The sequence below is a fragment of the Phyllostomus discolor genome, chromosome 10 (genome assembly GCF_004126475.2).
Source record: "Phyllostomus discolor isolate MPI-MPIP mPhyDis1 chromosome 10, mPhyDis1.pri.v3, whole genome shotgun sequence".
NCBI classification, from domain to species: Eukaryota; Metazoa; Chordata; class Mammalia; order Chiroptera; family Phyllostomidae; genus Phyllostomus; species Phyllostomus discolor.
Genome location: NC_040912.2, coordinates 6,918,911 through 7,062,581, shown reverse-complemented (window position 1 = coordinate 7,062,581; position 143,671 = coordinate 6,918,911). Strand labels below are relative to the sequence as shown.

The window sequence follows — 143,671 nt, the reverse complement described above, 5'->3', positions numbered from 1 at the left end:
GAGGGAAAGACGCCCCGTCAGCAGAGAAGGTCTTCCCTGGGAAAGAAGCCTTGGGGACATTCAGGAGGGCCTGGCATGGACCATGCTGACCCGACCCGGAGAACAGAGCAGGGGAGCGAGCGCCACTGACCCGGCAGGCGCTCCCCACTCTCCTGTTCCCCCCGCACCTCTTGACTTCCGGTGACAGGTGTGTGGCGATACCGGTGTGCTCGGAAGAGAGAGACAGGGTGGCTCTCATCAAATGGAACATCGCTTCTTACGAAATGGTTCCTGGCTGGGCTAAAGTCAGATCCCTCTGGATTTAAAAAGGTGCTTCAGACCACACTGCTCTCTTTCCTGGGGTTACTTGAATCATCCAGGAACTCGGCTCTTTATCTACAATAGAAAAATAGAGCCCTGGCTGGCATAGCTCAGTGGATGGAGTGCGGGCTGCGAACCAAAGCATCGCAGGTTCGATTCCCAGTCAGGGCACATGCCTGGGTTGCAGGCCATGGCCCCCAGCAACCACACATTGATGTCTTTCTCCCTCCCTCTCTCTCTCTCTCTCTCTCCCCCCCGCCTTCTCTCTCCCTTCCCTCTCTAAAAATAAATAAATAAAATCTTTAAAACAAAAGAAAAAGAAAAATAGAGATTTCAGTACCTGAGTCGATGAAAAATTTTAGTTTGGTAAAAAACTATTCTATTTATGTACCTCCTTTAGAGAGGAAAGAAACACATTTCCAATGAAACTCTTTAAAAATTATTCTCCAGTCTCATTAAGAAACAGTTGTAAAAATCCATCGAGAACTATGTCCCCTCTTTATATAAAAGGTTACTGTAGAAAATAGTGTAAGAAAGTTGCAAATGAAAGACAGCTGGAGATTACCTTAATAAATATTCAGTTAGCAGACCACCCCAATGGCCAGATTCCTATCTCCTTTGTTATCCTGCAATAAAAACTGGACGAGTAGCTGCATGTGTACAGATGAAAATGCATTACTCTGAGAGATTGCATGGACACCATCTATCACAGAAGGTCACCAATCATAAAAAGGACGTGTTCGAACTGAGTAGTCTGCTCTCAGCCTGACCATTCGTCTTAAGCCCTTATCTTTGAGAATAGAGTTTTAAAGAAAACGACCCTTGTAATGGTTTGCTCTGTTCTCATTTTTGTTGTGGTCAATACGGCTGTCAGTGACGGGGACGTGGGTAGAAAGAGTACACCCATCTAACAACCCTGACCAGAGACGATGGGGCGGGGCTGGGGGCGGGGATCGGCAAGGCTGCCCCAGCTTGAGAAGCAGAGGTTGTTACTGTATCAGAGGGTGGATCCGGGGTCCAGGACAGACCCCATGTCAGCTGGGAGCCCCTGTCCATCGGTCTGGCAAGTGCTTACCTATCCAGGCACAGGTGGAAAGCAGCATGCCGTGTGGCTTCCGGGACAGTTGATGTGACTCTGAGGCTTGCACTGCTTCTGGGAAAGTCAGAGCCCAGGGTGGGCTGAGCCTGTCATACCCTTGAGCGGCCCCGTGACAGGATTCAGGTCTGGGTTCTCATCATCACCAACAGCTCATGTAAACCAACTGCAACCCGTTTGGAGGACGACTGAGAAGGGCAAGGCATTGAAGTATTGTCCCATGGGAAACAGCTGAAGGAACAAAGAGCCCGGGCCAAGGAGCTCAGTGGGTCAGACCATCGTCCCCTGATACGCCAAGGTTGCGGGTTCGATCCTGGTCAGGGCACATACAAGCATCAACCGATGAATCATATAAGTGGAACAACAAACTGATGTTTCTCTCTCCCTTTCTCCCTTCCTCTCTCTCTCTCTAAAATCAATACAAACTAAAGAGAAATGAAGAGGAGAGAAGACGTGTCTGGTCTGCCTGTCATTGCCGTGGGAGGCAGGCTGCACGCCAGTGTGAGGCAGAGCCCTGAGCAGAGAGAGGCCGCCTGTGCAGGGCAGGAGTCCCCACCGCTGAGGGTCTGAACAGAGGAGCACTCTTCAGAGAGCTTGGGGGGCAGCCTCGGGGTAGAACAGTGGTGGCTGGCGGTGGCCGAGGACTCGAAGACGAATCTAGGTGGCTCTGCAGCGCCCTCTACCCCAAACTGCTCGGAGCTCTGGTGGCTCCTCCCTCCCTCCCTCTCCCCATCGTACAAGGTTCCTTTCCTGTGGCTGCCTTCTTCAGTGGCTCAGGCACAGGGTTCTCCCTCTCGGCGTTGAGGTCCTTGCCAGTGCTCCCCACATTCTGCCCCGCACCATGCTGCGTTGTCAGCCTGTCCTCCTTCCCACGCGGCCGTGAGTTCCCATGAGTCAGCAGGGGCTCGTCCTTCCTGCCAATCACACGCCCTTTGCCTTGCCAGGAGTGAGCACGTGCATCGTTGTACACGCTCAAGGAGTAACGTGGAAAATGGGAGAACCTGCGTTAAGGAAAGGGGTGGGAGACCTCAGGGGTGCTGAGAGAACAGGCCAAGGCTGAAACGCTCCATTATGTAACTCAAGCACATTGTACTAATAGAAAAAAATCATTTCTTCTGAACCGGAAAACAGCCTTGACACGTTGCCAGCCACGCGACGGCTCGGGGAATGGAAAGAACAGGAATCAGGAGTTCAGAAACGCAGAGTGGGGCTGGTCGGAGCATCCCCGAAACCCTGGCACTCTGACCACGCCAGCCTGACACGCGGGACCACCAAGCCCAGGGCCAGTGGGGAACCCCGTCTAGCCACTTCCTGCGTGTGCGGCCACATCCGCTGGCTTGGCTTCGCAGGACCAAAGGCCCCGAGCTCACGGGCAAATCTGTGGGTTGCGGCCTGCAGGGAGAAGTTCCAGGATGGGCCTTTCACACTCGTCAGCACGGGGCAAGCTGCCTGCCGACCAGCCCCTCGTGGCGGCCACGGCTGGGAGCGCAGCCAAAGGGCCTGTAAGACGCACGAACAGATGCGCTGTTTGGGACTGTCAGAAGTCAAGTTATCAGGAAAGCTGCTTGTCAGAGCAAAATTAGGATGTGCTTGGATCACAGTCTCTAGAATTAACTTTAATTTTTTCATAACATGTGCCAACATTTGTCTGTGTATTTACTCCTCTTCAACATCACTTCATACAGAATCAAAGTTCAAAACAGGCAGAAAAAGGAGTCCTGACCTCAGGGAGACGACAGCCCCTTCGGGGTCCGGGGTCCGAGGCTGGTGTTAGAAAGTCAGAGACAGAGGAGCCCAGGGGACTGCAGTAATGAGCTCTCCCCTGTGGTGCACCAGGAGGACCAGGAGCTGGGCATCTGCCAGGGCGCCTGGGCAGTCCTGTGCTGTGTGGGCTTCAGCCAAGTGTCAGAGCAGAGGTGCCAGGCCACAGACCAGGGTGCTGCAGCAAGAGAATCCAGACTCCCAAATTCAGCTCCATCCAGTGCCATCCAGTGCCATCTAGCACCCTCCAGCGCCATGTGTCACCATCCAGAATCACTCAGCCCCATCCAGCGCCATCCAGCGCCACCCACTGCCACCCAGCAGGATCCAGCATGCTTGAGTTGTCCCATGCTTCTGGCTGATCTAACTGCTCACAGCAGGAGCCCCGCTGGGAGCCTGGGGATGCTGGAGCAGGGCCTCCCCTTCAGACGCAGGCTGGCCAGAGCCGGTCACCCTGAGGACAGGCGCCGGGGAGGCCAGTGGGAGTGCCAGAGATGCCATTCAGCGGGTCCCTCTGAGGCAGCTGTTCTCACCGTCCTCCTCCTGGGCCACGTGTGTGGGGTGATGCGCGCCTGCACCACACAAACCCACGGGCGCAAGTCACCTTTGACCGGCATCGTCCCCCCATAATGACCTGGCCTGGCATTTTAAGCATTTTATAATGACAGAAACAATGACATTAGGCACTTACCTCCCCCAAAAAGTTGTCAACAGTGTGGTGATTGCGAGCGGGGAGGAGAGCATGAAGGGTTTGGGCTGTCATGGAAACCAATATAATAAAAAATGAGCCCTGGCTGGTGTAGCTCAGTGGACTGAGCTTGGGCTGGGAACCAAAGTGTCTCAGGTTCGATTCCCAGTCAGGGCACATGCCTGGGTTGCAGGCCACGGCCCCCAGCAACCACACATTGATGTTTTTCTCTCTCTCTCTTTCTCTCTCCCTCCTTTCCCTCTCTGAAAATAAATAAATAAAATCTTTAAAAAAAATGAAAAAAGTTGTCATTTAAAAAAATAATGATAAATATAACTAACCTCATGTTTTAAACTTCCGATTTGAAAAAAGAAATGAGCACCGTTAGCTGCCCGTGGGCTTGGCCGAGATAAAATAAATGCAAGATTGCTGCAGTTCCCATCGCAATAGCTCCGACGCCTCCTTGTCCCCACATAGTCCGAGTGCTAATGACGGACTGATCTCCCATCTGTGCTATTACCTCTAATTGCCGATGACACGAGAGGATGTGTGCACTTCAGTTCGGGAGTGCCAGCAACCCCTGCAACTCATCACAGCAGCCACCGCATTATCACCACCGAGAGTGGGTGACACGGGGTTCCGGGAGCTGGCGGGCTTCTGAAATCCCCCTACGGAAGGTTTTTCTCTCTGTGGCAACATCCTCAGGCCTCCTCCTCACTGGCGCCCCACTGTCCGTAAACCTCCCAGGACAGGACAAGGCCTTAATCCAGGAGTGAGTCAGGGGAGGGCAGACAGGGACCCCCATGAGACAGACATGTGCACAGAGAAGAAAAGCTAAAGAGCTTCTTCTTGCTTATCCCTCTGTGACTTCAGAGAGGAGAGGAAGGTCTTCATAATTGCCTGAGATTATGACAAATGAGTCTGATTAAAGGGTGATAAAAGCATGATCTTGTTTTCTTCCCCGTGAGCCTTGCTGGAAGCAGAAGGACCAGGTGATTTACACGCGATGCCCAGCCTGAGACATCACCTGGCTGATGGCGATGTGTGCCTCCCTGGTCCCCGGGTTATCTTTCAACAGAGGCAGAACCGTGTGGCAAATGCAAAGGCTCCAGCACAGAACTGATGCGGCCCCCATCCTGGCTAAGCCGGTGACCGGCTGCAGACTCCGGGGCCTCGGTGTTCTCACCTGTTAAACAGAGTGACGACACCCCTGTGCTGGATTTTTAAAGAGACGCTGCTGCACGTGAAGTGATGAGCACAGTACCTGACGTGCCAGGAGCACGCACCTTAGGCCGCCGATATCCAGCTGTTAACAAAAGGGATAAAAATGGTGGCAAAGAGTGTGGACCCTGAAGTGGAACTGGGTTCACATCCTTCATATCATTTAGGGTTTGTTTTTTTTTAGTGTGACAGTAAGCAGGTTACTTGATTTTCTATGCCTCAGTGTTCATACTTGTGTCTGTAAAATGGAGATAAAAACGGCACCCACTTTATAGGGTTGCTCGGAATAGTAAGCAGTGTGACCACAAAATGCTTCCAACACAGACCGCGTACATCTCAGCTGTCAGAGGTCCTGTTCGGTTGTGGGGAGCCGCACGTCTACCCTTGCCTCCCCCCCCCCCCGCCCCCCGGTCCTGCAGCTGGACTGGAAACCAGGGAAGGCAGCTTGCCCGGGCTGACCTGCTAGGCCGCCTGGGCCTCTCATGGGCTCCACCCACTGCCAATGGCAATCACGCCCTAAGCCGTAGTGACTGGGAGTTTCTCATCACTTCTTTGGAAACTCTGGACGGTGGTGACCAGTTCACGCTTCTGGGACAGAGCACGCCAGGCTCCTGCGCGGTGTGCCTCTCCTGGCCTCCGCTCGCCCAGCCGGCAAACGCTTCTTGGAGCCCGTCTTTGGACACGGCCGTCGTGACGACCCTCTCGTGTGGGGGCCGCCATTCCCTCCTGGGTGGCACAGCTCTCGCTCATAATCACTGCAGGATCTACCGTGTGGCATTTCGACTGCCCTCTTTCCAGATAGAATGCACGCTTCATGCATTCCTGTTTCCTCCAAGCCTTCCTGTAGCCGGCACAAAGTATGCGCTCAATAATTCTATTAACCTAAGGAGAGTAAATCAGTTCAGCACGTCAGTATGTTACATCCTCAGCTTCTTTCAAGCTCATCCCATTAGCCTGAAGTCCTTCAGGGCGAAGGGTGGTGTATTCTGAAATCTCCCTAGCCCCAGGATGGCCAAATATACAGTAGGCACTTAATAATCATTTAGGCAATAAGTAAAAGTATGAATGTGCAAACTGTTTTCTTTTGAACATAATATTTTATTAGCACATAAAGTAAACCAATAATTCTTGGATCAGGTAAATGGCACAATTAAACAAAATTAAAGGAAAATTAAAGATAATATAATTTAATCACAACTAAGGTAGCATCTTGTAAGTAGAATGTTTAGTTGGTCTAATGAATCAGCAGTTGTTTTGAGATGTTAATCTTTGATCCTCAGGTAAATTATGGTAATTTTAACACTCACTGAGTCTTTAAAATTTGCATTTTTAAGTTCCACCCAATTTTTAAAAATTAATCTATATAAAAAAGAGCTCAAACAGATTTAATTTTTTTGCTGTTGTTCTCTTTTTCCAACTCTCTCCTGGATCAATGTGAAACCAAGGCTAGGGGCCACCTCTCGCTCCCCAGCCCTGTGACCCTGAGCAACACCTCTCTCTGAGCCCCAGTGCCCTCGTCCCCAAAACTGTCACACCTCCCTTCCAAGGCGGGGCGATGTTTAAATGAAATAATCCATAAGAAGTGCTGAACACAGTACCTAAAATGCTGAAAGCATGGAACAAGTCTTATTATTGTTTTATTAGCAGTACCAACTTTTATTTTTTTGATTGAATCACATTCAAGTATGTACTCAGTTTTTATACAAGGGAATGGCAATTTCTCATTATACCCAATTTATTTATTTCTTATATTTCTTATTTTTTATCATTGTTCAGTTACAGTTGTCCCCATACTTCCCCCATTACTCTCCCCTGCCCTGCCCTTCCCCCTCCCACCTTCACTGCTCTCCCTCCACTGGCCCTGTCCGTGAGTCCTTTATACATGTTCTTTGACTTGACCCTTCCCCTTCTTTCCCCAATTATCCCCCTGTGCCCCCTCGCCACACCGCCACCCATGAGCCAGCACTGCCACCATCTTGGCTGAACAGCCCAACCGCTGGTTTCTGTCCTTTGTGTTTGAGTGGTTGACACTAGGCCACCGGGCCAGTCTTAACTCATCGGGCCGGGGAGATGCTAGCTGGTAAGTGTTCCACCCCCCTCCCTCCGCCAGTCCCTGCTCCCGAGGCCCCAGTTGTCCCCCCTCTTATTCCTAAGAATTAAAGCGGGCAAGTCTCAGGGGGGTCACTTGCCACTGGGGAAAGAAGGAAAGGCAGCAAAGAAAATGCTCTAAGACAAAACTTTCCAAATGTTATCCATCCCCCAAAAAAGTGAAAAGACGGCTAGAGAAAACCTGGTATGTGGGAAATGGTTCTGAAAGATGATTTGGATTTATTCATTCATTTCCTTTCTGTTAACCAGCTAACACCCATTTCTATTTAATTAGTAAGGAGCCAAATGAGTACATTCTAGGCAAATTGCAGCACACGCAAACTCTTTAAGACAAGCGTGGAAACCAGTTTATATATTAGTATTATGGGAAACAAGGTAAATATTTATTTATAGAAAAACAAATGCTTCAGGTGGGAAAAAAATCCTTGAAGAAAATAGCTCACGAATTCCTATATTCTTCTAAGACAGTGGAGGTGGAAGGAAAATAAAAACAAAGTTTTAGCATGAAGAAAACATCAACAGAACATCTTCGGTTGAGACCACATCGATCCAGTGTCTACTGTGTGCCCCACCTTCACCTTGACTATCCAAGTAATCCTCCCAGTGACAATGACGGGGAAACACTGCTGTCCCAGGATGACAGGTGAGGGAGCGGAGGCGTAAAGGTGAGACTTCGCCAGGCCAAATGGGGGCAGGATGGAGTGCGGCTCAGTGGGTGGCTTGCTTCACTTCCAGGATGACCCTCCTTCCATTGAATGACCCTGGGCACCACAGGGAAGCCCACAGCCAACCAAGCCACTGCCACCTAGCACGGAATATTGTCACCGATGAGCAGGGGAAGCTCCAGAGGTGGGCGCAAGGCTCCAAGGGGCGAGTGTGCTGTTCAGGAAGCTCCCCCCGCCAGGAGCACGCGTGTCCGATGGTTTTTACGCATTTGGGGACACAAACAAGAGGGTTTTCACCATGGAGTGGAAAGAAATTGGTCAAGGGGAGAGGACAATTTTTCTTCTCCCTCAGTTCTTCGTGCATTCTTAGAAACAGAATTCTTCGGCCAAAGTCAGGATGTGGCAGAGGTGTGTGGGAGAGATGGGACATGTGACAGGGCCTTCACATGCCACTACTGGAGGGGCCGCATGGGAGATGGGACAAGGAACTCAGGTAGCCCCTAGCAGCAAAGACCCGCCCCAGCTGATGGCCAGCAAGAAGAGAGGGACCAAGTCCCACACCCACAGGGAAACAGCCTCATCCACGGGCCTGAGTGAGCTCCCCTGCAGGTCTGCCCCTGAACTTCTGACAGGAACACAGTTCTCCCGACCCCCTGACTGCAACCCTGCCAGCCTGGGAGCTGGGGGACCCAGCTGAGCCCCTCTGTGAGAGGAGGCAGCCCCCCACCCCGGGCAGCACTGGGGAGAAGTCAGGTGCGTAGGGAAGGGAGGGCCTGAGTACTTCCTCCCTTCCATGAGCTCCCAACACGGCTCAGCACCAGGCAGCCGCGTCTGCACCCACACGTGTGGGCAGGGGGCCGGGCAGGGGCAGGCTCGGCAGTCGGCAGTGCCTCCCGCTGCAACCCCTTCCTGGGCCTCCCGGGCAATCCGACCTCTTTCCTCCCAGTCAGACAGACACGTCCTGAGCCCTGCCTTTCCCTTTGTCTGGGACAATGTATTTGAACAGGTGTCTACACATCTCTCACCGAATCCATCAGAGAAACCAAATGGCTACGGTAGCTCTCCATCAGAATGGGTAAAATAGAGGAAAAGCGGAAAGTCGATGAAAATAGTCAATAGTTCCAGAGAAAGGGACCATTCTGAGAAAACGGAATAAAGGCTTTCCACTAAAGAGAAGGTCAAGGGAAAATATGTGTTAACAGTTTCTGTTTATATTTTCAAAGACATTCCAGAGAAATTTGTATCTCCGAGAAGTTAAAAAGCTAGGACGAGGAACAGTTGTTTTTGGATGATCAACATAATTAGGGTAAGAAGACAAGAGAGGCTGTGAATGACAAAATATGTATTTTTAAACACTGAAATCAGTTAATTGTCTGAAAAGCTTCAGAAATTTTCTCAGAGCGAGGAAAAAAAGAGTCACGATGAATGTGGTGAATATACACAGTCAAAATGACAAGGCAGTTTTATTCACCTGTAATAGGAGTTAGAGAAGGAACATATAAAAGAGACAGAATTAAAAATCATTTTTTTAAATAATAGAATAAAATGTCCTGAGATGTAAGGAGGCTTTCACCTGCAGATGAAAACAGCTACTGAGAACTTAGCAACATCAACCTAGAGACCCTCACGCCAAATTTAATGGCAAGGCTGTTTGCAAGGGAGCTGGGAAATGTGGTTTGCAAGGTCACCTTCAGAGTTAACGAGTGAGTCAAGGGCAGGGAATGGATTTTAGAGCCCACAGGCAAACCAGCACAATAATCATGTGCTATTTATTTCATAAATAATATATAACTCAATATAAGAAAATCACAGCAATGCATCATACGAATGAGTCAAAGCGTATAATAATACAAAAATGAAATGGCACTTGCAAATAGCAATAAAAGGACAAAAACAATCAGACTGGAGCTGAATACTAAGGCCAGCCCTACTGAAGTCAAGGCTGATCTGACAGTTTGCTGCAATTATTAAATTATTGAATTATTAAATATGGTTCTGGATATTTTGGCCAATACAATAATTTCCTTACTCCCTACTAAAAAGCAAGAAAAAAAGGAAAGCAAAAAATTAAGAGTGATAAATGTCAGAAAAGAGGGCACAAATTACCATCATTTTCGCATGCGGCCAAACACGAGATGAATAATTTAGCAGAAACATAATGCAAAACTACGAGAAAGGCCTTTCTGAAATGAGAAAACGCGAATATGTGGCAGAAACAAGACGTCCCTGCATAGAAAGTGCGCGTGTGTGACCAACTAAACGTTTATGCCGCCTCCTTTCAAAAGTTGTATGTTGAAGCCCTAACTCCCAGTGTGGCTGTATTTGGAGTAAGGAACTGACTGAAGTTAAATGATGTTATAAGGGTGGGGCCCTGACCCCATAAGATTAGTGTCCTTATATGGAGAGACACTAGTGTGTGCGCACGCTCTCTCTCTCTCTCTCTCTCTTCTTTCTCTTCCCTCCCTCTGCATTCATGCACCAATAAAAGACCATGTGAGGACCCAGCAAGAAGGCAGCCACCTGCACGCCCGGAAGAGAGGCCTCACCAAAACCCAAATTTCAGCCCTGGCTGGCATAGCTCAGTGGATTGAGCATGGGCTGTTTACCAAAGTGTCGCAGGTTCGGTTCCCAGTCAGGGCACATGCCTGGGTTGCAGGCCATGACCCCCAGCAACCACACATTGGTGTTCCTCTCTCTCTATCTCCCTCCCTTCCCTCTCTAAAAAATAAATAAATAAAATCTTAAAAAAAAATTTTCTCCACACCTTGACAATGGACATCCAGTCTCCGGAACTGTGAGAAAACACAGGTCTGTCGTCTCAGCCACCCAGCCTGTGGTTTTATCTGTTACAGCCGCCTACCCTGGCGAACACACTGTGTCATTAAGGTGTCCGCACTTCTCAAGTTTGCCTATGAATTACAATCATTTCAATCACAACATCAATGGATTATCCCTGAAAACTTAACTTCAATGCCTCTGCAAGCTCCTTACAACTGAATTTGAGAAACGAACTTTTCCTCAAATAAACTTGAATGGAAAACACCACCCTACACTAGCGTGGACTGGTACACACAAGTCATCTCATGACGTTGTGTAAGGAAGGCCGGCAGGGACTAAGGACTCATAAAAACACTAGTCATTATGGTCATCATCTTCCTGATTATTACTACTCACTTTTCATAGGTATTTAAAATAGTTTAACCTTTATTGGGGGGAACTGGGCAAAACTTGATTAGTTAATTAATTAATTAATTAATTATAGCTGGGCAATTTCATCTTTAGGAAACTCCTATAAAGATGTCACTAGAAGCCCTGGCTGGCGTAGCTCAGTGGATTGAGTGCAGGCTGCGAACCAAAGTATCGCAGGTTCGATTCCCAGTCCGGGTACATGCCTGGGTTGCAGGCCACAGCCCCCAGCAACCGCACATTGATGTTTCTCTCTCTCTCTCTTTCTCCCTCCCTTCCCTCTCTAAAAGTAAATAAATAAATAATCTTTAAAAAAATAGATGTCGCTAGACTAACGGCCAAGATGTTTGCTGTAGCTCTGTTTATAATGGCGCGACAGGGAACCATCCTGAGTATTCAATAATGCAGCAATATTAAATATATCGATATCATACCCTAAAATGGAAAGGGTTTCCTCAGAAGAATCACCCCCAGCCCCAGTCCAGGCCGGGGACGGGGTTGGTCAGGTGACATGGGAAGGGAGAAGGCCCAGGGGGTGACGAGGCAGCGCACCCCTGGGCAGCAGCAGCAAGTGCTCGGCCCTGAGCCTGGGCTGAGGACAGAGGCGGTGCTGTCCCTGGGGCTGGACCTGGAGGCCTCCTCGTGGGAGCCAGGGTTCCGGAAGAACCTGGGACCACAGAGGAAAGGGTTGCCCCGCGCTGGCTGGGGCCAGCCAGAGACCAGGTACTGCCAGAAGTAACACAGCACAGAGGGAGTGGCCGAGAAATACCCCGGCTTTTGCTCCCGCTGGTGAGTCTACCCGGAATGGAGCAAAGAGGCAGGGAGTCTAACTCCTGGCGACTCGGGTCAGAGCAGTGAAAGGTGGGGGGTGAGCCTGAGAGAGACCAGCAATAAGGCAACAGAACCACTGTGCAATGCTCAGTGAGGACGAACACATATCCAGAATACACTTCAAGGAAAGAAATAGGTTATGAGCATTGGCAGTGTCCACATAAACCTGGAACTAGGGAACACGCACCCATAACCACATGGAAAAATGTCTGGAGAACATACACCAAGAAAGCAATGTTAGCACCTGCCTGGGTGATATTACTTTTGGGTTATTTGCATCATCTAGTTATTCTAAAATAGATAACGCCAGTGAGTTTAAATAATAAAAGCATAATTGTGTTTCTGTGTTAATAGAAAGAGCAACCAGATCGCTAGCCCCGTGAATACCAGACACAAAGATGAGCTATCTCTGTCGTGTTTACAGCCTTCATTTCAGAGAAAAAAGAACTAAATTTATCTTCTCATAACGACACGTACGCAGCTACATTGGCTGATGTTCACCGTCAGACAAACACTCAGCATACGTTCACCTGTTTGCCCTTTTCCACTCACACGTATAATTAAAGCAATAAGGTATATTACAGCCGATGCATTTTTATCTCTTTCCTTAGTACGTTCTCAATCATCTCTTTTAAGAATCCCTTTCACATTCGTTTCCTTTTTATCATGTTAACCTCTGTAATTCAGACAGTTCTATTTTGTGGTTTTCATAGTTCAGTATCATTTATTTTACAACGTGTGGTCTCCATCCTTTTGGCTGTAATATTTTCCCCCTCAAAACACCATTCATTACTTGAATCATATTAGAACGCAGATCTGGTTTGGGAGGAAACTTCTGACGCTAACGAGAAATGAGAACCTGTGCTTTTCCATCAGCGACCTTCTCCCCGGCTCGTCTCGGCGGGTGCTCAGCAAGGGGGCGGCGATCACACCAGTTATTTTTGCAGAAATAACTTAACACAAAGTGGCGTTAATTACATACTGGAGAACTGAACATGAAAATCAGGGGCCCGGGGGTGGGCACTGCAAGGAGGAGCCACCACCCTCCCCAGGGCTGGGAGGGCAGAGAAGGGACTGGGGTTATTCAAACATACACACTCAGAGGAGGGGGCCCTCGGAGGAGGGGGTGCTGCCTTCCCAGTCAGGACAGGGGGACCCCTCCAGTCCTGAAATTATTTAGCCAGAGGATTTCTGAGTCTTCTTCACAGTCCGAGTCCAGCCTTTGCCCTGAGTATGCCACACACAGAAAACCGTGAGAACGGGACGACATGTCCTCTCATGATCGTACCCTCGGTTGACCTCCTGTCCTTCCTCCCCCGGACTCATGACATCTCAGGCATGACGTCTGGCTTCCAGTCGTAGGAAGGAGGTGGCCATTCTGTGCCATGCCTTCTGTCGGGTGGAGGTCAAGCCTAAAGGACAGAAAGTGACGGGAGCCCAGGCTCAAAGACACCGCAAGGCAGGGCGGGGGGCGTGCAAACATCTAAGCAGCTGCAAGAAGTGGAAGCTAGCTCCGTCCGTCTAGGAGCCGCCGCTGTTCACTCAGCTCTTCCAGACAACAAACACACCCCCCATTCAGCCAGGCACTGCCCCGCGAGAGACCCTCAGGCCCGAGGAGCCAGTGGCGGAGCCAGTGATACTCCTAATAACACACTTCGAGAAGCTGTCGTTGCAATCACTGTCCCGGCAGAAGTTGCACTGTCTGTGGCCTGGCCATCTCCTGGCCGTGGAGTCCGAGCTTCGACTGGGCACTGTCAGCCTTTCAGAAAGTCTTCCGTAGACAAAGGAAACGCAGCTACTGTTCCCATCTGTGAAAGGGTGCAAAGTGTTTTCCACCTGGCACTTTCTCGGCACAAGCTCCTCAGAGGCAAAGCAGATAATTATCTCCAAAATGCAATACTTACGTTCTCTCTCCCTCTCTCTCTCTCTCTCTCTCTCTCTCTCTCTCTCTTTGTTGTTAGTTCTAGACCTGATTAGAGATTCCATCTGCCATCTGGCTCTGTTATGAGAATCCCAAAAAACTGGAATTACAAATTAGAAAACACATCCTTCTCCGCATGCCCCCTGTTTCTAGGTCAGCACAGGGAGGGCAGGGCCAGGAGTGTTCCCGTGTGCGCCACAGCTCCGTGCGGCTCCCTCCCAGCCCTCCCTGTCCCGGGAGGGTCCTAGAGACCAGACAGCACAAACTCATGCTAAAGGGGACTCTAGCCCTGGCTGGCGTAGCTCAATGGATTGAGCTCGTGGGCTGTGAACCAAAGCATCGCAGGTTCGATTCCCAGTCAGGGCATAGGCCTAGGTTGCAGGCCACGGCCCCCAGCAACTGCACATTGATGTTTCTCTCTCTCTCTTTCTCCCTCCCTTCCTTCTCTAAAAATAAATAAATAAATCTTTTTTTTAAAAAAAAAAAGGACTCTAGGGTTCCAATACGACTCCGAGAGCCCAGGTTGCCCTGTCAGTTCCTAAAGATCTTAAAATAGATGCTAAGTCTACATGTGTACTATTTGACTTATTCTCTTCCAAGAGATATTTTAATTGTAATAAGTAAGTTGAGGTAATATGGATCTAGAAAATGGTGATACAGGGTTAATGATTAAAGTCCCATTAAAGCAAATAACTGAAAAACAGTGAGACATTAATGAAGTCTTATCCAGACAATGTCCAGCCTTTTACTACGACAGACAGACGACTGATTAGGTTCTATGTTTAGTAATTCCTAATTTATTCAAAATGTCACATGCAGCTCAAATTTGCGGCATGCGTTACTTCTTAAAATGCATTCCATCTTTTGATTCACAAAATACATTTTTTTTACTTGAAGATTTAACTGATATGAAAAACTCGACCACAACTATTTAGAGAAATTAATTTCATCCAGTTTATGGGTGAGCATCTGTCTAAGTCCATTGTGTTTATTGCTTTTGAAAGTCCTGCCCGCCTCACTTTCCATGGAAGCCCTTTCAGGCCCTGATCTATGCTACACATCAGCTCCTCCGTGTTTTAGCTTTCCTGAAGAAAACCACGGAGCTGAAATATGAGGCTCACACACAACTCCCATTTTCTCCTGAAATTATCTCATTTATTCCCTACGTTTATCGACGAGGGCGATGATAATGATGATGATGATATGGTAACGAGGCTACTGTCTATTTCCTGCCCTCAGGTGCCATCCGATCACCTCCCACCAGACGCCTTTACAGCACTCTCACATTTCCTCCTCCATTTAATTCTCACACCCACCCCAAAACAGATAATATCATATCTACCTTTACGAACGGCACAGGATGGAATAATTTCACAAAATTACAGAGCGATCAAGGACCGGTACACAGAACAGCACTCACCCCTCCTGACACCCGGCACACGGCATTTTCCATTGTGCCCTGAGTGGGATTCATTTGCGGTTTGACATTGCACGTACCTCAGCTGGAATTTTATCTCTTAATTAGCCAGGTGAACGTGATCTTAGATACACTTCTCACAACTCTCCTTGAGCTTCAGCTTCCTCATCAGCAAAGTAGAGATAATTAATAACATACGTAAACCACTTGGCATAGTGCCCAGAGAACCCTAAGGTTTTAATAAGTGGTTGTAGTGAGGATGCTACTTGGTATGTAACAGATGATCCATAAACATGGGTTTCTCCCCTTCCAGCCAGACCACGTCAAGGTTTGCCGAGAGTGGACTGTCATTAAATGAGCATTCGTGGAGGAAAAAATATTCACAAGTTGAACAATTGCTATTAATAACTACCATGCATCAAGCACCTACTAATGTGCTTTATATGGAAAGACACATACTATTAGTACCTCCATTTTACATATTGAGAAACTGAGTCAAAAAAAGGTGGAGTAACTTCCCAAAATTACTTAAGGAAGAGCAACAGAGCCGGGGTCTGAACCAGTGAGTCTGGTGCAAGTCCCCTGGGTGAAAGTCAACTCCGATATCGATATTACATCCGAACTGTTTCAGCCAAACAATGCAGCCAGCCTGCATCGGAGGAAGGAAGCCATGTTCTGCTTTATATTTCTGCAATCATCAGTTTTCGTCTTTGTAGGCCCCACCATCTAAACTTAATAAACTCTTCCCAGCACTATCAATACCTTCTTGATACAAGGCAAAGAGTTGTTCCTGAGAACAAGCCAACCAACACCTATTTCTAACCATCGACTAGCAATTAAAATCCTGTCTTTTAACAGGAAGAAGAAAGCCACCCCCCCATGCAGATCAGGGTAGTGTCATCCCGCTTTCTTGCTCAAAGACCCCAGAGCCTCCCTGTGTCCTCCAGAGTCAAGTTCACATCCCTTAGCCTGTCCCTCAGAACCTCCAAAATTGGCCAGCAATTTAGTTTGTAAGCCTTATCTCCCCTGCTCACAACCTGAAGTTTCCACTTTTCTCTCAGTTTCGCTTTCTAGCTCTTATCTCCACAGCTTTTCTCTAGTTCTCCCTGCACCGGGGATGCCGCCGAGCCTTCTCTCCGCTGTCCCCGGCCGTTCTCCAAAGTGAATACGCAGGGGGCAGCCTCTGGGCTTACCCCTGGGCCCCACTACCTTCAAGGGGTCCTCTCTTCCCAGCTCTGGGGGCTCATCACTCCTCTGTTATTCCATGGCGATCCTCATGGATTGAGCACCCATGGTATACCGGCGGTGGGCAAGGAATCCATTTTAAAACCAAATTATTAGCCCTGGCTAGCGTATACGGCTCAGTGGATTGAGTGCGGGCTGCAAACCAAAGTGTCGCAGGTTCGATTCCCAGTCAGGGTACATGCCTGGGTTGCAGGCCATGACCCCCAGCAACCCCACATTGATGTTTCTCTCTCTCTCTTTCTCCCTCCCTTCCCTCTTTAAAAACAAATAAAATAAAATCTTTAAAAAACCAAATTATTTATAAATCAGTCTGGTAAATATTGTGTCTGGACAAAATGTGCACGTTAAATTTCTTGAAAGACAGTTACCATATTCAACTTACTGAGAGCATTACAAATTCCAGTGCCTACCAGCTGAAGTTTTAGTGAAGAGATAGTTGGAGCAGAGAGATAAAAAAACGTATGTCAGCAGCTTTTCCCATTCTTCATAAGGGAAACCAGTAAATAATGTCTCATTTCCAGCATTAATAAATGATCAAAATGACAATTAGTCAATTTATTTAAAGACACAAAAATAAATATTAGTAGAACAAAAAAACATATAGCTTTCCTATTACAGAAGAAAAAACTTAAAGAAAACCTTTAAAAAGATAACAAAGAAAAATGTAAAGATAACATAAAGACTAAAGAAAATATTTCTAATGATGGCAAAGGACAAAAAACAGGTGAAAATCAGACAGTTTATAGAAAAAGAACAAATACAAAATGTTTAATAATAAATACATGGTTATATCACTGTCCTGTTAAAAGAAACTCTCCCTGGCTAATGTGGCTTCGTTGATTGAGCACGGGCCTGCAAACCAAAGGGTCGCTGGTTCGATTCCCAGTCTAGGGCACATGCCTGGGTTGTAGGCCAGGTCCCCAGTGGGGGGGACGTGTGAGAGGCAACCACACATTGGTGTTTCTCTCCCTCTCTTTCTCCCTCCCTTCCACTCTCTAAAATTAAATAAATAATTTTTTAAAAAAGATACTCTAATACTGAGCAAAAGTAAATAAATATAATCTATCTACAGATATACCTAAAGCCAATGACTTAGAAAGATAAGGAAGAGAAGATACACAGGGGATATTAATGGAAAATAATAAAAGCATTGCTAAAAGCATATTCAGAGGAAAATTCATTGCCTTAAACATAAGAGAGTGAAAATAAACATGAAGCATTTAATCCAAGAGCCCTAATAAAAGACAGCAACGTTAAGACAAGAAGAAGGAATAGAAACAGATGGAGAAGCAGCAGCAGCAACTGCACCTCCAGAAAGTCTTTTGAGGAAATTGCCCCACAAGGGCTTAGAAATGAATGTCCAATGTGCGGTTTTCGAAAAGCCAGACAACTGAAATCTCAATCGCATGGGGATGACTGAGTACATTGTGGCAAGAGTACCTATTAGCACGACAGAGAGACACTAGAAATAATCCTTATACTTACAGACACGAGAGCCCACAATATATGAACTTGAAAAGGAGGATGTGAATCCGTGTGCACAGTCTGATCCCAGGTGGGACTGAGGACCACATTAGCAATTAGTGTGGCTGTTCAGGTACTCACATGTTCACGTATGTACCTAGAGGAGGCAAGTTTCACTGTTAGAACTAGAACAATGCACTTCTGAAAGCATGGACGACTAAAGCACAGTTCTTCTCGTGCCCTCTTTAAAATGGAACACGGCGCCCCACCTCTTTAGGGGATATGTATCTTGCAAATCACCGGAACATGTGCCACCCCTGGTCCCTATTAGCGCAAGCAATTACCAGATGTAGCACCGCACTTATCTTTTCTCCACCGGGATCCGGAGGACTTCTCCCTGCCTTCAAGGAAAGAATTTTTCTCTCAGAGGCTACTATTATTTCATGCAAATGATTTAGAGCGAGCCCTCCACACCGCATCAAAACGTGGGGCAAAGAGAAAAGGACGACAGAAAGGCAACGGGCGCAGAAGTCAATGACTATTTCCAATCGCGTTTCTCGACTCAAAAACCTCCCTTACCTAGAGCTCTCTGCACCTTTAAAATGGGGAATCCTGCACCCAGGCAAATATTCTGGGAGTTAAATGATGTGACTCCGTCCAGTGCGCCGCAGCACAGCGATTAGAGGGACTCCCCCCGCCTCGCGTCCCTCCCCACATCCTTTCCCGCCTCTGCGTACATCATTAAAACCCCTCTAACCGATCCAGCTCTGCACGGATTCTAAAAGCGGCCCACAGAAGTCCAAGTGCGGGAGCTGCGATGGGTCCGACTCAGCTAACACGCGAGACAGTATGACTAGCACGAGCTAGGCCGCCGGCTCATCCCTCGGAGAGATAATTCTCGGGGCGGAGGGTCTATGAACACCTGCAAGTGCGTCTCTGTAGGCGGCGGCACACCCTGGTATCAAAGGATCGAAACCCCTCAGAGCAACTTAGCTTCCTTCGCCCTAACCCCCCCCCCCCCCCCGCGTCCTCGCCCTTCTCCGCGCTGGTGGAGAAGAAAAGCAGCGTGCTTCTCTCAAAGTAATTAAAACCCAAACCTCCATGTAAACTTCAAAGCCATGACCTTCTCCTCCTCTGATCTCAGGGCATCAGTTCTCCGGACTGCGCACTGGGAGATGCATCCCCCGCCGCCCGAATCACCCGCGGCCTGTGCGAGTCACCGTGGACCGTGTCTGTGTGTGGTCTCCAACCGAACCCCGGACTTCCCCGCGGCGCCCGACGTCATCTATTCCTCACATAGCGACTGCGTGCGTGGTTTGTGATGACAGACACCCCTGTTCGATTCAGTCCCGCCCAAATCTTTGAGCAGGTGGGAGGGGTCCGCAACCACGGCGGGACTGCGGTAGGAGGAGGCTGTTGGTTCGGAAGGGGGGTGGCCAGGGCAGGAGAGGCACCCCGGCAGCAGGGAGAGGGTCTCTGCAGACCTCTCAAGGGTTAGGTCATAAGAGCGTCAGAGGCTGGGCAGAAGCAGGTGCGGAGGGGAGTGTCAGGTACTGCGGGGGGTGGGGCGGGGGGATGACTTCTGAGCAGCCGGCCTGTTCCAGTGAAGGGCTCGGGCCGAGGGCAAGGACAGAATCCTGACCTAAGTGTGTTTGCCCGGCGTTTTGTTCCGACGGGGCGGTGGGCACTGAACAGTTTAGCTGAACATTTGGGAGGCAAAGAAAGGGAACTGGAGGGTCTGTGTCTGGCCTCGTCCTAGGCGCCGATGACCCACAAGGGGGCACCCGCGAGTCTGCTTTGAGTCCTACGGGGAACTGGGATTAATTGCAGTGAGCTGTTCGGGATGCAAAGACACCTTAAAGGTCTCCAGGGTCCCAGGGCTGAGGTATCAAGTTCAACGTCATCGTCAGAGGACACAAAGAGAGAAAGGGCAGCTCCTGCCCTTCAGGAATTTAGAGACTAAATGAAGAGCCCAGACCAAGTTACACACGCTCAAAAAAAAAAAAAAAATAGCCGTAATTATAACAAGAAGGGAGAAGGAAAACATGGGCATTGACGAACGGCAGTCATCCCATCACTGGATCGATTCCCTGAGGCCAGGAGAGCAGAAGGCTCTTCCTGGGTCACAGCCCTCCCCCTCCGGGGACTTCCTGCGGCAGAGAGGGACAAGACTCCCGGCCCCAAAATAAAGAAAGGAAAAAGTTCCCTCCCACTCCTCACTGCTTGAGAAGATGGGTGCCCAGTGGCTCTAACTGGGCCTTGAGAAGGGAGCACCCAGAGGTGATGTGGGGCTCGAGCTGGGCCCCAGGAGCACCAGGAGCAGCCTGCGGGCTGGCACGGCCAGACCAGGAGGGCAGGACAGGGTCCCAGGATGGAGACCGCAGGCCGGCAGCCAGCATCACAGGCAGGGCGTAGGGACCTAGAGAAGGCTGCGCTCCTAGGACAGGGTGTCTCTTCCCTGGATGGGTATTGGAATCACCTGGGGAGCTCCAACAGTCCCAGGCTCCGGGATGCTTTCCGGAATAATCTAATCAGAACGTCGGGTGGTGAGACCCAAGCATCAGTATTCTTTCAAAGCACGCCAGGCTACTCCAGGGTGCAGGCGGGAGGGAGAACCCCTATCCTGGGGAGCCGTGAGCATGTCACACGCAGGACTTTGTGAACATGTCACATGCAGTTTCACAGGGCATGTAGAGACGTGAGGCCTTGAATTTAACGCATACGGCAGGTGTGAAACAGGAGTAGAAAAGCAAAACCTAAACAAATTCTAGTAAAACTGAAGCCCATCACAGTCCTCACTCACCCAAGGGTCTGTTAGCTTTTATTTTACATAAATGACGTCAAATGCCGCACATTCTTTTGTCTAACTCTTCTGTGATTCGAAATTTGTGCCTGTCGGGTTTCTGCGTGGTGTTACCTGTAGCCGTGGATCATTCATTCTCACTAGTGTGTGTTTGCACCATTTGAATATCCCACCATTTCTTTATCCCATTCACTGTTAGTGAGACGCAGGTAGTGACCAGCGAGGAGCAGCTGCAAACAGAAGTGTTCGGTTCATCTTTATGTGCACGCAAATGTTCCGAGGGGTGAAACCGTGGGTCACAGAACACACACGTGTTCAGCTTTAGATAAGACTACCAAGAAGTTTTCCAAAGATTTTGTGCCAATTAACATCACCACAGTAGTGGGTGTCCGTCCTTTCTCCTGTCGCCCATCCGTGCCTCTTTCATTTCTGTGGAAACACCAGGGATGAATTCAGGCAAGGAGTTCAATGCCAGGAGTACCAGTTGGGGTTTGCCAGAGAAACATAACCAATAGGATGGATGGATGGACGGATGGATGGATAGATAGATGGATGGGTGGGTGGATAGACAGATATTAGAAATTGGCTCATGTGATTATAGAGGCTGATAAGACCCAAGATCTGTGGTCAGGAAGCTGGAAAACTAGGAAAACTGATGTATACTTCCAGTCCAAAAGCTGTCAGGCTTCAGACACCCAAAAAGAGCTGATGTTTTAGTTCAAGTCCGAAGGCCTGGAGAGATCAAAGCCCCAGCAATCAGCAGCAGGAAGAGTTCCCTCTTATTGGTGGGAGGGTCCGCCTTCTTCTTCTATTCATGGCTTCAAATGATTGGGTGAGGGTCGCCCACAGCGGGCAGGGCAATCTGCTTCACTCAGACTGCCGATTTAGAAGATAATTTTACCCAAAAACATCCTCAAGCGGGGACTGTTTGAAAGAGGCTGAAGAGCTTAGTCAAGGAACCCGTGTGAAGGCCCCACGTACATGGACAACGGTGTGGGGATTAATTAGGGAAATGGGGGGGGCCGGCTACGTGGAAGAGGGAGCAAAGGGGGAAAAAACTGGGACAACTGTAACAGCCTCCACAACAACACACACACACACACCCTCATGGACACACAGAGAATAATGTTTGAGCAAAGGTCGGCACACCTCGCTGCCCAGTCAAGTTGACAAACAACCGCCATGCCACGCTAGTCTGCCATTTTGTCTGTGACCCTTCCTTTTACGTGCTGTATAGTATTCCGCTGTGGATATCATTTGCTGCAGGTCACCCCTCCTCCCACTATTTCATTGTGAGACCACGTGGAAATGTATGTATCCAGTCTGCTGGTGACGGGCATGGGGGCCGTTTCCAGTTGGGGGCGTCTTGTCGATACTGTCACCATAGATACTTGAGTTGCTTCTGCTTTGTTTCTAAACAAGGCTGCAAAGGCAACCCTATGCGTGTCTCTTTATACATATATACACACACATAAATCTTTCTCTTGGGCAGTCACAGATCAAGAAATGACCACCCGGACCATGAGTGGACAGAAAACAACACCTCTGGAAAGTTCCCTCCCCACCTATTCCCCACCCACGCACTACCATTCTCTCTCTCTCAGCCTCACCACAGTATGACTTAACCAGCGCCTGCCCTCTCCCGGACGTCACTCCCAGATTTCACCTTAGAAATTTGTATTGAAGCAAAATGCAGCTACAAAAAAGTGCTGGCATTTTAAGCGTGCAGGGCAATGCATGATCCTAAGTTGAACATCCAGAAGTAACCCAGATAAAGAGAGGGAGAATCGCCACCACAGAGAAAAGGAAGGGTGCATTGCAGGACAGGTCATTTCGTCTTCACCGACCCTGCCAAACCACTCTGCAATGTGACCGCGTCAACTAACTCTCACATCACAAGTGACAAAGTGTACCCATTTCTTGTCATCCTCGTCAACACTTGGGGGGTCGCACCCTAGTTTTACTACACTAATAGGTAGAAATTCTGCTCTGTTTTTTAAGTTGCTTTCCCTTATTTAAAAAAAAATATTGTTGAGCATTTTCTCATGTTTGTTGGCCAGTGGGAATATCTTTTGTTCATTTTGCTGTTGGATGGGCCTCCTGTTTTGACCCTTCCTCTAGGAGCCTGCCACTCACACGGTTTTCTGCTCCCCGCCCCTTCGCTGTAGGCTTAATACCTCATCGCGAGCACACCAATGCCTCCTAGGGTTCACGGATTACGCTAACGCTTGCCCAGGAGCCTGCACGGGGGCTCATCTTGTACCATCATCACTACACCTGCCACCTCCTTGCCCAGGTGTCACCAACCAGCGGCTGAGCAGATGCGGCTTCACAGGGCGTTCTCAGGGCCGGTGGCCAGGATGACACTTGGTGGCCATACCAGTGGCTGAGTTCCCACTGTCTCACACCTGGCCCACCACCAAGGTGAACATGGGCTTTTGGGGTTTGGTGCAGCACGGTGCACACCCCAATAAAAGCACCGCAGTCTAGGACTTTCTGGAGACAGGGGTCATCACCTCATTTCCCTCGCCAGCTCCGGGATCTTGGACAAGTCGCTCCACCCCCAGGAGCCAGCCTGCTCTGGTGTAAAATGAGACCGCCCAGACGCCCTTCCCGCCTACCTCCCAGAGGGGTTTTGGACATCAAATAAAGGAGCGCTGGGCTGTTCAAAGTATTCCCCGGGGCACCAGTGCGAGTCAGGACCAGGGGTTGGGGCTTATTGACAAACACGGACCCCAGGCTTCTCAGAGAGCCGCCCTGGGCAAACCCGGGGTGGAACCTCGGGCATGACACACGGATGTGCTGTTTGCTCGCGTGTCCTGAAACAGTGTGCAGGCCGCCCAGTAAACAGCTGGGTGAAGGCGGTATTGTCAAAAGGCGCCGTCGGTGGAAACAGACACATAATTATGATTGGATTTCAGATGTGCGAGCATGACCTGAATTAATCAACCTGCTGATTAGCCCAAATTCCTATATTGTTGCGCCTGTAGCACAGGGAGGTGTGGGAGGGGTCCACTGGGGAAGGAAATGCACATCTGGGCAGGGAGGCCCGTCCAGAGAGCCGTGTGGTTGACTGCAGGCGGCTCCGTCCTGCTCCGGGGGTGAGGCCGGGGCCCCGGGCGGGACGGCGGGATGAGAGGCTGTGAGGGCTCTCGGATCAGAGCTGCTGAGGAGAGAGCGGCACGTGGATCCTGCTGCCACCAGGCAGAGCTCTTCAGTGAGGGGGGCTCGGGGGGGCTCTGTGTCTCTGCGTAACTGAGCTCCAGCCAGAAGCCTTGGGAGGCAGAGGCGGTGCAGCTGCTGCCTGGCTCTCGGGAGGAGCCGGACTCTCTCTCTCGGCTGCAGGCGCGGGGACAGCCAGGCTCAACCCCACCCAAGCCATGCCAGCCCACCGCACAGAGGGCAGCCCCAATGCCAGTGGGACCGCGGAGACGCTGGATGCTCAGGCAGCCGGCTGCCTCCCCACAACTTTCTCGGAGGCGGTGGGAGAGGAGGAGTGGGGCTCCTTCTACTCCTCCTTCAAGGTAAGCGTCCCGCCTTCCGCTCCGAACACCGATTTTAAAAAGCAGGACAAGTGGACCGGCTCCTTTGTAATATAAATAGGCAGCATCGTAAATGGGGGCAGTTGGTTTTCTTTACTTAAAAGAATGAATGAAAACCACATTGATGAGCTCCAGCAACAGGTCTGTGCAGCAAGAAAGGACCTACAGGGCAGTGTGTATGAACACAGGTATTCTTCCTGCTGCTGCTGAAATGTGTGAATAGGAGTGGATGGTTTTTTCCTTAATTTTGTTCTCTTTTCCTTAGGTGGAAGTTGGTTTAATCAGTCCTATAGTTGTGCTTGAAATGTCTGTCTTGCAGGGGTTATTGCTGTGAGTGTTTTGCTGGGAGTATCAGACACGGGCGGCAGGCCCCCACCCCCACCCAGGACAGGAGATGCCAGGAGAGACATAGTCCCGGGGTTTCTGATTCTTTGCCTTGAGCATCAGTAAGAAAAAGATTCTTGGGCGGCAGTGGGTGGTGTGGCTGTTTGCAGCAAGTGTCCCAGAACAAACAAAGGGACCAGAATTTGATGAGCTTTCAACTGGCGTGTATGTGAGGGCTGCGTGGAGGGATGTTTCTCATGAAGCCGACACTGTTGTTCCCTGTTCTGCAACGAGATAGTAGTCAGGGTCCAAGCGGGCACCCGGAGGACAACAGCTTCCTGCTCCTTGCGTCCGGCTGTGTGGGGCGTCGGGACACATGGGGCGTCGGGACACGTGGGGCGTCGGGTCACTCCACATACTGCCCGACGGCAGCCTCGGACATGGCAGTAATTCTCAGGTCTCAAGCTGGCCCTTTCTATCCTAAAGGAAAATACTTCAAGAAAAATTCTAGTGGTTTTTTATTTTTTTACAACCTTCTTGGTGTCCTGGAAATGATTTCATTTTTACCCAAGGCACAATAGAATCACTGTAACATTCGCCTCTCTACCGGAGCTTTGATCCCGCGAAAACACGGAATAAAACTTTCAGCAGGGGGCCGTCCCCAGAGCCACCCTCATGCTCCTCGAGGAGCAAGGCGTGCCGTGTAGCAAAGCACGGCCCAGATATGTCACTCAGGCTGCCTGCATGGGACCCTGCCCCTGGGAGCCCCTCCTAAAGCATGCACGGACACAGCCCAGCTGCCCAGCGCCACCACAGAAAATGCACACTGAAGCCGGAGCTTGCTGTCACTTCCCAGTTGGTGGAATAAGCCCCGCTATGCAATCTGCCTGCAGACTCAGGGCTCCTGCCTCGGAGAAGCAGGCTGCGTGCATCAGGAGGCATGGGGCTGTCCTCAGACACGCTGCCTCTGCAGCCTGTGTGACAGTCACAGAATGTGACAGCCAACAGGGCAAAGGGAGACTGGTCATTGCAAAAGCAATGGCCACCAGCACTAACGCAGTTGTTCTGAGACTCGGGCAGTACTCACTCCTGACTGAGACCCCATTTGCCTTTTTTCTATTTCATTTTTTTTAAGATTTTGTTTTTATTTATTTATTTTTAGAGAGAGGGGAAGAGAGGAAGAAAGGGAAGGAGAGAAATGTCAGTGTGTGGTTGCCTTTCACATGGCCCCCTACTGGGGACCTGGCCCGCAACCCAGGCAGGTGCCCGGACTGGGAATCGAACCAGCGACCCTTTGGTTTGCAGCCCACGCTCCTTCCACTGAGCTACACCAGCCAGGGCAGCCATTTTTTTTTTCATTACAGCTCCTGAAGTGACATTCTGAATATCTGGACAAGCAAATCCCTCCCCCGCTCTCTGCTAGTGCTCGTACTCCATCCTAGCAACGGCGTCTCGCAGCGCTAATGGGAACCCCCTTGTTCTTGTCTCATTCCCATTGACATGTTTGCCATCAGACGAGTGGGCCACTTGGCCGAGGAGAGAAACAGAAAGAGAGCGGGCCAAAAGCTGACAATGTTCTTTTTTGGTTTTTTTTTTTGAGACGTGCAAGCCTTTACTAAAAGCAGCAATGTTTAGTTACACGGCAGTCAGTGCTGGTGTTTCTGGGAACCTAGCTTAAGTGTCTGAGGCGAACTCTTTCCCACAGCTCCCTTGGAGCCTAAGCAGCTCTGGCGCACCATTGAGAGGGATACAGGTCTGATAAAAAGGAAAAATACCCGTGTTCACTGTGATGCTTTAATCCTACCAGCTTCTCCAGAAGCAAGTCAGAATTGGGTTTACTGCCTTCCAAGCATGTCCTTTTAAGCCCCTCTGCCTTTACCAAAAGCAGTGAAAATGTCATAAAAATAAAAATTCGAACAGCAAGAAAAGCAGCAGAACTAATAGCAACAGCAATCGCCACGCGTCTCGCTGTGGGCTGTCTTGGTGACAGGAACCCTTCTAAATGACTTCTGTGAAGGGTCTCACTTAATTCTCACCACTCATGGAACACCTTTCCACCTGCAATTGCTTTCCATCTCCATCTGTGTTTATATACATTCTACTCACTCATTAAGGCTCTTTTTGCATTGCTTCCTCCATGAAGCCCCCCTTGACTGAGTCCTCTGAGTTCCAGTAGCGTCATGGAGTTGCCACTTAATCCAACTCTGTCTTCATCTGCTCTTTCAATGTGTGTAACAGTCATTAAGCAACTCAAGTAGTAAAAGCAACACGTGATATTTGTTTCATATTCTTTCCAGACAGCAGCACCATCCTGGGCACACTCAATAAACATTCACTGCAGAAGTGAAGTGTGGGGTTCTCTTTCTGCCTGTTGCCTACGTGTTGTCGGACCAGGCAACAGGTAGCTTGCTTTCTCCATGACAGCGGCGGGGGCCTTGGCAAACACCACCGCACAGGGCAGCCCTGCCCTGGCTGGCCTCTGCCAGCCGCATGCACGGAGGTCCTTCTCTGCAGGCTCACTCAGCACGTCCTCATCCCAACGTGCCCGGGGTACGCTGTAGATCCTGGTGGGTGGGCTATGGAATTAGTTGTGGCACCATGGACCGGTGCCCCCGCTCCTGGTTAGCCCTGGGGAACACGCACCCACTGCATTACAGCCTGACCTGGACTCAGCTGCCTTGCCTCAGTCTCCAGGCCTGGGCTTCTAACTCATCTCCCTGCCCAGCACCCCCATTCTGCTCTGAACCCCAAAGCTCTCTGGGTGGAAGGTGAGATATTCCTGCCTAGATCTTCCTAGCCCTTCCCTCATAGGCTTAGCTCCTTTTCCTCCCTCCCATCTCCACCCCAAAAATCCTCGCCCTGCTCCCCACTGGTCTAACCTACTCTGCCATCCTAAGCATGTCTTTGGGTATCAGCAGGGCGTCAGCAATGAGTTCACCACCTTCTTCCTCTATCATGAACTTCAAGTGACTGGTACCACGCGGTCCTGGGCTCAAGGTTAATTCATGCCCTGGTTTCCTTCACAGTTTCTGGTTTCTCATACTTTCAGGGTCTCATCCCGCTTCCTTCCTCCAGTCCCAAACCCAGCATTAAGGAATTATCTACCAGAAGTCTTCAAGGAGGATGGGGCCCGTCTCTTCAGAAAGTAAACTGGGGGCCTGAATAGAAAGCTGTGCAAGTTTTGTGGGGTTTTTTTGTCTTTAGGGGTGTCTTTTATTCACACAAGTCATGCACATAATAATCATAAGCAACACTTACATGGCATTATGTGCCAGACACGATTCTAGGTCCTTACATAGACTAGTCATTTAGTCTTTCTCAACGTCGCTATGAAATAGGTACTAGTTTGAACCCCATTTTCCAGACAAGAAAAAGGTTAAGTAACTATCCAATATCACAAAACAAAGAAGGGAAAGAAGCAGTATTCGAACCCAGATAGTCTGGCTGAAGTCTGTGTATTATATTGCAGCGCTTATTAAAAGTTATTTCAAAATCGTGCAAGTATATTTGGGTATGAGAGAAATCACAGAGGCTTACCTGGGGGGGCTCAGATCTTGAAGAAAATGAATGTGGAATGAAAATGACTGAAGTTTAAGAAAGACTGGTTTAAACTGTCTCCAACTTTTAATTATAAGGGATGCTTGAATACTTCTCAGACATACCTGGAAGAATTTCTGTAGAGCAGATACAGGGATGTGGATTTCCTGGGCGATTGCTCTCCACAAGGGCTGTACCAACGTGTTTTCTTTTTTTTTTTGAAAAATAAATAACAGTTTATTTTTATCCCACCTCTTCTTAAAACCATGTGTAATCAAAGTTTGTGTATTAATTATAGCGTAATGTGTCTTTTTATTAAATATTTCATTGTTGTTCTATTACAGTTGTCCCAATTTTCCCCCTTTGCTCTCCTCTGCCCAGCCCAACCCTGCTCCCACAGTAAATTCCCACACCATTGTCCACGTCCGTGGGTCATTCATAAACATTCCTGACTAGTCCCTCCCCCTTCTTTCCACCCTTAGGCCCCTCCCCCCTCCCCTCTGGTCACTGTCAGTCTGTTCCTTGTTTCCCTGCCTCTAGTTCTATTTTGCTCATTTGTTTGTTTTGTTGATTAGGTTCCACTTATAGGTGAGATCGTATGGTATTTGTCTTTCACCACCTGGCTTATTTCACTTAGCATAATGCTCTCCAGCTCCATCCATGCTGTTGCAAAGGGTAGAAGCTCCTTCTTTCTTTCTGCTGCATAGAATTCCATTGTGTAAATGTGCCACAGTTTTTTTGATCCACTCATTTACTGATGGGCACTTAGGTTGCTTCCAGCACTTGGCTATTGTAAATTGTGCTGCTATGAACACAGGGGTGCACAGATTCTTCTGAACTGGTGTTTCAGGGTTCTTAGGGTATAATCCCAGCAGCAGAATCGCCGATCAGAAGGCAGTTAGTTCCATTTTTAGGTTCTTGAGGAAACTCCACACTGCTTTCCACAGTGGCTGCACCAGTTCCTGCAGCCAACAGTGCTCGGGGGTGCCCTTGTCTCCACATCCTCACCAGCACTTGTTGTTTGTTGATTTGTGTGTGATGGCCATTCTCACTGGTGTGAAGTGGTATCTCATTGTGGTTTTAGTTTGCCTCTCTCTGGTGGCGAGTGATGTTAAGCATCTTTTCATATGTCTGTGGGCCCTCTATATGTCGCCCCTGGAGAAGTATCAGTTCTGGTTCTTTGCACATTTTTTTAGTTGGATTATTTGCCTTCTTGGTGTTCAATTATATAAGTTCTTTATCTATTTTGGAGATCAAATTTTTGTCCAAGGTATCATTGGCAAATATGTTTTCCCATATGATTGGATTCCTTTTCATTTGGATGATGTCTTCTTTAGCCTTGCAGAAGCTTTTTATTTGATGTAGTCTCATTTGTTTATTTTCCCTTTAGTTCCCCTACCATAGGAGATCTATCGGGGAAAATGTTACCGTGTGGAACATCTGAGATTTTCCTGCCTGCGTTCTCCTCTACAATGTTTATGGTGTCATGACTTATATTTAAGTCTTTTATCCAGCTCGAGTTTATTCTGGTGCATGGTGTAAGTTGGTGGTCTAGTTTCATTTTTTCACATGCACCTGTCCAGATCTCCCAACACCATTTATTGAAGAGATCATTTTTACTCCATTTTATGCTCCTGCCCCCTTTGCCAACTATTAATTGACCATAGAGACATGGGTTTATTTTGGGGCTCTCTATTCTGTTCTATTAATCTGTGCATCTGTTCTTTTTTTTTTAATTTTTTAAAGATTTTATTTATTTATTTTTTAGAGAGGGAAGGGAGGGATGGTGGGGAGAGAGAGAGAGAGAGAGAGAGAGAGAGATACATCAATGTGCGGTTGCTGGGGGTTACGGCCTGCAACCCAGGCATGTACCCTGACTGGGAATCGAACCTGCGACACTTTGGTTCGCAGCCCGCGCTCAATCCACTGAGCTATGCCAGCCAGGACTGTGCATCTGTTCTTATGCCAGTACCAGACCATTTTGACTCCAGCGGCCTTGTAGTATAGTTTGACATCAAGTATTGTTTTCCCTCCTATTTTGTTCTTTTATTCTTAAGATTTCTGAGGCTATTCAGAGTTGTTTTTGTCCTTCATAAAATTTTTAAATATTTATTCTTGATCTGTGAAATATGCCATTGGTATTTCAATAGGGATTACATTGAATCTATAGATTGCTTTGGGTAGCGTGGATTCTAATGATGTTAATTCTCCAATCCCTGAACACAGTATATGCTTCCATTTATTTGTATCTTCCTTAATGTCTTGAGTGTTCTGTAATTTTCTGAGTACATGTGTTTTACCTTCTTGGTTAAGTTTATTCCTAGGTACTTGATTTTTCTTGTAAATGGAATTTTTTTTCTAGTTTCTGTTTCTGATATTTCATTGTTGGTATACAAGAATGCCTTTGATTTCTGAATATTGACTTTTGTCTTGCTGTTTTGCCAAATTCACTTATTAGGTCAAGTCATTTTTTGGTGGAGACTATAGAGTTTTCTAGGTGCACTATCACGTCATCTGTAAATAATAACAGGTTTACTTCCTCCTTTGTAATTTGGATGCCTTTTATTTCTTTTCGTGTTTGATCACTATGGTAGAACTTCCAGTACTATGTTGAATGAAAGTGGTGAAAGTGGACACTCTTGTTTTGTTCCTGGTTTAAGGAGAAAGCTTTCAGTTTCTGCCCATAGAGTATGATATTGGTAGGTTTCTCATATGTGGCCTGCATTATGTTGAGTTATACTCCCTCTATTCTCACTTTGCTGAGTGTTTTTTATCATAAATGGGTGCTGTATTTTATCAAATGCTTTTCGGCATCTATTGATATGATCATGTGATTTTTGCCTTTCATTTTATTTACGTGATGTATTACATTTATTGATTTGCGAATATGGTACCATCCTTGCAGCCCTGGAATAAATCCCACTTGATCACGGTGTATGATCTTTTTAATGAGTGGCTGGATCCAGATTGCCAATATTTTGTCGAGGACTTTAGCATCTATTTTTATCAGAGATACTGGCCTGTAGTTTTCTTTCTCTGTTGTGTCTTTACCTGGTTTTGGAATTAGGATAATACTGGCCTCATAAAAAGGGTCTGGGAGTCTTCCCTCTTCTTGGATTTTTTGGAATAGTTTGAGAAGGACAGGAGTTAGTTCTTCTTTAACTGTTTGGTAAAATTTGTCCATGAAGCCATCTGGTCCGGGGCTTTTTTGATTACTGCTTCAATTTCACTAGCTGTTAGCAATCTCTTCAGGCTTTCTGCTCCTTCCCTGCTCAGTTTTGGAAGAGTGTATGTTTCTAGAAATTTGTCCATTTTGCTCAGATTGCCCAGTTTCTTGGCATATAATTGTTTGTAGTAATTTCTTAACAATCCTTTGTATTTCTGTGGCACCAGTTGTACTCTCTTCTCTTTCATTTCTGATTTTATTTACTTGGGTCCTCTCTCTTTTTTTCTTGATGCGTCTGGATAAATGCTTGTCAATTTCATTTATCTTTCCAAAGAAATAGTTCCTGGATTTATCTATCCCTTGAATTGTTTTTTTAGTCTCTATGTCATTTAGTTTTGCTCTGATCTTGATTATTTCCTTCCTTCTACTCACTCTGGGCTTTGTTTGTTGTTGTTCCTCCAGTTCTTGTAGATGTAGTGTTAAGCTGTTTATTTGAGAGTTTGAAAGCTGTGCAAGCTAAAAATAAAGGTGGAGTAATGGTCCCTGCGTACTAGCCTTTCACTTTGCTGGGAAATTCGCTAGCAATCTTTTCCAAATCTCTGATTCTTAATGATGAGAAAATTAACTCAGAGTAACTGGGCGGGAACCCTGTCTCAGTTAGTAAATTGCCTAAGTTATAAAATAATGCAAATGAGTTCAGTTTTATTGCTCTTAGGTGAGGGTAGAAACAGGAACCAAGACTGCTAGGTACTATCTAATGAGGATCTTTTATTGAATCTCCTTTAGTGGCTGGTTACAAATGGTACACAATTAGTCTGCTGTTTATATGCAAATGGTGGCTTCCTTGTGCTTGAGGGTGACCGGACAGGGTTTGTTCCCCTCCCTTGTGGCCCTCCCAGCCTGCTGTCTTACTGTCCCTCTTCCTAACACGCCCTCCCTCCATTAATGTAACAAAAGCAAATTCCATTTCAGCCTGTTTCCATTCTCTCACACCGGGCTTTAAGAACTCAGTTTAAGAAGTTTGAGTGAACTGTACTGTGCTTGTTTTCGTTATATTTAGGTGGATAATTTATTTGTAAGAAATTCTCCCTACTGAGTACCGGCATTTTCACCTTCACCGTCAGTGACTGTCATTTCAGCTCCTCTCTGCCCACTCGCCAGCTTCCCGGAGCCCTTAGGCTGTCACACCCCTTCAGGACTTGCTTGTCCCCCTTCCTACCCTGGACCCCAGGTCCATATCGGTGAGGCCCTTCCTGGAACCCAGGACCCCGGGTCCCCTTGGCTTCCAGTGCATCTCCTGCAAGTTATAGCAAGGGGTCTTGGCATTTGCATTATGCATTTTTTATCCTCTTCTAATTAGTTCCACTCAATATGTTCATTTTCAGTTTCTACCGGTGAATCCTGCAGCTGTTCATATGGAAATTACTATGATTATGCTCAGTGAAGTAATTACTATAGGTCTGCTATTTACTGTTACACAGCAGCCCCAACACACCTCTTCGAGTCCGCTCCCTGGGTCAGCTCCACCAGGTCCAACTTCCCTCCGTGTCACTGGGAAAGGCACAGATGTTGCTGGCTGGCCCCACAAGGATGCCATACAATTCCCAAGTCAAATATGCTCTAGTCGTAAGAAAGGGAAACTTTATCAGTTACACTTCTCCTTGTGTGACTAATGCATCTGACACAGGACCCGTGATCTTAGTTCATCAGAGTACACTTGGTCACTACAGACTTTCTCAGCCAGCAAAGGGTCTTCCCCCTGTCTGACTCAGAGGAGGCGTGGAAGCTGTAGGGGGGTGTTCATGCAGCATGCTCCCGCGTGTGGCAGGGATTCCGGCCTCCAGAAGTGGTCATCCTGGCCCAGGTCAAGCATGCACCTACCTTCTGCCACAGCGTCCCTTTGTCACGCTTCCTTCAGGGACACAGGTGGTCACAGCTCTCTCAATCCTGGCTGAATGTCTGCGTCCTTACCGGGAATGAAAAGTTAACTTCTTCACCCAAATCTGGGCATCAGAGAACAAAGTGGGGTTGTCCGTGGTTCTTTTTCTGCCCCCTGGGTAGACACTCAAACATTCACACCGCAACAGCTGGGAAAATCCCCAGGCGCATCCATTCCGTGGTTTCTATTCAGCAAGCCCCCCTGCAAGCCTGAGCCCCCAACACTTGGTGGTGTTGTCTCTTCCTCTCCCTTTCTGTGCTCACCTGTGGGCATGGCAGTATAGTGTCCTCTCATCACTGTCCTGCTCTCCTGACGCCAGGCCCACCATTGCACCCTCTCCCACTCCCACGGCTTTAGCCTCTTGCTATGTGGTGAGGAATCTGACCACACTGTTCTTCATAACTCCTAGTCCTAGGCTGTCTGCTCCGAGTGCACGAAAGACGCATCCTCTCTCAAGGGAAAGGCCGTTTCTCTTCACCCTCCAAGAAGCATTTTGAAAGCCTGACGCTGACTTCTTTCTCTCTGTCTGCACTGACGGAGTGAAGATTTTCCCCCGAGGCCCGATGGCTGCCTGGCTGGTGGAGGCTTTATCAAGGAAGTAGGATAGAGCCCATCCATTAATGCTTCCAAATGCCCCCCTGACGTCCATGAAATAATTTCCTGTTGATGTACTAGGTAAGAATGTGCCCAGCCACGAACTTAAGTGACTGAATTTGGTGCCTCTCTCAGTCCAGCCGAGTGTAGAAAAAGCAGCCTGGCCACCCCCCGGTGTAATAAACTCAGGCTCTCAGACCTTCATCATTTCAGTGCGGCACGGGCTCTAACGCCAGACGGCTGGGGTCAAGTCCATCCTGGTGCTGCCACCAGCTGGCTATGTGACCTTGACAGCTGGCTTCTGCCTGTGCCGTGGTTTACTCACCCAACAAATGACGGTCTTTAGAGGGTGGGCAGGAAAGGTTAAGTGACCGAACGCTTGTGAGTGGAGAGCTGAAGCACAGCCAGTGGCCCGCAGTAAACAGTTAATAAACGTGAGTCATTATATCCGCTGCTACGGGTAGTCTCACTCTTTTCTCAAAGCTGCTTACTGAGCGGGGACAAGCCACCGTCATCTGAGGACCCTAAGGGAGATCCCCCCGAGTTGGGACCCTCCGGGGTGCCTTCAATAAGCCTCGGGTCCTTGTACAGCAGTGGTGAGTTGAGCTGTTTCTTATCTTTCAATTAGACTGAGGACCGTATAGAATGAGATATTTAGAGAAGATTCCACTTCTGACTTTATTGTCCTGATATAATGTCTGATTTTTATCTAGACAAGCTTAATGGCGGACTGCGTGAAAGGCTATTTTCAGAAATGGGAAAATCACGCCCTAGGCGGACAGAGGACGGATGGGCTTCCACGGGGCCGCCAAGGCTTTGGAGGCCACAGGAAAGCAACCACAGCCAAGGTCACCGGGAAGTCATTAAGGAGTAATCAGGGTTCTCCTCTTTCTCACTTAGACAGTATTGACGGCTGCCTAAAAGTGACGGAGCTCTTACCGAGTCTAGCCAGCACCGTGCGGTTCACAACACAATTTCAGGCAACGTCACTGGAACCTCCCTTCAGCTCTGGGAGGGTTTGAAATAGCATTCTCGTTTTCTTTTAACCAGAGGTGAGACCGAAGTGGAAGAGAAGTCAAAGATGTGAACTTCTTAAAAAGTAAAACAAAATACGAAAGAAAGAAGGTGGAGAGGAAGAGAGGGAGGAAGGAAAGAGACAGAGACAGAGGGAGGGAGGGAGGGAGGGGAGGAAGGAAGGAAGGAAGGGAGGGAGGAATAATTTTAAATATGGTCTTCTGCTGATTTCAGTCAGCACAGGCCAGCCTCTGCAGCAGTAAAAAGCAACCCTTTAACGTTAAGAAGCACCTGTCTCCATCTTTCAGATCAGCTGCAACCTCCGCAAGGTTAATGGTCTAACACATGAAAGGTTTATTTTTTTTCTCCTGTCACAGTTGCAAGCAGGTTACTTGTTCTAGAACAAGCGGTTTCCAAGGGAGATGGCAAATGTACCTGCTTTGGTGTGAAATAGCACAGGATTTGGACTGCAATTCCATTGGCAAGGATTAATTAGCCGATGGGCATGGGACGCGCAGCTTCGCCGAGTACCCTTTGGGGGGAGCACCGAGCGCTGCTTTAACGTGTGGTGTATCCTCGCCTCCGGCAGACAAAACCCAGACTCCTCGCCTGGCCTGTAGCCTCTCACAATCTGCCCCGTCACCATCCCCGCTCCACCCCTCCCTTCTGGTAACACACTGCCCGGACCCTGTCACCATAGTCCAAGGCCACGAGGCTCTGTTTACCTTTGGCAGAAGCGCCTTTCTCTCACCTTTTTCCTCTGACATCACATCTCAGCTCAGCATCCCCCTCTTCCCTGACGGCTCCAGGTTTCCTTAGGAGTCCAGCCCCGTCCCTGTTCCAAAGCACTTCAGACCTTGGTGAGACATGATCTCACATGCATGTCTGCCTACACACAGAAACACATACCACATGCGGACATAAACACACACACACACACACACACACACACAACCCCTAGATGTCAGTTGTTTAGGGGCGGCTCTGAACCCCACTTCCGCCAGCAGTGCCTGACGTACAGCGGTTAGATGGCCCATAAACATTTTGTTGAACCAAAGAGCACATCAAAAAAACAATCTACATAACGCTTAATTCATCAGGTCTCGATAAATTCGTGGGAAGAGTTTAGAGTGGATGGAGTCTTAATCCTCGTTCTGCAAGCCACTGGGTTTGGATTTTAAAGACCCTGTGACTTGGGGGACTTGTTGACACCACGGCCAAACCGCAGGGGGGGTGCAGGGAGACCGATCTCCAGATCTAAAGCCAACGGCATCCGAGGTCTGTCGCTGCCCCCCCCAACACCGCCAGCTCTGGTTCTGCACCTGATACCGGAGGCCACCCACCTCTGAGCCATGAGCCACCGGGCAGGTTTTAAGAACACATGTTAATAGTCACATCCCTGCTCTGTGTGTGTGTGTGTGTGTGTGTGTGTGTGTGTTACGCACTTTCAGAGCCACAGCAGAACCCTAGAGTTTAGTGGGGGCCAGGCAATACATGGTTCTCGCCTTTCATTCCTTTCTCCCCTCCTGTCACCTTCCTTCCCGTTTGTCTCCCACTCCAACCCCCAGATGAGACCTTGACAGTGATGTCTGCATTCGGCACGCAACCTGGGAATTGTCTGTGCCTTCGAAAACCCCTTTTTCCAATCTCGTGTCATTTTTCTACTGTGGCTAGGATGGCTGAGCCACAAGGCAGCTTGGACTTCTGTGCCAAGCGGAGAACAGTAGGAAGGTGGGTTCTACATGGGCAGGCATCAGCTAGAGAACCAACCTGGCCCAGGGGACCGCCTCTGCTGGGGTAACCAGGGCTCCTGAGCACAGGCTCAAGGTGCTGTGGCCAACCCGGTCCACACCCAGGAGGCACAGGTAGAATTGGGGCTTGGAGTCAGGCAATAAACAGCTGCCTCTGCAGACCTTAGACAGGTTCCCACGGTGTACCTGACGAGAGGTGGGGTGACGGGTGTCCCATCCCGGGCAGGGGAGGCTTACAAGACTACAAGACTCGCACAGTATGTAGGGGACCTGGGAAGGCAGGCAAGGGAATGAGAGAAACCAAGACAGATGACCAACGCTGTGAACTGGGTACACACTAACTCATTAGCCATTTAAATTCTACTGCCCAACTGCCCAACTTAGAGGCACAGAAAATGAAGACAATGAGAGCAGCGATGTGGGACATTCTGCCTGGAATCCTCGGACCGAGTGTTTCCTGCACCCCCTTCCCCTACCTGTGCTCCAGCAGGAGGACCAGCCCCCTGCCCTGGCCTCATATCTGTCTCTGCCCTTCCACGCGCTAGCTCCCCAGGATTCCTTTGAAACCTCCTGCTGGCCTGGGAATTAGTTACAGATTGAAAGTATCAGGGTCTGAGCTGAGATGAGCCCGCAGTGGGGGCTGGGAGGAGTTTTTTCGGTCACTGTCCTCTGTTCATCAGCACCTCCAGAAAGAAAAATAAAATCCTGCAGGCTTGTTTTATAATGACATGAATCATCAGGAAGAACAGCTTCTCGATAGTTTTATTACATAGTAATTACCTTGATTTCTACTACCTTGTGGAGAGTTGAACCTAATTTGAACCAAATATAAGTTACTTTTCTACAGTTGATGGGTCTAGAACCCAAATAGCAATTTAAATGTTAACCTCAGTGCTTGGTACACAGCCTATGTCCCATTCATTTGTTCCAGAAATTAGTACCAGGACCCGGAGCCCCGCAGGCTCTCATGGTTTCTTACCTCTCTGGTCTGGTGTATTGTGAGAATGCAGATGGAATCCCAGAATGCAATTGCCTCAAAGCTTCCGATACAACCTGGAGGTCCTCCGGTGATCTAAGAACAAATCACGGAAAGGAACTCACATTAAAATGACCGTGGGACACTGGCGTTTCTATTTCCGGTGAAATTGGAGGATTCACTAGCAACCAGAAAACTGCATCAGACAGTTAAGCAAATGGACCCCCATCGCCCAACTCTGGTGGAAAGAGAGCAACAGTCCGGTGATGGGAAATGAACTTTGCTAATTGAACATGAACTGTGACCCATGGCAGTAATGAGGAAACACTCCTCCAGACCCTACACTGCTAACCCTTTCTGGTCAGAGGAGAAAGAGCCGATGTAGTTATTTCATGTGTCCTGGAGGCGAAAGTAGGAGATAAATGTCAGGCAGCGAAAGGCCCCCCTGCTCAGCCCCGGTTTGAAGGAGGCGAAGCCATTGTATTCTGCCACCTGTGATGATGGACAAAGGCCATGCCTGCAATGAAGGCAGGTAGAGAAAATTCCAGATGAGGAAGAGCCTTTTCTCTCAGCAGCAAACTCTTCCAACTCAGAACAAAGACCCAGGGTGGACATTGCCCCATTTTTGAAATAGTTGGTTTTCAGGATGCTGGTCCAGCTTCTGTTTTATTATTTTTTTAACAATTTTTTTCCTAAAGATTTTATTTACTTTTTATAAAGGGGAAGGGAGGGAGAAAGAGAGGGAGAGAAACATCCATGTGTGGTTGCCTCTCGTGCACCCCCTGCTGGGGACCTGGCCTGCAACCCAGCATGTGCCCTCACTGGGAATCAAACCAGAAACCCTTTGATTTGCAGGCCAGCTTGCAATCCTCTGAGCCACACCAGCCAGGGCCCAATTTTTCATTTATATACAAGTCTTTCTCTGCTCTGTGACCACACTTAGTGTTCAGAGACAGCCATCTGTCCTTTGTCTTCACGCATACGTATTTTTGGTTACCTCCCTGGAGTCTCCGAGCCCCTGACTGGATCTCATTCCCCACGCCTAACGAAGGGATCCAAAGCTTTGCGGTCTGGCCCCACCTGTCTCGCTTTGCGTCGTGTGCTCCCTGTGCTGCACGGTGATTCCTCATCAGTGGAGTCAGAGCTTTCAGATCTTTGCTCCTGATGTTTGCAACCCACCCCCGCGAAGTAAGGAGGCTGTGAGCCGCCTCGGAGGCTGGGTGCTGAGGGTGAGAGGTGGCACCTGGGCCTCAGTGACAAGACGACACAGCTTCCTAGCCCGCTCGCTGAGGACGGAGGCTGAATTATAACCTCTCGGAGCCTTCCCTTCCTCCCCGGGGAAGGAAGATATATTCATTCTTTCCTGTGTTTGAGGCATTCATCCTCAACATCACGGGACTCACCATAATCGTACAATAAACCACGAAAATGTAAAGGTGCAGAAGGCTCTGTGATCCTCGGGCCGGATGGTAGAGCTACATCTTGTGTGACATTTAGGACGACTGTCGTGTGGAAGCCAGACACAGCTTCGGTGACCAGCCGTTCAAACGTGCCTTGACCTTTTGCTCAGCCTGGGAGAAACAGTCAGAAACAGTCACGAAACCAACTCAGCTCCAGGCGAGTTTCGGGTCGGAGGGAAAATGAAGATCCGATTCCCACTTGAAAATGGGGGGACAGTGAGGCGGGGTCAACACCTCCGGCCCTCATCTGGAGCGGAGAGCCACTGCCGTGGGCAGAGCGTGGGCCTTCCACTCGAGCAGAGCCCTAGTCAAACCTCAGCAGCATCACTGCTGAACCAGGCACCCCAGGTTACTCCTCCGAGCCCCGTTTCTCCCCTGTGAGGCTGAGGACAGCACCCCTCATCCGTCAGGTGGCGAGGATGACGTGATCAGTAGGTAAACCATCCCAGCGATGCTCAGCTCATGACAGTCAGTCAACCACACACAGTTATTGATCAGCTATTATACAGTGCAAACTAAGTGCGGATCAATGGAGTCAGTCAAATAACATTAGTTCCCATCTACCACACGACTGACAAGATCCTTCAGACATTTTTCTCGCAGTTCCCAGGACTCAGCTGGGAAAGAGGACCATCAGCTCCTTGGGTTTGGGGGAACCGTGTCTTCCTCTACAGACCAGTCTGACCCACCCAGGTCCAACCGGAGTCGCCCAACTAAATGTCCTGTACTCCCTGAGATGATTCCCCTTTCAAATAACCTTTTCTAGGACACATCCAAGGGCCCTTGCACTTGTCATCAACCATATAGCCACCCTACAGGTAGTTATTGAGCACCTCCTATAAGGAAGACAGAATGCCACCCCGGCGTGGTGGCCCAGACCTAACGTCTGCCCTCCCGGGCATCCTCGTGACCCGGAAACACATCCCCTGGAGCCAAACCCCAGGTCCCGGCCCTGTGGCGGCAGCAGCAACCCCTGGAGTCTAAATCCCATGCTGGAATCCCCTGGTCTGAAGAGAGCTCACATCTCTGCATGACCTCAGTAACTTGGGGTTGAAAACAAATTAACCATGAAACCACAGCCACGTAACTGCCATTAGCCATTGAGAAAATTCCAAATTTCACCTGTTCTACTCAGTACTGGGCATCTGGCTGGATTATTTCCTCATGTGACCACTAGGGAGCATTTAGTCCCCAGTGATATTCTGAACGTGGCTTGGGGACACCTGGATAGAGAGCCTGGTAGGCTCAGGCGAAATTCCAATAGAAAAATAAGATGAGCAGGGTACATCTGAGCATTGTTCTTAAAGTGCTGCAAGCTATTTATAAATCACTCCTCAAGCCTCTCGGCAGTCCATGACACTGAGGCAGGTGGTAAGCTAATTTTCACCTGGCGTGGGCTATGCTTCCAGCACGGAGCGAGAAGCCTCCGTTGTCATCATGGTATACATCCATCACAAGTATCCTGAGGCGGATTTTCTTCTTACCTTCATTTTATAAATGAGGAAATAGGTTTGGCGTGCTTATCACTTACCAACGCATCACACATCTAGCAAGTACCTGGGAGCCTGATCCCAAGTCAGGCTGGTGACAAAGCCTCCCCACTTTTACGCCAAGTTGCTCACCTGTTTGTGATGTTCAAATGCCCCTGATCTTGTTTCTTCAGTCCCCGTCATTTTCCAAATCCTTCTGTTCCCCTGGGCTGGGTGTGCGTGTGTGCATGGGCAAGAATGCTATGGGTAAATGAGAAACACTCACAACTAAGTGTTTTCATGTCATGACCCTACGCGATGAAGCAGCATTTAAGCCTGGCTGAGTGTAATTTATACTTGCTCCGCGGTCTACTCTCCCTGGTAGTGCCCACATGTTAACACCATAGGCAGTTCATTGATGTTGAATGAATTAATAAACAAATAAATAAATGTGGCTCTTAGGAAGACTCCACAGCAAGAGTGGGGGACTTCTTCCATCTGGAAATTTCCTGAAGACTATGAGGCCAGGTGAGATTGTCTTCCAACAGAAAACTCCAGAATAGATGTCCGGTCAAGATGGTGGCGTTGACAGACAAGCCTTGCCTCCTCGCACTATAACTAAATTATAACTAAACTATAGAACAACTATTTTCAGAACTGTCAGAAATCAATTTGATTGGAAGTCTGACAAATATGGAATTATAGGAATTACATCCATCCAGACCAGGAGGAGGAGCAGAGAGATGCGGAACGGGCTGGTCCCACATCCACATGTGGTGGATAAAAACTTGGGAAAGATATTTTGAGACCAAGAAGTCCCACCCCACAACCCCCAGCCCAGAGTTCCAGTGCCAGGAAGATAACGTCCCATAATTTCTGGCTGCAAAAACCAGTGGGGATTGAGTCTGTGAAAGAAACGTCCCGAGTCCCAAGCAGTTCCTTGTAAAGAACCCACACATGGACTCATCTACTCAGACTCACTCCCTCTGAGCTCCAGCACCAGGACAGCAGCTAAAAAGGCACCAGTGGCACATAGGGAGGAAGTGTCTGGCATCGGGTGAGAGTTGGAGGATAGCTTTCTCCAAGATGGGAAGGCAGGCCAAGGCTATTGTCCCCTTTCTGAACCCTCCCGCCACACAGCCACAGAGGCAACAGGCGGGCGCCATATCTGAAACCCCATCAATGTGACTGACACCATTTGCCCTTCCCTGGAGATCCCCTGGGACTCCGTCCCACTCAACTTCCATCCCACCCAAGCCGTTAACAGTGACTCTTCCATACGAATGGCTGGTCTTGGCTCATGCTTTACAACTCCCTAAATCCTCTCGCATAAGCAATAGCTGGTCTCAGTGAGCCCCCAGCCACTGTACCTCTTTGCTAAGTGGCCCCAGGACCGGCACTAACAGCAGCCAGCCTAGATTCACAGCTGGGCTTTGCCTGGGAATCTCCAAGCCCAACACAAGTGGCAGCCATCTCAGATTGCTTTATAGCACATGCAGGGTAGCTCTAGGCAGAACACAGGTGGGGGATGACCTTTGCCTGCACCACCTGGGAAACCCCAGGACCTGCACACCCAGTGGACAGCTACAAGCCACATCGGAGCGCAACCACCCTGCCCCTGCACAGCTGATTCTCCATCAAGGGCAGAGGTTGGTGGTCAGTGGCCACAGCCAGTCCTTGCAAATGACTGGCCTAGGTAAATACCTCCCATTGACCTGCCAACAGCAACTACAAGAAGAGGGGGTACTCAGCCCACATGGTGGGCATACCTCACGCATACTGCTTGGGTGATAAGGAGGCTGTGTCACTGGACCCTACAGGACACCTACTACATTAGGCCACACTACCAAGACACAGAGTCATAGCAGCTCTACCTAACACATTGAAACAAACACAGGGAGGCTGCCAACATAAGGAGACAAAGAATCATGGCCCAAATGAAAGAAGAGATCAAAACTCCAGAAAAAGAGCTAAAAGGAATAGAGATAGACAATCTATCAGGTGCAGATGTCAAAACACTGACTATAAGGATGCTTAAGGGACTTAGTGAGGACCTCAACAGCACAAAAAAATGTCCAGTCAGAAGTGAAGGATACACTTATTGAAATAAAGAACAATTTACAGGGAAACAGCGATAGAGTGGATGAAGCCAAGAATCAAATCTATGATTTGGAACATAAGGAAGCAAAAACAACCAATCAGAGCAAGAAGAAAAAATAATTTTAAAAAATGAGGACAGTATAAGCAACCTCTGGGACAACTTCAAACATTTCAACATTCACATCTTAAGGGTGCCAGAAGGAGAAGAGAAAGAGCAAGAAATTAAATATATGTGAAAAAAAATGAAAGCAAACTTCCCTAATTTGGTGAAGGAAATAGACACACAAGTCCAGGAAGCACAGAGAATCCCAAACAAGATGGATGCAATGAGGCTCACTCCAACACACATCATAATTAAAATGCTAAAGGTTAAAGGTAAAGAGAGACTCTTAAAAGCAGCAAGAGCAGAGAAGTTAGTTACCTACAGGAAAGTTCCCATGAGACTGTCAGCTGATTTCTCAAAAGAAACTGTGCAGACTAGAAGGGATTGGCAAGAAATATTCAAAGTCATGAGAAGCAGGGACCTACAGCCAAGACTGCTCTACCCAGCAAAGTTGTCATTTAAAATCAAAGGGCAGATAAAGAGCCTCCCAGACAAGAAAAGACTAAAGGAGTTCATCACCACTAAATGTTATTATATGAAATGTTAAAAGGACTTATTTAAGAAAAAGAAGATCAAAACTATGAACAATGAAATGACAAGAAATGCATATCCATCAGCAAATGAATCTAAAAAACTAAGGGAACAAGAACAGAGACAGAATCATGGGTACAGAGAACATTTTGATGGTTGCCAGATGGGCGGGGGTGTGGGGGAATGGGTGGGGAGGTGAGGGGACTAAGAAGTACAAATAGGTAGTTACAGAACAGTCCTGGGGGTGTACAGTACAGCATAGGAGAGGGAGCAGCCAAAGAACTTGTACACCTGAGCCATGGACAAGAACAATGGTGCAGGGGTTGCCTGAGGGCGTGGGAGTGCTGGGTAGAGGGGGGCAACGGGGGAAAATTGGGACAACTGTAATAACATTATCAATAAAATATAATTTAAAAAAAAGACCCTGGCTGGTGTAGCTCAGTGGATTGAGTGCGGGCTGCGAACCAAAGCATCGCAGGTTCGATTCCCAGCCAGGGTACATGCCTGGGTTGCAGGCCACGGCCCCCAGCAACCGCACATTGATGTTTCTCTCTCTCTCTCTCTTTCTCTATCTAGCTCCCTTCCCTCTCTAAAAAAAACTAAAATAAATAAATAAATAAATAAAATCTTTAAAAATATATTTTTTTTAAAAAAAGAAAACTCCAAAGTGAGAGGAGGGGATGATTTCCCAGGACTTGCTCAGCCTGCCCCATAAGCATTGTTCAGTTTACACAGCCACTGGAGTGCGTCATTCCTCCCGAGGCCTGGCGTCCGAGTCACCGATACGTCCTCCTGGGGCCTGATGGCCGAGTCACCGATATGTCCTCCCGGGTAATCTGATTTGCAGTCTCTGCCGCTGTGTGCCCCTGGCAGAGCAGGCCTGAGCCCCAGGTCTCTTGAAGAGAGGACAGGCCTGGGTGGGGACTGCTCAGGGCGGAGATGTGAAGAAAGCAGCCATTCCCCACCCACTGGGGGCCGCAGGGCTCCTTCCTTGGAGAGAATCCTGCTTTCTGGAGATCTGTACTTGGGTGCCGGCGGCATCAGCACCAAGGCGCCGTGCAAAAAAACAAACTGCTCCCCTCCCGTAGTGCTGTTTTTCCGGAAATGGGGCCTAAAGCCACACCACTGGCAGTTAGTGAAAGGAGAGCATAAGGAGTGGATAATCTGGAAAACACGTGACTTCTAGTTCAAAAGTACCTGAGTTTATTTGATCCGGTCTCCCGCTCTTTGCAGTTCTTACCCAGAAGGCCTTCAGAGTCACTTTAGTTGAAAGCAATTTCGTGTGAGAAAGAGAAAATAGCTGAGGTTGACAGCTGCCCTCTCCACCCCCCACCGCCGGAAAATCGGAGGAACCTCTAGAAGGTACAGCAGGTGCTCTGAGGTCTGCGCAAACAGACCCACTTACTCTCCCGGCACGGCAGCCCTCCCAGCCGAGAGAGAGCGTGGCGGCAGCTGCTCCCTCCCAGTGGGAGAGGCGTGAGCAGCTGGGCAGGGCCGTGGAGGGTGCGGAGGAGACAGAGGTCAGGAAGGAAAACCACCAGTCCTCCCTTCCTCCCCGACACCCTGCTGTCCGCAGCGGACTACCTAGCACCCCCCTTCCTTGTCTGCTCCCAGACACCAGACACCGCTCCCTCCCCACCCGCCACTGAGGTCTGGAGTTCTGGTCTGGAAAAGGAGCGTCTTCGGCATCCTGACCCTTCCTTCCGTTCCTTCCTCCAAGGCTGAAGGACTTCTGCAGAGACTGACTTAGTCCTGGCCAAGTACTGGAATCCACCACTCCCCCAGCAATACCCAGGCCGAGAAAATCTGTGGATGTGATACAGTGTTCTATAATTTGAAAAAAAAACACACAATAATTTAAAGCATTGAAATCCTTCTTCCCGTGAAATAGGTTCACTGAAAGAAACAGGTGAGAAGCTTGAGAAATCTCTCATTTGCATTGTCAGCGGGATGTCGCGTGCCCAAGCCTGCCACGCTGTCGGCGCCTTCATCTCGTGCGGATCCACAGACACCCCGGGACACCGTCTGCTTCCCTGAGAGCAAACCGTCAGGACGATAGTGGAGACCGGGATGCTGCCTCCTGCCCTGACCCTTAGCTCTGTGCTCCGTCAGCATCCTAGTGGCAGTGAGACCTCTGCCGATGGCGACTTCCACGCCACCTAGTTTCCTACTTTGGCCCCCAGGTTGCTCATCAGCTTTCAAAGGTAGATCCTCCGAGTTCAAACCACTGATTGATTCATGTCCCACCACCTACCCACCAGCTACGGGGTGGGGACCCTCAGTCCAGCACATCCAACATCGCCCCTGCTGCACCTGCCACTGGCAGCACCGCTGTCCCTCACTCTGTCTCCGAGGAGAGAGTTCTCGCATCAGACCCCGCCCCTCCTTCCATTCAGAACAGCCCTTTCCCTCCCACGTAGCTCCCGCGCCTGATGCTTTCCCAGCACCACCCAGATCTAGACTGCTACAGAAATCAACCAGCCGCAGGATGGCACCCCTCTGGTCAGAAAAGGGCCGGAGACAAAGCATGTGCCTGGCACTGAGCACGGGCGCTGCCCTCCCAGTGGGAAAGGACATGACACACGCAGGCTGGGCATCAGGAACCTGCCACCTGTGCCCTTCATAGTAGAAGAGGTCGTCACCTGTGTCGCTCCCTGTCCAGGTGTGCACCCCCATGCCTCCAGCACCCCCACAACGCCATCCCCCTTGACTTGCGCCATCCTGCAGCCCCCAGGCCCTGAGTGCACCCGGGACCTCAGGAACCCACCTGTAAATCTGAGCTGGAGAACCAGCTGCCAGCTCCAGCCTGAACTCCCGGAAAGCGGAGGGCTGGGGAAGCGATTTCCAGAGCCTGCCCCCAGCTCTGGAATGTGGCAGAGCAGGCTGGGGTTTCCACCTGGCCACCCACCCATGCCCCTCCCCCCACTCGTATCCCCCTCAGGGAGAACTCGAGAATTGGGGGCCGGGGGACCACAGCTGGCTCAGCACGATTATGCTTATCAGCTCCTGGCTCCCGTTCCCCCAGCCCAGCCCATCTGCCTCCCTACATCTTCGACATAGCATTTTGTTTCAGTAAATTTAATCCATTTCTTTTAATTGAAATCTTTTACTTCCTTGCGTGAAAGTATCACCCTTCATTTAGCCATCCTTCCACCTGACTGAAAAAAGCAAGTCATACAATTTGCAGAGTAAATACCGCACGGATACCCACACTAACAGAAACACTTGCGAGCACGTGCAGGCTTACAAAGTGTTTTTCAAAGGGCTGGGGGAAATGCGGTCCAATCAAAATGTTGCTTCCCTTCCAGAGGAGAGGGGAGTGGCTGAGATGGAGAGTTGGTGGCCAAGGGGGATTTGAGCTTTGTCTGAATTGCCATGGTTTTTAAAGAAAAATGTATTCAGCGGCGATTGCTTACGTTAAAATTAATTCAGTGTAAGAAAAAGCGTGGCCGAGACGGCTCACTCACCCGGGGAGTGCATTGTCAGGGTTCTCCAGCGGGAGAGAGAGAGGCTTGTGTCATGGAATTTGCGCACAGGAACCACGGGGCTGGCAAGGCTGAAATCCATAAAAGAAGCAGCAGGCTGGAATCCCAGGCACGATTTCTGTGTTTCTCAAGTAACTCCTGGAGAAAAATTCCTTCTTGTCTGGGATACCTCAGCTACTGCTCTTAAGATTTTCAGCCCTTGGGATGAAGCCAACCCCTACAACGGAAGGCAATCGGCTTTGTGGAAAGGCAAGGGGTTGTCGATATTCCTCAGGGCCCAGCACCTTCTTCCGCTGCTGCTCGACGGAACAGCGGGCACCACGGCCTGGCCCAGCCCACACCGGCCTTCACCTGACCAGGGGCTCCCTCGGGCTCCCTCCTCACCCCCTGCAAAGAGATTAGCACGCAGGCTGGTCTTGTGCTCGGGCGCTCTTACCAGGACTCTGCCCACACCTGCTGGGCTGCTGTCTCTTGGCTTTTGATTCCGGACTTGCCTGTGCATCCCCTGGTCCCCAGCCCAGCCCTGGGCCCAGCCTGTCCCAGCGCCCAGGGCCTCTGCTGATGCTGGGCCGCGGGCTTTAAACAGGGGGAAAGCTCCATGTGAAGGAACCATGGCAAACTCTGCATGAAGGACTAGGCATTTTAAATGAGTAGGATAGGATGCCTGCTTTCCTTTGCCCCCATTTTTACTAATTACGTATTATTTACTAGAACTTTAATATCGCTACATTATAAAATTCTGTCAAAGGAAAAAGAGTGAGATAAGCCATGATTACACTACCCTAAAATAACCACGGCTAGCATTCTGTCTAGCACACTTCCGCCTTTCTCCTACAGGTACAATTCTGCGGTTGCAATCATACCCAATATATAACTTTATCATGTTTTTCCACTTCTCATGATGAGCATTTCTAATGTTGCTCCATGATCTTCATGGCTGCCATGGTGAATAGCCACATCGTTGTTAGTTGAATTGAAGTGCTTGGTTTACTTAACTATCCTGTTATCTGTAAACCGTTTCCGATTCTTCTAACAATAAACACGCACACCTTTGCAATGGTAGCGTTCTTTGTCACACCTCGAGTTCTTTCACATAGACTTAAAATTGCTTGGCCAAAGAATATATACTCTTTGGGTCTCTTGACATATATTTCCAGATAGACTTTGGTTCAAGATTGCATCGACTCCCACTGTTACCAGTTTAAATAAGGACCACGAGCCTTTGGTCTCTGCAGAGCAGAGCTTTGGCGGGGCGGGGTGGGGGGACAGGCTCCCAAGACAAGAGGAAAGACACACTCCAGCCCCAGCGCCCGAGCCTCGCCTTCTGCTAAGTGCCCTGGTCCTCACGGGGGGCCGGTCTGTGTGCTTGTTCTCCGCAGACTGAGCAGCTGGTAACGCTGTGGGTCCTCTTCGTGTTCACCGTCGTGGGAAACTCCCTCGTGCTGCTCTCCACACGGAGGAGGAAGAGGAAGTCAAGGATGACCTTCTTTGTGACCCAGCTGGCCCTCACAGGTAGGCAGCGGTGTGGGTGGGGGAGGGGCGGGTGGGGCGCACAGGCCTGAGGCTTCTCACTTGCAAATATTCTACCAGTAGAAACGCTAGACTGTCCATCCGAAAGGCATCAGCAAACTGGGGAGTCATTTCTTAGGGATATAAAACCCATATTTGAATGTTTCTTCTGGCGCATTTAACACATTACAAAATTATAAAAATAACTCACTATACAGCAGAGCTGAAAATACCATTATCGGTGCTACCAAAGGGTTCTAGAAGGTTCCACTCTCCCTGTACACAGCAGCCTCCACAGTTCACTAAGGTGATATTACCATATCACACCATATTGTGAACTTAAAGAAGAGACCCTAGAAAGGAGGCCAGAATTATTTCTAATCGATAACAAATGTGAAGTCTCCGGCACTTTGCAGATTTGCGTCCGTGGGTATTGCTTTTGAAATGTAAGAGGCACTCAGCGCCACAGCTGGGCGTGGTCTGAGGACCTAAGATCACTCCAGGATCAGATGCTTAAATGTGGCTTTGGGGAATGGCCAGTAGAGTTGAGTGTGAATGCATCACACCCAGAGGGGCAATAGCATCACATTCTCAAATTTTAAAAAAGACACCCACAGAGTTAGGTCAAGTTCAAAAGGGTAGGAAAATGAAACCAAGGAGAGAGTCCAATTCCACAGGCCAGAGAAGGGAGTGGGCAGATGGGACTCCCAGGGGGTCCCGGCCAAGACGGGCTTGTATCCTGAGCTCTCGGAACAAGATGGCTGTCAAATGGGTTTAATGGGAATCAGACTGTAAGGCAAATGCAAATAATAATAATAATAATAATAATAATAATAAACATAAGCCTGAAGGGCTAACAAGAAGCAATGGTAAATGACGCTCAGAAAGGGCTGTTTGGTGCATTTCAAACTTACCAGGTTGTGCCGCTTGGCAGTAACGGCTGTGGCGACTTTTGGGGAACTTAGTCTCGAGTCACATCCTGTATAGAACATGCCACTGTCACGTATGAGAGAGCCGTCGCCGTGCCTCATCGATCACCTGAAAATGCCCCCTCTCCAACAGAGAGTGGCGACCCCCCGCCCGTGCTGGGCTGCCGAGACCAGCGTGGAAAGCAGGGGCACTGTTTACCAGTGTGACGACGAGGAGCCCGAGCCACAGAGGTGGGACTCGCGGCGGCAGAAAACTCCTTCAGTCTCTCCTGCAAACAGGAGCCCCATTTCCTTCCTAGGGTTTTAAGAGTAAAGGGCAATGCCCTGACCAGTGTGGCTCAGTTGGTTGGGCATCGTCCCACAAAGCAAAGGGCTGTGGGTTAGATTCCTGGTCAGGGCAAATGCCTGGGTTGTATGTTTGGTCCCCAGTTGGGGCGTGTACGAGCGGCAACTGATACAATTGTGATTTCTCTCTCGCATCAACCTCTCTCTCCCTCTCTTCCCCCTCCCTTTCTCTCTCGCTCTCCTTCTATCTCTCTCAAAATGAATAAATAAAATCTTTACAAAAAAGAGAGAAAGAGAAACTATGTAAAGAGTAATTAGAAATGCCCAGCCCTGCCTAGTGTAGCTCCGTGGTTTGAGTGCTGGCCTGCAAATCAAAGGATCGCTGGTTTGATTCCCAGTCAGGGCACCTGCCTGGGTTGCGGTCAGGTCAGGCCCCTGGTGGAGGGCACGTGAGAGGCAACCACACAATGATGTTTCTCTCCCTCTCTTTCTCCCTCCCTTCCCTTAATCTAAAAGTACATAAATAAATCTTTAAAAAGGGAGAGAGAGATGTCCAGCAAATACTGAGCGAGATGCAAAATTTCTAGATGAGGATGTAATAACTTACTTTCATTATAGTTCTTCGATGACCATGTTGTAACCAACAGTCTTCGAGCCGTGTGTTATCTCAAAGGGTGACAACATACAGGTGGCAAAGATATCAGCTCGGAATTTAAAGTGCTGTCAAAATTAATAAATGAATAATTGAAATTTCACTATCTATTGTCAAAGAGAAAAGTTGTGTGTGCTACTCAAATCCATTGTGTACAGTATGAACCGGGGCTTACTGTCTCATGAATGTTCTAAAGAGTCTGGCATTTATACATTTGTTAATTCCCTCTTGGAAAAACTCAAGATGTCAGATCAGGAGTATCTCAAGTGAAGAATTCTCTCAGCGGTAAGCTTCGCGATGGGTCTAAGATGGAGCTAACTTCTTATTTAAGGTAGCAACACTTCCTCCAACACAGTTCCCGTGATCTCAGATGTTTTAGTAAGAGGGCAGAGAATAATACCTGAGTCTTAAGGAAGTCTGTAAGGGTGACTCGAATACCACCGAAGGATACTATTCTTTGAGATTTATATGCATTGGATTTGAGTTTCCTATCCCACGTTAATGCTTCCCCCAAGACTCTTCCAATTTTCTGGGCACATAGTCTTCCTCCTCATTCCTGGTTCTTGCTTCCTCACTCCACTGAGCTCTTGCTCTGTCTCATGGGAATCTTGCCTTCTCCAGTTAGTCTGGCTCTCGGTTTTTATGTTATCCTATGAGGCGCTCAGCTCCCTTTTCTTGAAAATCATCCACAGATACACGACTTCCTCTGTTTGGAAGACTTTACCAAATGTTTCAGGCAGCAAAAGGAGATGGCACCACAGAAAAAACAAAGATCTTAACATTAAAAATGATATGTTTTCAAAACGCTCAGCTACCACCAGAATCGTCTCGATCTGCCTTGCTCCTCCTGCCTTGTGTCCCGTCTCCCCTCACTGCTTTCCCTCTCCTGGAAGTGTCTCTTCGTGGAAAGACAAGCTTTGTCTTAGCGTGTGCTCTGGGGGAGCACGAGTGGAGGCCGGAGGGTCTGCAGAGCGCAGAGTGACCTGGACCGCAGCTCCAGGGGTGTGCTTGTTCCCCTTGTGCTAATTCACCACATCGTGGACTTACAAAGTGTGGCCTTCGTGTTGTTTGTTTCGATAAAAGCCGGTGCATAAAACACACCACCTCTCTATGGAGGAAAGGTTACAGTCTCAAATGCCTCCTCCTTTGTCTTTGCTTTTTGACATTTTCTTGGTTTGTTGTTTGTTTGTGGCCTTTTTCCAACTCCGCTGCAGGGCCCGCGCGCTCCCGCTGTTGTTCATGCATCTTGTGCTTTTGCTTCTTGCTGCCGGACTTCCTGCAGAGCTGGCGTTGCTGCCGAGGCGCTGGCTCCACACTTCCAGGGGCTGCGCTCGCTCCTCCGACTGGGAGGCCGTGACCTTGGCCAGGACCAGCGTGAGGGCCGCCTCGGCTCTGGGCCTGCTCAGCCTGCAGGGCCAGCTGCTGCTGTGTGCCGTCTCTTTGGTTTGTCTACCACTTTATTGTTCAGCTCCTTGCACATCTTTCTGAATTTCCTCTTTTTTTCCAGATACTTTACTTTCGCTGTCACCTTCATTCAAGTCTGGTTCAAAAGCAGCTTCCTCCGTTTCTCTAGTTAAGCGGAAGGAGAGTGGGGAGGAGTGGCCTCATCAGGGATAGGCAGGAGAGCCTAACCCTAACTGTAACCCCTAACCTTCACACCTTCACCCTGACCCTTGTCCCATTATAAAATCCCAGCCCGCTCCCCCAGTCTGAATCCCACCTCCCATAGGTGGGTGGAGCATTAAGCTTTGGGGGTAGGGAGGTGAAGAACTCCACACTGACCATGGTTTAGATGAGTCACTTGTTGGACAAAGTTTCGAAATTCATGCTCTTTAAAAAGTTGCTGTGTTAGGACTTTCTTCGCCAGTTTCTTTTATGATGAATTTTTAAACCTTGCACCGATAGATGCCTCAGGAACAATAACAGTGAAAATAAAAACAGAAAGGAAATCTTTTCTAACGCTCTGAAATCCAGCCCGGGTCACCTGGAGTCTTCAGGACCTGCAGACGATCACTGAGCGGAAGGCGAACCGTGAAATCAGTTCCCACTCGCATCTGCTCATCACTAAAGCCCTCCCATCAGGAGGACATGGACCGGGCTTCCCCCCGTGGGGGATAAGACTCTGGCAGGACCCGGCCCCTGTGAGGGCCACGTTAGAACAGAGGCTGCCGGCTTCCACTCAGCGTGACTGAGCTGTTCTCACGTGGCCCTGCTAACGTTCTCCTCCTCGGGTCAGCTCATCCTGGTCCGGGAGGCTGCTGGAACTCCTGCCGTCACGTCCAAGTTCCAGTCCACAGGGAGGAAGAGAAGAGGAAGGACAGAAGGGGGCCATGCCAGCTCTCCATCCTCCTCTCCGCTGGCATCCCTACAACTCCGACCCATCAGTTTTGGCTTGCATTTCATTTGCCATTTCTAACTGAAAAAAAAAAAGAGCTGTTTGTTTGCTTGTGTGTGTGTGTGTGTGTATGTGTGTGTGTTGTTCCCTGGGCCCTTTGGCCACAGCTTTTCCAGGGGCGGAAGGAGACAATGGAGGGAAGGAGCAGTCCCTGGTGCTGCGTGTCTTCCAACACGTCCACTGAGGAAGAAGCGCAGACGAAGGAGTTTGACCACCCGGTCCCCAGCCCTGGGCGTGTTCTTCCAGGGGCCCACACTCTCCCTTCTCCTGGCCTCTTAGCTCGCAAACCCTGGGGCAGCCCACCAGACGGCCACCCCGCTATGTAGGTAAACTCTTGTTGGCTGTTTATATTTTTCCAAGAAGCATTTTGGCCATTCTAAACAAATCCCCAACGAATCGTCGTCTCACAATGAAACTTTGTGAGCATGAGTTATTATTTAGGGAAGTTTATAGAAGTGGGCTTACTGCCTCAAAGAAAGACACATGTGTGGCCTTCGAATTGGCCAAGGTCCCTTTGGGTCGCCCTGGACTAAAAGATGGTGGAAAATGTCATCAGACAAAAGCTCTAGAAACCACCCACAGAGAGCCACACAGAGAATCGTGTTTGAAAACCTCCCCCGCCCCCCCCCCCCAAAAAAAACCCCCGCTGGCTTGCAGTAGCTGTAGAGCCCTAAGTAGCTTCTTGAGGCAGAAGTTCTTTCTGCTTACCATTAATGATGCACACATCCTCAAGTGTCATGTGCTTAGTCTGAAAGGAGCATTTTCTTCCACGGTGGCCGGCACAGCAGAGAAGAATCCAAACCTCATTTGTCTCTTCTCGTCTCAGGGTGATCAGAGCCGTGCTCACGTGTTTGCGGACACAAAGAGCCCCCCCACTGACCAGGATGCTCGGATGGAGGAGGCGGGTCAGCCGTGCACCTGTTTTACCTCGCTTTCCTCTCCCCCGCATTTCTGACCCAGGCAGAGAGAGACATCTTAACCGATTCTTTTCTCGACCCATGAGGGATCCCAGCTGCGGGATTACTCTGGAGAATAGGGGGAAACCAGGAGATCTTGAAGTGGTTATTTCTGCACATGCTGCAATTTTTAGTGCTTTCGATTCTAACCGTTTTCTGGATGAATGTAACAACTGTTTATATTTTTACGAGCTAATGTGCCAATTAAATGTATTAGTCATTTATCATCTTTAAGACGGATTTGTCTGCTTTCCTCAAACGCAGCAAAGAAGGGGAGTTAATGAGAACTCCCACTGAACATCCGACAAAGGAAGAACGGAAAACATTTCTGGCACACAGCCAAATCGCATCCTTTTTTCTGAGAGGGCCCAACCTTCTATTAGCAAAAGAAATGAGCTCTGCCTCAAAGCATTTTCTGGAGAGCAATTTACTAATGAACTAAGGAATGCTTCACCTGCAAACCCTCCTGTTAATCATCTCAAAACAGAAAATGGAGATGATCAGTGCGGAGGTGAGACCCAGCGTGCCACGGTGTCCCAGACCACACGTGGGGTTCAAGGCCAGTGCTGTGTGGTGATTTCAGTCCCCTTCCCCCCTGGGGTTTGGAATTGCACACTTAATTCTTCTATTTATTTTAACTCTGCTCTTTCACTTTCTAATTTTTACATTTTCCACCTTTATTGAGGTAAACTTGACATAGAACGTGGATAAGCTTAAGGTGTCCAGAGCGAGATGTAGATATTGAAAAATGGTAACCGTAATGATCTTCCTTAGCATCCACTCCCTCACATAGTTGCAATTTTACGTGCGTGGGTTAAGAACTTTCGAAAACTTCTCTCTGCGCAACTTTCAAACATACAGCCCAGGACTGCTTACCGTAATCACCGTGTCGCACTTGAGAGCCTCTGAACTAACCCATCTTACGACTAGAAGTTTGTGCCTTCTGACCCGCCTCATCCATTTTCCCAAACCCCACCTCTGGCGACCACCCGTCTGTTCTCTGTTTCTGTGAGTCTGGGGTGTTTTTTTAAAATACACTCCACACACAAGTGAAATCACACAGTACTTGTCTGGCTTCACTTAGTATACTGCGCTCAAGGTTTCTCTACGCCGTCATAGATGGGAGAAGCTCCCTTTTTCATGACTGAATAATATTCCATTGCATCTGTGTACTCGATATTCTTTACCCACTCATCCACTGATGGACACTTAGGTTGTCTTCATGTCTCGGCTACTGCATACCATGCTGCCATTACCTGGGGGCAGGGGGGCAGGGCAAAGATGTCCCCTGAGATGAAGACTTCATTTTCTTCAGATACCTGCCCAAGTGTGAAAATTTGGATCATACGGTCATTCCATTTTTAGTCTTGCAAGGAATCTGCACACTATTTATCCATCGTGATCGCACACTTTGCATTGCTGTCAACAAAGTATGAGGCTTCCCCTTTCCCCGCATCCCGACTAACACTTGCTAACCAGACTAACTCGTGTCTTTCCGTCCACAGTCTTTCTCTCACCTGTGCGGGGGGTCTCATGGTGGTTCGGATGCGTGTTTCCCTGGTGTGGGTGACCTCCAGCGCCTTGTCTCGCTCCTGCTGGCCATTTGAATCCCTTCTTTGGAAAAATGTCTCTTCCGGTCCTATGGCAGTTTAAGTGGATTCTTTCTCCTCTTGGCTATTGAGTTGTATGAATTTTTCATGTGTTTTGGATATCAATCCCTTATCGAATGGAAGGTTTATAGATATTTTCTTCTGTTTCCTAGGTTGCCTTTTCACTTTGTCGATCATTTCTTTGGTTACACAGAAATTTTTAGTTGCATTCAGTCCCACTTGCTAATTTTTTGTTTTTGTGTTGTCTGTGTCCCGGGTGTCAGTGCCACAAAACCACTGGCAAGACCCATGGCAAGGAGATGTTCCGCTCTGCATTCTTCTAGGGGCTTGGCGCTTTCAAGTCTTACGTTGGTCTTTGATATGTTTCGAGTTAATTTTCGTGAGCAGGGTAAGATAGGGGCCCATGTTCATTCTTCGGCAGCACCATTTACTGAAGAGACTCCATTTCTCCGTCTAGGGTTCTAGGGTCTTTCGTCGAATAGGAGCTGATGGCACACGCACAGGTGTGTTGAATTCTCAGCTCTAACCTCCAGAGGTGTCGCTGTCCACACTCCTGGCATTTGACGTGACAAAGGGGAAGTCTAAAGTCGGCCTGGGATTTCTTTCTTTATAAGTCATCAGATTTTGTCTTTTCTCTCTGGATGTTTTTTCTTGGAAGATTTACACTTTTCCGTTGCTGTATCTCTTTACTGATCTGTTCAGTCAGTCCTGCTATTTGCCGGGTAAGCTCTTTGGGTCTGCAGATTGAAGTGATGTCTTAGCTTCTTCCGTTTCTGTCTGAACATTTGTTTTCCTCCATTTGTTCCGACCTCGTGTTTGGGAACACGTCACATGTCGGTAATGATGGTTTTTCTCGGTCGTCATTCAAATATTTTGGTTCTATTGCTCTACGTTCGGAAGAATTATTTAAGCTTTTCCTAATCACTTATTTGGTTTTGATCCCATTATTATTATTAGCAGTATTAGCCCTACTTTTGTCCATTTTAAAGTATCTTAAAAGTTGCTTTTCCTATGACCATTTCAATATATTCATTTTGTGTATCATCTGGCACCTTTTCCGTTCCGTCATCTTCTCAGTGCTTCCCTTTTGACAACTGCCTAACGCCTCCTTCTTACCTCCCACCTTCCCCCATAAAGTGCAAAAAGAACACGACACATACTGCTTAACATTTAAGCACATTTCCTGAGCTAATGAGGACTTTTTGAGTCTATATATTTTTTCTGATATGTGTGTGTTCTCTTCTACTTACTCAAAATGCTACAAAAGCTGTCTGCCACCTGACTCGTTTGTCCCACTGGACACCGTCTGATTCCCGAGTCCATGCCCAGGCCTTCCATTTAGACGGTCCCCGCGGCGGCTGCACAATGCACCCTCGTCCCCGGCTCCGCGGAGAGACGGCGCGTGCTCACACAGGCAACGCACGGTTCTCACGCAGGGAAGGGAGGCATTATCCTGTCACTGCGGGAACCATGGAATGGAAAGGAGTGAGCTCTTCTCCCAGGGAAGCTTTTTCTCTTTCAGAGAAACTGGGTTTCCCGTCCTGCCCTGCCTTCGCTGCACCACTAGCAGCCCTGTGCCCTGGACCAGGCCCTCCCTCGGCTTCATGAAGCCTTTGTTCTCTCATCTCTAAAATGGGGTGTGTCCGAGGTCCCTGGATGTTCTTAAGGGCCCAGAAGTGATCTGGTTCTGACAGTCCCGTGTCTCTAATTAGACATTTCCAGTTGCAAACGTTGAGGGGACATTGTACATCTTCAGATGTCAGCTAATTAAAAAACTGTCGCTCCCATGGATGCCTGTCACCTCTGGGAACTAGGTGTGTCCTAAAGCCATGGTGGTGTCTGGCTTGCAGCCCACACCGCAGGCGTGTGGCCAACCGTGTAGTGGGCAGGTGGCCTCACTGCCCTGGGGCCTGCCGCCCTGCCAGGCTTCCCAGGCCAACAACACACTCTGACTCCACCATGGCTATCCGTTCGTTCGGCCACTCCTTTAGCCAGTCAGTGAACCCTGTTGCGCACGTGCTGTGGCCAGGCATGCTTCCAGGTACTGCACTAAGGGCACAGAGGGGCGTTTGGTTAGAAGTTACAGGTCAACCAATAAAGCAGTAAAGGGGGCAGCTTTGCTTTTGTCACACAAAGTTCAGTGGCAAAATAAGCCTTGGCTCACTTTGCTTTCGCCATTCCAAAATGCCGCCAAGGACTCTGTCTCTGACGTGGTGGAAGGCACCCCCTAACCTTGCTCCACGTCCTGGGGATATGACGCTGGATTCGTCTGCGGGGGCTGCATGGCAAACGCCGCAGGCTCGGTGGCTTAAGGAGCAGGTCAAGTGTCGTCAACTGTGGTTCCTTCTGAGGCTCCTCTCCTCGGCTTACAGATGGCAGTCATCTCGCTTCGTCCTCACGTGGTCTTCCCTCTGTGATCTGACGGTCTGTGTCCTATTCGCCTCTACGTATAAGCACACTGGTTGTATGCATTAGGTCCCACCCACTGGACCCTGTTTTACCTTCACTGTTCAGTAAAGGCCCTCCCCCTAGATACTATCATACTTGGAGGCACTGGGAGGTAGGACTTCAACAAATAAACTGGGGGAGGTCACAATTCAACCTATAAAACGGGTGCCTACTCATGCCTCCCGGAACTCTCTTGCCCACATGCACGGAGCAAGACGGTGGCTTTTAGAGACTTCCTTGGAGGTGTAGGAAGGCACGCTTCCCAGCAGGGTTTGGCCGCCTCTCCCTGCCCCTTACCAACCTGCCTGCACCTACATGCTCGTGTGTGAACTCGTCGGTGGGAACAAGATACACAGGCACATTGATGAGTTTGGACTGAAGTCGAGCGCCCCACTCCCTGAGATTCTGCTTGCTCCCCAAGACAGGAGCCGAGCTGGTGTGATGAATACTTGAGTTAAAAGCTGGGGGAGGGGGCTACCAAAAGGTGCTGAGGCCACCCACAGTAGCTTTCTAGCCATGCAGATGCTTTTTGATTTTGTGAACTCAAGCTGAAACTTCCCTGAGCAGCCCGAAGTCTCCGGTTCCCTGGATCCCAGCCCTTGCTGTGTGGGGTACCTGGAGAGGCTACTTTCGGACCCAACCTGGCAAGCTTGGTAGGTTAGTACAGGAAGGACTATTCCTAGTTCTTTGGGCCCTCTCCTCGAGATCCTCAGACTAGCTACACAATGGCCCCCCTTCGGGGCGAGGAGGGAAAGCAGAGGGGGTGGAGGGGGCGACACCCACGGTCTGTGGACGACCTTTTCCAGAGTCCCCCGTGTGTGACTCACACACACGTGTGTGACCCCATGTGTGCCCTCTGCACTTCCTACGCTGATGTCTCAAAGGCCACGAACAATCGGAGCCTCTAGCCAACAAGACAAAGGCCTTGCTATTCGGCCTAACATCGGACGGTTGAGAAGCCCTCCCTGGTCTGTGAGCAGATTCAGCGGGGAGACACTCATGTGGGGTCCCCTGCGAGGTCCGGCCGGGAAGAGGGACAGTAGTGTGAGCAGTGAACCGTCTGTCCCCTGTGGGGACTTCCCTGCAGCGGGGAGAAATTAAAGTTGTTCGTTGAACTGACGCGAGCCACAGGAAGACGGCATGAGGGGGAAAAATCCAGAAAGGCGAAAGCTAAGAGGGTTTCGAATTCGGTGAAATTATATTCTCATGAAGAAACCAGAAGCGCCGCTCTGGAGGAGAGGGAGCTGCAGGGACGGGTGGGTGTCCCGGGCAGACAGACGGGGAGCTGTCCGGCCCTGAGAGCACTGGGCACCGAGGGCGACGTGTGTATTCAAGGAATACGGATTTGATTAATGGTCTGAGGCCACAGCTCCCCACCTGAAACCCTCCAGTTGCTCCGATCTACTTGTCCGTTGACATTCCTCGCCATGGCTTCCTTTGTTGTTGCTCTGTTTTTATGTCCTTTCTTGACACTGTAGACAAAGGGGTCTTTTCAGGACTCAAATCCGTTATTCCAGCTGGGTGGTAGGCATAACGGCATATGGAGAGCTAATTAACACGCAGGTTAATGACAGCCTTCTATCTCTTTGTGTGTAAGTGAGAGGGCATCACACGCACAACATATACATTTATACTCATAAACAGCCCAGTGACTCAGGAGTGCGCCCGAGCCTAGGAAGCACTGCTCTGGCGGTGGGGTGAGGCCAGACCGCGGACGGCTCCGAGGACCAGGAATCGGCTGTGATCGACTGGGGCACTGGGTCAGCACTGAGGTCCTGGAGCAAAGAGAGGTGTTCGAGCGTGCGAGCCAGACTGCAGCGTGCGGACGTAAGGAAGAGACTTAATTACTTATGAGAGAGTGTTTGTTCGTTTCTCAGAGGACTCACATCATCATCTGAGTTCTGCTTCCAGTTTCCTTCCCTCCATGATTATTTTTTTCCTCCATTCACTCGCCCTGAGAGCCTTATGCTTATTTTAGTACCTGTCAGAGGGTCACGTTTCAGTATGTGAGTTATCTTGCTGAACGTTGCAGCTTGAATTCCCATTTGCCAGTTTTATCAAAACCTAAGAGGGGGGAAAAGGCCTCTGCACTACCTGGGAGACCCATGTGGGTGGTCTGGGCCCGTGAGCTGTTGTCGGCCGTGGAGACGGGTTACCGGTGGGTCTGAGCCGAGGGACACGGCTCTGCAGAGGCGGTTGGAGAGAAGCTGAGGGGTGGGGTCCCCCCTGAGCAGTAGCTGCCATTGCTGGTCCCCACAGCGACGGAATTCCAAGGGTCCCATCCACTGTGGTGGAGCAATAGGTCCACCACACCTGTGAATTCTGAATTCACACCTGTGAATTCAATCATCTACAACATGATTCCATGTTTCTGAGTGGCCTCGCCTCTTTGCAAGGAGTGAGCACGCCCGTGGCTTTGCTAGCACAGTGTCCTGATGTAGGGGGATGAATGCCCAAAATATTCTAGAAGGGACTTCAAGTTAAACAGTCAGACGGAGCAGCCTCTGGAACTTCCCTTTGCACGCCGCCCTCCCCTCCACCGTGCATGAGTACTTCTAGAAGAAAAAACAGATATTTAAAACAATAATGACGATGGGTCGAGCTCAGAGGCAGAAAGTGGAACCTCCAGCTGCCGGGAATACAGAGCAAACCCTTGGGCAGGAAGGCGCTGGGAGCAAGCTCTGCAGGACAGAGTGGAGATTACGCACCCCGTTGGGTGGCTGTGTCTCCACATCTCTGCGGGGAGGTCCAGGCGCCAGAGCATGGGACCAGCCTCCCGGAGCAAAGCTGGGACTGGGGAGGCTGCACACGCGCCTGGGAAACAGAAGGTTTCCCCACTGGCTGAGAAGCCAGCCGTCTGTCCTCGGCCTCATCCCAAGTCCCCCCACCTATAGGGGCCTCAGGAAACAGCCCACAGATTTACTGGACGCCTCCGGGGAACACTGTCCACATAAACAAGTGTCCCTCTTCTGGTCGTGGGCGGCCATGTGACTTAAAACACCAGTGGGTCTCCCCTCATGTTTACGAGGATCAGGAGAGCAAGTGGGACCCAGGGAGGCGGCTCTTCTTTGCTCTGTGACATCTGGGGCACAGCCGGGACTTGCTTCAACAGCATGGCTGGCGTGTTGCGGCCAGCTGGCCACCAGGAGCTGAGCCAGGACTGAGGGCTCTCGGCTCCTCTTCATGTGGTCTCTTCAGAGCTTCCTTGGAGGGTGGCAGCTGGACTTCAAGAGCGCAGGACAGAAGCTTCCAGGAGGAGGCTGGGGCCCAGGTTTAGAAGTCACGAAGTATCCCTTCTGCCACTTTCCACCGGTCAAGCAAGAGTCAGGGCCCAGCCAGGACTCTGGAGGAAGGGACCACACAAGGATGTGAATAGCATGAAACATGGCGGTGGGTGGAGGAGCATCTTGGGGGACTCTCGACCCCACTGCTGGGATGGGACCGTGTGCCAGGACCTGGCTGTGGCTGTGGAAACCCCTGTATGAATAGAAGCACGGGTCTGGAACACGAGGAGCTGATGGTTCCCTTCCGAAGCACCCACAAGGCTACCCTCTGGAGGGACCTCCGTGCGTGAGAGCACCCACAGGACTCTCCCTGAGTTCCCAGTGATGACAGGCCCCCAGGGGACAGATTCAGACAGAAGGCAGACCCACACTTAGAAGACCTGGGATAGAAGCCCCAAGGCTCACCACGTGGGGGTCCTTGTCCAAGCCCCAGTCGTGAAGCAGAGCTGGGTCAGGGCTAGATGGGTGGGGGGGGGCTATCCAGTGACTCCAGCTGTGCCTCAAGGCGTGCCATGGCGACCAGGAGCCGAGTGGCTGACTCTGCGCTCTTATTTTGAAGGACACAAGAACACACGCACGCCCATGAGAAGCTGCACTCGGGTCACAAACCTCCCATCTCAGGGATCTCTGAAAAGGAGCCCCAGGCTGCACAGTTCACAGCGGAGACGTGTGCTCCGAGGAGCACGGATGACAAGTCCCATTGTGTGCCGGTGTCTGGAGGGTGACTAATTGAGGACACCTGGTGAGAGAAAGCGGGCGCGAGGAGCCGGGCTGTCAGCACTGGCGGTCTGCTTTGTGGCTGGCTCCCCTCTGCTGACTGGCGCCTCGGAACAGAGCGGAGGCGCAACTGTCTCAGACTCTGGGCTGCTGGGAAGGCAGTAACGACAGAAGGCCTGATTCGGTGCGACCCAGGAGCTCAAGCACGTAAATTAAAGGCCACATCGCCCAGGCCGGCATTGCTCTCGGGAGAAGCGAACGGGGCTGTGGCTGCACGAAGACCTCCTTCCTCCCACAGAGATCCTCTTTTTGACAGCCCATCAGCCCAAGGGGGGGTCGTGAAGAAGCCCACTCGTGGAAGCAGTTGAGAGTCAGAAAACCCTCCTGTCTTTGCAGCCTGTACCAAGGAACTGTCAGCCAGCCTTCCAGAACACTCTGTGTGCCCTCACATTGAACTTGTGGCAGAAGTCATGCCACAGGTTTGCTCTATTCCATTTCCTGGTCTTCCTCTCCCAACGGGGTCCAGCTGCGGCACTGGGAGCGGACGGACGGGGTCGCATCGCTTCCCCTGGAGCCATTTTGGGGGTGAATTTGGTGCTGAGCTTCCTCCCCTGCTCCTCTGGACTGGCAGGCCCCGAGATGAGATGGACCCGACGGCTCTGAAGGGCAGTCAGGTCCTGGGATTCAGAGCACGTCCTGGCCATTCCTCCGTGCCCGGGAGGCCACAGGTGTGCGCCTCCCGCAGGTGGGGGCTCTGGGACTGAAGGCTTTTTCCCAAGGAGATGCCCCACACGGGATGTCCGGAGTGCCATCAGACAGGTCAACGCCGGCTCCCTCACTCCCTGAAAGGATCTGGGGTCCTCTGGCCCAAGAAGAGTGCCGCTGTGGCGTCTGGGGGTGGGGGTGGTAAGCCCAAGAATACACGCAACAGAGGAGTCCGCTGCTTCAACATCGTACCAGTAGACACACCCTTGAACCCGAGTTGACTCGACCTCAAAGCCCGTGCTTTTCCCAGACTCGGTGAGAAGGCATCCAGGATCAGCAGGGATCAGAGAGAGGCGGAGGATGGAGTTTGTTCTGGATGTTTCTCCAGAGCCTGAGGCATGCAGTACCTATGGCAGAGTGTGTGAGCACTCAGTACCGAATAACCGCGTCGCACCGGGAGGTCTATGCAAAGAGTGGCCGCTTATCAGGGGGGCCGCATGGGCGTGAACGCCCTCAGAGCGCCTGTGCCCCCCCCACGCAGCCGCCCCACCCTGCACCTTTCCCTCACCCTCCGCTTAGATGCGGACGCCTGGCCTAACTCGCTGGGAAGCGGCTTCTCTCTCAGGCCGTAGCAGGAGAACGGACTCGGACGGCTGCCTGTTCCCTTGCTCAGAGCTGCCGGAGCAGCAGGTGACCCAGAAAAGAGCTGCCCTGAGAAAAAACAGGTAGCACGCTGTCCCCGGATGATGGTGACTTGCTGTCTCCACGCACTGTGGGACAGTGACATGCAGAAACGGCATGGAGACGAGAAAGGTGCTTTTCCCACAGCTGACACTTTGCCTAACGGACGCGTACTTCATACCTGATTCTCTCATGAGGATTTAGAATGCATTCTCAGACTGCCGCCGCCAAATGCCCCTCAATCTCAGACAGGTGGTTTCCATTCTCTTAGGTAAAAAACCGAAATGGACTTCCAGTTCAAGGCTGTGCCTGGCGCCCAGCCCTCCGTGGGACCTGGCCCATTGTCTCACTTTAAACATATGCGGACATAAATGCAAGTTCTTGTCACTATTTTTTTAAAGAGTATGTACTTTTTTTTAAAGATTTTATTTATTTATCTTTAGAGAGGGAAGGGAGGGAGAGAGAGAGAGAGAGAGAGAGAGAGAGAAACATCAATGTGCGGTTGCTGGGGGTCATGGCCTGCAACCCAGGCATGTGCCCTGACTGGGAATCGAACCTGCAACACTTTGGTTCACAGCCTGAGCTCAATCCACTGAGCTACGCCAGCCAGGTAGTTCTTGTCACTATTGAAAACCACCACGGACAGACCGTCTAACATCGGAATCGGAGAGGAAATCACACCACTTCTGAGGAGAGGGAGTTACACTGAGAAACACCAAGCCGAGGAGCCCTCCGCGCCACACCTGGATTCGTTTGACAAAACGGCCTGCAAACGTGAGACAACAGCGCCGCTGAGGCCCGATCTGACCCCCGGACAAGGAGGGGTCGTGTTTAGAGGTTGCCAGGCTGCAGCGCAAGCAGGGGATGGGCTCTCTACCACATCCACCGCTTCCTGGAGAGGAATCCTCATCCCGGGGAAAGGACGGGGTGTACACTGGGAGCAGGCCCAGGATGCCATGGCATGCTGCCATGGCACGTGCAGCTTCCCCGGTAAAGAGCTGACTGTGTGGGGTGAAAGTTCTCTGGGAACAGTGTTTTGTTGGGAATTGTGTGTGTGTGTGTGTGGTATGTGTGGTGTGATACATGTGGTGCATGTGTGTGGCATGCTGTGTGTATGTGTATATGTGGGTGCTGTGCATGTATGTGTATGTAGTGTGTGTGGTTGTAGGTGTGCACATGTATGTATATGGTGCATGGAGGGGGAGTACTGTGTGTGCATATACTCAACTATAATAACCGAGTCCCGAAGAACCCGGCAGTGAGAGGCGATGAAGACCCACCAGGGACTCGGAAGTGGCCTGGAGCGGTGGGCGCACACGGACGGGACCTCCCAACCCGATCTTTATCACTGGTCTCCATCTGCCGAACGGATGACAGGGGTAGAGGACTTCATTGACCGTATCTGCTTCCACTCATCAGATCTGGGAAGAAAGCCAGCCCTTTTCTGAACAGAGAAATAAGGTAGCCATCAGGTAATTTGGAACTATAGAAGCATACTTTATATACACCCCCAAAAAACCCCAATATATGGAAGGCTCTGAAGAAAAGGACACCTCTGAAAAAATATATACTCAGTGACCAGAAAAAGGTATTTTAAGTTAAAGTTTTTGTGTCATTCAAAGGTGTCAAAAGACACAACGAGGAAGTGTTATCAGGCTCTGCCTGGTGTGGCTCAGTGGATTGAGCTCTGGCCTCCGAACCAAAGGGTCACCAGTTCAATTCCCAGTCAGGGCACATGCCTGGGTTGTGGGTCAGGTCCCCAGTAAGGGGTGTGTGAGAGTCAAAAATACACTGATGTTTCTCTCCTTCTCTTCCCTGCTCTAAAAATAAAATAAATAACATCTTTTTTTTAAAGGAAGTGTCCTCAGCAAAAAGACAGGGTGAGTAAAGGAACAGGATGATACAAAAGCGTGTAAGCTGTGATATGTTATCACACACACAAAAAGCAAGTTAAAACACAATATTTACAATATAATTCTACTTTGGGAAAAGTATATGTGCGTGTAAACAGAAAATAAAGTCTGGCGATGCCTACAGTTAAATGTTAATGGTTCTTTAAGTGGATGGCAAGCCTGTGGAACGCTTGCTATTTTCTGTTTCGCATGTTGGCTTGTCACCTGGACTTTCTCGGTTTCCCGCAAGCTACGTGGAAGAGATGTACACAAAGCTGCGACATAATTAGCTTTTCAAGGGCAGAGACAGGACTGCTGGGTCAGCATGAGGGACAGGACAGTTGGAGCAAGTCTGGTGAGGGGTGGTGGCAGCCCCCAGCCGACGGTGGCAGACCTGAGTGAGCCGAAAGACAGCAACGGATGAGGCGGGAGGCCGGTCCGATCTGGGAGCGAGCCACGGACAATCACTGCGTTGTCAACTACAGGGGAGAGCCAGCCAGGTGGAGAGGAGGGGAAGCCATTGTGACCAGAAGTGTGTCCCGCCGTTGGACCTGTCTCGCAGTGGCCCTTCCCAACCAGACTGCAAGCACACCGTGATTTAAACCATCGTTTCCAGAGGGAGAGGAAAGCACCTTTCCCTCCGGGAGCTCTGAGCCCGTTAAGTCAGAGCGAATTCATCAGCCCTGGCCCAGGCGGTCGGTCCCCAGGCAATGCGGCCGGAGGCAGCTTTGCAGTGAGGGGCATTCTCTGCTTAGCGCCTCATTTACTCCTGAATGGGGGACCCCTGGGAATTCTGGATCAGCCGAGCGTGGCACGGTTACCGTTCTGGGAAATTCTCACTTGACCCCAGTGACTTACGACTGCAGGGCAACGTTCCATTGTCCCGCAATCATCGCTGTGACCTTCGCTGGGGACCTTTGCTGGGAACGCGGTGTCCTTTCCCCCAGGACCCGCTCCAAAACGCCGTGTAGCCCAGTGAGCCCCTGTCAGACCGTGGAGATCCATCACACCGACAGCTCCTCCCCGAGGACTCCACAGGCTCGAGAATTTGACGAAAGAGTCCTTCTACTCGAAGGAGGAAGGGGCTCCCCTTCCTCACTGGCGCGAAGTGAGGCGCCCGCAGTCCCCTGCTTCCCGCAGGCGTTTGCAGTGGGAGGAGTCATCGGGATTCCCACGGCGAACCTCACTGAAGTTCTTTGTCAGGAGGCTTCTTGCGCACTGGACCTGTCAGCAGCCCTCACCAGGGGCAGCGCATAGCGAGAATAAGGGTCGTCACGATAAAACGATCTGAACATTGGCTAGTTCGCCAGACCCTGTTGTGGACCCACCTCGTTTTATCTTCATGTCACACAAAGAAGGTCAGCCTGTCCCTCTAGATGTCAGAGAGAGAACTTACCCATTTGGTTGAACCAAAACCCATCTACTCCCCACGCTGAGAAGTCAGGGTTTTAAGGAATAGGCTGTTTTCCAGAAAGAACCATTAAACTTTCACTTTGACCTTGGTCCTCAAAGTCATGCAGATCTGAATTCTTAGCTGATTTCTCCAGAAGTTTAAGTAATGACAACTGCCTTTTTATCACCTCCTCTATGTAGATCTGGAAAAATGGTATAGGCGGCAGAAAGTCAAACCTCTAAACAAGCACAGCCCTATTGCCACAGAAACAGATTCAGGAAAATGAACCTAGGACCTCTGGAGAAAGAAGGGACATTACATAAGCTTTTCCCCTACACTACGGTAGCCTCTGTCCATCATTGGCTATAAGCTCAGTCAGCTCTACCAAACAGCCCACACCGCTTGACTTCCAGGCATCTGTTCCCCCCTCCCAGGATCTGAAAGGTTTCTTTCTTCTGATGGAGTGTAAGAGGTTCGTGGGGGTAATGTGTGCTCAGAAAGAGAGAGAAAGCAAGCAGCTTTCTCTCGGTTGCGTTTAGAACAATGGTTTAGAGTCGGGGGTGTCCAACCCATGGCCAGCAGGCCGTGTGCAGCCCAGGATGGCCGTGAATGCAGCCCAACACAAAATCATACATTTACTTAAAACATTATGAAATGCTTTTGTGATTATGTACCATGATGCATGTAATGTGTGGCCCAAGACAACCCTTCCTCTCCCAGTGTGGCACAGAGACGCCAAAAGGTTGGACGCCCCGGGCTCTTTGGAGCGGAGGCTTCGGCGGCGGCTTGCACACAGCGGCTGTGGGAACAGGGAAACAGAATCTGGGGTCAGATCCCAGTTCTGCGTCTCACCGACAGGGTGAGCATGACAAGTCAACTAGCTAGGTCTCCGTTTGCTCGTTTACTGAGTGGGGATGACATAAAAATTACTGAGATCGTGTGGACAGGCCAAGTGCTCACTCAGCACAGGGTCTGGATTGCAGCAGGTAATCAACAAATGAAAGCAATCATCATTATCGTTGCAGTAAAGTACAAAACAGAGAGTCCTCTATATAGCATGCGGCGAAGCCCTCCCTTTCATTGGGCAGCGGTAATTAAACACAAATCCCCAAATGTCTGCCGTCCGTGGGGTCGGGGGAGACGAACACCTAACGGCGATGACCACCTGCATTACCAGACCACCCCCACAGATGAGCGATTTACACGCCACTCCACAAAGGAACAAAAAAGAGAAGCACTTCCAAAACAAAAACACAACCGGGGCTTTCTTCCCAGACTCAGAGCTGGTTAGGATGGAAAGCCAGCCCATGCGGAGAAAAGCAAGAACCTGTCCCTGCAGTACGACGTGGAAGGGACACCCGTCAAATTTCCGTCCTCAGCCCCAGAAACCAGCACACCGGGAGCTGCGAGGGAGAGCGAGTCCACCTTCCAGCTCTGGGAGAAGCGCACCAGGCCGTGTTTCGGGGACCACGGCACCCTCCCCATCGGCGCTGGGTTGAAGGAGGCAGGCCAGAGGCAGGCCGGGCTGGGTGGGGGGCGGGGGTGTGGAAGTGGGGTGTGCGCCTGTAGAGCCCCTCCTTACAGGGGGCGGGGGGAGCCAAGGAAAGGGAAGCAGCGGTGCCTCAGACCCTGCAAAGGCCCCAGCACTCTAGGTGGAGTTCGGGCTCTTGTTTCCATTTCTAAATATAACTGGGCTTGGACCGGGTCGACGGGACGGGCGGAAAGAATCCCCCCTCCTCTCTTGTCTTGCTCACCTGAGGGTTTTCAGGAACTGCAGGAGTATTGGAACAAGAGTGGCATCATCTCTGAAAGAAATCATCTAGCTCCGAGCCTGGCCTTATGACAGACCCCCAGGAAAACCCCTCTGTACAGCATGAGACCCCTGAGCACCACACTCGGGGTTTCTTCTCCCTGAAGCCCGGGGCGTTCCCAGAGAAGCTGCAGGCGGGAGCAAAGAGAGAACGTGTCACCTGTTTACATTCCTCGGTTCACCCTCTCGTTGTTGAGAAAGCACTTTTGCTTGCTATTTCTATTCCTACAAAAGAGAAGAGAGGACCTTGTTTCTCTGCCTCCCGAGAGGAAACGGAAAGTTAGATTCGATTCCATAGCGTGCCCACGGTTTCTGATCCAAGGAAAGGGAGCCGGGTGCCCAAGCCCCTGCCGCCTACCCTGTGCAAGAGCCACCCTCCACCTCGAGTCCCCTCTCAGCTCTGAGTAAAGCCATCCGGAACCCACCCTGCTCTCTCAGGGATCCCGCCAGCTGCAGGGTGCAGGCTCTGCAAGAATGGCCGCTGCCTAAAGGCTGGGCAGGGCCCGGACCCCTGGAGACAGCTTAACCTGAAGCTGGAGAGGGAGCAAAGAAAGAATAACCACCCTGACTGCTCCCTCTCAGCCTCTTCGTGTCCTGCAATATCCATCTCCTCGTGAATAAAAGACCCAAAGTGTGTTCCATTTTACAGAAGGGTTGTCTCCCTGCATGTTGTAATATTAATAAAGCATTTTGGGGGAAAAAAAAAGCCAATCTCTGAGAGAAGAATCCTTGAGCACATACAAAGAGTCTGTCATTCAAAAGGAAAATCTCCAAGGAATGTAAGTGCGATCCAATAAGAAAACAACAGAATAAACGGTCTAAGTGAGAAAAATGAGTGAAATTACCAGTTTGCAAGTGATGTGACTAAAAAGAAAACCCAAAACCCTTTCATTAAAATAGCTCATTATAAAACCAACAAACATAAAAGGCAATTAGCTTTTTAGTATGCTAGCAATAACCTGTTACAAATATAATAAAAACTAAAGATGGAATTTTCATTAGCAGCCAAAATACCAAATGCATATGAATACAGTTTGAAATAAATGTAGTGACTTATTTAAAAAAATGACAGAAGTTAACTGAATGACAGGAAAAATAGCAATTGAAAACCCATTCAATGTTTCCGGTGAGAAGAAACACTTGCAATTTTTTGCCATATTACCTATTACCATATTACAATTGTGGTCAATTGTAATCTTCACTATATTGTAAAGATTTCAATTACCCCCAAACCAGAATTTAGTTTCATGCAATTCAGCTGAATGAAGACTCCAGCTGAATTGTTCATTTTTGAAGCTAGCAGATATTCTAAAGCATGCCTGGAAACATACTCATGATAATTTTTAAGAAACTTGCAAAAAGAAAAACAGTGAGTAAAACTAATACAAAATAACAGTGGAAGGAAACTATAATTGAAATTTTTTTAAATTTTTAAACCTTAAAAATAATAAATAATAAATAATAAAAAGAAGTATATATAAACCCACACATTAAAAAAGAAAGAGTGAGTGAAATACATAGCTGCTCCCCTTAAAACTAGGCTGCATGGGCTCACCACCAGAAAGGAAGGGAACAGGACGAAAGGCCAGAAACCCATCGAATGCACATTAGACTTGAGAAGACACGAAAGTGCTGCTGAAATGAATGAGTGGGGAAAAGTAAGAGGTGGGATACAGCGGAAGCCCGAGGGCTCCCGCAGACTGAGGCACCTGCCAGCCTGCTCACACCAGCCTCTGTGCTGCCCACAGCCCCCTGCACCCGGCCGTCCCTCCCACTCGAACAGCCTTCCCCCAAAGATACTCCTGGTCTCCCCTCCCTGTCGCCTCCTCGGGGAGCCTTCCTGGGCCTCCCTCACTGAACCGGCACCCTGCAGAGGGTTTGAGGGATTTTGGGGCTGATCAACTGAGCAAGATGCAAAAAGGAAATGCAATTCCCCGGGAATCCTATTTCCTTGATATGTCACGTCACCCCAAACAAAATACATGCAAACGAAATGAACAATTCGCCACCATGTTGGCCTATTAAGACAGTAGGTTTCAAGAAATTGGTAGTGCGTCATGCTGTTTTTATTCAATAAAATCTGAAATGGGCTCAACAAAACACTACAAAGTATGTCTGGGTCCTAGGTATCTTGCTGCTTTGTACTTTCTAATTGTTCTCCCATGAATATTACTTACGTAAAAAAAAAGAACTGTACATAAAAAACAAAGGGTTGTGCCAACTCTCTGGCTCCCAGTGCAGAGGACTTCGGTCACAGCACCGGGAAATGCAGGAGGTGGGGATGGGGGGGGGGGGGGGGCGGTGCCCTGCTGCCCCTTTCGGCGGCACAGGGGAGGAGACGGTCTTTCTGTGCCGTGGGGAAGGGCCGGGGCGCGAGAGCTAACGCTGCCCGGGTGGATCTCCAAGTCCCAGCAGAGGTTTTCCTTGTGGCCAGAGGAGGAAGCACGCGCAGGCGGGAGAATACAATGTGCCCAGACAGAGGACGGCATGTGCAGCTCGGTCCTGTCACACCAAACACAAGTGACGCCTTGAATTCTCGCTTTCTAGAACTCACAACAGACACTAAAAGTTTACCATGTCACGGGGCTCAGGGTCAAGTTCGCCTCACTGGTCCTGGGTAAAAGACAGTTTTTGATGAAATGTGCAAAGCAAGTTTCAGTAAAAAGAATGCATTTCTCTAATTGGTCTCCCTGGTGGGGGGAGCTGGGACAGGTCACGAATGTATCTTCGGGGGAAGGGACCCAGCTTCCCCTTGCTGCCCTTTCTTAGTCATTAAGGGACAGGGCAAGCTTATCAGTGGCAGGGAGGAAGGAAGTGATGGCGACAAGAGGAGGACTCCTTGGGGCACCAGGCTGTGCATCTCAGGTGCCAGTTGCCCCCAGCCATTGTTCGGGAGAGCCAGCCGCCAGCCTGAGACCCAGGGAAGCTGAGCTCCGGCTGGGCCCCACCTCCCAGCACGGGGAAACCCATTGTCCCCAGCAGCTCGTTGTCCAGATAACCTGGTGAGCATTCCTAGGGCAGCTTTCGGACCGTTTTGTTCATCCGCAGCAGAAGCCCTGGGGTTGCTTTCGGCCCTTCTGGTATCCACCCTAGAGGTCCATGACACTTGATTCGTTTTAATCTTACTGAGGCTGTCTCGGACACCCCCACGCTTCTGTGAGTGGTGTGCGGGGTACGTCAGCCAGCGAGCGAGCCAGGTGGGCCACCTGGCAGGCACGTCTCTGCTGGAAGTCTCCGTGTGCATCTGTCAGCACGTACGCACACACACCTTTACCTTGGGGCCGTGATTTGTGAAAAGTGGGCACGAGAAAGGTGCTGACTGCCAACGCCAGCGGTGGTCCTAGAGAGCAAGAGGAGGATAGGTTGGGGGCAGAAAAGAGATGTTTTGGATAAATGACAAAGAAGAACCTTTGCTCATCTCTTTGTTAAAGCCTGAACAGCGAGTCTAGCATTTAGAAAGAAGCAATGGTGGCTCCTGAATGTGTTTTCATGACCCCTGAACCAGTTCAGACACCGTTCATCCAGTGAGAGGTAAAATAGACAAAATAAATGGCAGCCGACTCAGAGTGTTAGCAGGTGCCTGGCTCGCAGGTGCGTCCAATGTTCCGGCGTCTCTGGGCCACACTGGAAGAAGGAGAGCTGTCTCGGGCCATGCATTAAAAAATACATGTGGCGACATGTAATCACAAGAGAAGAATCTCATAATGTTTTCAGTAAATTTATGATTTTGTGTGGGGCCGCATTCACAGCCGTCCTGGGCGGCATGTGGCCCTCGGGCCACAGGTGCGACACCCCTGCAGGAGCCCATGCACCATGAAGCACCATTAAGGCTTCAATAGCACAGACTGAAAAATAAAAGATGGCCAGACATTTTAGAGAGTATATTTTTCTCTGCAGAAGTTAGATAATAGGCCTTTGTGAAGAGAGAGCGTCTTAATCACGCCTCTGTGCCAGTGTGGACTCCGTAGGGATGACGAACCCCATTCAACGCTCCCGGTTAGTGCCGCTGCAGAGCCGAGACGCAGGGTTCTGTGGGGGTTATTTTCATGACAGCATGCACTCAAAGTGTTATTTAAATGGCTTCAGTTCTGCCTTTAGAGAGTCACGGAAGTCACAGGTTTTTCAGCTACTCTGTGCTGCACTGCAGGAAAAGAAACTGTATGACATTCAAGAAAGCAGCTTCCCAGCTGTGCAGAGGTATTTCTCTTATGAATAGCACAGACGACCTTGGTGCCGCTAGAGCAGGGGTCCCCAGCCTCAGGGTCTGTTAGGAACCAGACCGCACGGCAGGGGGTGAGCTTGAAGATAAGGCGCTTGAATCATCCCCAAACCATCCCCCCACTGCCACCAGTCCCTACAAAAACAGTCTTCCACGGCTCTGGCTGGCATAGCTCAGTGGATTGAGCGCGGGCTGAGAACCAAAGTGTCACAGGTTCGATTCCCAGTCAGGGTGCATGCCTGGGTTGCAGGCCATGACCCCCAGCAACTGCACATTGATGTTTCTCTCTCTCTCTCTCTCTCTCTCTCCTCCTCCCTCCCTCCCTCTCTTCTCTCTCTAAAAATAAATAAATAAATAAAATCTTAAAAAAAAACAGTCTTCCACGAAACTGGTCCCTGGTGCTAAAGAGGTTGGGGACCGCTGCTAGGACCAGTGGGGAGAAGGGCACGGGAGTTGATATTGAGGAGACGGGAGGGCGGAAGCCCACCCTGAGGCTGTGCTTTAAGCCACGCCTGGAGGTTAGGGTCATGGAAACGTCCCAGTCTTTGAGAGTGACAGAACCGGACAGGCTCCCCTGGAAACCTATCCCCCTGAAAGAGTCCCCCGGAAACGGTGGGGGAGACACACTGGTAAAGGACCCCGACTGGAGGAGTCACGGTGACCACGCAGGCGGCTACTTTAACAGCCTCCCCGAAAGAGGATGAGATCGCAGGTAGCCTCAAACCCAGTGGTCCTCAACCCCGCCTGGACTTTACGGTCAGCTGGGGAGCTTCTGAAACCACAGGTTCCCGAAAACCACCCCAGATCAAGTCTATCACAATCTCTGAAGGCGGCAGCTGGGCATCAGCATCTGTAAAAGTTCCCCGGATGATTGTGATGCAAGAGGAGAGCTGAGACGGCTGCCCAAAACCGGGCATTGGCAAGAGATGGGAGTATCTTCAGAAACCGCTCAGGAGGTAAGACGTCGTGGGGACTAACAGGAGTGGAGGAACAGGAAGCATCTAATTTCAAGGTGCAAAATGTCAACCTCACAGCTTGGGAGTAAGGCGGCACTTAGTCAGAGGGAAACTACGGAGGCCCTTCTCAAAGCTGAGCGCACCTCGAGCTTTGCGTATACTATACTATGCAGTCTCTTGAACACCTAGCCTGTCCTATAAGCCTATAAATTTGGAGTGGCCGTTAGCAATGAAGCCCTCTATTTTTTTGAAAAACGTTTTTCTCCACTGTAGGAAAAATTATGTCTGCTCAAAAGCCATACCAAAAAAAATGGTTTGACTATAGATGTTTGCTCTCACGGGAGATCTGGGTGTCGAAAGAGCAACATTGCATTCTGAGGATTTTGCTCCCCCCTGAGATTAGGTTTGTCATTTCTTTTCTTCAAGACGGAAGTGGAGCATCTCCTCAGAGGATCACATTTCTCAGCATCTTGGTCTAAATAAAGTTTCGTGGCCATTTTCAGCTTCTTAAAAACCCATGTGCCCTTGCAAGTGTGTTCACTGCCATCTCCTGCTGGCCTTCTCTGCTCTTCTGGCTGCTCTCTCCGCATTTGATGGTTGTGTTTTCTCCCAGGTGGTGCTCCTCTCAGGTACAATCTCCCCACAAGGGACCCATCAGCACCAGGTTCCCATTGTCCTTAGAGCCAGTACCCAGTCTCGATGGCCGTGGGACGGACCACTCTGATTGGCCAGGCCTGAGTCCTGAGATCACCCCAGGTGGGGGGAATTGGATCGACAGCACCCGAGTCATGTAGATTAAAGACTGGTTTGGGAGGGACCATCGAGAGACTGTCATCCAGAGAAGACATGTATGTAGGGTAAGCAGAAACAACAGGTGATCAGAGAAACGTCCGTGGGTCTTCAATTGTGCATTCCACCAAGCCTCACCATGGTCAGGCGAACCCCAGCAGTGGTCCATGGATCGCTGTGCTCTCCGCCCCTGCCCCGGACCCCATGCATCCTAGACTCCACGTGTGGAGACACAGATGGCCATGCTCATGGGGAGGCTCGGGCAGTTTCAGAGAAAAGACCACCTTGGAGGTAAAGGCTAGAAAGAATTGCCAGTTCAGTGTGCCATTCATGATGGGGCCACTTCTCCTGTCTCTAATCCCAGAGCCCCGTTCCTCACCTCTGTTTGGCTGACTTTGACGAATGAATGAATGAATGAATATCTGGATCCTACACATGTGTGCCCCACAAACCCCACGTGAGACTTCCTTCTTTTCTCTAAAATATATATTGAGTGTTTATAGGAACACAAGAGCTGAAAAAGTGACAGCTCTCACCTCAGGGTCCAGAGAAAACAAAACGAGCCTGTGAAAAGTAATGCTTAATGAGCTGAATTCCAAAAGCACAAGGCAGAGCTTTAAAAACGTTCATTTCTTGGAAATAGTAATTAAGGTTTGATAATCTACCCTGAGGAAAACATCTCAAATTGCTGATGAGGCTTTTTTTTTTTTTTGCAAAGATTTTCAGTGCAGGGCTATTTCTAACAGCAAAAAACTATAAACAACTTCAAAGGCAAACAGTGAATGAGCAATTAAACAACATGTGCCCCGTCCCCTCAAAGCATGTAATGTACCATTAAAAATGTTAATAATAAATTTGTAACAATATAGAAAAATTTCACAAAGCGACTGATAAGCAAGACAGAAAATTACACGTACACAAGGAACTCCAGTTATATAAAAAGGTACATGCCATAGACATTTTGAGCCCATCTTTCTTACACCCTCAATTTCCTCTACCCTGCCTCTTTTTTACCATCTTGCTTGGCTAAACCACAACCATGGTACAATCTCATTTTTCAGGCTTTGCCATCTCTAGGTGGAGCGGGCTAGAAAAACAAAACAGAACCACACAACCCTGCTGACTCACCTTGCTTTCACATCTCAGAACCCAAACAAGCCGTTGATTCTGCATGGCAACCGTGTGCCCATTTCCCTATGGTTCATTGAATTATGCAAATAAAAATGTCATAAGTCTACCAAAGATCATAATGAGATCATTAAAAATATTTGCAAGCCCTGGCTGGCGTAGCTCAGTGGATTGAGCATGGGCTGCAAACCAAAGTGTCACAGGTTCGATTCCCAGCCAGGGTACATGCCTGGGTTGCAGGCCACGGCCCCCAGCCATCGCATACTGATCTCTCTCTCTCTCTCTCTCTCTCTCCATCACTTCCCTCTCTAAAAATAAATAAATAAAATATTTTTTTAAATTATTTGCAATTTTTCATATGACCTTGTGATAAGAGAGCTGTTACCTCATACCACGTCCCTCACTGTCCTAAACGCTCTCTTACCTTCTTTCTCCCCCAACTTCCAACGCCTTCCCTCTCATCCTCCCCTCTACCAAACGACTCTGCGGTCCCGCTCCACCCAGAAAACGGAGGCAGCAGGAGGAAGCTTCCCCCTCCTTCTCTGTAGGCCTATCCCCTCCTGCCAGCATCAGCCCCCCTATCTGCTGCCTTCCCACCCGGGGATGTGGCTGAGTCCCCCGCGCTCCCAAGGCTGACCCACCCCCTCGTGCTTTAGACAGCACGTAATGACTCCCGTTCGTCACTCCAGAAAACTGCTTCCACCCTGATAGTTCTCCCCTTTCTGCTAGATATTAGCCATCAACACTCACAATGCTGTTGTTTCTCAAACAACAAACAGAAGCGGACAAAAAAGTTGATTCTTCTCACTCATTCCTCCAGCTACCTGTTTCTGTCTATTTCTGTGCCACCCTTGAGAAGACTATTTCTATATACATGGTGACTGATTCCTCTCCTCCCATCGCCACTCAAATCCATGTCGGGCAGGCTTTCACCTCTATTGTGAAATGGCTTGGACTAAGTCTCCTCAGTACGCTTCCTATTCTAAACCTGGGGGCCAATCACCAGGCTCCAACTTATTTGAACTCACAGTAGTATCTCACACAACTCATCATCCCCACTTCCCGACAATACTTCCTTACTTGGCTTCTAGCCACAAACATCTCCTGGTCCTGCATCTCTCCTAAGGGCTGCTCCTTCTCAGCCTCTTTTTTGGCTCCTTATTTCTGGTGTCGTATCCGTAGAACGTCTTCAGCTCTAAGATCAGTGATTTGATCTGCATTTGGCGGCATCAACCTGTCTCGTGGCTTTTAAAGTATCTTTGTGCCGATGGTGGCCCAATTTCACCTCCGCCCAGGAGTTCTCTCTTGAGCTCATTTCCTAAGTCTAACACACGCGGTGTTTATTGCCCATACCCCACCACTGGAGTATCAACGCCATCAGAAGAAGGTTTTTGTCTATTTTACTCACTGCCCCCAGAAGAACACCCGGCACATAGTGGGCATTTAATAAATACGTGGTGAGCGAATGAATCAATAACACCACACCAACTCTCGTTTGGTTGCTCTTTGCAAGGAATATATTTTTTAAAGATTTTATTTATTTATTTTAGAGAGGAGAAGGGAGGGAGAAACAGAGGGAGAGAAACATCCATGTGTGGTTGCCTCTTGCGCGCCCACTACCAGGGACCTGGCCTGCGACACGGGCATGTGCCCTGACGGGGAACCAAACCTGCGACCCTGCGATTCTCAGGCCAGCACTCAACCCAACTGCGCCACACCAGCCAGGGCACGGAGAATACTTTTTACAACCTTTTACTTTCGTCCTATGTGTGTCTTTGAATCTAAAATGAGTCTCTTTGAAACAGGATAGAGTTGGATCATGACTTTTATCAATGCTTTGCCTTTTCATTGGCGAGTTTAATCCATTTACATTTAAAGTAATTACCGACAAGGAAAGATTCACATCTGCCCTTTTGCTGTTCGTTTTCTGTTTATAGCTTTTTTTTGTCCGCAATTAAGTATTTGACAGCCAGCAGAGTAGGAGTTTATACTAGCAATTAATTTCAGTTTTAGAAGACAGATGACATTATTTTTCGTGTACGGCTTCAAACAAAAGCATGATGCACGCTTAGGTTCCAGGACCCCTGAGCCGGTGTGACCCGTGGGAGAGGGTGGACAGGGATGGAGGAGAGGGTTCTGGGTACCGCCACCTGGCTGCCCTCTTCCTACAGGGACCACACCTCCAGCAAGGCTGGCTGTGGCTGTAGGCATGTTTCCCGCCCCGCTCCGCTCAGCAAGGCTCTCAGCCAGAGAGCATAATTGATGTGCACAAAGCCGGGGCTCTTGCCAGCTCGTGGAGCCGGGGCCTCTAATTCAGAGAGAAAGGAATTGGGCCCCAGCCAGGCGTGTACCTTTTATGCTTTCACATGGGCATCAGTCAGCCCCTGCTTTCGGTTTGACAAACCAGGAAAAATAAAAGTGTCAGCATCCAGGCATGTGCTTTACTGGGACTGTTAGCTCGGTAATGGAAGGGAATGTTATTGCTCTAGGCATTTGCATAATATCTATTGATCAAGCTTCCTGCTATTTTTCCTGCAAAGGTCCTAGCAGTGAGGGAGGATGGTGCGGGTCTCACATCACAGCCTTTTCACACTCAGGCTGGGCCACAGTCACCCACACAGCTCGGGAGTGAGGCGGAGAGTCTCCGGTGGGGCCCCTCAAGCAGCAGCCCCAGGTGGGGGGCAACGGCATGAGGCTGGGAGTTGGGGCAGCTGGGTTTTAGTCACAGCTCTGCCACCACCTTGCTGTGTGACCTTGGGCAAGCGGCCAGCCCATTCTGTTCCTCTCTGTGTGCCACGCTTCCTGGAATCCCTCCATTAGATGGTCTCTCCAGGGCCAAGGTTTGATGCCCTCATTAAAATCAAAATGCTGTTGAGAGAGTAAGTGGCTTTAGCCATTAGCCTTGGAGAATTAGGACTGATTTTCAGTCCGTTGAATTTGTTTACAACCAAGAGCTCTTCGGTTTTGGATGGCTGACGTGGAGGGTGGGAGCAGGTGGGAGAAGCTACCTGGAGTGTTGGGGACCTTCTGACTGGGGGTGGGGTGCAGGGCACAGAAAATGAACCTAGGGGGTCACTATTGAACCACGGACGAAGGTCTGTGAGCCTTGGCTTGGGTCACTTCATCCGCCTCCCCCCAGTGTCTGAATCCCTGACAAACAGATTGAGGAGCTTTGCATAATCCCTTTTAGCAACGGGGATAATTGTCCCCCACCATCACCACCCCCCAAAGCAAGCTACTTGGAAGCACCAAGGAGTTACTGAGAAAAGACCCTGAGCCCAGCCCCATATTAGTCAGAAGTCTATCGCTTCTCCCAAGTGACAGCTCTGAAGGGAATATACACTAAGGTCAAGAGTGTGACCTTGAATCTTCTCCCAGACCAAGGTGTCCTATCTTTTCTCTGCCACGTGGGCAACCCCAACGAAGCTGAGCCCCCTTACGGCCAGTCTCAGTCTGACGTGCCCCAAACAATCACCCAACTTCAGTCTTCCCAAAGTCCCTCAGAGGTTCGGGCGTTTGTCAGTGGTGACGAACGGCATGAGACACAGAAAAATGTCTTAAAATTCCTCTTTATGTGTCCATTTACCTCTCCCCAAACCTCCAACAGATGCTCACAATCTTCCCATTCCCTGTCTCACAGACTCTCTTTCCAGCAATTTCTTCATAAAACTTCCAAGGAAAGAGGGAAGGGGTAGGAAGGGAAGTGAGGAGAAGGGAGGAAGGAAAACTTACATCGCTGAGAGCCTCTATGTTCCAAGCACTTAAGTGACACTTAAGCCTAACACGGTAAGAACACTCATCTCCATGTTATAAGGCAGCCGCTAAGATTCAGGGTGTCTTTCACGTGTTCTGTTCACTCAAGGTTCGGCTCGGTTCTCTCCCCTGGACAGCCCATCGGTCCATTTAACCACCGCTGTTTCCTTAGTAGATGTCAGACGTGTTAAATTAACTAGCATGCATCACAGAAAATAAAGGAGCCAGTCTTTATTGTAGATTGAGTTTAAACAAAGATGTGACTCCTTCCTTATAATTTTTTACTTTAGAAAACTATCTTCCAGCACATCAGCTGGGAGCTCGGGGCCAGCGGGGATACTGGCCCTGTCGTTCCGGTCCTTCAGCTCTGTTCGCCACACCAGCCCCGAGAACACGTGCCAAGGTTCTATGTCCCAAGCATCTTTCTAAGACTTGCACATGCATCAGCTCACTTCACCTGCGCCACAGCCCTGAAAAGCAGGCATTCTTGTTCCCAAACGTTCACGGAGAAGCTGATTCAGGGTGGCCGGTGACACACCCAAGATGACATGGTGACTGTGTGGCGGAGCCAGCATTGGAAACCCCCCACTCAGGCTCCGGGACCCGCGCGGCACACACAGCCTAGACGTGTGAGATCGCACCCAACAAAGTGAGAACAATGCAGGGTGAGAGGGTCATAGAAAATATTCGGCTCTGCTACAGAGACAGAGAGTTAGGCTTCGAGGCACTGCCGAGTTACTACAGCTGAGCGTATCTCATTCCGTGCTTTCCGGTGGCTGAAACCGAGGGCACAGTCCAGAAGATCCCGCCCTGGCCGGCGTGGCTCAGACGGTGGGAGCACTGTCCCGTACACCGGAGTTGCGGGTTCAATCCTGGTCAGGACATGTGCAAGAGGCAGTCGATTCATGGTTCTCTCTTGCATCAACATTTCTCTCCCTCTCATTCTCCCTCCCTTCCCCTCTCTCTAAAATCAATAAGCATGTCTTTGGGTGAGGATAAAAAATTAAAAAATAAAAATACGGGAATTATTTTTAAAAAATTCATCAGATACAATTCATTCTAACCTCAAGGAAAAATGCCCAGACAGATGTTTCCTGATCATGAACGCTGGTCTGTGGAGCTTTGATATCTAGGACTTTGATAACACATGTATAAAATATCCTCACCGACACCCCTGCAATGGGCGAGCCAGAGACCCTCACAGACCTGCAATAGGGGCCAGTATCACAGTCCCTGAGCACAGGCAGGCAGGCTGCTTGGCGGGCGGGATCCGAGCATAGAAGTCATCATCCATAGTAGTTCCCAGATCCTGGTAGCTTTTACAGTGGCTTTGTTCTTGAGCAAATAAGATTTGTGCTAAGATCTCAGATCAGGCAGAGGCTGCCTTTGATACCGTCCCCAGACGGTGAAGGATCTGTGTCCCTTGCGGCCTGACCTCCTATCACATGTTGGATTTTGGGGGAAACAGATGCTAAAACAGAATGAGCCATGCGACAGGTTTGGGGGAAGTGACACCTATGAAAAGAAGAGGGGAGACGCAGGGGAGAAAGACCCATCAGGGCACAGCGGCAAGCTACCCGGCTCTGACAGCTCACTCAAGGATTCCCATGCTGGATGGAAATGACCAGACCCTTCTCCCTGCACCTCGCCCCGTCCTTGCCTGAGTCCGCACTCATGGGAGCGTGACCTCAGCTAGAAAGCCGAGGCCAACCCTGCGGAACCTGACAGCCGGAGGGTGCCCGAGAACCACGCTCGCAGCGGGACAGCGAGTTTTCCTCTCCCACGGGTGTCTGAGCAGTGTCTCTCCGCCTCTGCCCCGCCTCCCTGTGTACAAGCTTGCTCCTGGCTGCAACGAGGTGCGATGTGACTCAAAGGTTTCTTGTCACAGTCCACGACTTCCACCCCTGCCTGCCACAACCCAGCTGGCCTTGCGCAAGAACTGCAAAGAAAAAAAAGGCATCCAAAGAACACACCTCTTGCACAATTACCGACGGGATGCTCCTCTCCTTCGCTCAGATTTCTAAACATCCCAGACCATTGACTTCAATTCTTCTTACTTCTTACTAGGAAACCAAAAATCTCATTAAAGGAGGGACCGAGTTGTCCGTTTCTTCTACTGAAGCTCAGAGCCCGCCGGGAGCCACAGGTTGTGCGGCGTTGACTGTGCGACCACGCTTCGGGGAAGTCCACCTTAAAACAGAGAGGAAGCCCTGGCTGGTGTAGCTCAGTGGATTGAGCGGGGTCTGGGAACCAAAGTGTCCCAGGTTTGATTCCCAGCCAGGGTACATTCCTGGGTTGCAGGCCATAACCCCCAGCAACTGCACATTGATTGATGTTTCTCTCTCTCTCTCTCTCTTCCCCCCCCCCGCCTTCCCTCCCTAAAAATAAATAAATAAAATCTTAAAAAAAAAAAAAAAACAGAGAGAGGAGGAGAAACGGCAGTGACTCAGCGCCCGACTTCCACTCGTTTCCAGGAAGCATGCGCTCTCGCTGAGCCCAAGCTTGCACGTCAGTGGATGAGTCCTTCACCAACTCAGCCGTGACCCGAGGCCCAGGCGGACCAGTGGGCCTCATTCAGGGAGATTCTTAGCTTTTGCACACAACAGAAACAAAAAGAATAGGTTTGGGGAGGACTTAGATTTTTTAAATTAGATACATGATTTTTATTGTTGGTGGACCAATGGAGAGACACTAATGACGTTAATGGCTTGCTAAGACCAATTTAAAATCTCAGGAACAAAGCTTTCTGTGAAGAGAGCTCTCTAATGACAATGAATGTGATTATTATCTACCTAACTGAGCCGTGATGACTGAGGTGTGAGCCACTCTCCCGGGATTAATGAAGAGCTGGGGAACTGACAGTTTGGGCCATTGGCTCAGGTAGTAGTCCATCTTGGTGAAGGGCACAGTGCCAGGGTCATACTGCTATTGTAAAATGAGCCCCCAAATTAGAGACACGAGAACGTACTGTGTTTGAGAAATCATTTTAATTGGTGTTGAGTCCCTGACATCAGACTGGGAGACGCAAGTTCTATCATTAAACAAGCATTGACATAAAGTCTTCAAATCTTGTTCCACGTAAAGTGCCCTCGAGCATACAGTTGTTTGAAAAGGGGGGGAGGCAGGGACCCTTAGCAGCATCAAAAATAGTTTCTTGTGCAACTGCAAGAGTGCAGGCTATTCTCACCCTCCTTGCTTGAAAAACAGAACCCTCGCCGGAGCCCTGGAGTTGAGCTGGGAGCATTGTGCAGCCCGGAGGTTCACTGTGGACATTGCTGCCCACGGTGTCCTTCCAGGAACACCAGAGGCCCTCTGAAGCCAGAGCTGAAATGATCTTACGTTATTAGAAACACCAATGTCGCCATAAAAATTGTGTTTGCATCCAATAGCCTCCCATCTAGTGCAATACATGTTCGTGCGCTACTCGCTTGCCAAGGAAAAGAGTTACTCGGCTCGCTAGCTGCTCATTATTCCCGCGGTTCTGCTCTGCGTGGGAAAGTTCAAACATCAACCAAGGGCAAGCAGGAATCTAAGAAATGGCCCTCAACTTGCTCTCTACGCAGGGTGAGTTCTGCCCCAACGGCCTTGCCTTGTTAAGGAGTTCGCCAGTGTTGAGCAGGCCGACATTTCCTGCATTAACAAGCAATGAGCGTCTCACAAGACCCTGTGAGAAGGGATGAGGCTGCAAACATGAGAACAGTGCTGACCCTGCAGCTAGGAGCTGAGAATCCAGCAGAGACCTGAAAATCCAGAGCGCGCTTGTGGAAATCTGCTAGGGGATGGAAGTTTCCAATCATGTTCCTCTTCCAGCACCTGACTCCGTAGTCATTATCTTACTCCACTTTAGGAGATGGTCCAACGGCTCCTCCTGCTCCATGAAACGGGCTCTGCCACATCCCACCGACCCAGCAACAGTGGGAACAGTGTGGTCCCTCCTTCACGGGAAGTTTCCAAGCTCTGACTACATCCCAAGACAATGCTAGGATCCGGAGACAGGAGGCGAATATAAAATCATTCCTATCCTCCCGCAGTATAATGGAATTAGAGAGGAACACAAAATGTACTCATGTGTTATAGGTACTTCGATAGTGCGGTAGGGAGAGACCCAGAGGCGGGAATCAGCCAAACTCCGTAGTCAAAAAAGCCTTCATAAAGGAGGTAACCTTGAACTCAGCCAAGAGGAGTTAGGAGACATCTCAGGTGGAGGTGTATACAGAACCTCCTAGTCAGGGCAGCGACACAAAGAAAGAAGCGGGCAAGGTGAACAGCTGGTGGCGGTCAAGGAACCGGAAGGGTCCAGCAGGAGCTCTCTCAGCCACTCTTCCTACGTGCCTCACTGGATTAACCAACACCCTCCATTCTTTCTGCACGACACCCTGGCTGCTGAGCCCCCCGGAAGAGCAGGATAGCCCCTGGCGAGCCTGCCCATCTCTGCCCCCACCTCCTGAGTTCTGTGAGTCAGAGGTGCTTGTTCCCAAACCAGTTTATGTCTGTTGTACTCGTTATTGAAATGATATAACCGACATAAAGAACACTGAAGCGTGGCTGTGTCTGTGAAAATTAACATGGATAATTTGGAACGACTTGAGTTTGTTTGTTTATCTGTCTTTACTGTCACTTAAAGAAGCGTCAGTAGAATACAGCTCAGCAAGTGCAACTGGGAAAGAATGAAGGACAATGACAAAAGTCCCTACAATGAGATTCCACCTCAGATCACTTTGCTGATATCTCAGCTTCTCACTCCAATCTAAAAAAAACTGAAACCAGAAGTTATGGGGTTCTTTTATGCACAAAAAAGGACGATGCATCCAACCAAAGCTTTGGCCCTGCTTTCAATAAAGGACAAATAAATGCAGAGTAACGTTTCCTATTCAAATGTTTGAATGGGAGCATGTGTGCTTATTCCTTTAATCACTGTTTTCATCAGCTCACCAGCTGCCAGTAGGGATACGCTAGCTAAAAGGGTTTCTCTTATCGTGTGAATGTAGGGGGCGGTGAGAAAAAGGTCAGACTGAGGACAGCTCCAAAAGTCATTTGTTCCCAAACCACTTTGGAGTTCATCTGCAGAACAGGGGTTGGCAAACCCCACCCTACAGGCCAGATCCGGCCCAAAGCCTATTTTTATAAATAAAGCTTTATTGGGACACAGTTGTGCTCCTTCAATCTGAGGACTGCCCATGGCTGCTTCCGTGCTCCAACAGCAGAGTTGGGAGTTATTGCAGAGCCGGGGGGGGGGGGGGAGGGATAAGGATGGGATGGTGCAGGCCATGCCTGCAGGAAGCCATGAATCCCTACCCTTCCGCCCCATCCCTTCTCTCAACGGAGGCTGACTCTATGGAGGGACAAGGTACTGTGGCCCAGAAGCAGAAGGAAAAGCATGGAAATAAACCACAGAAACCCCTCAACTCTTGGAGATGGAGGCATAAAATGCTGGCCCAGGATGCAGCACAGATTCCGTGAGAAGTCTCCCTCCCCCAGGAGGAAGGCATGAAACTCTCTCCCACCAAGGCCCCGCCCAGAAGCAAGACAGGCGTTGACTGCCATAGTGGGGAGAATTGCATCCTTGAGGACGCCCCTCCCCTAAGGCCCCCTAAGGCCCGTCTCAGCCTGACACACAGGTCTGCACCAGGCTGAGATGGAGCTAGGACAAGGCAGAGTCCTGCGCCCACCAGCCCAGAAGCTTCGAGCAGCCACAACAGCAGTGGACCAGGAACGAAAACACAACTAAAAGTGGAAAGTGGAGCCTTAAAACCCTCCAGCACCCCGGCCCTCACCCAACAGAGCACCCAAAGAGAAACCTGAAGCCTGTAGGGGCTGACAGTGACCGCGGCACCAACACAACCCAGGCCCGGCTGGGCTCCTGTGTACATCGATTCAACACCCCCCGGCAGCAGCCTCAGAGATGCGTGCCTGTGTCCAGACGTGCCTGCTGTTTGTCCCAGTCACTCATGACCTTCTACACACAACATCCACCGTTCAGTCAACATGTGTGGGACACGAAAGGGAACACCGCCTGCTGTCGGGAGCCAGAGCGATGAACAGAACCGGACAGCTGGCTCAGACGTCGGAGCTACGAGACAGAAACTCTGAAATCATGATGGAATGCTCGTATCAGCTTTATGTGGAATCGCCAGAGACTCTTTTAGGGAAACGGGAAAAGGCTTGAAGAGAACACTTTACGGAAGAGGAACAGGGATGGCAAACTCGCATGTGAACAGCTGTTCACCATCGCTGGCCGGCAGGGAAATGCAAACGGAAGCCACGAGGCGAGACAGGAGACGCCCGGGAGGAGAGTGACGGAAAGGAAACAGCCCGACCCTCCAGGGCTCCCCCTGATCCGCAGTGGCACCTTCTGCAGGTTCAACCCCCCGCAGTCAGCTGCCATCTAAAAACATGAAACAGCCAATTCCAGAAGTAAACCATTCATAAATTGTAAATCGCACACTATTCTGCGTAGTGAAATAGAGTCTTGTGTCATGCTCCGCCCTTCAGCCACTTCGTAGCTGTCTCAGTTATCAAATTGGCTGCCACAGTATCACAGAGCTTGCGCTCACAATACCGTTATTTTTCTTGGGAACGGTCCCAAAGCCATGCACATAACTTTGATTACAGTATATTGTTATAATTGTTCCATTTTATTATGGGTCATTGTTAATCTCTTACTGCACCTGGTGTATAAATTAAACTGTATCATACGTATCTGTGTACTGGGAAAACATAGTACTGAGTTAGCCAAAAAGTCTGTTATGTTTTTTCCATAAAATAAAAAACACATTTTTCATTTTCACCAATAACTTTATTGAATTGGATATTTCGAGTATGTCAGCGATCTCCCGCTATTGACTTCTCGTGGGTAGAGGCCAGGGGTGCTGCTAAACATCTTCCAATGCATCAGACAGCCCCACAGCAAAAACTTCTTTGGCCAAAATGTCAATAGAACCAAGAAACGGCAAACCACTTTTGACACATTCAATCAGTCACAGCACCTTCTCCAGACACTGCACAAATCTTTGTTCGTGTTTCAGTTGTGTTTTTACCTTTCTTGAAATAAAACATAATAAAGCATAATATGCCAAAAATGTTGCACACTTTCTTCTGTCTTCAGTATTAAAATGGCCGCACAAAAATTCACAAATTTTGATGTTTTTTTAATGCACGCTGATATGACAGCTGTCACAATACAGTCTAACGAAATTGTTTGTAATGGAGTTAAAGTCAAGTAAGTGCTACTAGAGCCATCGTAGGGAGCAAATGTAAGGGACTGTTTGGCCAACCCAATGTATAGAGGGTCCAGTACTATCTGTGGTCTTAGTCACCCCCTGGGGGTCTCCAAACATGTGCCCTGTGCATGGGGGGACGACTGTCTCGAGTGCTGGCAAGGACGCAGAACCCCTCTGTCCCTCACACTTCTTCTTTATTTTTTGTGGGGGCACAGTGATGCAGCAGCTCCAGAAACCTGCCGCGCAGTTTCCTAGTTCGTTTAACACCCACTGACCCCATGTCCCAGCACCCTTGCTGCTGGGGATTTATCCCTGGGGAACAAAACTTAGTTCACGCAAAATCCTACTCATGAATGTTACCATCGGCTGCATTTGAAATAGCCAAAGACTGGAAACAGCCCAAATATTGCACAGCGAGCTTCACTAGTGTGTTCTCAGGAGGCACACGTCCCCACCAGGGACACCCCTGCCGGTAACACAGTGTAGACGTCCTCTTTGGCCTCACGTTGAAAACGCCTACCTCTCGGTCCCCAACACCTCCTCCTTTCACCTGGTAAAGCCTATCTCGAACCTGTGTCCTTCGGTATACCTCGTTCCTGGAAGCCTGCTCGGTTCCCTAACAGGGATCATGGTAACCTCAGTATTGAATCTACCAAAATGACCTGCCCCCACCAGTAGCTACAGAAATCTATGCCAAACACGTGTTTGACTATGTCAACATTCCTTAGCCCCCCCAGTACACAGGAGAAATGCAAGCGCATTTCATCGGTGCATGAGACCCGAAAAGGCCTGGATTCCTCTCTCTCCAGCCCCATTTCTCAACACTGCCCAGCCCCTGTCTGAGCTGTCAGCAGCAGCAAACAAAGGTTGTTTCATGTCTAGTTTCTCCTCTCCCTCTCTGTCACCCCCTGAGCTCTGCGCCTACTGTCGTGTGTGCCTACAATCGCTGTCCTTCGCTCCCTTTCCCCCTGACCTGTCCTTACTGGCCCTTCAGGGCTCTGCTCAGGAGCTAACTTCGTACTGCCCTTCCCCACACCCCACCCATATTCTTGCCCAACTGGGAACCCCATTCATGTTTGCAAGAAATTGCACCAAAGGAACGGGAAAGCCTGATGTGAGCCTATTTTGGCTTTTCTGAGCATCAGAATTTCCTAGGATCTTGGACTGAATAAATTTTTAAAAGCAGGAATAATAACATAGAAGTGATTAAGCCTTTAAAGTATACCTTTTATTCCCCAGGCCCTGTTAATTACCATTTAGGAAAGGTTTATTTGCCATGTACTCAATTAGTTAGGTAACTAAATAGCTTTCTACTGATCAGGTAGAGCAGCATTTGCTTAATAGCAAATAACAAATGCGTATTTCCATTTAGAGCCTTCTCCCAGGCATGGGTTTATTTAAGGCTGAGCTCCTGGGGTAAAAAAGAAATCGCACCTCAGTGCATTATAATTGTTCACATAGCCACTTTGGTCTAGAGAAACACAAGTTTAGGGATTTTCCCCCTATTATTTTAAGTTAAGGAATAAATAAGCCCAGAGAGAGGATCCCAGTTACTCCTGTATCCATTCATCCAGCCCATTCCTGCCAGGAAAAGCCACAGGAAATTCCTCTGTGATGGGGCCACACCCAGAGCTCAAGGCCCTGCCCAGGTCTTCTGACACCTTTGTCGCAGTCCCCATGGGCTTGCCAGTGCTTCTACTTGTTGTCACCTTCAGAGAAACGGAGAGGAAGGGACAGACAGGCACAAGGCTGGGAGCGCCACATGCCCTTTGGGCACAGACTTTGCCATGTGACTGGTCAAGGGATGCGCCTAGGAAGGGAACAGACAGGTCTCTTTCACTTTCTAGTGAGAGTTTAAATGAGAATTCAATCAACTGATAAGTGGAGGGAGGCCATTCGGGGCAGAGGGGATGCGTATCTGAAAACACAAATATGTGATCCAAATGGTGTCTAATCCAAAAGTGCCAGGTGGGGAATTTGGCAAGGCCAGATGGTAGAGAAGGCTTTTATGCTAACCGGCTGGGGGTGGGGGGTGAGTTGGCTCAGATCATCCCATCCACAGTGACGATTGATAAACGGACAATTTACCTCCCCAGTCCTCTATAGGAATAAAAGCAACATTTGTGGGTAGAGAAGACCTATAAATAGAAGGGGTGGAAAGAGAAATCAGGGCAGCCAGTGCAGGAATAGGGGATGGAAGGAAGACTTAGGCCTGCACTTTAGCTTAGGGAATGAAAGAGAACAGATACAATGAGAACTGTAAACGGAGGGAGGGAGGGAGGGAAGAATGAAGGAAGGGGAGAGGAGGGAGGGAGGGAGGGAGGGAGGGAAGAATGAAGGAAGGGGAGAGGAGGGAGGGAGGGAGGGAGGGAGGGAGGGAGGAAGGAAGGAAGGAAGGAAGGAAGGAAGGAAGGAAGGAAGGAAGGAAGGAAAAAGGAGGAGAAAGAGGGAGGAAGGGAGCAAAGGGAGAGGAGGGATGGAGGGTTAGGGAGTGGGAAATAAGAGAAGAAAGAGAAAGGGAAAGAAAGCACGGGTGTGTGGTGAAGACCATGAGCATTGATACCCAAAAGTCTGGGTTACAAGCCTGACTCGCCTCTGACTTACTATTAAATCTCAAGAAAATGTTCCATCCTCACTTAGTGTACTCATTCATAAAATGAGGGACCTGTTTTGTAGTTTTTTATTAGATTAGACAATCTTGAATACTTTGAATACTTAGCACCTACCCAAGGATTGAATAACTGCTTCATAACATCCCTTAAGAGCTTAAGAGCTTGCTCACTGTGGACTGAGAGTGACAATTCTCCTTTAAACTATGGAGAGAACTCTGGTTATGTAAGATGTCACCATTGGGCTAAGTTGGGTGACAGGTACATGAAATCTCTCAGTAATGATTTTGCAATTTCTCGTGAGTCTATTTCGAAATAAAAAAGCTTCATTAAAAGAAAATGCCCTGGGGCCTTTGCCAAACCACTGCGACAATTCACTGTCAACAGGTGTGTTCTGAGCACCACTGCACGCCCTACGCTGCTCGAGACGCCAGCCTCCCTCCTGTTCGAACACGAACAAATTTTCCAGCGTTCACTGAAGTCATTAAGTGTGATTTCCCAGCTCTTGCTATTCCTCCTTAGCAGAGGCACAGCAATAAACATAAACCACTAGAAGTGGAAGTGTGAGTGCCCTAGCTCCGTCCCCAAAGTGAGAGTTTCGCTGCCCGGCTGTTCCACGTTGTGGGGGCCTGGATCCCGCCGAAAGCATCCTCTGTACTGCAGAGGGGGCTGCGCAGCCGTCTGTCCGAGCGGCTGAGCCGGTGAGTCGGCGGCCAGTCTCCAGGACCCGTCCCGTCTCTGCAGGCACCAAACGTGAACCGAAGGACTCGGATGAACTGAGGACTTCCGTTTGGTCTTCCGCGCTATCACGGGGAAACCAACGTGCACTTGTTCCAACTGTCAAATGTGTCCATTCCAAGTGAATACTGGGAGGGCGGGGAAATGGTCAGTGACGGGTCTTCAGGTCTGGCGGAGTATCCCACTGCGACCAGGGTTCTAGTCGTCACCTGGCCCCATGAGACTCTCCTCTTAGTGGGGCCGTGATGACACTCCAGGCCTCTAGATATCATGTCACGTACACCCTTGGCTTGGCGCTCCTCAAAATATCTTAACATTCCTCTTTCCTCAGTGGAAAGCCACTCAGATAAGTGGCAACAGGTGCCTTTGGGGAAGGACTAGGGGATCATCACAGTGTGTAGACCTGACTCTACGGCCACCTCTCCCACCATCTGCTCTGGCCTACGGGTGGGAGCCCCCCTCCCCCAGCTTTCTCATAATGCTGGTACCCCTCTCCCCAGTACTTTCCTGGTGAACTTGGGGAATCATGTGTCTCCCAAGACTTTCTAGGGAAGAGAATTCTCTGGTGGGTCTTCTGGCTTCGCAGGATTTTTCAGTCACAGCATGTCCATTTCCCGTGGCCTATTTATTTATTCATCATTTCTCTACTGCCTACCGGGCCAACCCAGGCATTTCCACTGTGTTTAGGAGATACCATTGGTCTCTCCAAGCTTCTAACATCTACCCTAGCAATGAGTTTGCCCCGGTTCCTGGGTCCTCGACAGTATTACATCCCATGTCCCAAGGAAGTGACCCCATGTCAACGAATTCTTGCTTATCCAGTTTCAAGTGCCAGTCCCACCCATCATCACTCAGCATGTGGTCTGCATGATCAACAGTGACATCTGTCATCAAGGGGAGAGAGGGAGCCTCCGCACATCCGTACCTTCCTGTTGCTGCTGTAGACATCGGTGCGTCTTACACGGTCTGCGAATATAGGGCCGAGTACGAGGGTCACAGAGCACAGAGGCTCCGACCTTGGCCTCGGTTCCTCTCTAGTCTGATAAAGTGAATTGAACGAATAGATCACGTGCTTCACTTTTTCCAAGGGCAGGTATTTGAAAAGGAAAGAAAGCAGAGGAACCTAGGCAGAGAGGGGCCGTAATGGGTGGTAGGGAGGGAACCAGAGGTGCAAGCTGTAAAATAGTGGGTGCAACAGAGAGAATTTTGAGGGGCTTCTTGAAGACAAATATTCTCCTTTGCTTGATGTTGCCTTTCATTGATCCACACAGGGTCCTTGTTTCAGCACAGGTCTGACCCCCCTTAAATCTTCCCTTCTGTGTTGTAAAATGGCAACTCTGCAATCAGTATGACTCCTCTTCAGTCCCTACCTAAGTCCTCCCTAGGGGGCTGCCTCTAGGTGGTAACAAGCTCCAATGACAAAAGCCAAGGAAGGGACTCCTGCCTCACCTTCCTTTTCCCTCAACGGCCTCCTGATACATCAGGGGGGAATCTCGCAGGAATTCATTTCCACTGTGGCATGGCTGCAAATCCAAAAGGGACTAGAATTAATCCTCTGTGTTTTTGTTTTGTTTTGTTTTGTTTTGTTTCAGACTCTTTCACAGGGCTGGTTAACATCTTGACGGATATTATCTGGCGATTCACGGGAGACTTCATGGCGCCTGACCTGGTGTGCCGAGTGGTCCGCTATCTGCAGGTGCGTGGCGCCTTCCGAACGCGATGGGACACACTGACCGCGGGATTGGCGTTGGGATTCGCCGTGGGGAAACAACCCAGAACCTCACACTCCCACACAACACACGGCTCGCTCCCTTCTAGTTGAGAGGACGAGCAACATTTGTAGGGTTTTTTTTTAATGTTTTGCTTTGGCTAAAAATAAGACACATAAAGAAAATGCAAATAAGCAATAATAAGAATATCAACATTCATACTGCAAGCATTAAATAAAATTTCCATGTTAATGGAATGTTAATGCTAAAGTTAAGGCTTTTGACGTAGTCTGGCTGTCTCAGTACATTCAGGGTGTTACAACGAGAATACTACAGAGCAGGTAGCTTTATAAATACCATTTATTTCTCACGATTCTGGAGGCCGGGAGTCTGAGACTAGTGAACCAGCGTGGTCCAGTCAGGGCCCTTTTTCAGACTGCTGGCTTCCCGTTATATCCGCCTGTGGCAGAAGGCGCGGGGGAGCTCCGGGCTCTCTTCGGTCAGGGCACTAATCCCACCCATAAGGGCTCCACCCTCAGCACCTAATGGCTTCTCCAAGCCCCACCTCCTAACGCATCCCTCGGGGCCCTAGGACGCCAACAGCGAACGTGTAGGAGACATAAACATTCAGACACAAACATGCAGACCATACATAGCACTAAGTCATCTCCAGAAAAAATTTTAATGTCTTTTTGCTTTTTTTTCCCCCTTCAAACTAACCCAATACTGGCTACTGTTCTTTTTGAATAAAAATGTTAGCGGTTTATTAGAATATAGGTATTAACTCGAGTAGTTCTAACTTATGGTTCTTGTATTACCATCTCAATTGGACCTTTTCAAGTATCTATTGAATTGAATTTCTTGTTCTCTAAGTTGCTTATTATCCTTTTTCAATTCTTTAATAACTGGCATACTATTTTCTCCATTATTGCGGATATCTATTTTTAGATTAAAGGCACTTACACTTTGCCTATTGAATAAGCTTCAATGTAAAAATATAATTGCAATATATATATTTGGTGTAAAATATTACCTACATACCATATACATATATTTCATTATTAATACATCATGCATGTATAAAATAGATTAAGACACTTCAGCTTAGCATGGAAAAAATGAATATTTTATAACGGGTATTAGGGTTGACGTGTTCTGTTCCTGAGTTCTTAAAATGATTTCCCACTAATACATTTTATTTCTGATGCCAGTACTTCAGGTCTCAATTACTGAAGCTTTATAGGTTATAATACATTTCTGGAAAACCTTATCCTGTTAAATTCCAATTGTTGGTATGACTTTTTAAAGAATCTTTGCATCATATTTGTAAGTGAGATTATGATTTTCACTTGCTCTACCATTTTCAGATCTCGATAATGGAGTTATTCCATCTTCCGAAAATAGAGAATAGTTATAATTAAAAATCTTCTTTTGCACTCTGGGCCTATCCTTCAGAGTTTAGCAGATACCGAAGAGCCCTTATTACTTTCTGGGGCTGGTGTTTTCTCAGGGGTAATGTTTTACAACACATTTCTTCTTGGGGATTTTTACCTCCTTGTAGGTAAATGTTTTCAACTGCTTGTTCTATCAGTTGATGAGAAACCAATTACACCAAGACTCAGTGGCCTGAAACAGGTACCATTTGTTATCGCCCAGTGACTGCTAGCCAAGAACTCGGGAACAGCCTCACCCGGCAGGTCTCTCTAAAGGCTTATCACTGGGTTCAGCAGGTGCTCGCCCAGGACTGCAGTCGCCGGAAGGCTTGACTTGGACTCCGCACAACTCAGGTTTGAGGTGGCCACTCACAGAGCGGGCAAGCTGGTGTAGCTTGTAACAGAACATTCCGCTCTTCTGCCCCGGGCCTCTCCACCAATATTCCTGTGCCCTCACCACAGTGCACTCAGCTTTCCCGGGAACCAGAGACCCAAAGGAGCATGGGAGCAGAGGCACGTGAACTCCTCCCACAGGTTACACATCATCACCTCCACGTTATTCTCTCGAGAGCAGAAGTCAGACCTGATTCCCAATGGAGATGAGGGGACCACAGAAGGAGTGAAGCCAGGAGGCACGGGTCCCTGGGCACATCTCGGAGGCGGGCTGCCACGCTTAACTTCACATTTTTCAAAAACACAGGATAGCCTATGTTTTTCCCAATAGCTAACTTAAATAACATCTCTTCTGATCCAGAGTTATTCGTGTCGGTAACATTCCATCTCATAGTTTGTGTAATGAATATCAAAACAACACTTTATATAAAATATATTCTAGCTAACAAAGGAAACTCTGACAACTCTCTGCTCCATAAAGGCAGAGGAAACTGTATAAAAACTGTCAGAGTCAAAATGTTAAGCATTCTGGAAATTAAACAAAGCTTTGCAATAATCCAGGGAGCATGCATTCAATAAAACGTCTGAATCTCAGTAAGAAAAATGGTGTTTGTGGTGTTCTAGTCTCCACTGGTCTCACCCTCCGGTCTCCAGCTTTGTGGCGGCCTTGACAATGAACAGCTTGCCTTTACAGGGAAAACAAATACCCCAGCAACCATGAGAGAGAGGGAGAGGGCCAGAGCTCTTGAGACACCTCATCCCTGGGAAACCGTCAGTATTCGATTGTCTGGCGGTGCTTTGTGAGGCCCTGCTTGCTCAGCTGCCTGCGTTTTACTTGATTCAGAACTCAGCCGCTGTGAAGAGCCTCCCACCTGGAGGCATCTGTCAAAACCAATCACAGGCAATGGGTTAACTGCGTGAGCGCCTGAGGTGTCGGATGGGAGTTGGTGGAAACAGCAGACTGACCCGAAGCTTAAGAACAGAAGCTGACTTGACTTTGGGTGGTGAACACACAATGGAATATGCAGATGATGTGTCATAGAAGTGTACCTGTGAAACTTATGCAATCTTATTACCCAATGTCATCCCAGTAAGTTTAATAAAATCTAAAAAAGAAATATAAACCGTATTTGGAAAAAAACAAGCGGAGTAGTGAGGTATTCGGAGGAGCTCTGGACACCCCGACAGAGTCCCGAGGACCTGGAGGCCAGGAGCAGGCTCGAGACTGGGCCGGTGCTCAGGAAGAAACACAGGAGGATGGAGCTCTCACCGCCGGCTGACCTTGAAGCTTTGTGCAAGCAGGAAGGGAAGGCAAAGGCCGAGCCGTCGGCTGTCTGGCTGAGTGTCAACACTGTGCCCCAACATGCACGCAGAGGCTGTCGGCAGTGGCTGGAAGGCATACTGGTCTGGGGTATGCATTCGTTGATTCGAACACGCCCGTGTGGGACATGAGGGATGCTGGGCTGTGCGCGAGGCCTGAGAGCTCATGGGAGATCTCCGTACCTTCCACTCAGGTTGGTTGTGGACCTCAAGCCAGGCTAAAAAGTGTATTTTAAAAAATAAAATAAAACTGCCAAGAACTGTGGGACAATCACAAAACATGTAAAAAACATTTATTAATATAGTCCATTATACCTGGCTGGCGTAGCTCAGTGGATTGAGCGCGGGCTGCGAATCAAAGTGTCGCAGGTTCGATTCCCAGTCAGGTCACATGCCTGGGTTGCAGGCCATGACCCCCAGCAACTGCACATTGATGTTTCTCTCTCTCTCTTTCTCCCTCCCTTCCCTCTCTAAAAAATAAATAAATAAAATCTTTAAAAAAACATATATAGTCCATTATATCAAAAAGGTGAAGAAAACTTATATGATCAAATCCACAGATACAGAACAGCATTTGACAAAATTCAGTACCAATTTATGATTTAAAAAAGAAAAGAAAAGCCTCTCAGGAATCTGTGCAGAGTGGGAAACCTCCTTAACTTGATAAAGACTGTGCACAGAAAACCTACAGAGAACCTCACAGTTAACTGTGAGAAACCAGAAGTTTCCTCCTGAGCCTGAGACCAAGGCAAGGGTGTTTCTCTCTCTGTTCCTGTTCAGACTGCACTGAGGTAGCCAACAGGACACAAAAAAGGAAATTACAGGTTTGCAGGGGGATAAAAACAAAATAAAAAGAACTTTGTTTACAGATGGCAAGATTGCCTATAAAAAATCCAAAATAATAGAAAACTCCAAAGGATTATTAAGTGAAAATGGCAAGGTTCAGAGTATAAAATTAGTATATAAAAGTTCATTTTTTTCATATATCAGCAATAAAAATTTGAATTTAAAATTAAAAACACAACAGCCTTTATGTTACCACCAAAATATGAAATACTGAGATATAAAGTTAACAAAATATGCTCAAGATAAATATTAAAAACCTACAAAACTCCGGTGAGAGAAATCAAACACCTAAATAAATGGGTAGATATTTCATGTTCATAGAGAGGAAGAGTCACTATTGTTAAGATGTCAGTTCTTTCCAATGTGATTTATAAATCTGATGCAAGCCCAATCAAAACCCCACCAAGCTGTTTTATAGATACGGACAAACTAAAGTTTATACGGATAGGCAAGACACAGAAAAGCCCACACAATACTGAAGAACGAGTTTGGGAGACTGGCACTGTCTGATTGCAAGACTCACTATAAAGCCATAGTAATCCAGACAGCCTGGAATCGGTGCAAGGATCAACAAGTAGATCAAGGGAACAGAACAGACCCCAGAAACAGATGCACACAAATACAGCAAAGGAACAAAGTCAGTTCAATGGAGAAAGGATAGGACCTGCTCAGGAAATGGTGCTGGAGTCAATGGACAGCTACATGAGGACGAAGGAAGGGGAGGAGGGAGAGGAGGCGGAGAATCTAACCTTCCACCTTCCACAAAGACCGACTCAATACAGACCACAGACCTGAATGAACACTGACTCAATGTGGATCATAGACCTGAATGAAACATGCATTACTGTAAAATACTAGAAGACAACCTAGAAAACCTAGGGGACTTTGGGTGTCTCAATGACTTTGTAGATACAACCCCTGAAAGCAAAAATCAAAAAGTTGGATTTCATGAAAATTGTCAACTTCTCTGTGAAGGACACTGTTAAGAGACCAAGAAGACAAGGCACAGAATGAGCAAAATATCTGCAATACACGTACTTGAAGAAGGCTTTACACGCAGAATAAGCAAGGAACGCTTAAGACTCAGCAATAAGAAAATGAGCAACCCACTTAAAAATGAGCAAAAGATCTGAACAGACACTTCACTAAAGAAGACACACAGGTGACAAACAAGCACATGGAAAGCAGTTCAATACTATATGGCATTAGAGAATTGCAAATCAGAATGACAATGAGCTACCACTATATACCTATTAGAATGGCCCAAATCCAAAAAAACTGATCGCACAACATGCTAGAGAGAATGTGTAGCAACAGGAACTCTTTCATTCCCTGTGGGAACGCCAATGGTACCGCCACTTTAGAAGACAGTTTGCATTTTCTTGTGAAATTGGACGTGCTCTTACCATGTGATCTAGCAGTTGTGTTTCCGCTATTCACCCACTTGAGTTGATGACTTATGTCTGCCCAGAAACCTGCACAAGAATCTTTAGAACTGTTTTATTCATTATTGCCAAAAACTGCAAGCAAGATGTTTCTCAAAAGCTGAGTGGATAAACTTTGGTTCATCCATGCAATAAAATATTATTCAGCAATAAAACAAAATAAGCTATCAAGCCACAGAAAAATGGAGGTTAAGTAAACTATGATATGCCCATGTAATGAAATATTATTTCACAATGAAAAACGAGCTATCAGGATGTAAAGAGTCACGGAGAAATCTTGAATGTTTATTGCTCAGCGGAAGAAGCCCATCTGCAAAGCCTGCTTGACTGTGTGATCACAACTACTCAACATTCTGGAAAAGGCAAAACTATGGTGATAGTGACACAGATCAGTGGTCGTCAGGGATTTAGAGGGACTGAATGAAGCACAAAGCGCGGGGGAGTCTTAGGCCAGTGAAAGTTTCCCGTCTGATGCTGCCACGGTGGGTACCTGACATCATGACGCGCTCATCAAACCCCGTACGATATAAGACACCAAGGGTGAGCCTCCATGTGAACCATGGACTTCAGTTAACAACCCTGTGTCCGTGTGGGTGCCTCGGCTGTGAAACCGAGCCTCACTAATGTAAGATGTTTGTAAATAAGGGGAAGTGTGGGGGGCAGGGGCGGGGGCAGAGGGTTAATGTGGGAACTTTCTGTACACTACCTGCTCATTTTTTTGTTGTTGTAAATCTAAAATCGTTCTAAGAACATAATGCACGTTAAATTGTTTTTAAAGTCGGTCCAGGAATCCTCCTTTAAAGGAACCCCCATCTGGCATTTTAAAAAATACAATTTATCTAAGCTTCTTTTTATTTAAGTCTCACGTCTCTAAGATTCTATTTGGCTTTACATTTCCTAGGTCATTTTCGACGGAGCTGAGGGGTGGGGTGGTGAGAATGCAAGCATATGTCCTCACGCTGACGCCTGTGCTCCAAATGGCGCCCCATATGCTGTTGGTGTGCGGGATCCTCATTGTTGACATTTATGAATCGACTATAATTGGACTTTGATTTCCTCCTTGACTCAAGTTTAATTATAAGGGTGTTTAAATTTTCAAGTGGGATTCAAAAACATAATACGAACTTCAGCTTTTACTGCTGGTTTTAAATATGTAAATCATGTAAATTCTGCTTTTTGGAATCTAGTGAGGGTTTTTTTCCTTCCTAGTTTAGTCCATGACCAAGTTTTGAAATGTTACCTAGGTATTTTACAATAATGTACATTCTGCTTGAAGTTTAATTCTTTTCTGGGCGTTACTATGTTTTTCCTCTGTCAGACTATGAACATTTTAGTACAACGGTTTGTATTTAGTGTTATGGGTTTTGCGTAAGTTTGTTTTTTGTTGCCATAATATATCTTTTGTTAATATAAACAATCCCTTTATCCCATGTAGTGCTCTGCACCTTGAATTTCATTTGTCTAAGAGTACTATCATACGGAATGCCTCCTTCTAGTTTCTAGTTGCTGGATCTACCTTTGGCCATTATTCCACGTGTAACCTGTGATGACCATTTGGTTTTAGACGTTTTTCTTCTAAACAGCACATGGCTGAGGAGGTGACATCAGAGAGGAGACAGGGAAAAGGGATCCCAAGGGCAAAACCCTCCCTGCTGTCCCCTCCTCAGCTGCGAGTGGCCCGCCGTGACAACTGTGCACTCCTGGGTCACACGGAAATCCCAGCTTTCTCCAGGGAGACAGTGGTCGGGTTCAGGGAGTTAAACTTGGCCACCGTTTTTGGTCCTGTCCCTATGGCACTGTTTTAGCACGGGGAGAACTTCCCCTTCTACTCCTCACGGAGGCTTGGCTCTCCAGTCTGTCCTCAGAACCCCCGCCCTGTGGCACATCTGCGTAAGTGACATAGAAATAAAAAGAAGAAAGGACAAAAAGTACAGTTGCTTGGTATTTGTCTGAGCCGGGGGGGGGGGGGGGGACAAAAAAGCACAGATTCAGATAAAGGTTATTGCCAGAGTCACGTTAATTCTGTTTTAGAAAAAAATGCAGGCACTCGCCCGCCGACTTCAATCTTCGTGTTTCCCTCCGACGTGTCCAGACTTAACCCAGGGGTCACAAAGCAGAGATGCGGCTGGGCTCCTCGTGAAAAACAGGGGCCCAAAGTTAGCTGGCAGTTCCTCACCTTGACCGTCCTTTCAGAGCTTTCTCGTTCAATTACATTTTGAGTGTGCTCTTCACATAAGAGATATTAAGGTCTTATATCCTCATTTCCTCCTCTGCAAAGTACGCAAATAACACTGCACACAGGGTAATTAAAGGGCATGGGCAAGGTTAATACAAGAGAGGGTGGGGAGGAGGAAGAGGAGACCCGAGGCCCTGCCGTGGGGACCGGCTCTGCCAGGGATGGAGGTGGGGCAGGGGCGCTGTCAGCTCAGCAGGGAGAAGTGGTTTAAACCAGCCCCGTCACCCCCAAACCCTTCTTTCAGCATCTCTCAACAGCTCACGCTGGTCAAAGGCAAAAAAAAAAAAAAAAACAAAACACTTCTGTTTCTAATTATTCTGGAGTGTCTATTGTGGCAGAGAAAATCAGTTCAGCCTTCAAAGTTAGTCACCAAGGAATGTGCGACGTGAATATTTGAAGGGGGGCTGGTCCCTAAATGTGGCGCCTCCAAGAAGCTGCGGGCCTGAGGGAGCCTGGAGTAAGCGGGACGCATGCGCAGTGGAACCCGCGAACAACGCGGAGGCAGCAGCAGGAGCAGCCGCCACCTGCGTCCTGGGGCTGGAGCCGGTCTCCCTCTCCCTACCCCAGTTCCCGTCCCCCCCTGGGTTCAGTGCCCAGGTTTCTCCGCCGCACAAAACCCCTGACCTTTCCACCATGGGCCTCCCCTCCCTCTGCGAGGTCACACAGCTCCTCTCGTTTCTGTCCCCAGGTTGTGCTGCTGTATGCCTCCACCTACGTCCTGGTGTCGCTCAGCATAGACAGGTACCACGCCATCGTCTACCCCATGAAGTTCCTGCAAGGAGGTGAGCTGCCTCGGCCAACCGCTGTTTCCTCGGGAATCATGCTCCAGGGAGGCTGGGGCTGTTTTCATGGCTATGCTCTTGATAATGGCTTTTTTCCTCCCCCTTTCTTCTCCTCCACCTCCTTCAATTCTGGGTCTGACTGTCCAAAAAAAAAATAGTAAAAAAGGAAGGTCGGTGCCTGGAAAAATGCTGGCGGTTCCCATGGATGTCCAGGAGCCACTAGCGAAGGGGGGTTGCTGCCCATTCGCCTTCCGCTAATGCCTGCAGATTCTCCCTCAGAGCCACGCCGATGCACACACCTGTCTGAAGCAAGGAGTGCTCCCGCTTCACCTTATTCATGTTCCGGAAACAAGCGCCTTGCCCTCTTTCCCCCCAAACCGTAGAAACAATCAGAAAGATGTTTTTAACTGATAAGCATCCTGGAAAGAAGGGGTGTCCTCCTTGGCCCAGGGTTAGTGAGGTATTCCAGCAAGAAGGAAGCTGAGGGGAGGGAGGGAAGGCTGAAACCACGGACAGCTCATAGAGCCCGCAGCCGACGCTGCAGCAGTGCCCAGAGAGCTTGCTGAACAGGCCGTGCAGGAAGGGCTCCGGGAAACCGCAGGGCAGGTCCTGGGCACGGTGAGGAGGGTTCATCTCTGCTTCCAGGTAGTGGGGGTGCTGGGTCTGAAGAGGCACAGCAGCATTCCTGGGAGCAGGGGTGCCCTGGAGGGATGGTGGGTACCCAGTAATGGGACTACTCTTCGTTACTCTGCCCACAGGTAGGGCCCGCTCTGCTCCAGGACCCCCGAAAGCAAGTAAGAACCCAACATTTAGCAACCCACGCTACACGCTCCAAACCAGGCTGCGAACACTGATAAAGACCCTAACGTGAAATCTTGACTACAGGTGTAATCAAATATCATTTTTTAAAATGCGACAAAAGCCAAACTGTGGAAAATAGACAACATATTTAGAATACCCTTCTGCAGAATTTACACCTAAGCAAACAGAGTTAATAGAGCAAGCAGAACTTGAGAATAAGTAGAACTAATAGTCATCAGAGACCATTGAATACATCGGCTAGTGTCGGCACAGATACTTTGAATGGCAACTTCACAAGGTCTAATTAAGCATAAAATGTGCAGCCCTTTGAAACAGAAGTTCCACTCCTTGGTACCCTCCCCGGGGAAGCACCCCTGTGTGCGTGCACACATGCGTTGTGTCTTGCCGCGCTGCTTAGCGTGGCGGGGAATTCGATGCTAACCTTGGAGGAATGCCTAGCTACGCTTGGGTGTATCGATTGCACACTAGGTGCCTTTCGTGACTGGGAGTTATTTACATATGTCAGGCACTTAACTCCTCTCAACAGCTCTGTGGGGTGGGTTCTATTATTAGCTGCATCTCCCAGTCTGGGCAATTACAATTCAGAAAGTAAAAGTAGCTTGCCCGTAGTTACGCAACCAGTAGGTGCAGGGGCAGGATTTGAACTCAGACAGTGGGGGTCTAGCTCAGTTGCTCTTGACTCAGGTGCATTGACAAAAAAAAACAACACAAAAAACCTGTATCTCATTTTCTGTCATAAAACAATGTGCAGAATAACCCATGCAGTATGATAAAACTAACGTAAAGGACAACTCAGAGCAATGCTAGGTGTCGTGAGAGAGGGACAGAGAGAGCCCGGAACGGTCTACAGTTGTCTGCAAGGACTTCTGGGGGTGGGAGCCCAACCAGCCACGGTGACCAGAGGCACTTACCTGCAACAAGGCAATTTTTAAACGGAAACATATCCATATATCGTGTGCAATTAAAAGTAATTTAGAAATAGAATTTACACCTGCTTCTTAGGCTGTTCCTAGGTTACTTGTACGTGTGTGCCTGTGTCTGTGAACGGCACCGAGCTTTCTGGGCACCGTGCTGCCCTGGTGAGCGTGGTGGAGAGGGAGGCAGGGAGTGGGATGAGGGGAATGGAAGAGATACTCTGTGATATGTGTGCGCAGAGGTGTGGCACGCTTGTTCACCCATCTGCTGATCTGTGCCCAGCGGGCTGCAGGGAGGAGTAGTGAGGGTGCTGCACAAAAAGACTCCCCCACCAGAGCATTTTAAGGGTGAAGAAATGGGAGACAAAGAAAGTGAGCATCAGAAAACACATGAGGGGTGTTTTCAGCACCTGTGCTGGGGGTGGAGGGCCTGCGACCCACAGCCAAGGGGACACATGGCCGGTTACACATCTCCCCGTAGTCACTGGGTAAAAAAAAAAATAAATAAATCCACTGCTTAGCTCAGGGCAAATGTAATGAGTTCTGAAAGACACCATGCAATATTCTGAACAGTGTCCTAAATTACAGGGAAGGCAGCTATGAATATTATTATAGTGTTCATTTAAATATGTAAAGCCATTTATTTCCTCGCTACAAAATTAACAGAGGCTCCACACAGGCACTCGGAAAACTGCCATTTCCAATGGCATCAGGGAAGCTGCAAGTGTAGAAGCAGGCCTTAGCCGTTCTCCCTCCCTCCGCCCAACCCCACGGAGGTCCAGAAGGAAACACAAATACCTGGAAAGACCTGCAGCTGGTGGAGCGGGGGGAGCCAAGGAGTGAGGCCATCCCAACACCGCACACCTCAAGGCATCTGCGCACACAGGGGGCAGATTTAACCAGGACGCCACCCACCTAGGGAAGCCGCGTGGCCTTGTAGGGTGTGGCAAAGGTCCTCATGGTTACAGGGTGAGGTAGCAGAGGCGTGAGAGGGACCCTATGCTAGAGCCGCCTTGGAGTGGCGGCTCCCAGGGACGGAAGGGCAGCTGTGAGGGGCAGGGTTAGGTGTGTATGTGCCTGAGCAAGGGGGTGGGGGGCAGGAGGACAGACGCCCCAATGAGCACATCACCACTTCAGGCCAGGCGGGTAAATCCGGGAAGGGGGAGGGAAGTAGAAACTGGGGAGCACGGATCTATGGCAGGCAGTGTGCCCGCTTCTGTGCGAACCCTCTCTCCTCAACCCTGGCATCGGCCCTAGACGTGGGGCCTCCGACCCCCATTTCACAGATGGGGAAATGGAGGCTCCGAGGGGCCCAGAGTTCCCTCTCGCATGGTGATTCTCTTCTACATGAGACTCCAGGGGAGCTCTCCAGCAGTGACCCCAGATGCCCCGCCCCCCTCTCTTTCCTTTGAGCAGAAAAGCAAGCCAAGGTGCTCATCGCCACGGCCTGGACCCTCTCGTTCCTGTTCTCCATCCCCACCCTGATCATATTTGGGAAAAGGAAACTGGCCAACGGCGAAGTGCAGTGCTGGGCCCTGTGGCCCGACGACTCCTACTGGACGCCGTACATGACCGTCGTGGCCTGCCTGGTGTACTTCATCCCTCTGGCCATCATCAGGTGAGAGGCCCCCGCCCGACCCCCGCGGGAGCGCTCCCGGTCGGCCCACTGCCTCTCCCCTTCCCTGCGGGCCGCTCCCCACTCCTAGCGTCCCTGGGGACACTGGCCAGGTCACGCACTCTCATCTAAAGCTTGTGCTGAGCCCAACTGCTCTGAGGTCGAGGAAGGGGCAGAAACTAGCGTTTTCGGAGTGTGTACTATGGGACAGGCGTTGTGTGAAGTGGCTAACAGCAACCCCATTAACCGCCGCGCTACAGCTCCCTGAAATAACTACTGCTGCGCTTATTCCATAAATGATAAAACTCGAGCTCAGAGAGGTCGAGTAACGTACTCGGCGTCACACAGGATTTGAACCCAGGCTTGTCTGATTTCATACCCTGCTCTTTCTCCAGCCTTTCAAATCTAAGGCATAGTGCCAGTGTCAGAGATCTTCTCACTGAAAAGATAGACACGCTTGAAGCGAAACTGAGCAGGTAACACCGCAGACACGCTAGAGTGTGTGTGCCGTGAGGTCAGGTAGTGGCAGCGAACGTTTCTCGGAAGCCACTGTTGAAGGATGGACAGATTCGGGTGGGAAAAGGGAAAAGTGGGAGAGACAGCTGGCCCTTGGTGACCGGAGGCCAGAGCGAGTGTGGTGACAGGGGAGGACAGGTGGGCAGAGCCAGAGGGAGAGAAGGTGACGAAACACTCTTTCTGGATGGGGTGAGGCTCGGTTATGAAGGGCCTTAGCAACCAAGTCACAGGGTGTTCCCATTGTCCTGTGGCCAGCGGTGGGCCAGAGCTGGCCTTTCAGTGAAGAAGGCCACGGCCACTGGGACAAGGCAGGGTCACCTCTGGCAGGGTGGCTCTGGACGGGTGGGGCAGCGCGGGCGGATACCCAGGTGTTCAGTGTGCACACTGACCCTGCAGTCCTGCATCCTCTGCCTGTCCCCAAGCTTGCCATGGTGCGTCATGTACTTTGTGACATGGGAAGGTCAGCCTTTGGTTTTCGGTGGTATAAATAATGCTGTGATAAACAAAAATAAATCCTTCTACTGAAAGTTACTCGAGCCTCTGATTATTGCTCAGAGCTCATCCTAGTGGAATTGCTGGATCAGACTTGAAGTTCGTTCTAAGAGTATGCATATTCATAAACTGTCCTCTGGGAAAGGTGCATGCCTGCCGACAGCAAAAAGGAACCCTGCTTTCCTTCCTGACCCAACGGAAGGTGATGCCCTTTCTTCATCAAATCGCTGCCAGTCATAGAATTTAAAGAAAAATGATCCCATTGTTTCGACAGGCACTTGCATGATCACTAAGTGGTCAGGCACTTTTCAGAGATTCCTCTGATATTAGAGGAATCTCTGGCTCTAGCTTGTTGCTCACCTTTACACTCAGAAAATACTAAAGCGAGAGAAATGTTCTCCACCCGCTAGTTCAGCCCCTGAAGTTTCTACAAGAACAGACTCGGGGCTAAGAGGAGCGAAGTGACTTCGCTTCCATCGGAGCTCGCACTGGGCGGAATGATCCGCCTACGTGGCCCCGCCGTCTTGCAGAGATCGCAGGCTGGCCCGTCTGCTCTGCTGCGTCGGCATCATTTATGCCTCAGTTAGGCATCAGTTAACATCTGCAGTTCCTCTCGACTTCCGGTGCCCCTTCCTCTCCGCCCCGTTGAATCTGGGAGGAATCCTGGAGGAGAGAGGAAGGTCATGGAGACAACCCATTGAAGGGAAGTTGCAGCAGCATCAGAAAGGGGCACGGGGGTGAGGGGAGACGCTTGTTCCAGCCGCAGGAATGCGTCTGGAAGGAGGCAGCTCAGGCCATCGCAGGCAGCTGACCGATCGATTTTGGTGCCGGGGCAGGTCCTTGCCTCTCTCCTGATTGATTTTCTATCAGCTCCTGAAATCAGTCAAAACCCTTGCTCAGTGGGGGGTCACGTGCATGAACCACGTGGCTCCCAGGTGCTGTCCAGCCAGATGTGGCCTGTGGGTGTCTCGCGCTCTGAAGTGTCCCCATTAATCTGAGCTACTTCTTCCCCCAGGTCGGCTCCCCAGACTTGCGGCAGCCCCACTCGTGTGGTTCTGTGCTGTGCTAGGGCAGAGTAAAGCAGAACTTGATGACGAATGGGGTGATTTCTAAAGTGGGCTCCTCATCAAGCCCCCATCAAGCCAAGACCTTCTTAAATCCTGATCCTTGCTGCCAGCCCAGGCTGAACCACAAATACTCTGAGCGGCCTCTCTCCGCCCTTGAGCCTCTCAGAAGCGTTTCCTGTCTGCTCAACCATGACCTTGACGCTGGTGTGGTCAGGCTCCTCTGGTGGGGTGGGAGCATGGGGGTGCCGCACGGCCGCCTCCTCGGCCCTTCTTGAAACAAGACCAGGCTCAGAGTGAATTTTCCAACAGATCCCTGGGAGAAGTTGCTACAATTTTCTCTCTCTCTGAACTCAAGTTCAACTCTTTTTTTCTCTAGTCACACTTTGGCTCCCTGAGCTTGATGCTGTCGCTCGTGGTTCTTTTAGATGAGGTTAAACTCTCAATCCCAAGCCTAAGTAGGCGAAACTCAAACAAGGGCATAACTGGCTTTGTTAGCCATGTCTCATGCTTCACTGTTCCTCATGCATTGTATGTATATTATATGTATATTGTGTGTATATTGTGTGTGTACACATATCCCTTCCGAATTCATAGGCAAATATATAGTTGTTTTAATTTGCATATTGTCATTGAAACCAAACACATTTTATACATTTATCATTTTTGTTTTTTTAAAATAAATTTCCAGTTGATATTCTTTTATCCATTATTTCTCTATTTTATTTTATTTCCTCTATACTAAACATATTCTTTCCATAATGAACTCTTCCTGTTTTTATGTGTTGAGAATATTTCCCTAATTTGTCTTTTGCCTTTTTGTGTTGAATATGGCTTTATTTTGCTTTCCGTTCATAAAACTGACATAGTTAAGAAAAGCAGAGGAAGCGTGAATAACCAGAATTAAAAATGAGAAATTCAAATAAAACATTAAAAGAGTCAGAGAAAAGCACTTTGCAAAACTTTGTATAAAAACATGTGAACATATGAATGAAATGAATATGGCTTTTGTGTGTAGGACGTAGACATTTTTAATGTTAGTGAAGCAATTTTCAGCAGGTGCGCCGCAAGAATTTTTAAAACCTGCAGTACCTGCCTGCTCAGTCAGGGGTGCTGACCTCCTTTCCCCGAGACTGTCAAGGGAAAAAATGACAACAGCCAGCACAACCACAGTTGGCTGGTGTGAATGAGTCAAAAATTATACCTATTTTTTATGGTCAGATCGGCAAAAAGTAGAGTATGTTTTTTTGGTGTGCCACAGAACTTTAGTAATTAGTTTATGTGTGCCACAACATGAAAAAGTTGAATATTGCTTAGTGTATTCGCATCTACTCATGCGTCTGTTTCTATGTTATCATTTCATTTGTGTTTTCAGGAAATTGCCCCCTCCACACACTTATCTGCGCTTTGATTTAACCTTTTATGATTTATTATATGAATTATTTGAAAATTATTTGACTGTTGGGAGCACATTAGAACTATCACTTTAAAGAGTGCATTTGATCTGACTTGCCGATTGTCCCGTGTCGGTTACCTTTGATGTCGGAGACGAATCAGAGGTCTGTTAACTTTGTTTCATGACGCCAGGTGACGCACTCCCACGCCACCTGTGGGGTAATCTGTCTTTTCTCCGTGGTATGAAGTGGGATTCTATCATGTGCATATTTATATTATTTGTTCCAGCACCACTTACAAAATAATCTCTCTTTTCTCTGTGGTATGAAGTGGCAATTCTATCATACATATTTATATTATAAATACTCTGTTTCTGAACTTTTATTCTCTTTGTTTCTATTTTCTGCATTCTCCACATGCTCCACATGCAGACAATAAAATAGCTTTAGAGCTATTTCTTATACCGTAACCTCTTTTATGTGTTGTAAATATTTTCCTAGCTTGCCATTTTCTTCCTAATTTTGAACATGTATTTTAAATTTTTTAGGTAATAGTGGTTGACATAATTAAGGAGAGAATGCACAAACAACTAAAGTAGTGGCTTTTCTGCCCCTAATGCTGCATTGTTTTAATTACTGTAGCTTTGTGTACAGTGATATCTGCTAGGACCAGATTGCTGTCCCTTACAAAGATTCCTGGTTGTTCCAGGAGGTGCTGGGGACATGCTCCCCTCGCCCCGAGCTCTCCAGCCACCACAAACCATCTGCCGTTCCTGGACAACCCCCCCCAACTCCTGTCGCCCCGAGCCTCTGTGCTCATCTCCCCTCCGCCTGAACCTCCTGCAAACTCACCGGCCTTGCTTCCGACAGGCTAGGCCCCCTTACTCGGCTCTCACATCAAACACCACCTCGGCGTGGAGCTGTCCCTGCCAACCAGGCCACGCCCTGCCTCAGGGGCTCACTGCTCACCTCCACCCTCAGCTTGTCGCGTCGCCAGGAAGGCTTTGAGGTGGTGTCGTCACCGCCTGCTGTGTGGCCGTAGCTCCTGAGTACAGGAACTGGTGGCTCTTAATTTCTGGGTTCCAAATCTAGCACGTAGTGGACACCTCACTAACGCTGGGTGGAATAAACAACACAGGCTTGACCGACATGCTGACCTGTCGCAGGACCCGGGATCACACCATTGTTACACACACACACCCTCTAACATGGGCGTGGCGGGCCGTTTAGCCCCCAGACCCACTTCTGGCCTGCAGGAGACCCTCCGCACATCCGTGTGATGGGAAGAAGGGAGGGAGAAAGAAAGGCAGGAGAGAGGGGGAGGGGGTCGCGTGGTCTGCGAAAACTCACGAGTGATGGTGAACGGACGAAGACTTGGCTGTTGTGTCCTCAGTTGAATCAGCTCCCGGGACTCGGAGTCAGAGGGACCGACTACAAAGGCTGTACCATGTTTTTCTGGGTCAGCACAGCTTCTGCTGTTTCCACAGTCCCTTGTCATAACTCTCCAGCCGTCGCTGGGGAGGTTATTAGCCCTGGTGTGATTGCTGGGCTTTAGTCATGGTTATTTTCTTGATACCTCACTGACTTCTCACTCTCCTATCATTTTTATCTCTGTGAGACCAAGGTAGAGGCAGCAAAGATCCATGGCCGACAGTTGCGAAGGAGTAAGTGGAAAAAGGCCTGTTTGTCACAGAGCGCTGATTGGTGTTATACGAAACAAATCCATTTATTTTGCTCAGGGGATGGGGCTCAGGCTGGGAAAGCCCCATGCTGAGGTGGTTACAGCCCAGTGGAGTCCAAGGCCGTTGGTGGGAAAAGGGGGGTCAGGCATCTGGTCAGCACAGCCATGGGCACGGGGTCCGAGACCAAGGAGGATGCCGATCCACCGCATCCGGGAAGGAATTGACTTCTTACATGCTGTTACTTTCATGCCTCTTCCCACTCGCTCATTATTTCCAGCAGTACCTGCAGGGCACCCGCCTTCTGCCAGACGCGGGGCCAGGCAAGGGGGCGACAGAAGTGACCAGACGTGCATGGTGTGTGAGTCCGGGAAACTCCTTGTATCACACGGGGGGGGGGGGGGGGGGGGGGGGGGGGGGGGGGGGGGGGGGGGGGGGGCTGCCAACTAAGAGAGAAGTTATAACCCAGGGCGATGAGTGTTAGGGCGGCATACACAGAGAGCCCCATGGGACCCAAGCAGAGGCCGCTAATCTGATCTTGAGATCAAAGAGAGCATTCAGGGAGTAACTAGAACCATAGATACAATAAGCACAGCCCACAAAGGGGCCTGCACACCTTCCCTGCTGAGGACAGCGTCCCCTGCTGGTGAACAAGACCTTGCAGCCAGGGGCCCCGGACTGTGGCCCAGCTCTGCAGTCTGCCAGCAGTCTGAGCTCAGAGGAGACGTGGAAGCTCTCAAAACCAAAGCCTCCCCGCTAGAAAACGGGAATAGTGCTAGCGCCAACCATAGAAAGTACCTGGAGAGACTGAATGAGCGAGTTTCCGTAAAGGGCTTGGCAGGGTGGCTGGTGGACGGTGGTGGCGAGCAAAACGCTGCTCGTGTCATGCTAACATCTCGCGAGAGTTCTGGCGGCCAGCAGACCGGGTCTGCACTCTGGTCTCCGACACTGCCTGGGCATGGGACTTCAGCCTCGTCGCCCATACAGTGGGGACAATAAATTCTCCTCCCCCTTGATCCCACATAAAATCATAACAGAAGAACCTGCAGGGAACAAACACGATAATCAGCACGGAGGAAGCAGTTACCGTCTCGCGCCCGGCACCGAGTTAATGAGACACGGAGTCGGGCGCTTCACAGAGGGACGAGCGCAGAGCAGGGCTCCGCGCTGGCTGCCGCGCACTGACCGCCCCCACGCGGGCGCCGGGGCGGGAGGCCGGGCACGGGACTCTGTTCCCATCTGAGGATGCCTGCACCACGTGGCTTCAGCTGCTTTCAGAGCATCTTCTGTCCTCTCTATCATGGGGCCACACCACAGTAGTCATTCCACTAAGAGATGGAATAAAATTCAAGGACGATTGAGTCCGTTTATACTCCCGGGGTTATTACCATCTTTCATTCTGTCTAGCGCCAATAGCGTCCTATCTGCTCTCACCCCTTCAAGTTTCTATTCCATGCGACAGCCAGAGCCATCATTTGGTTTGGAAAATTGTTAAGCATACAAAAGAGTATGAGATGAAAAATAAAAATATTCCTCCCACTCCCCCCACCTTGTCTTGCTCCTCAGAGGTAGTGCTGTTAAGAATTTTTTTGTATGCCTTCCCAGAACGGTTCAGTGCAGATACTGGCATCTACATCTACACAGGAACAAGGTATCCATGCTAAAAAATGGCTGACCTTTGAAAGCCGTGTTCATCAGGAAGGCTTCACCTTCCTGATGAATGCCTGTCAGGAAATTTCCATCATTTCAGAATGAAGTTCAAAGCCTCTCACCCCGTGCACGAGGCCACCCTCTTCTAGGGTCGCACACACCGCCTGCACACAGGCTTCGCCCACACTGGCTTTCTCTAAGCTCTTCCCATGGGCCGTGCTTCCTCCTGCCTCTGAGCCTTTGCACATACTGTTCCCTCTGCCGGGATGATCACCTGCCCTCCACATTGGAAACACCAGTTTCTCCGTCAAATCTTAGCTGAGAGTTCCCCTCTTCTGGGAAGGTATCTCTGACCCCCCAGAACAAGTCAGGGCCCCTATCATTCATTTGCAGATCACCCTCCGTTATATCTCCATAGCACTGGCCCCTTTGTCATCACACACAGTGTGTCATTAGGCAGGTTGCTAATAATCAAGGGGAGGAAGGCTGTGGAAGACTGGAGGAGGCTCTGGGTGCCCTGCGGGAGAGACTGGGTAGTATTGTCTTGTAGGGAAGCGAGGGGACTGGCGGGCTCTAAAGCCAGGCTGTGGCTCTCCGCCCCGCGCATCTGCTCGGAGGCTGGTGTGAGCATTGCAGCTGGTAGCAGAGCAGGGACCTCAGAAGACTATGGCCATCATCAGGCAAGAGGTCATAAGGGGTGCTCCCTTCAGCAGCAAGGGTACTAACATGGGGCGATGCCGGGATTAGTATGCCTCTGGGTAAGGATGACACCTGCATTCATGGAGCTTTCCCTATTTTTGTGTTTAATGGACACAGAGTTTCCGTCCGGAATGACGAAAAGGTTCCGGAAGTGCCCGGTGGTGACGGGTGCACAGCGGAGAGAATGCACTCGGTGCCCCTGGACCGTACACGTCACAAGGGTTAAAACGGCCAATTTCATGTATGTTTCTTTTCTCACAATAGAAGCTCATCAACATATGCAAAAAGAGATTGTAGGGTCCTGAAGAACAGGAATGGAGAAGAAAGGACAGACAGTAGAGACATTTTGAAGGCACAATCCGCGGAACTTGCTAATTAGTTAGAAGAAAGAAATGAGGAAGAAAGAGGAGACAGACATAATTCACAGGTCTCTGATACGTGACTGTTACACTCTGAGATGTGGCCTGATTCAGGCAATACATTAAAGGGACACCCTCCTTATTAGGCATTTTCTGGGCTAACAATAAAGCTGGCGCTTGCTTTCTATTTGTTTGGTCCTTTAAAGATGAGATGGGGGTGACTTAGGCCCGAACACCTAACACATAAGACTGCTCTTAATTTCACTCATGTATGTGGTCGATGGTCAACAGATACTTGAATTATTGGTCACTTAAGTACCGGGCTTGCAATTATAACATACAGCACTTCAAGGCACTTGAAATACAAATGCCTTTTATGTCATTTACCTGGGGACAAGTTTCCCTGCTCTAACAAATACTCAAAGTAAAGAGCAGAGTCACTAGTAATTTTTTTCTCATTTTTTTCTTTAATGGAGACATACAGATTCCAGCAACATCCCTGGGCAGGTGCATGAAAAGAAAGGGGGATATTCCCACAAGGCCTCGAGCATCCTCGGAGCGCTCAGAAGAGTTAGCTGAACGAGACAGGAAAAGCATTAAGAGGCAGAGCATTGTAACACAGTCATTAATTAAGTTATATTCTAAAATTCATTAAAAACAATTAGTGCTTTGTCAACTGCTGCAAACTGGAGCTCAGTTTTTTTTTCTTTAACCAGTGATTCTCAAGAGGGAAGTTGGTGTGGTTTTAAAATAAATCAATGCTGTCCCGACTGACGTGACTGGGCTGGGCATCACCCCACAGAGCAAAAGGTCGCTGGTTCACTTCCCGGTGAGGGCACAGGCCTGGGCTGCAGGTTTGGTCCCCCGCCGGGGCGCGCGTGAGAACAACCAATCGATATTTCTCTCCCACATCGATGTTTCTCTCCCTCTCTGTCTCCATCCCTTCCCCTCTCTCTAAAAAATAAGTAAATAAATAAAAGAAAGTAGTGCTTTCTTTCCAAGCTTTTAGTCAAGATACTTAATGTATCTGAAATGTCAAATAAAGTGAAAGAAGGGTTTTAGTTTTTACATTTATCAAAGGGAACACAGGACACACAATTCGCTGATGCGTTTGAGTCGTTAACACATTGATTTCCTGTTGGGCAGATCATATCTCACGAGAGCAGATGTGACATTACGTGAAAAACAAGGAAGGAGGAGGGACAGAAGCTGACATCTCCTGGGTCTCTGCTAGTTTTTAAGCACTGTGCTTGGCCCTTTAACTGATGTCACAGTTGACCTCTAGAAAGTCTCAAGGGGTTTGTATTTTTAACCCACTTTACAGTTTCAGCTGGGGCCCTCTGACTTCGTTCATTTGGGCGGCTACAATAAGGCACACAGACTACACAAATCAGACAAGTGTTTCTCACAGGTCTGGAGGCTGGAAGTCTGCGGCCAGGGTGCCAGCCGGGTTCCGTGAGGGCCTTCCTCCAGGCTGCAGCCTTCTCCGTGTCCTTGCAGGGGTGCAAATCCTCCCAGGGTCCCTGTCACAAGGGCACTAATCCCAGTCCTGAGGGCCCCACCCTGATGACCTAAGCACCTCACAAAGACCCCAGCCCCAAACACCATCACCCTGGGCATTAGGATTTCAACACGAGTTTTGGAGGGACACATGCCTTCAGCCTATATTACTCAGTGTATTTGTCATCTCTTGCTTGATAACAAATGGTCTCGAGCCTGATGACTTAGAACAACATGCTTTATTATCTCACAGTGCTTGTGCGTCAGCAGTCTGTACGTGGCTTCTCTGGGCCATCTGCTGAGGCAAGGTGAGAGTCAAGGTGTCAGCCAGGCCTGGGGTGCCCATCAGAGGCTCAACTGGAGGAGGGTCTTTTTCCCATCCCTCACGGGTTCTCGGCAAGATTAATTTCCTGGGGCCGTAGGACTTACAATCCTGCACCCCCGGGAAATTAATTGATCCCTCCAAGCTGGTGATGGAGATAGAAACTAGCAGGGCAGATGCCACACTCTTACGTAATCACAGACAGCTGATCACCTTCATCCCAATGCATGGATTAGAAGCAAGTCATGGGCCCCATCACACTCAGCGGGGGAGGACCACACAAATGCCTGAACCCCAGAGGCAAAAACTACGGGGCCACAGTGAAGACTGTGTAAACTCAAGGTCACACAACCAGCGAGCAGTAGAGCCGGTTACAAATCTAAAACTTTCTGACGCTAAACCCTGTGTCTGGGTTCCAGTCTCAGCTCTACCTCTAACCACTGGGATGGCCTTGGGGAACTTGAACTCCACCAGCCTTAGCCTCCTGACTTGAAAAAGAAGAAGCCCCAGCCAACCGACCTTTCAGGGGGCTTTCAGTGTCTACCTGCTGTGACTCTATAACCCTCACATACAGAGTGACCCCTCCTCCCTACCTCACGCTCAGAGAGTGGGAGCGGTCCTCTCTCTGTGTCTTCCCCACGGGGACCCATCAGCCACTTTCGTGTGACCTCTGCTCCTTTCCACAGCGTCATCTACGCCATTGTGATCCGAACCATTTGGACCAAGAGCAAGGCCCACGAGATAGTGATCTCCAGCTGCTCAGGTAAGTCTCTCTCCTGAATCCCCCCACTCTTGGCTCGTCTCACCTCTGCAGAGGTTCTCCCCAGCGAAGGTGAGCTTGGGCTCTGGGTATGCACCATTACGTCGGGACCCAGCGGGCAGATGGGACCCCTGGCGGCTGCCCCAGGCAGCCCGGCTTCCTCCACCTGTCCTCCCTGGGGGCTGGGGGAAGGGCGGGGGACTTTGAGCCTGGCCACGCTTTGGCAGCACAGGGCTGCTGGGAAATGGCCCGGCTGTGAAGAAACTCCTGCTGGTCTGGTCCCTGCACCCTGGTTTTCCTCGAACAGCGAGAGCAGTCAGAGGGGACACATACAAGTGCATTTGTTTTATCCACTGTGAGTGGCTCTGGCCAAAAGTAAGAATATTTGTCTAAAAAAAACACGGGTGGATGAGCACGTCTGTCCTCTCTCCGATGTCAGATGCGGACAGGTACAAGGCCAGGTGGGCTGAGGTCTTCCTCTCCTTTCAGGCTGGGGTCAGGTTGGCTTCCATCCCTGTCCTGTGCCAGTTCCGGGGGGGCGGTGTGTCCCTCCCTGCTTGTCACTCTGCGCTCTCACCCTCGCTGTCTCACCTACACACAGCTCTCTGCTCCCCCAGCTCCTGGGCCAAAGGGCCAGGGTGCAACCCGCCTCATTTCCCCTGAACACGTCACCCACGAGAGTGAATAGAGCAAGTGCTGCTGGAGGGGTGAGGTGCCACAGCGCTGCCACACTCTATGTGCTACCCCACCACCCAGGGCACCTCCCACCACCCGCATCCTATTCTCAGCAGACCTTTCGTCAGTGTGGCAGGGCCCCAGTTGCTCCCCAGTGTCCCCCTGGCCCTGCCACTAGATTTTCCAACCCCTGTGCTGTTGGGTCCCCCATACTCCTGGGCCTGAAATAGTGCAAAGCCACATGGAGGCCAGTTTTCCTACCGGCACGCTGTATGCCATTCCCCCTTCCCAACGGTGGAAGGGGGGACCATCCATTTTCCTTCTTTAACACAAATTTGTGTCTCCATTCTACCTATTTTTTGTTGTTGTTGTGTATATCTTTCTGTCACCACCAGCAATGGCCCTGCTGGAGTGCAGAGCAGATGGCAGTCTGAGAAGCCCGCACACTCTCTGTGTCGCACTCACAAATGGAACTCACTTCGTTTCCTATCTGGCATCCCAGCCCAGCAGCTCCGGAGTTGGCTGGGAGACGGGCTCCCTGGCGGCGTTAGCACGCCAGCGGGACGGCTCGGCAGCAGGGACCTCAGCCATAATTAGCGTGAACAGAAGCTCACTCTGTAAACACGGGCTGCAACATTCGAGTCATCATTAGTTTGACAACCACGCTTCTCACTGGCAAACGTGTCTCACTGCCCCCTCTGAAAGGCTGGCAGAAAGAAACAATACCTAATAAATGATCAAAAGACTTTCCCACAAATACGTGTGGAGGACGAGAGGTAGGGGAGAGGAGGTTCCCAAACTTGTGCGTTGCTGTCTTTCACGAGCCGGCGTGGTCCAGGTGCCCAGGGTATCTGTCTATTCCTGTGAAATGGTAGATTTGGTGCACGGGGGCAGGAGGTGGGGGAGCCACACCCGTGGAAGGGGCAAAGTATGACATCTGGATATATCACTGTGTCTGGCCATGATGACTTGGAAGACATGGTGTGATTCTTGCTGTCCCCAAACTGCAGGCTAAGTGAAGCAGCATGAGGTGGAAGAGAGATGGAAGCGCTTTGGGTTAGGAACTGAGTTTGGGTCCTGTTGACTCCTAGCTGAATGAGCTTCAGGTATGCCCATTGCCCCACCGGAGTGGCCCAGTGGGGTGGGCGTTGTCATGCAAAGGGAAAGGTCACCAGTTTGATTCCCAGTCAGGGCACGTGCCCGGGTGGCGGGTTCAGTCCCCAGTCGGGGCACATAGGGAGAGCAGCCAGCTGATGCTTCTCTCTCCCATCCATGTGTTTCTCCCTCTCTTTCTCTCTAAAAGTAAGTAAATAAATAAGCCCATAATTTAAAAAAGGAAGCCCAGTGAACTCCCCCGAGCACCTTTCTCCATCAAGGCATGTGGGTCAAATGGCTTCTCTGCAGACAACCACATTTAGCAAAAGACATAAGAAACTTCGTGGAAAAGATGTAAAGCCGTAAGTAAATGGCTCTTACGACACGTTCCTGCATGGTGAGGCTCAACAGCATAAACACATCAGTTCCCCGCCTAATCTACAGTTCCAATCAAAACTGAAATGGGACACTTTATTGAGCTTGACAACCCAATTTTGAGAGATACATGGACATTTCGGGAGCCAGGAATAGCTAGGGCACTCCCGGTGAAGTAGGACTGGGTAGAGAGGTTGACTGTACTAAATATTAAGATTTATCATGAAGTCTGAGGGATTAACAGGATGCTGTGTTGACATGGTGCAATAGGCACCTGGACACTGAAGCAGCCCCAAAGCAGACCCACGCAGACAGGAGGACTTGGTAGATGTCAGACGATCACAGGGAACGAAATGAAATCGGATTTTCGCCTCTATTCACAGGCAAAACAATTTCCAGGTAAATTTAAGACTTAAATATGAAATATGTGACTTTTAAAACTTGTAAAAAAAAAAAGGTGATGCCTTTATGATATTAAAGTAAGGAAGAGTTTTTGTTGTTTTTTTTTAACATCAATGTGTGTTTGCCTCTCACACACCCCGCACTGGGGACTTGGCCCACAACCCAGGCATGTGCCCTGACTGGGAATTGAACTGGTGACCTTTTGATTCACAGGCCAGCACTCAATCCACTGAGCCACACCAGCCAGAGCTGGAGTAAGGAAAAGTTTCTTAAACAAGGTACAAGATAAATGAAGCCATAAAAGTGATGATGGATAAATCTGACTTTGTTAATATTTAAAAAGTCAAGCCACAAAGTGGGAGAAATTTGTGTAACATATTACCTGGGAAAACATTATTATTCAGAATTTTTTAGAATACCTGAAATCAATAAAGAAAAATTTTAAAGCTAAATAGGAAAAAATGAGCCAGACACAGGCATCTGACAGAAGGGAAAAGAACAATGGCCAAAAATGATTCTCAGCCTCACTGATAATCAGAAAAGAACTCATTTAAATCTCAGATACAATCTTCTACCCACAGGATGAATAACAATTTTAAAGTCTGGCGTTTCTGTGTTGACAAAGATAGAAAGCTGACGGTTGATTTGGCAATATTATTTCTCACACACTAAGCAGGCTTCTGACCTACTTGCGTCCAGTCGGTTTCCTGCGGGCGGGTCCATAGCCGGAACTCCTTTACTGGCACAGCCCTCAGGTCTACTGTCCTGTGCCCCCTCGCCCTGCCCCCTCCTGCTCATGTGAGGCCGTCGGGAGCAGGTGAGAGGCTGTGTCCCCAATCTGCTCTTTGTCTCAGGAATGGCTCATCTGGGCCTTTGCTGGTCACAGCCTCACCATGTTCTGGCTTCATCTGGGGACCGGCGCCAGCTTCACTGTCATTATATATATATATACAGGGCCCGGCACAAATGCCCCTTTTTAGTATAAAACCGTAAGCACGTGATCCTGTAACATAACAACATCACACTCAAGCACACCGTGTGACATTTTAGGTGAGGTGTTCCGACCGCTGTCCCTCTCGTGTGCGACACCCGGGTGGCCTCCCAACCCCGCTCAAGCCAGCCTCACTCCTGCCGGACCCTGCGCCCCTCCCCATGTGTACTTCCTACGGGTCTCGTTCCCCGGAGGGCGTGGACTGCTACGCCAGCCTTGTCCTTGGGGCGTGGGGCTCAGGAGACTCACAGCCTGCCTTCCCGGGCATCGAGTGCGACAGCCCTGCCAAAGGGGTCCCTGAGTGCCAGCTTCCAACGCCAGGTTCCCGGCCACCGGCGGCCGGCCCACTACGCCACCACCACACGTAGTAGGTGCTTTACGGCGACAGCACGTCCCAGGAGGAGCCAGTTTCCGCTTTCCTTAAGGAAACACCAGCAGCCACAACAGAGAGACCCCCCAAACTACAGCAGCCTTCACAGAAGTTTGCTTTTCACTCAGTGGATGCTCAAGTGCCATTAGGGTCAAAGGGCAGGGCACCGATGCACAGTTTTTCAGAGGCTCAAGCTGATGAAGCTTCTGCCACCCAGAGCAGAAGGCCACGAAGGTGTCCCTCAGCATCAGCGTCAAGCCGGCGGAGTGGGGACAAGAGCGAGTGGAGGACTCCCGGGTGGTCTGTTGGAGCTAAGCCTGGATCTGGGGTGTGAGGGCTCTTCCCAGGTCACCAGGAGCAGATCCCAGTCATGTGACTATACGCCCTGCCGAAGGGGAGGCTGGGAAATGTAGTCTAGCTGTGTGCCCAAGGGAAGAGGAGAGGATTCAAAGAGAGCTGACCTGTTTCTGCCACAGTGGTTTTGGGCCAATCAGGGACCTCGGTTCTGCCTGAGCAGAGGAGCTGAGGGCCAGAAAATGTTGTGAGTGAGGTGAGTGAGGTGAGTGAGGTCACACCCTCTCACAGCTAGCTGTGACCTCTGGTTTGCCAGGAGGTTAAAAAAAAAATAGTCCAAGGGAAGAAAGTGGTCAAAATTCTACAGTTAAGCAGATGAGATACAATGTGCTAAAAAGTACGCAACGTGCAGGTTATATTTGTAGATAAAGAGGCCATCAATGATCAGAAGTCAAAAAATCAAGTTCCCAAAGTTTTAGAAACCAGACGCACCTTCTGAAAACGTTTGATGTTTAAAATTATGCTGAAGTATGTGAAGTTCCTAACGTATGAAAAAAATATTTGTTCTAAAATATTACTAGGTAGACTTCCCAGCTAACAAACAAGTCGCCTGCACTCATTAGGGTCTACAGATGGTTCAAGAATAAATCCTGCCTCGTTTTGAAATCCCAGGATAACAGCCGCTCCCCCACCACAGCCCTCCCTTCCGGTGTCGGCCCAGAAAAATGGATTCCCTGTGTCTGCAGGAAGGTGGGGCAGGTGCGGAGCAGGCCCTGGCCACTCGGAGACTCATTTCCAGCCCGGGCCCCCTCGGGGCTCAGACTCGGACTAAAACAGCCTAAGGCGGTTTGCTGAATCTCACGGCCCCGCCGCCTCCAGGCTCCCCCGGCTATTAATGCACAATGACAGCTGCATTGAACTGCTCTTCACTCCTGCTCAGCGCTGGGGCCTGGGTGGAATTAATCCTTTTATCTCCCAATAAAGGAGAATTACCGGTGTTTTGTAGCCTGGCTGTCTTTGAAGAAACAACTTTGGGAGCCAGAGGCTTTGCATTTCCTAGAGCGGTCAGATTAAAGATGCTCTTCGCTGATCTCATTGGGAGGTGCAAGGGCAAGGAATTGATTTCGCTGTCACCCAATTGCCCTGCGAGAACTGAAAGTTTCCATTTTAAGCAGATTTCAGGGCACAAGTGTCATTCTGGAGAACTTCTCTGAAAAACCAAGTCTTCAGAGTCATTCAGTTCGGGAGTCAGCCAACACTCCAGCAAATGAGGATCCTTTGAAAGGATACAATTTGGTCTGCGATCTTTTTCACTTGCCTCTCGTGGGTCTAATGCCCCAGATAATTTCTGGATGTAATATAATTCCTATACACAGATAACAACAGTGTTTAATAACCAGTCTAAGTGTCGTAATACCTTCTGTTCACTTCCATAAGAGCAGTTCCTATTCCCGAAATAGCGCCAAAACCTCCTTCATCCCAACTAACAAGGGAACTGACAGGCTCGCCATGGGGCTTGAGATCTTGACGACATTATTTTATTTGAATCCTCAAAGTAACTGTGAATTTGGTGTTCCACGCCTCATTTTTAAAATCGGGAGACTGAGGCTGGAACAGTAGGCAGTCCGCCCGTAGTCACGCACGCCGTCCGTAATTAGTGTCTCTGGGAATGCACTCGGGTCGCACTCCGAAGCCTGAATCTATCCCGAGACACCACCTTAGCAACCAGGGTTTTCTAACCTTGCCACCGTCAGGGGTTTGGACTGGATAATTCTCTGTGTGAGCCTGTTGCGGGGAGGGCTGTTCTGTGCACTGAAGGACATTTAGCAGCATTCTTGGCTTCCACCTACGAGATGCCAGTAGTAACCTCCCAGCCAGGTGACAAAGGAAAATGTGTCCAGACATGGTCAACATAACATCCAAGGGCAATGTTGCCCCCAGCCGAGACCCACCGCTGTAAATGCTTCTGCAGCTTCAGCCACGGAAGGTTCGCAGCTCTGAGAAACGCACAGAATGATTTGAAGGTCTAAGGGTGGTCTTACAGGGTGTGCATTAAGACATAAAACATGAATTATAATTAGTATTTCAGCTCACGGCACATAAAAAAGCCCTGTGCCCCTATTTTTCCAGAGAGCAACAAGGGGACGGCTCTCCTCTGTCCGCACTCCGCTTTCGTCTCCCTCCCGTCCGCCAGCTCTGTGGGGCATGCGTGACCTTTCACGCTGGACCGCAAGTTCCTGGAGAACAGAAACTCTGTCTTTTAGCCCATTTTGTACGGTTCTGATCTCTCAGCAGATGTGCTGGGCTTGTTGGGTTAGTCTGGATTGAACTGGAGAGGGGACAGAATAAACGGCGCAAAGGTAAACATAGCAGTTCCCAAGGGGATTCATGCACACTTTCATCGTGAGATCTGAGCAATGTGGTGGGGACCCGTGAGCACGGTAGTTGGCCTGGGCCACCACTGAGCTTGTGCCTGTTGAGCCCTAACCAGCGGCAACCCGCTGGAGGTGGGCGGGCTGGCGCCCTCTCCTGCTGCCTCGCTGGGAGGTGCGCGGGGCAGGGCCGCGTGCATGCCAAGAAGAGGGCGCCTTCCCCAGTTTTCACAGCAGCGCCCCGTGGGCTGACAGGCAGAGGCCCGGACAGTGGGAGCTCCTCCACGACACCAGGGGCCCCGCACCCGACATCCCCACCCCTCGTGTGGCAGCTCTTGGCTCCTCAGCGCTACCACCCTGAGCTCGCCCGGTCCTCGTCACCCTTCCCTTTGCCACTTCTCGACTAGACTGGGCGGTATGGATTGATCCAACAAATATTGATCACACACAAAGTTCAGAGGCCACAGGAGTGAAAAAAAAACCCCACAAAGTTTCTGTCTCCATCCAGCTGATATTCCTACTGGATTCTTATATTTATGCTCTGGGATGTTTCTGTTTTTATTTTTTAATCTCCCTGGTTTGAGCTTTTGCCAAGAGTGGCGTTTCTGAGGTTGATGAATGAGTTAGTCTGGGGTAACCATTCTAAGAAAATGGCTTTGCCGTAGGTTGCTGGGGCAACCAGACGGGTGGTCACGTGGCTAATCCCAGCCTCAGCTGACTCAGGGCACCCAGGCAAGCATCTTGAGGGAGTCTGGATGGCCTAATACATTTGCATTCTCTGTTAAGCTGCACACTGAGCAGTTTCCAACACCCACTCCAGAGCCATCGTCCCTCTGAAAACGTCCGAGCAGGTCCTCCTGGGCACGGGTGAGCAGGGTCTGAGTGGCCCCGTGACGGCTGCGGGACTAATGCGCAATGTTCGCATCGGCAGAAACCGCTCTACACCCCGCCGCCCCCCTTTCTGTATCTGCAGATGGGAAGCCGTGCACCCGTTACAACCGAGGGCTCATCTCAAAGGCAAAAGTCAAGGCCATCAAGTACAGCATGGTCATCGTTCTTGGTGAGCAGCATCCCTCCGTGCGTGGCAGCCCTGGGCGTGCATTCCGACAGCAGACTGGTACCTGGGGCTCGTGGTGGAGAGCCCAAGGGAGAAAGGATGTGTCTGTTTGCAGAGGGGTGTGTGGGACGGATCAGTCTCTCTGTGTGTGGGGCTCCTTCGAAGGATGGCATTTGCTCCTCACCTCTCTCTTCATTAGTGTAGCTGTCCACCAAGGCCCCGGGGTGCAGAATTTGGAGGAAATCTGAGTACTCGCTGAGGTGGGTGCTCCCCGTCACCCAGCTGGCCCAGACGCTTTCTTCAGGACACGCTCTCCCCCAGGGCTAACGTTGATGAGCACAAGGAAGACCGGAGGGACCTTTCGTTTCCCCTGGATACTTCCTTTCAAGGTCACTATAAATTCCTCCAAATCTTCTCTCTCCCTCCCGTTTCCTTTCTCTCTATTGTTACGACCCATAGAGTTACCTTTTCTCAGAAAAAAAAAAGGGGGTATTTCTGGAGTACCTAGTCTGTGTCAGATTGGTGTGTGTTCTTTGTTACCCTCAGACTTCAAAACTTCCTCTTCCTGAGGCCCTCTCAGCTAATGACCTTGAGTCCTATCTCGCTAAGAAAATGCAAGTAAGCAGAACAGAATGTCCTCATTGCTCTCTTGCTCATATGTACACCGACGGGACGTGTCTCTACTATGGGCTCTATCTGTCCTTTCTGCTCTGACGGGGACACCCCGGCACTGCTTCTCTCTGCATCCAGAATGTTCTCCGGAGCCCGAATCCCATCCCTTCCTGCCGACTCGAGACTTCTGTTCCTCCAAGGACCTCCCGCCCCCAACAGCTTTCCCTTGACTGGGTCGCACGCACATAGACGAACTGTAGCAGCCCCTCAAGGACCTACCTCGTGACGGGCCCGCCTCCCCTCCCTCTTTTCTGTCCCTAGTTCTCTGCTTCTCACCTCCCGTTCCCTGGGGCCTGTTTCTGCCAGCTTCCTTTCCTGCCACTCCAGTACAGCCACCCTCGTCGTCATGGCCACAGCCTCCAACATGTCAACGTCAATCATCCATCTGCATCTCATCTGACTTCTAAGCACCATTCGATTGGCTCCTCCTTCACTTCCTTTGCCTAGAAATTATATCTTTTATTTCTATGTCAGAGCTCTCCTTGTACTTCCAATAGGCTTCTCATACTCGGCACGGCAAGCCAGACGTCTGGGCAGGCTCTGCCCCTGCAGAAGGGTCCTTCCCCGGGTTGTCCCTGCCGGGGATGGACCAACTTTCCTCTTGCCTTCGAGGTTCTCCTGGCTGCCATAATCACCAGATAGACACGAGCAGATCAGCAAGACAAAGTAACCAAACGTAATGCATACATCTGTGAGGGAACCCCTCCGAGAAACACTTACCAACAATGCCTCTAATTCAAATCCTTCCAGGTAGCTGGCGGGCGGGGGGAGCCGGGCAGAAGTTTCTCTTGAGCCTGTGGCTGAAGTTGCCTTTAGCTCAAAACCGTCAGCCACCACAGGGGCACGTCTTGGGGCGGCTTGTTCTGGACTCTCATGCCTCCAATTCATCAAATGACACTATCTTTTACCCGAGCTGAAAATCTAAGGGTTACCCATCTGTCATTGTTGTGTTCCTTTCATGCCCCACATGTCTAGTCCGCACACAAGGGCTGGAGGTTGCCCCTACAAGACAGGTCTCGAGTCCGGCCCTCCTCACCATCTCAACAACAACGTCCTTGACCATGGACGGCGCCCACCAGCTTCCGCCGCGGGTCTCCTCGTGTCCCCTCTCTGCCCAACAGCCGACGTGATTGTCCCACGTGCAGACCAGACGCTGCCGCTGTCTCGCAGACCCACCGGTGGCTTCCCACGTGCTGGACTAAAGCACAGCCTTTATCCCGTGTCTCCCAAGGCCGGGGGGACCGGTCCCCCCCGCCCAGTCTCCGGCCGCATCCCCACCGTGCCCCTCCTTGCCCACACTATCCTGAAACCCGAAAAGCCGGCATTTGTCTCGCCTGTCACCCACCAGACCCAGCAGGCAGAGACAGGGACTGAATCTTTATGGCGCCTTATTCAGACGGTCAGTGGTCCGAGAAGGTGGGTGTGTACCCTAACAGACCGCCTGACATTCCATTTCAAACCGCCCCTTTTCACGGGGAGAAGAAAAGTCTGGGTAAGAGGCTTGGAATTCAGGGGGAAAGTTGATCAGATGAAAGCCGCAGCGTTCTGTCCTCCGTGTCCTGGATGGTAGGCATCTCCCCCGGAGCACAGTGGCCCCGCCACCATCTGGACGGCTTGCAGTCCTCCCAGGCACGAAGGTGGGACTGCTTAGGGTCCCCTGGAGTCCGGGTGGGACATCCCTTCAGTTCCTGAAAGGACAGCTTCTTTACTCGCATTGATTACTAAGCGTATTAGCTAGTGCCTAAAACTGAAATTTTTCCAACACCGGAGTCCCCCTATCAAGAGCAGTCCACTCAGGTCTTCTTGCTATTTCTTCGGAATGTCACCTTATTCTCACCTGGGGGACCCCACTTTGTTTCCCGCCTTCAACGCTCTGCCTTCGGAGGGTGGCCAGCTCAGTCCCGCCCCCCACTGTTCCCCAACAAAGCCACCTCCCCAGAAGGGCCTTCCTGCAGCCTTCACCCTGCCTCTGTTTCCTTCCCGTTGCTCCTTCCCCCTGACTTTATATGTGTTGACCTTCTGGAGTACTAGTCCCACGGTGACCGCTGCCCTCATGTTCCTTCAGCACTATCACTAAGGCCTTAAACAGGGCCCCCGCCCCTGACACCAGGTGCTTGGCTAACGTTTGTTGAGTGAATGAATAAGTGAGGCTACCCAAGCAGGAAGGGGATTTGTGCCATTCCCTGCTTGTGTAGCTCAGATGCCACCCCTCCCGACCCCTCGTGCCGCCCTTTGGAGCCCTCAGAGAGCCCAGCCCTCCCGTGCGCTGAATGTCAAATCACAGAACAGCCGACCTCACCTTTTTAAACACAACAGCAAAATGCCAAACAGGCCACACGCCATGCGGCTCCGCCAGCAGGATCCAGACGCAGAACGGCAGGGCAGCAGAGCTGGGGTGCAGCATGAGCCGGCCCCCCCCAGGGCTCAGAACCCTGTCCCAGAGGCCTCTGCGGCCCCTTGGGCTCCCTCACCTTCCCAGACGGCGGGACACACACACACACACACACATACACACACACACACACGCACTCCCGGGTGGGGTGTCAGGAAGCATATCTTACATGTATGCGCAGTCCAGCACCCACGTAGCCCTCTGTGACCCGGGGCCACGTGCCCGGGCCCAGGGCGCCTTTTAGTCCGAGAGCAGGGAAGCCGCAAAGGGCCAGCCAGTGGCAACTCCCCAGTCCGGCCAAGACAGCCCTTTCTAGAACAAACATTCCACAGTGCCCCTTTCCATCCCGAAACCAAATGTGTACATAATACCGTGAACCTAACATAAATCTTCAACAGTCAATACATAATCATATAAAAAGGGAATAGAAAGAAAATAATTCATAGTAAGCCAATACAGACTTCATTATTTAAAGACTTGGGCACAGCTGCACGGGCGGGGCAATGAAGCAGCCTGCCAGACGCAGTAACAGCCACCAAAACAAAGCGATACAGGTGAGCTGCCATGGAGACAGGGCAACACCGCCGGACTCGGCGTTCCGAGCAGGTGAACAAACCCCGCCCCCTGCGGTTGCAAGGGAAACGGGGTCTTTCCTCACGGGCAAGGGAACTGCTTCCGTGGGAAATCCACACTGGTTGAAGAGGCTTGTGTTCCCACAGGACGTAGAGGCCGGTTGTAGCCTGGGGTCCTTACAAACAGGGCTCTGGGCCCTGTGAACGGGAGGGTGTGTCCTGCTCCAGGCAGGGGGGCGGGGTCCCTGGGAAAACCAGAACCACACCCCCGGCGCACACACACCTCGTCCAAGTGCTGGCCCGGGCGAGTTCACCCCTCCCGGCTGAGAAGTCCCCGAGCTTTCGGTAAAGAGAAGCTCCGGGCATGTCTCTGCGGGGTGTGTGCACGCATCTCTGCATACTTCTACATACGTGTGAGAGTGGTGGCTCCCGCACACCACTGTTCTAAATACGTCTGAGGGATCCGTGTGCACTGAGCACGTCCCCGGGGTGTGGCCTCTCGGGGTGCTCATGGCTGTCTCCCCCCGCCCAGCCTTCATCTGCTGCTGGAGCCCGTACTTCCTCTTCGACATGCTGGACAACTTCAGCCTCCTTCCGGACACCAGGGAGCGCGTCTACGCCTCCGTGATCATCCAGAACCTGCCTGCCCTGAACAGCGCCATCAACCCCCTCGTCTACTTCCTGTTCAGCAGCCACGTGGGCTTCCCCTGCCGGTGAGGGGCGCCCGGCCGCTCCCACGGGTGTCGTCCTCCTCCCAGCGCTCCAGGCAGGCAGCTGACACGGGGCCGGAAAGGTCCCACAAGTGTGACGGCCCAGGCCCGGGCCGTGGCCCATGCTCTCTGTCCTGGAGCACGCCACCTGCCTCCTTCCGTAGCGATCGTCCTCACTGTGTCCCCTGGAGAAGACCTCCCTTGGGTCCACGGCACCTCCGGGCGAGGTGCCTCCACACACACGCAGCAGGACGACCACCACCTCACAGACAACACGCGAGGGCTTGCCAGGGGAAGTGACATTCCTGAGGTTACGGGAATGATGAGCATCAGAGCTGACAGGAGCCCCTCCCACGACTCTCCGGGCCATGCGCTGGTTTTCAGCTCCCTGCCCGCATCAGCTGCAGGAAGGAGAGGGGGAAGCTCAGGGGAAATAGAACAACAGAACGGTTTCAGGCTGGGTGTGATCCCAGGGGCTGAGTTTCCAATACTGCCATTGTGGATCTGTAGCTACTACCTGTGACCTTGGACAGATGAGTGAACTGCCACAGACCTCAGTTTACTCGCCTGTAAAATGGGGCTAATAGCACCACATACCCCCAGGCCAGTGATGTCTGTTCACTGGGCTCCGGTTTGACCAGAGCGAGGGAGGGAGGTAATTGCTGGGGAAGGAAGGTCAATGGTATTTATCACGTAGGAAGTACTTAGCAGTGTCTGATCCTTCACGCGCTCTCCGTAACTCTTCTCTCTTAACATTCCTACTTGCCTTTTTATGACGTCTAATTATTTTCCCCGTCCGCTTTACTCTTTCTCTAGGAAGCAAAGGCCGCGGGATCCCAGAATGAGGTGGCGGCAGAGAGCCAGGGGCCACGAAATGCGGGTCCTGTCCAAGCCGGGATCCATCTAGGTCTCGGGGCGGCTGCAGTGCCAGGCTGAGCCCCGTCAGCCCTCCCGGGTCCCCGTCACCACCCTGGGCGCGTGCATGGAGCCTGAGCCAATGTCTTCACCCCCTTCCCGTCGTCGCCTGGGCAGTTCGAAAGCAAACATCCCAACGAGTGTGTCACCGGCATCAGCAAGTATTGGTCAAGAGGAACTAAAGTCACCAGCTACTCCTGCCAGCCAGAAAAGACGCCCCCTCCCTCCCCAACGCTCAGTGTCCCCTTCCCACGGGTCGCCACCAGAGCCCCAGGGGCAGAGCCATCGCCGGCCCACGGCCCAGGCTGGGGCCGGCCCAGAAGCATGGCTGCACACAAGTCTTCTCATTCCAATCTAACAAGTAAACAGAAGGCTTACCAAGGCCCAGATTCCCCCACCCCAGTTTTGGGTGCGAGGTTCAGTAGTCATAGGCAAGAAGATGTTTGCCCTTGAAATAGCTACAAGTTCACTTCCAGGTATCGGCCCTTCGCATCTCCTCTGCAGACGGCCGTGGTTTGCAGGTGGGGGCGCTGGCAGCAGCCGCCTGCAAGTTCCCGTGCACGAACAAACAAACGACCTGTGGGAAGCCCGTACCTGCTGGCCCTTCGGAGCCAGGTGCACATGGAGGGGTTCCTTCTCTGATGGGGAGAGAATCAGTGCTCAACGGCCCTGGACCACAGACCCGAGTCTCTGAGAGTCGGGACCGGGTCTCCTGTGTCTATGAGGCTCCTCTGCATTCAACACGCGGGCCGCTCTGGGCTCGTGCCTCACGCTCCCGGGCCACTCTCCCCTTTGACCTCCCTGAACCCTCGCTTTGCTGGGGATCCACGGTTTCCTGTGGCTTTTTCAGGCATGATATTTCTGTAAGCTCTTCGTTGGTTTTTGTTTTTTTTTTTTAATATTGCTGGCTGCTATTGTCTCCCTAACACCTCAGCCAGGAAGTGCTGGTGGGTTTATTTTGACAAGTCTTGAGTTTGGTATTTCCATGTACCATCCAAGTGAAATATGACTAAATGTTTGCTAGTCCATTTTTACCACCGGATTTTTTCCATAAGCAGAAGTGGAAGAATTTAATTTGAATATATATACATCCCCAGTCACAGCTCTGGGGTGTGCGTGAGCTTCTTATTTTTAGCCTCCCATACATTCTTGACATTAAAATCTCCTTGGCAAAATCCTCCTTCCCAGAATTATTCTGAGCTCAGTTTTTTTTTTTTTTTTTTGGCTCACGGCCAGTGGAATCATTAAAATGTGTGGTATATTTTAATAGCGCTCCGTTCCTCATTATGTGCCAACCCAGAGCTGCATGTTTAAGGTCACGGTGGCATTTTTTCCATAAATTTCTCTTTTCAATTCCATGCGGCCTCGGGGGAAAAAAAAGTATCTCTTCAGGCAGAAATCAGGTTCCTCTGGCATTATCTTTCTTAAACTTATTTTCTGAATCTGAGAGCCTGAATAATGTGGTTTTATGTCTACACAATAGTTTTGAAGGCTCTCTCCCTCTCCGATCACATAAAAGTGAGCATCCCGGGGAGCTGGGGGTGGTGGAGGAGGACTTTTCAGCGTCGCACTTGGAATCTAGATGGGCCACGGAAGACCGCGGAACCGTTGCTACAACGGCACCTGCCCACGCGGGTGCCAATTAGCAGAGCAAAACCTGGCCGGCGTCCCAAATGGCAAAACCAGGGGCTGGGGTTCTCTGGACAGAAGTTTTCAATCTCTGTCTAGTGCTCATCTGCAAAAGACGGCACATGCCTACCCCATCCATCAGTAAATTCTGAAAGTCAAGGAGAGTGTGAGAGGGGGCTTTGTGCTCTGCCCACCGTGAGCACGATTTGGGGGGTGGCATGGTGCGTCCTGCGCTCCCCCAAAGACTGGGGATCGGAGAGATAATGGTGCGGGTTGCTGCTGTTAGAACGAAATTCATTTCACGTTGGTGCGGGCTCTAGAATCCTCATTTCCACATAGTACATGGTGAGCTCGGTGAAACCTGATGGAGACGTTGTGGGAACGCTGGTAATTACAACTTTGGACACATCATCGTTTAAAACTGCTCTTGGTATTCTTTTCCCATTACCACTTAGACCCATCATTTCATGTGTCTGAGCACCAGCTGTCTCATCTGTCAGATAAGAACAGAGTAAGGCTGGATCCGAAGACTCCGTGGTTTCTTCGCAGATACAGACTCCGAGATTGGAATGAGTTCAGTTCCCTCCCGAGAGCCAGAACTCCTGGGCTCCTTTCCGCAGGGGACCGACGATGACTCGGTGACTCAGCGCTGAGTCACTTGCCCTTTAGAAGTTGTGACTTCCCCATCCTTCGCCATGAAGTCGGAGAGGCATCATTTCCCCGCCGACAAATACAGCGGGAAGAGGATGGGAAGCTGAGACTGTTTGCTAGCTGCGGGTGCCAAGCGGGGTCAGAGGGTGGGCGCCGTGTGAAGTAAAGATGCCTGCTTCCCACACCAGGATGTCGGAGACGTCTCTGGCCGCACGTCACATAGCTGAGGCATAGGTGAAAATTCAGGATGACAGGAGTCCGCATAGCGAATACAGTTAGCCACACTGTAACCGTTCCCACTTTATTCACGTCAACTCAACACGAATGGTAAAAACTTCTCTGCTACTGGGGCTGTCGGGGGCATAAGTTAACTGAAGTTCAATCTCACCAAGCAACATCTTCTTAATGGCTTTACCTTGTGATTAAGCATGGGGGGAACAAGTATCCCTTTTAAAGCAAACAAGCATGCAGTTTCAACTGCCCTCCTCACTTTATTCGGACACCTCTCTACACACACACAGAAATAGCTTTGCCCCTTCCTTCCGCGTCCACGGTGTCGAAAGGAGCCACTGGCCTGCATCTGCTGGGGAATCGAAAATCTATTCAGCGGGAAGGAAGGTGGCTCTGCTCTTGCAGGAACATCTTAGGTGAGCCGCTGCCTGCTGCCACAGCCGGTCCTTCCCTGCCTCTTGAACACGTCTCATTTTACATGCAGGTCTCCCTGTGGTCCCCGAAGGTTTTGGGTGCATTTGACGGAAAGGAGATGCCTCCAGCTGTTTCCGTGCCAACCGCCTTGTTCCCGGAAACCTGAAAAAAACAGTCCCAACCTGGTTGGATCTGAGAATCATCTGACTGTAACAGGGTGCATCCAAGAGGGGGGACCCCAAATAGGGATTTGGAATGGGGTCCAGAATCAAGGTGTTTAGGAAATATTAGGATGTCCTCACCTCCTTGCCACAGGTGTGGGTTGGGGGAAGAGACACATGGAGCAGGGCCATTAAGAGCTGTTTTGCATAGCAACAGCTTTGCAGCTAACCTCTGGTGTGGTCATTTAACATATCTATAACTTTTAACTGGTTACATAGATTTGTTAAGTAGCTGTGGCCATGCTCTGAGCCAGGGGATGGAAGTAACTTCCCCCCCCCCAAGACATAACTGGGGGGCACGTCCCCCGAGTTACAGCACCTGCGTGGGAGCTTGGAGAAGACTGGCTCCATGACATGGGGCCACACCTGCCCAGACTCACGATGGCAGCCCAGTGAAGCTGGAAGGATATGGGAGTGCTGGCAGGTGTAGCCAACTGTGGGAGGAGTGGGAAATGGGGCTGCAGAAGAGGATTGGGGTGGGGATTTAAACCCAGATGCAGCAGCCATTGTGCTGGGAGAACGCTCTTTTGGCTGAGTGGGGACTCCCGTGGTCCTGGGAGAGAGAACCACAAGGCTTTGCCAGAGTGGGGACCCCCGCATCTTTAGAAGGGGGAACCACCACCCAGCTTTAGCAGAGATCCCGGGGACACAGCTGATGGTGCTGGGAACCAAGGGAGGCCGACCAGCCGAGATGGATTACTGGGAAGAACCAGGAGCTGCCTGAGCCACGGACTTCTATTTCTTTTCCTGAGATACGGTTCCCCAGACTGGGCAAAGGGGGAAGGAAGGACTGTGCATGTTTGTGGGTGTTTTAAGGGACTTTGGGATTTTGATGAAGACATCAGGTCACTACTTTAAGTCTGTACAGCATTAAATAAACATTTCCTTTCCTTTTCACGAATCTCTGGCATTGAGAGACGTCTTTCCTCTGGCGGTGGACATGACTTACCTGGGGGGTTCCTCTCGGGTAATAGTACATCGTCCCAGCCCCCTCCTTGTTGTTCTGTAACACAACGAGTTTTTAAAATACAAATTTCTAGATCCCCCACCCCAGAGACTCTGAGCTGGAAATCTGTAACACGTAAGCAACTCAGGGGCTTCTGGTGCGGCGCTTCCACGGGCCGGCACCTCAGAACCAGGGATCAAAAGCATGTTGGTGGTTGGAGCCCACATTCCTCAGGGCCAGGAAGGACAGGGGCTCCCTTTGCTTCCCCCGTCCAGCTGCCCGGGGTCCAGCCGGAGGACACATGTGTCCCCCTAAGAGCCCACTGGACCACCTTGCAGCGGCATAGGTACCTGTTAGGTAAACACAGGACATCTCTAATGCCTCCTTGTTCCCACTCTGGATCAAATGCATTTTCTTCCTCCATTAAGACAGGCCTTAACCTGAAGTCGTTGTCATGTATATAGGTGCGCGAAAGCCGGTCAGATGTGGAAATATGGCCGTGTGTTTCCGCGACGTCTGGGAACAGGGAAGGAGGCCCCCGGGCAGGGGTTTGGGGCCTGGAACAGCGTGGACGTGACCGCCTATCAGACTCCTCGGGAGCAGGGGAGCAGGCTTCTTCAGCTTTCTGGTCTCGGGGCCCCCCCATTTGTTTACGTGGGTGATGCCCATTGACACTGACTACATTAAAAATTAAAACTGAAAACGCGTTTAATATTTATTTATGAATTTACAAGTAATACACTCATTACATATTAATGTAAATATCTTTTATATGAAAAGTAGCAGTATATTTTCAAAAAAAATATCTCGCAAGAAGAGAAACTTTTAACTTCTTTGCAAATCTCTTGAAGTTTGCCTTAACAGACAGCTGGATTTTTATATCTTCTGCATTCGATCTGCTGCAATATGCTGTTTTGATGGAAATATATAAAGAAAATCAGGCTGCACACAAATATGTGCTTAGGCAAAAAGGAGTATTTTAATCTGATTCTGCCGTCGATCTGTTGAGCTCTTACATGCTGGGTAACCTCTGGAAAATCCCACCGTACATACGAGAGAATGGAAACAGAACAGCCAAAGAACACCTCAGTGCTGCCACGACAGTGTTTGCCCGGAGCGCGGGCTGTGGCTGGAACGCTGCGCTCCTGGATGCAAAGCTCCAACAGCGTGAGGGGGGCAGGCTAGGACACCCTTTGCATCTGTTTGCAAAGCTGGTTGCCTCATTGGTCGCAGGTGATTCTGACGGAGGCTCTGCTCCAAGACAAGCCCTCTGCAGGTGCAGCTGGTGATGGAACCTGCCTCTTCTGGGGGCCGGAGCGCACGGTCCTACTCATCATACAAGCCACCTGGGCCGTGTCCAGGACCGGGGACAAGGGACTACTTGGACTGAGCAGCAGAATGATCAACCCTCACCTCGACAGCTGTGGTGCCGGCCGAGGTTCTGAATGGGACAGCTGGCGCCCCTACTTTGCTCCCGTGCACTTGCTGCGTGAGGCTGCCCTGCCCAGGCTGCGAGGCCGAGCCCTGCGCCCATGCGCCCAGCAGTCCCAGGCCCTCGCCGTGTGCCTCTCCCTGCACTGGCATTCATCACCTTCCGACACATCATGTAATGTATCTGTTTGTTATGTTTTTTAATGTATGGCCTCCTGATCTCACTAGAGGAGGCCCTCTGTCTGTGTTGTCCTCTGTTGCAGCCCCAGGTCCAGAACGGCGCCTGGAACACAGACGAGGGGCCGGTACGGGTCTGCTTTCTGAATGAACCGGCAGGACTGACACGGGGAGGAGCAGCCTGCCCTACCCCGCCCCTCACCCTGGGGAAGGGGAAAGCTTTGAGATGCGCCGACCCGGTCATGCTCCCCAAACCCACCGAACAGATTAGGCTGCTTCTGCTGCCCTGGGTGATTGAAGGGCAAACAGAGGTTGGGAAGGTGACATCTCCATGTGGCATCAGGACAGGGGAGGAGTCACCCACCAAGCCTTTCCCCACTACTGGTTCTCAACCCGTTTGTGCTTGACCAGTAAGCCAGTGGCTAGCAGCCTGTGGCCATCCTCAGAGGAGAGCAGTTCTGGCACAACCTTCAGTCCCTCCATCACCAGGCATGCCCCCGAGGCCACCCACGGTGTATAGGCCCTTCACACCCCCACTGTTGCTCAGCTCAGAGCCCACCTTGGGCACTGGGGCAGGAAACTCTGCCAACCCCACCTCCCAGACTCCCTCTCCAGTGGACCGCTGCCAGGTAGCTCTGCGGAAGGGGGACAGGCAGGAGATCGGAAAGACAGGCACAACCGGAGGAGTGAGGGGGCAGGGGGCGGGGCTTCCTTCCTGTTCTCCAAGCACCAGCCTTGCCTTCTACTCAGAGTTAGAAGCAGCCTCGGAGCCCCACCTCTCCTCACTTGCCCAGAACTTGCCCAGGATCCCAGCATCCACGCAGGTGGCCCTCTGATCTTGGGATAACCCCACCTCCTTCCTTGCGCTCCCCCAGGCTTAGCTCCCCAGGCTTAGCAACGCTAGCAGCTCCCTACAGTTACCAGTCTGTGCACTCACTCTTCCTCTCTCAGCCCCCCGACACCTGCGCTGGGTTGTACAATTGCCTGCATCGAGGCCGCTCTATCTGCAACACTCACTATGGTTCCTCTTTCCCGGACCAGACGGCCCCTGGCTGGGACAAGCTCCATTGCAAGTCTTCCTGTGGGACCACTGGGGACACGTGAGAACAGATCCCCAGAGGGCTCTTATGTGGGTCAGAAAACTTCCCTTAATTAAATCACTACATTTATTGCTGGAAATTCATCTCCTGTTCCATTTCTCTTTTCCATTTATGTCCTTCCAGATTGTCCAATAAAGCTGGACGACCACACATCCCAATTCACCCGAAGCAGACCAGGTTTATGCCTGTTGTTCCAGCACAATTATTAGCAGGGACTCCTTTCTCTCTCAAAATGGCCCCAGTTTGGTTAATAAATTCTATGGCCACTCTAAGGATAGGCCACGCTCTGCAATGAAATTAAATGATGTTAAGATACTCCAGCAGTAAAATACCCATGACAAAATGTTCCAAATTTGAGTATCAGCCCGTTCTCATCATGAATTCTCTGGGAAGGAAGTAAAGTTCCATGAATACAATGAACGATTAAGTTCAAGTGCAAAGATTATTAAAGTGCACAGGATCTGAAGTACAGAATCATATTCTTTTTCCCTCGTGGTTTAGGGTTCAAAGAAAATTAAAGTCCACGTCTCCTCCCGATTTGTTATTCAACTCCTACGCTTTACTTCTCGATGTGTCGAGGCCAGGCATTGAAGGTTGGAGGGGAGGGGTCCAAAAATAGCCTCCCTCTTTCCCGGGAGAGCTCTGAACAGATTATAAAATAAAACAAAGGATGGCAGACAATAGGAAGCAGTAACACCCTTGTTACTAATCAGCGTGGCTGTGGGCAACAGAGCCTCCCAGTAATGAAGTCCAGAATGAGTCAGCAGGCTCCCCAGCCAGCTCCTCGCCGGTGGGTGAGTTCGCCGCTCCCCCTGGTCAGCTGCACCATGACCTTCTCAGCCGCTCTCACGGTGAACTCTGAACGTGTGTGTTCTGGCCAATGGACTATGGGAGAGATTCTGTACACCCTCCTGGCACGATCCATAAAAGCTTCCCGAGTGTTTCTGGTGACTCCCTTCCCCCCAGCCCCCTGCAAGCTGAATGGGGAGGGCTCTGTCAGCCTGCAAACAGGGGAGGCTAACCAAATTTCGGGAGATTGCTTCTCACAGAGCACGTAGCCCACTTTGTCTAATATACCCAGCGAGTGCTGGGGAGCACCGTCCCTTCCTGCGGCAGGCAGCTGGCTGCTCCAGGGAGACGAGAAAAGGCAGAACAGTTCTGCGCCAAGCCCAGGAGAAAGACGGTTCCACTCAGCTGAGCATGCTCAAAGCAGTCTTCCCACCTTCACGCCAGTCAGATGAAGCCCCCCAGCCCCCTCAGAGAGAGGGAGCCTTTCTCTGGAGGCTGGGTGATTACACCCCCACGGGGAAGGAAAGACCCCCCCAAAAAATGTGTCTTCTTCTTGTGCACCCCTTGTTTGACCTCTAACATCTTTCCTTTGTTCCCCATCCAGACCGAGGGGCTCTTTCCCAAGACAAGCCCCCTCCAGCTTCCTCGGTGGGTGTCAGACAGCGGGGGGCAGCCCTCGCTTCGCTCCCGTGACCAGCTCAGGGGTCCCTGCTGAAGAGTCGTCTGTGGACCAGAGTGGGCGGAAGTGAAAGGGGCAGCGACTCCTCCTGACCTCCCTCCCCACCTCCTCTGGATTCCGGAGTCCACAAAGGGTCATTCTCAGGAGGTTCTTCCCAGGTTCTATTTTGTTGTTATTTTAAAAAAATATTTTATTTATTTTTTGAGAGAGGAGGGGAAGAGGAAGAGAAAGAGGGAGAAAAAACATCAATGTGTGGTTGCCTCTCATGTGTCCCCTACTGGGGACCTGGACCACAACCCAGGCATGTGCCCTGCCTGGGAATCGAACCAGCAACCCCTTGGTTTGCAGGCCAGCACTCAATATTTTGTTGTTATTTTAAAAGAATAGAGGCATTTGGTCCCAGCTGGGTGGCTCAGTTGGTTGGAGCATCGTCCCATGCACCAAAGGGCTGCAGGTTCGATCCCTTATTTGGAGTGTGTATGGGAGGCAACTGATCCATGTTTCTCTCTCTCTCTCAAATCAATATACGTATCCTTGGGTGAGGATTTTTTAAAAGTGATGGTATTTGCTGATGAACCACTAGGCTATTCCTGAGGGTAGTTTGTGCCTCGTCAACTCCCAGAGTCTGCCTGCCACGGGGACCACCTTCCTTCTCCTACCCTCACCTGCAGTGGAGGGAGAAACGCTCAGACTCACCAGAGCAAGAACAAAGCCAGGGCGGGGCCCCTGTTGGTGTGACTGCCATGCCCACGGTCCCTTCTGAGCGACACCGTCCTGCACGGCTCTTAATTCTTCGGCCCGGACTGGGCTCCCTGTGGTCCAGTACCACTTGGCCAAAGCAGGTGAGACCCAGGGAGACCCCCCAATCCATCGGGGCTCATCCATTCCCTGGTTAGCAAACTACAGCCAAGAGACTGAGCCCGAGTTCATGGCCCAGAATTCCAGCAGGAGAGGCCACCACGGACCATCTGCAGCCTGCGAGGCAGCAGGGCCCCTGCACACAGAGGAAGCTGGCGGACAGGGAAAGACCGTGTGCCTCTGTGCGGCGAAGTGCAGATGGACAGAGGGAGACGGGAGAGAGAGAGAGAACCCAGTCTGGAGGACCACCCACGGGGGTGCCTGGGGTCCTCAGAGGTGCTCGGTCCTTCCCATGTCTGTCCTCCTCTCCCCCTCCCCTCCCCCTGGTCTCGCACCTCATCGAGCCTTCTCCCACAGAACAGTCCAGCCCCTCGCTGTGTCGCCAGCCGCGGCATCAAGGCCGCTTGCAGGAGGCTGTGGCTGCACATGGGGTTGAGACTGATGTCTCCCACGAAACTGGAAAGGCGTGACAGGAGCAGCTCCCTCGGCCTGGCGTTAGGGCAAGGGTCCCGAGCAGACGGGTCCCATCGCAAGCCTGAGAGGAGGGCGGCCCACCCTGCTTCCTCGTCCGAGGCAGGGCTGATGACGGGGCAGCGGGCAGAGCTGCTCCCCGCACCGCGTGACGCCCTCTGGGACCTCGGGCCAGAAAGGGTCCTGCACTACCAGGTGAAGGCAACCTTCAGTGACCCGGGGCCTGGACAATGAGACAATTCAAGTGAAACAACAAAATAACTCGAGGGGAGAAAACACAGGCCCATTCATTCGCAGCGATTATTCTAAAATGCAGATTGGGTGACATCAGCCCCTGTTAAAATCACTGCCTTTCCCCGGTCCCCCACACACCGAGCCTTGGCTGGGCCCACAGTTGAGCACTGCTAGGGTGACAGCAGGACTCTTCTGTCACCAGTCTGCCCTCACCCCTCCCCCTCACCGCTGGCAGGAATCCCACCTCGAACCCTTCTCCCAGGGTGAGACCCTCAGAGCCCGGGAGGGGACTGTGTTCGTGGACAGGTAACAGAAGGCAACACCTCCTGGAACTAGAATTTGTGTTCTTTGTGCCGAGTGCAGTGCTGGGTCCTTGCTCACGCTGCGTTTCATTTCCTGTCATTGTCACGACCCGCCTGAGGCAAACGTCAGCATCTGCACCCTGCCAACCAGGAAGAGGAGACTCAGAGGGGGTACGCCAAACGCCCCTGCCACCCGTCGAAGTCGGGGGAGGGGTTCGCACCGGGCCTTTCTGGCACTGGTCTCACGCGTGGCCTCCGGTGGCATCTTCCTGCCCTCTCCCGCCCTCTTCCTCCTCTCCTGTTCTCAGAGCCGCAGACAACACCTCTCCCCTGACCGGCTCTGGTCTCTGTGTCAGGTAACCCTCCCTGTCACCTTCTGTCCCACCTGTCCTTTGCCCCTTCACCTCCCCATCCCGGTGTTTGCTGTAGCTGCACCCCCGTGTTCTCAGGACGACGAGGTCTGGGCACATGGTGGAGGCCCACAGTGCGTCTGAGGACAGGGGCGGGCCAGGCGGGGGTGGGGCCCGCGGAGGCTGCTGTCACCATGGGGCTGTCAGGGCCAGACGAAGCGCCACGCACACAATGCCTTGCGTGTTGTCTCTGAACCAGCCCCTGGCCCATCTGGCTGTTTCCTGCCCCCGGAATCCCGTCCCACCCGCCGAATAAAGAGCCGTTGTGCCCGGTTCCCATCCTTCCAGATGCAGACGGGGCCTGGTCCTTTCAGTCGGTGTGTGCAGGGTCCTCACTCTTGCCAAACAACAGCAACCAGGTTCCGCCACCGCCGAGAGCGGGAGTCGGCACAGCGGGGGGTGCCCGGGAAGCTCTGGGGCTGGCCGCCCTCTCAGAGAACGGCTCGGTCCCTCACCTTAACCTTGGAGGTCTCCAGGTCAACCTGGGGAAGAAGGGCGGCTGGGGATGGGGCTGCAGGGCCAGGCCCCGCTCCCTGGGCCCCTGAGGAGCCCGCCTGCGGGAACAGCCTGCGGTCTGTCCCCAGTCCAGCCGTGTGCACACGGGCACGGGGAGCAGCTCTGCTTGTGGGAGACCTCGCCCCCAGGACAGGGCTTTCAGACTCCAGGGAGGCAGAGGGATTGCCCGGAGCAGGGGGCGATGCACACAGGTTGGGATTCGGCCTGGGGTCTTGCATGTCCAGGAAGTTCAGAGGAGGCCAGAGGTGCTGGCCCAGGACTGCGGCTTTATTGTCAAGGACAAAGGGACCTGCTCAGCAACCCCCCTCCCGCCCCCCAGAGAGGATTAGAGCTGACATCCTGAGGGGCTCTTGTGAGGCTGGGAGGAAACACCCAGCGAAGTCCAGGCCTCAGGAGAGGGCTGGAGGGGATGAAAGAAATAATCAGAGACGCTACAGAAAAAAAATAAAAAGAAAAGACAGCTGCAGATCTGGGGTGCCATTGGTCAGAAGGTGAAAAACGGCTTGGGGGTGGACCCTAATGAGTAAGAAATCACCAAAATGCAGTCGCGTGTAGGAAGACCAGGTCCTTACCACGTCCATAAACCTTCCCTCTTTCTGGGAGTCCGCTCTTCCTGTCAACCCCAGGGGCCGGCCGTGAACCGCCCTGAAGGGGGAGCCAGAGGGAACCACAGGTGGTGAGCTCCCCCGGGCTCCCCGTTCCCACCACCCGCTGCTGCGGCGGCCCTGGGCTGGGCCCGGGGGGGGGGGGGGGGGGCCTCCAGCCGCCTAGGATGACACCGGACACCGGGCAGTTCGGGCAGTTGTTAGTACCTCTTCCCCCTGGGGGCTGCGGGCCCGTCCACACCCAGTGATACCGATGTCGGGCCCTGGTCTCCCGAGCTGTGGGAGGACCGGTTCCTGTTGCGTGAAGCCACTACGGTTTGGGGAGTTGGTTACAGCAGCCTCGGGAAACGAACACAGAGGATCAGCGTTCCACTCGTAGGGTAGAAAAACCCTGCAAAGTGATCAGAAGTCTCCCGATTTGTCTCCTCGGCACGGCAGGGGGGCAGGTACTGCCTGGCATCTCATCGGGGGCCTGGGGGGCGGCCTGACTGGGGAGAAAGTGCAGCTGAGAGCGCCCAGCACGCCTCGCTTCTCGGGGGAAGGTGGGATCCAGGGACAGGACTTCGCTTGACCGGGAGCAGTTGACTAGTCCCTAGCGAGTGAGGCCACTTCGGTCGCCGGTCCCAGTCCACAGCGTTTTGTGTACACACACACACACACACACACACACACAATTAGGTCACAATAACAAGAATGTAGCCAGGGAAATGATGGTAAAAATAGGCAGAAGAATTAAGATCGCAGAAAACATGATGTAAAAAGAGAAAGAAGAAAAAAATGTTAATGAAATACACAGAACCCCAAAGCCAACAGAGTATCTAGGTTAAGCTTCGACACAGAAGGAAGGAATTTACTCAGGAAGTGAGGGAGATCCTTCAAGGCATCTTCGTTCATTCCTTCGGTCATTTTGAAGGCGTGAGGTTTGTGCTGAGAAGGAGATGGGGCGGGCTGTGACCATGGAGGCGGAGACTCAGAGCAGAGGCAGAGGGCGGCAGGACCCAATGAAAGAACTAGCTGCCCAGCCACACCGAGGGCCGCGGCAGCTGCAGGCCGGGCTCCCGGAGGGGCGCTCAGCCGGCTGCCCGGTTCCGGGCCTGAGTCCTCCTGGAGGGGTGAGGCTGAGAGCTGCCTGAGGCCCTCGGAGAGGCCTGAGGGCTTAGGTGTTCCCCCGCTTTTCCTCTGCCTTGTTGTCTCAGGCTGTGGGCGCTTCCCCACCCCTCACGCAGCCTGTGCTCCCCACCAGCGTCACCCACGTGCCCTTCCCCGACCCCTCCCATGGCCCGAGGCCCCACCCCCCTTCCTGACTCTGCACCAGACTCTCCACCCCTTCCTCACATCCCCCCCACTCCCGACCACCCACCGCCTGGTGTCTGTGCCCGGACAGTGGGTCAGCCCCCGTTTGGTGACATGCACTCTGCAGACGCAGAGGCAGGAGCAGGAAACCAGCTAAGGGATGGGGCGATGCTGGAGTCTGAGGGACCCCCACGCCCCGAGGGAAGAGAGCAGGCCAGGGTCCAGAATCTTGAGGCCCGCTCCGGGCCATGCAAAGGCTCGGTCCAGACCGTGACCTCTCTCTCCCTGGCGACACCACTCTCCCTGCCCCTCAGCACTCCAGCATCCTCCACACCTGACCCCGCCCACCTCTCCGACCGAGAGAGCCCTGCAGTCCCCGAGGGGCGCCCCCCGCCCAAGTCTGGATGCACATCAGGGAGTGGCAGGGCCTGCGGCGAGCTGGGCACGCAGATGCCTTTGGAAGGAGAGTCGCCCCTCAGTTCCAGGCAATCAGAGTCACGTGACAAATGTAGCCGATTTCCGTTTCAGACACTGCGTGGGAAACTTCCCAGTTTTAAAACACGGTGCGAGAGGGCTCTGGCCGGGAGACTCCATTGGCTGGGCCATCGCCCCGCACACCGAAAGGCGGCAGGGCTGGCTCCCCGTCCGAGCACACACCTGGGACGTGGGGTCGAGCCTCGATCGGGGCACGCGCAGGAGGAGGCAGCTGCTCCATGCTCCCCCTCGCACGGATGCTTCTCTCTCTGATCAACACGCATATCCGCGGGCGAGGAAGACAAACAAACAGAAAACCAAACACCGTGCAAAGGAAATCAGCTCATCGATCTGTGAGCCACACTCAGCCCAGGCGCCCCTCGCGGGACCCCAGCTTGGAGGCTTAGGAAACGATCCTTCTCACCACGGCCTTTGAAGCGAGAGCACCTCTGGCGAGAAGCCTGGATGCTTCCCTGGATGCTTCTGTGAGACCCTGATGCGCCAGAGAAGGAAACTGTTTATGATGCTTCTCTGGAGGAATGTTTTGATTACGGTGGTGCTAATACCATTGTACCAGCCCTCGTCCTGCCCCCGCTGGCAGCTCGCCACCCTTGTCGGGGCCCGGAGACGGGGGTCAGGGGGTCGGAGGGGGCAGTCACTCCACGTCGTCTTCTCCTCCTCCTCCTGGCTGTCACAGCCGAGTCGTGCCCATGTCCTCGACACGTCAGCAGCCAGGAGACCTGTCGCTTCCACCTTCATTCCCGGCCACGCCGTCCTGCTGCGACTATGCTGATGCTTCCCGACGGGTGCCCATCCCTCCCCTGGGAAGGTCCCCCAGGGCAACGCTACCACCCAGGGCACACACGTGTCCCCTGTCTCACTTAGGACCAGAGACGCTCTGTCACTAGCACGTCAAAATCTGAGCTCCCTGGTGTGGGGACTATTCACGCATGCCCCACTGTTGGGGGCGACGGGAGTGGGAACACCAGGCAGGGTCCACACGGGGGAGCGCCCCGGGGGCCCCGCTGAGGAGTTGGGCTGTCCTGTAGACCAGCGTGGAACCAGGGGAGGGTTGAAGCACAGAAGAACCTGCTCTAGATTGTGTGAATCTCAGCACCCTGAGTGCGTCCGTCACAGCACTCTCTCGGCTTGTAGTTCACGGGCTGGTTTTTTCTCGAGTGTCTCCCACGCACCTTCACACTGAGAGAGGGAAGGAGCCGCGTGTGCTTTACTCCCCTGCAGCCCTGCGAGGGCCTGCGGCGCAACCGGCATTCAGTGAGCCGCTGAGCAGACGCGCCAGCCCATGGGGACGGCAGGAACGGACGAGCAGAGTCAGCACAGCGCTAACTAGGGGTCCCACCCAACTGAACCCCATCCGTCCTGCGTATGGCCAGGGTCCTCCGAAATACGCCGAGGCAGGATGCGCGCTGTGGTGGCTCACTGGTCACGCACAATGATGCAGCGGCGGTGACTAGATGTTAATAACAGGCATTGTATGCCATGAAGTACTGTGCGGAATAGCAACCGGTACGTAATGAGAGGAGTGAGACCTTCAAAAGCGCCCATGCACCGTAATTAATTGAAAACTCTGCTCACCGTTACGGGGAGCACAAAGGCCAAGATCTGGTGTTCAACCTGGTCTATAAGCATGAAGAATCAAGAAACGTAGCAACAGTCCTTATTCAAGTATGCCTTTTTTTTAAAAAATTCAAATCAGTCAAGTTCTCTAACAATCTGGTCATACACTGAACTGTTACCAGGGATTTTCTTTGGGCAGTGAGGTATTCTCAGTTTTCTCGGATTTTCAGTAATAAGCGCGCATAATTTCTGTTAAATCAGAAAAACAATAATACCTTAAGAGATGGTTTAAGAGGCGAATTGATTTATTATGTTGTCTAAAGTCACATGATGAGTATTTTTCAAAGTCTTCCAATACTATGGTTCTCCTTAGAGTGACACACTTTCAGACCTGGCGGGAGTCCTGCAGGCTCCCCTCACGGAGCTCCCTCCCCTTTCCCCGGTGCACTCCGTCTACACGGGGTCCCTCCCACACCACACGTGATTCCAGTGCAACCGTCAGTCGTGGGGATGGGTGGGGTGGGAGCGGTGTGTGGAGAGGTGGAAGAACATGATCCAAACTGGGCAGTAAGAGAAATTCAAATAATTTCCCTGGAAACAGCAATTACTCCGGCAGAGGCTCAGTGTTCACGTGACTCCGGTGGCCATTCAGATCTTTTCTGCCGGAGAGAGGGTTAAGGTCCTTGGCTCCGCCCTCAAGGAGAGAAGTGGGTTTGCAGAGCTCATTTGCACCCTGAGTGACAGATGTATCTGGCCCACCTCCTTGGACTTCCCAGAAAAGTGCTAAGCCAATAAATTACCCTTTTTGATGGCTTGAATTAATTTTCTGTCATATACCTCAGGAAAAACTTTTAATAACCACCCATAATTAATGCCACTTATCCCTTTTATTAAGGTCTCTAAGTATGAGGATCCAAAACACATCTGAGTCTCCTATTTTTATTTTTCTTATAGTGATAGTAAAAAAAAACAACAAAAAAACAAAACCGTTCCTTACATTCAGCTGAACTTCCTACTATAATTTGAAGACTTCTGCTTCCACACAAGTTAGAGTAACAGAAAGTGAATTTATTTCCCTCCTGAAATAACCAAAATACAAAAAAAAAGACAAAAGAAAAATAAAACAAAGATGTCCAAGTCACTGGAATGAGGTGAGCCCTCCCGTCGCCCCCGATCACCGCCTGGAGAGAGTGCACACAGCCTGCGGCATAGGAAGGGAAAAGCCGAACACAGCCCGGTGGCCTCCCTGAGCTGGAGAGGCAGAGGCGAGAGTCTGGGCCGATGAAGAGGGCTCGAGGTTGCAAGCTGACCGAACACCAATGAGGGAGAGCCGCACAGAGAGTGGTCTGTAGAAGCTCCTTCTCGGCCCCTCAGCGCAATGCTGGTTGCGCTCAGTCTAGCCGTGCTAGACTGAGCACGGCTGTGAACCCACCTGAAAAAATCATAAAGGCAAGACCCAAAGGGATCTGTTTCAAAGTAACAATTGCATCCCAGAATAAAGTTCAAGGATATTTATAGGAATATAAAAATAGCACCAAACAAGACAAAATTCACAATGTTTAGCATCTAACCAAAATGATCAGCATGTCTTAAAAAAAAAAAGGTAAGAAAACATGACTCAGCCCTGGCTGGTGTAGCTCAGTGGATTGAGCACAGGCCTGTGAACCAAAGGGTCACTGGTTCGATTCCCAGTCAGGGCACACGCCTGGGTTGCAGGCCAGGTCCCTAGTTGGGGACGCACGAGAGGCTACCACACACTGATGTTTCTCTCCCTCTCTTTCTCCCTCCCTTCTTCTTTGTCTAAAAATAAATAAATAAAATAAAATAAAACAAAACAAAACATGGCCCACAGTGAGAATAAGCCATCAGCAGAAACTGACCCAGAACTGGCATAGATAGAACAAGCAGAGAAAAACATTAATGTGTTTGTTATAACCATTCTAAAATGTTCAGTTGTTTTATAGAGACATGAGAAATATTCTGAAAAGACCCCAGTGCAACTTCAGGTAGCAAATCTGGGGCTGAGATGTAAAATGCACTAGATGGCATCCACAGAAGAGGAGATATTTCAGAGGAAAAGACTGGTGAACTTGAAGGCCAAGCAACAGAAACTATCCAAAGTGAAAGACAGAGGGTCAAAAGCATCCCTCCCTCTTGACCCCCCCAAATGAACAGAGCATCAGTGAGCTGAGGGACAGTCACAGGCAGCCTGATATTCACTAGCTGGAGGCTCCAAACTGGACAACAGAGGGAGGTGAGGACAGGTAACATATAGTATGCGAAGAAATAAAATAATGGCTGAAGATTTCCCAAATTTGGTGGAATGTATAAGCCTGTGGATCAAAAAAAGCTCAGCGAAACCCAAGCACAAGAAACATGAAGAAAACTGTACTAAGACACATCACCATCACATGGCTTCAAAGTGGTACCAAAGGGCAAATCTT

General features: G+C 50.4%; 1 protein-coding gene across 1 annotated transcript; it reads left to right on the top strand.

Annotated features, from left to right (window-relative positions):
- Nucleotides 1-47,622: 47,622 nt before the first annotated feature.
- Nucleotides 47,623-125,411, top strand: NPSR1 (neuropeptide S receptor 1). Its single transcript, XM_036010454.1, has 7 exons — nt 47,623-47,643; nt 48,078-48,210; nt 99,349-99,540; nt 102,693-102,894; nt 113,253-113,329; nt 120,874-120,960; nt 125,126-125,411. Exons 1-7 carry the CDS (start codon nt 47,623-47,625, stop codon nt 125,308-125,310), a joined length of 897 nt encoding a protein of 298 aa, XP_035866347.1. The 3' UTR covers nt 125,311-125,411.
- Nucleotides 125,412-143,671: the final 18,260 nt, after the last annotated feature.

Coding starts and splice junctions, on each gene's coding strand:
- NPSR1 (XM_036010454.1), top strand. CDS start 47,623: ATGATCTTCATGGCTGCCATG. Junction 48,211..99,348: donor GACCCAGCTGGCCCTCACAG/GTAGGCAGCGGT, acceptor CCCTGGGTTCAG/TGCCCAGGTTTCTCCGCCGC. Junction 102,895..113,252: donor ATCCCTCTGGCCATCATCAG/GTGAGAGGCCCC, acceptor TCCTTTCCACAG/CGTCATCTACGCCATTGTGA.